Source organism: Erythrolamprus reginae, chromosome 1 (genome assembly GCF_031021105.1).
Source record: "Erythrolamprus reginae isolate rEryReg1 chromosome 1, rEryReg1.hap1, whole genome shotgun sequence".
Classification (NCBI taxonomy): domain Eukaryota; kingdom Metazoa; phylum Chordata; class Lepidosauria; order Squamata; family Dipsadidae; genus Erythrolamprus; species Erythrolamprus reginae.
Window position 1 is genome coordinate 183,419,945 of NC_091950.1, and position 121,896 is coordinate 183,541,840.

Consider the following 121,896-nt stretch of genomic DNA (forward strand, 5'->3'; position numbering starts at 1 on the left):
ATCTTAACTTCAGATGACTTTTTCCATTCAAATAGAGAAGAGTTTTGATAAGGGGTGTAGCTGTGGCTGTGGAAAATCCCCTGAGTTTAGAAACTGGAGCATTGAGCTTTTTAGTTCCATACTGGAAAAGGATGCATTTTTGCATGTTTGGGTGGCTACCAAATATTCAGAATAAAATACCTGGTGCATTGGACACTTCACAACGGGTTCAAAGGTGAGCTACACGAATAGTGGAAGGTCTTAAGCATAAAACGTATCAGGAAAGACTTAATGAACTCAATCTGTATAGTCTGGAGGACAGAAGGAAAAGGGGGGACATGATCGAAACATTTAAATATGTCAAAGGGTTAAATAAGGTTCAGGAGAGAAGTGTTTTTAATAGGAAAGTGAACACAAGAACAAGGGGACACAATCTGTAGTTGTGGGAAAGATCAAAAGCAACATGAGAAAATATTATTTTACTGAGAGTAGTAGATCCTTGGAACAAACTTCCAGCAGACGTGGTTGGTAAATCCACAGTAACTGAATTTAAACATGCCTGGGATAAACAAATCCATCCTAAGATAAAATACAGGAAATAGTATAAGGGCAGACTAGATGGATCATGAGGTCTTTTTCTGCCGTCAGTCTTCTATGTTTCTATGTTTCCTCACTGAGATAATCATTCCTTTCTAAATTGTTTAGATGTTGTTTTTCTTTTCAGAAGGCATATATCTCTACCACAGGGAAGATATACCGTACTTTACAAAGTAGAAAGCGGCAATTCTGGAGTTCTTGATCTGAAGGGAAACCAAATCTGTTAATAGCTTGGACTTCAAACAAATAATTTTAATAATGTCAGAACAATAATAAGTAGAACATATGGGCATCCACAGAATCCTGCTTTTATCAGATTGTGCTACTTGCCAACACACTACTAACTTCCCTCCTATGCAACTGGCATGGGACATCACAATGCACATACAAAATATGTGGGGCTTGTATCACTATGGCACAACAGTACTTTTATCATTCTCCATCTCGTGCACCACTGCAACTTGATCTATCTGCTGATGCCGCTGTTATAAGAAGCAAATGGGGGAAAGAATCTCAAGATGGATCAGAATGCTAAAGGAGAGACATAATAAAAACAAAACTGCAGAGAGGATGAAAAATAGAGGCATTAAAGAAAGAAGCTCCATAAGCATCCGAAAAGAAAAAAAAAAGAACACATATAAGAAATGGGAAATTGGCCAAGTCAAAAAATACAGACTAGAAGCTCCAAACTGTAGAGTAAGTGTTAGGAAAGCAAAGCAAACAGTATTCTATTCTAGCTGCTGAATTAAGAAAACAAATAATAACCAAGAAAAGCTTTTTATTTTGGCTTACACTTTTCTGACAAAAATATTGTAGGTTCCGTAAGATCAGGCAGTTATGAAGAGGGGGTGGGGAGACAAATTTGAGAGTCACTCCAACCATGAGATGGGCAGCATATAACTTTAATAAATAAATTTGAAAATTGAGACTGATAGAAACACCTCTCTGAATTACTGTAGGTTAAATCTCCAGGACCAGGCAAATTCTACCCTGGGGTAATAGAAGTACTTGCAGATAGTCTAGCCAAACACTTAGGTATGATATCTTAAAAATCCTGGATGATTGAAAGATAGTAAATCATTCCCCTCTCTTCACAGAACGGAAAAAGAAAAGTACAACAACCTGCAGAACTATCCATCTGGCTTTGATATTGCAGAAAATTCTAGAGTGGCTTAGAGGTGTTCAGTCTATAAATACTAAAAACAGTGAAATAATAGCCAGAACTCCACAAACATTTGTCAAGAAAAAATCTTGCGGTGTCACGTTATCTCACTTTTAAATTAAATAACTTCCTTAACAGATTGTAAGAATACTATAGATATCATATAATTTGACTTGAGCAAAGTATCCCATGATATGATAATTAGTAAGGTTAATGAAGTGTGACTGGCATGCCAATTAAGTGGATTCATAGCTAAGTCAAATATTCACCTCAATAAGATTTAATCAGTGGTCTGTCCTCAAATTGGAGAAAAGTATCAAATGGGCTGCCACAAGAATCAATACTGAGTCCTCTGCTCTGCTGTAATTAATGATGGGGATGAAGAGGTAGAAGAAATGTTTGTCAGACTCACGCAGAAGATACAGTGTGTGTGGAACAGTTAGGACTCAAAAAAATATTAAAATCTTGATACTGATGTGGAAGAAAGTAATCAAATTAAGTTCAAGGGAGATAAGTTCCAGTCGCTTATAAGACTAAGGGTTCCTTGATTAGTAGTGAAAAATGTGGGAAAAGATTATTGGAATAATAAGTTATTGGAATAATAATTGATTGCAAACCATGAATACAAGCAGCAATGCAGAGCAGCAAAAAAGACAAGTAGAATTCCCGAGTCACAGGAAGCAACAATCCATTCTATTCTGCTTTGTATAGACTCTTCCACTAGTAATGCAAACTACCTACCATTGAAGCGTTGAGAGGGGTGACTCTAGAAATGTAATAAATAAATAAAGTTTAATAATGGAACCAGTTGCCCATTGAGGTGTTAGGTTCTCTTCCATGCCATGTGTTGAGCCAGAGGCTGGGCAGCCATATATGTCTAAGTTACTTTAGCGGTGGTTCCTGCAGTGAACAGGAAATTGGATGGAACGGACGAAATCAGACCTGTGCAACATATGGATCACAGACCACCAAGCAACCTTGTGCACTTCATTGGCATTTTTCAAAACTTCAATAAACTTACCACTGCTCAATGTTGCATCACTACCTTTATTTATTTGTTTGTTTATTTACTTACTTACTTACTTACTGTTCTGTCTGGGTCACTCCGGAAGCTATGACCAACCCAAAAAGGTAAGCCAGACACACTGGTTGAATCCAAACACAGTTTTACAATGGTAAAGAGAAAAGAAGCCAATAAAAAATGTCCTTACAGGTCAGGAAAGCACTGGAATTCCAAAAGAAACACGAAAGCAATTGTTCATACAGAAAAACAGGATCCTTAATGCCAAACGAGGCTGTTGAGCTAACAGACACAAACCTCCCACCGGTCTTCAAGACTCCTGGGCCACGAGCCAGGAACAAAAACGCTGAGAGAAAATGCAGATAACACCAACTCCTCTTTGACAACACTCCACGCTGCCGAAATGGTTCTCATGCCTTATAAACCCTTCCCTGCTAATGAGGACCACACCCAACACCCAGGCGCTCCTCATTCAGCGCTGATAATATCTACGCAGTTGAGTTCTCCTTTGAGCTATGCGTCTCTGTCGCATACTAATGATAGCTTGTGCTTCGTCATCCAGGGACTCCAGGGAATCCAGAGAATCAAAGCTACTTGCTTGAGATAGCCCTTCCCCAGGGCTCCCAGGCCTTGCTTCATCTTCACTTTCTTGACTGCTGTCTCCACTGTCCGGCTGCAAAGAACTCTCCCCTCCACTCTCAGACTCCCCGGGGCCTGGAGCCAGCAGAGACGCAGCTGGCCTTTGATCTGGCTCAGGCTGAACCACAACACTTACTTATTGTTTGTTTGTTTGTTTGTTTAAACAAGTATAGAATTATAGTTTGTATTAACATAACATGAGTAGAAAGAAATGATAAAAAGACAAAAAGCCAGTAGGACAGGGACGGTAGGCACAATGGTGCGCTTATGCACGCCACCATAGAAGGATCTATCTTCACTACTCAAAAAAAACATACTGCTGAGCACATACAATGCATCACCAATATTGACTCCAATACTGCCTCTGGAGTTCTAGTCACCGAACAGCTGATCAACATCGGTATTCTATTGTGACTCTCAATTCTTTTTACCGTGCTGGCTCTTTTTCCCTCTACAAGTTGTGCAGGACTGAACTAAAGGTTCCCTTTCAACTCTATTATTTATGGTTCTGTACTACAATTATGAACTTTAAAGTTTTTTGTGTGTGTGTGTGTGTTTGTGTGTGTGTATACATACAGATACACATACATATACATATACAGCAGTACCTCTACTTAAGAACTTAATTCGTTTTGTGACCAGGTTCTTAAGTAGAAAAGTTTGTAAGTAGAAGTAATTTTTCCCATAGGAATCAATGTAAAAGCAAATAATGTGTGTAAACCCATTAGGAAATAAATAAAAGCTTGGAATTTGGGTGAGAGGGGGAGGAAAAAGAAGAGGAGGAGCACAGTTGCTGCCGAAGGAAGAATAAACCCCCCCCCAAAACTTTACGACTTTTTTTAAAAAAAGAGGGACTTTGAGGTGGCAAGGAGCATACACCTCCCATACACCCGGCACGAGGTTGTCTACCATACACTGCGCCAGAAAGAGAAACCCAGGATGGCGAGAGGGAGGAACCTCCCGCTCCTTTGACCAAAAGGCGGCTGCTGCTGTTGCTACCTGCTTCCTCCTCCTTCCCATGCTGAAGGGCTCCCCTCTCCTCTTGGTCGCTCGCTTAGTAGCCGGCGCCTTTCCTTCACTGTGGTGACTCTTCGGTTTGGCTGAAGCTGAGTTGATCTGGCCAGGACGAAGCACCCCCTTTTGCCTTTCCATGCCCAAATGCTGCAGGAGGTAACCTCATGCCGGATGTATGGAAGGCAGTGCGAGGGAGTCACCACAGCGAAGTGGTTTATTCCCTCTCCAAGTGCCCAGAGAAAGGAAAATGCTCCATTCGCTGTAGGTTGCCAAAGCCTCCTTAAACGCCACCGAAAGGCTCCTCTGGCAGCCCCGAAAAGCCCGATGGCCAGGATTAAAGGGAGAATGGCAGGAAACTGGCCAGGTTTTCGTGCCACTCTTAAATTTCCTGAGAAATTTTTCCAGGCTTGGGTTCTTAAGTAGAAAATGGTTCTTAAGAAGAGGCAAAAAAATCTTGAACATCCGATTCTTATCTAGAAAAGTTCTTAAGTAGAGGCGTTCTTAGGTAGAGGTACCACTGTACAGATATACAGTAGATATGTAACATATTTTTTCTGATAATGGAAAGGAAGGAAGACTAGTACAGATCTATTTCAAGGTATTTTTGGTCTCATCAGCTAGCCATACCCATGTATGTATGTATATATGTATGTACATACACACACACATACCAAAAAGTCTGCACAACTATTTTAGCAGACGGTAGGAGAGTGATACAGTAGTGAAACTTCTAAATTTGCTGCTATCCAGTAGCCACTGGATCTTTGCCCGCCAGAGACAATAAGACCTAATTAATTCAATTAAGGTTTTTAAAAATCAGATGAAATCAAATGAATATGAAAATAATTATTGGAATGTTTTAGAGGTGAATCTGCTCATTTGAGAATATGGGAAATAACTGTCTCTACTTTGATGTAATAAGGTTTTCAGCATAGATATTTGAATACAGTATTTAGTATTATCCCATGTATATATGAAATGTACATAAATAAATGCTGTTGAGTTCCGATACTGAAAAGACAGGAGTGACTTCAGCTCTTCATTAGGTTACAGGGAGTAACTTCCAACAGCAGTATACAAAAGGCATGGGATTTAAATACGGAGTTAATCTGGCAGAGAACCAATCAGAATTTTCCTACTTCACTTCCCTGTTGGACTGGAGTGAAAACTCCCAACTTCTTCAGGACATAACAATTGCTATGTATGTAGAATATGGAATACATTATTTTTGTAAATATTTCATATATGCTCCCTAATGCCAATAAACTTGGTGGCAGAGAATGTGAATAATTATGTAAAAGATGGGGAAAATGTGAGGCCTAAATACTTGAAAACATTAACTCAGATCCATAGCTTCTGGTATGTCTATAGATGTTCTTTATCTCAAAGGAGATCAGTTTCTGTCTCAGAACTGCTCCATCCATTGATAAAAATAAGAAACCTCTTATCTGGCAAGTGAACATGGGGTGTAGATTCTTGCACCTGCAAGAGGCTGTGATATCAAGATGATTATCTGGGTAAAACACTGGAACCTCATAATACTATTGCACTTAGTTACAAACTGTCTTTTCAATAGAAAAAAAAAAGCTGAATTGGCTCAGTTCCCAGTCAATCCAATCCATAAAGCATAAACATAGAATAGACCTTTTGTTATGTAAAGGTGGAAACTTCAGGCACCTTGCTGTAAGTGCCAGAGTGTGAAGCTGTATTTCCAAAGTAATTTAATTCTCATCGGTGACATTCTTAAAAAAAACGCTGTCAGCACATAATTTATGGTCCACTTAAAAAAATAGTCTAACAAGAAAGATGAAAAATAATTCAAATATTTTCTTACATGATGTGTGTTGTACTGTGTTGTGGATGTTTTCCATCATCTGTTTGGATGTCCTCAACTGCAAGTGCCATAGGCCACATCTGCCCCAAATGTCAGAACTCTCAATGGACTCAGCCAACTGGACCAGCCAATGGACCAGTTCCTGCACTGACCAGGAAATTGGACGGAATGGACTAAAGCAAACCTGTGCAACATATGGATCACAGATTACCAAGCAACCTTGTGCACTTCATTGGCATCATTGGAAGGCTTGGGGGGGGGGGCACTCACATGCCCCTTTTTCTTATGTATAATTCCTTGAGATCTTGCTTTCTGCCCTGTGCAGTGAAAAATAAAACACTGTATTGATCATAAAAGTATCCAGCCTGTGATGTTCCCCAAGAGCTATTTCATCACCATTTTTCAATACAGGTAGCCCTTGACTTACAAACACAATTGAGCCCAAACTTTCTGTTGTTAAGTGAAACATTTGTTAAATGAGTTTTGCCCCATTTTACGAACTTTCTTGCCACAGCGGTTAAGTGAATTACTGCAACTGGTAAGTTAGTGACCTGTTGTTAAGTGAATCTGGCTTCTCTGTTGACTTTGTCAAGTTTGCAAATGGTGATTACATGACCTCAGGACATAGCAACTGGTCATCAGAACCAGTTGCCAATTTTGTGAATTTTGATCACATTTTGAAAACCAGGATGCTACAAATTTTGTAACTGTGGAAAAATGGTTATAGTTCACTTTTCTCAGTGCCATTGTAACTTTGAATGGTCACTACATGAACTATTGTAAGTCAAGGACTACCTGTGCTGACAATACCAATTTTCAAAGATAGCATTCTTATAAATCAACCTGGGTGTCATGACCCCTTTGGGGGGTCGAACGACTGTTTCACAGGCGTTGCCTAAGACCCTGGGAAAAGACAAATTTCCCATGGTGATAGGAACTAAAGCTTCTACTCTGACGCCTTGGAACATATTTTTACAATCCGACCAATCAGGCGTTTACAGTGGGGGTGTCCCGCTGACCTTCCTGCCAATCAGCTTAAAGCTCTGTTAGGAGAATTGGCGCTAGACTTATGGTTGGGGGTCACCACAACATGAGGAACTGTATTAAGGGGTTGCAGCATTAGAAAGGTTGAGAATCACTGTTATAAAGGGGGAAAAATGGCACTGTGTATAAATCACCATAACTGGTCTTAGAAAATTGTTGCTTACGCATCAAGGATTGCAATACTACTGCATTTAGGATTTCCGTAATATTATTTATTTATTTATTTGTTTGTTTATTTCATTTTGTTTTGTCAAGTACGTATTGGTGGTATCCAATGGCTAGCTGATGAGGCCAGAACAAGGCTGAAATAGTGCTATCCTAGTCTCCCTTAATTTTAAAAATTCAGCAAAAACATGAGATATGACAATGTTTATGCATGATGATAGTCATCATCTAACCCCCAAAACTTTACCCTTAGAGGATCCACTGTTGACCTCTCCCGATTCCTAAGAGGTCAGTAAGGGGCGTGCATAAGTGCACCAGCATGCCTTCCGTCCCCTGTCCTAATGTTTCTTTTTTACTGCTATCATGTATATTTATTTTTAATTTTATTTATTGCATTTATATGCCACTCATTCCAAACGGACTCTGAGCGGCTAGCAACAGGTATAAATACAATATAAATAAAAAACCAATTAAAAACATATATTATATAATTATATATAATATTATATCTTTGTATACCACCAATACGTACGTGACAAAACAAATAAAATAAATCAAAAGTAAAAGAAATAAACATTAAGGCAGGGGACGGAAGACATGCTGGTTATCTTCTTTAACATCTAGTGAGGCGGGGGGAAACCAGCTGCGTACCTAACAACCAAAGAAGAACGGCGAGTATAAGCCCAAAGATACCATCCTCCTCAGGAGGATGAAGGAGAAGCAACTCCTTAAGCGCGCCTCGAAACTGGCAGATCCCAGCGACGAGGGGGCGGGACAACTCGTTGCTAGGGTTCCCAGCTCCAGTTATCTACGATTGGCTGCCAATTCAGCAACGGAAAACGGGGCCTGCAAGTAGGAACGGTTGTCCTTCTTTGGCCCGGAAGTGTTTGGTGTGTGGGGGGGGGGGGGAAGGGGGAAGTTGTTGGGACGCTACACCGGGTTTGAATGAATCGGGCTGATTCATCGCGGCCCGGCTGAGCGGAAGGTGAGGCGAAGCGGGATTCAAGCAATCCCACAAACGGCGACAGACAAGGTAGGCCGCGCGCGAGCTACGCAGGCGCTATGGGGTGGGTGTGGGGTGTGTGAGAGCGCGCGACCGTCGGGCTCCGCTGGTAAGAGAAAAGGGAGCCTGTCCGGGTTATGGAGGAGCTGGTGGGGCGGGGGGGGAGGCTGTTTCCAGGCGGTTGGCCCTTTTAGTAGGGTGGCCAGTTGGTTCTCTCCCCTAAGGCGCCTTGAAACTCCCATCGAGTTTCCTTTTTTTTTTTAAATTCCCAGAGCGAGAGGCCCTCGGGGAAAAGCGCAAACTTCAGGGAGGCGGTTAGGAGAAATAAAAGTTCAGCCGGACGGAGCTCTTTGCCTCGAAAGGCGCCTTATCTTGACCCGGAGGCGTTTGTTGGTTTTTTTTCGAGGGGGGTACACATCAGTCCTGAGGGAGCTCAAACGGGACGCTGGGTCTTCCTCCTGAGGCGGCTAAGAAAAGAGGCCTCTGAAAGCCGACTGAGGCTGCTGCACTTGTCTGCCCTAAATGTCTATGGCAGGGGTAGGCAAAGTTTGCTCTTCTATGACTCGTGGACTTCAACTCCCAGAACTCCTGAGCCAATCATGCTAGCTCAGGAATTCTGGGAGTTGAAGTCCACATGTCATAGGAGAGCCAACTTTGCTTACCCCTGTCTATGGAAATTCACGAGTCATCCAGGTCGTGGTTGTCCCAAAGGCAACCTTTCACGAGGCAACTAGACTTCCTTGGGTTTTTTTCCTCTTTTCTTTTTAATCATAATTTTTATTAAAACACTTTACATTTAAAAAAAACTTCTTACATTCAGGTTTATGGACCATTATCCCACTTTTGTTTATATGCTTATTTGTTTGTCCCTCTATAATACTTATAACACAGGAGCATATAGTATTTACATATAGTTTTTTATACTGCTTTTTACTCTTGTTATGGTTGTAAATTATATTTTTATATTGTTTTATTATTGTTAGCTGCCCAGAGTCCATTTGGAATTGAGTGGTATGTAAATATCACAAACACATAAACAAACAAATAAAAATAATATGTACATACTTCCACATTACCTCCCCCCCTCCCCCCATAAACCAATACTAAAAAAAATTATGAATACTAAAATTTTAAAACAAATACCGTATTCCGTTTCTTTGATTTTTATGGTACCTTTCCTTGCCACTTTCTTCCTTGGGTTTTTTCTTTGAAGGAGTTTGGCTTCTCATCCAAGCAGCGGAGAAGCGAAACTTCTCCAAAGGAAAGAAGAGAAAAAAATCCAGAAAAAAAGCACTTTTGAGATTTCTATCCTAAACTACCAGTGATCTTTCCTGAATTCGTTGGTAGCTTATATTCCCTTTGAGTCCTCCCAATCTCGATACGAGATTGAGAGAATCTTTCTTCTTGTAAGTTAGGTTACTTTCAAGTTGGAGTGATGGGGTCCCCTATTTTTTTTTTAAAAAACCAGCAATTGCTTTGGTCTTGGTAGCCAAAAAAGGGTTTATTTGGATTATGATACTTCAGAGTGACTCTTCCGAAGTTGAGCAGCTTGGCCCATTCTGTGTGTTTCTCATAGGAATTTAAGAAACCTGGGAAAAAAAACATGTATGTGGAGCTGCCTGCAGATGTGTGGGAATGCTTAGATAACTTTTATTGTCATTTTTTTTTCTTGTGGGCACTCTGGCACACATTAAGTTACCTGCAGTCAAAACTGTACACACACATAACACAGATATACTGTATGCATATATATACGTATATGTATACAGTATACCAGGAGTGTCAAACTGGTAGCCTGTGGACCAGATGCATCACACACGCCCACCCTGGCTCCGCAAAGACAAAATCATGATACATCATGTCACATGATACAAGTTTGACACTGGGCTACATTTCTTCATACATTTGTTTCCAGGTGAAATTCAAAGTGCTGGTCATTACTTGTAAACAATACCTTGCATAGGGCCTAGCCAGTTTGATCCAGCCGGATAAGCCCATTTTGAGTTCCTTCAATTAATGCCATCAATTGGGTTCCCGGGGGTCAGTTTTTCTGCCTGGCAACCTGCTCTTTGAAATTAGGCTCCCTCACAAAGTCCATATGGCCTCATCAAGCAGGAATTTCGAGTGGCCTTGCCTGACTCTTCATCCAGGCTTGGGTGAGGTAATTAAAGATCACGTTAGGTGGTGTGGATCCCCCCCCCCCCCCCTATTCCTGTCCAGTTTATGGTCTTTTATTCCTGGTTTTCTAACTTGCTTTTCCTTGTATTATATTATTGGTTTATTCCTTGTTTACTTGTGGAGCCCCCGGCATTGTTGGGAATTGGGTGTTATATAAATTTTAAACATAATTTATTTTGATAATCTTTTGTGGAAATGGAAGGCTGACATAAAAGCAGCAAAAACTAGTCACATTTTTCCGGCTTTTCCTCAAGCCAAGATAGGGGATTGCCTCCCCCTCAAATCCTCCAAGTGCTTATTCTCCACCTCCCCCACCTCTGCCAATCTTGGCTACCCTGCATCCTGCCTTGCAAGAACCCACTGAGCCACAGTGCAGCACAAACCCTAGGAAGCCCCAGTTGAATCCAGCCCTGCACTACAAAGTTGCAGATGCCCTGGGAAGTTCCAATCCCACTGGAAGACCCAGCTTCCCAGCCTTCAGCATAAACACCCAGCCACTTTGCATTCTGGGGCCCTCTCATCCTGTGCTCCACTGTCCCAGGTGATCGTTTCCCTCTTGCTCCTGTTACTAACAAGGCATGCCCATCCTGGTCCTTTGTGAAGCAACTGCTGACCACACAAGGCCTTCTTCCTCAGCCTTGCCCAACTGGACATACTTGGTCAGCAGGAGGAGCAAGAAGAGGCCAAAGGTCAGCTGTGGATACTGAAGTGCAAGGTGTTAAGGGACTGCAGAGTACATGGGGCCAGAATTGCAGAGATGGGGGAGAAGATGGGTAGGTAGGAGTTACAACACCTGCTGCTGTAAGTTTGGGTGGACAGCCAAGTGCCTGAATTTTGATCACATGACCTTTGGGCTATGGCAGTGGCCATAATTTCAGGAACCTGAGCATAAGTTTAGTCAGTGCTGCTGATACTTATGAGCATAAGTATCATTTGTTCAGTGCTGCCATAACTTTGAACAAATGGTCTTAACACAAGGACTACCTGTAGTTCATTTAGCATATTTTATTAGATAATATTTTCACTAGTTATTTCTCAGAAGTTATTCTTGCCAAGAAAGCTGTTGGATGCCTTTTGCTTTTGTTGCTGTGACAACAATATTTAACTCCATTATTATAAATTATGTTCATTTTTCTGTACTTCTGCTTTAAAAAGTAGATTTGAATGCAATAATGCAAATGCAGTTCTACAGATGTACATGTAGATCTGAAGAATTAAAAAAATAAAGCATTTCCATTTATTATCTTTTTGCATATAATATCTTGCCTTGTATGCATATAGGTAATCTTTGGTTAATTCTCACTTCCTCAGTGACCATTCAAAGTTCAGACAGTTCTGAACAAGTCATACTTATGACCGGTCCCCAAAATTTAGGCGCTGCTAACATTACTGCTGTCACGTGATTGCAATCCAGGTGTTCAGCAACCAGCTTGAAATTATAATGGTTGCAGTGTCCTGCAGTTGTATGATTACTGGTTTTGATCTTCTCTGCCAGCTTCCCACAATCAAAATCAATAATTGCAGGTGGCTCCTGCAAGTTGCTCCCCTCTCACCATTTTTTCTCCTAAGAATCTCAACTACAGAGTACGAGATCCCAGGGATCATACTCCATGGTGTATTCCTGCAGCAGCCACCTACCCTCACCCAGCATCAGTCATTACTTGCTAGCTGTGCTTGTGCTATGATGCTGCAGTCACACAACCCACATGCTTGCTTGTAAGCTGCCCAGGACTTGAGATTTCCTGCCAGCTTCCCCATTGACGGTGCTTGTTGGAAGCCAGCTGGAAATTGTGAGGTGGTTCTCATTGATGATTTTTGGTTAAGGATGGCAATACAGACTGCTGGGATTGTTGTTGCTAAGCAACACAGTCATTTGACATTATGCTTTACAACCATGTTGCTTATGCTTATGTGGAAAATTAAGTTTCAATTGCTGTTAAATAAGGTGTACCTGTACTTTAAAACTCAATTGGCTTTGTTTTAATATATATTTGATTATATATTGTATTTATCTTTCAGATACTGTTGGAGTATGTTGTGTGAAGTTTGTTCCACCTCTGTGATTTAGGACAGGTAAAAAAGTAACTTTTCTATTACTCAGATTTACACAAAAATCTCTTGTGATATCTATTTATATATCTGTATAAATTTCTCTAAATTCAAAGTAGTAAGTGAAGTGAATTACCTCAGTGTTTTTTAATTCGTATTTTTGTAACAAGCATGTTTTACTTTGTTTCTGAACAAACGAGGAGCAAAATTAAGAAATTAAAGAGGGAATTAAACAAAATTTGGGCATCAGAATCTATCATTAGCTGTCTGTTTCAAATAAATAGCTCACTTGGAAGATTTTTTAAAAAAAATGCTTGGTGATAATTTGTATTACATTATCTGTCTCTTTGGGTCTGACACAGAGATGCCTTCATAATGTTAGTTAATTGGGATATTTTAACTGGATAAAGAATCAAAACCAGAAATGTATAATGTAAAAAGCTTAAGGTATTTAGGTTATGACCTATAAAGCCCTTCATGGCATTGGACCAGAATATCTCCAGGACCGCCTTCTGCCGCACGAATCCCAGCGACCTGTTAGGTCCCACAGATTTGATTTTCTCCGGATCCCGTCGACCAAACAATGTCGTCTGGCGGGACCCATGGGAACAGCTTTCTCTGTGGTGGCCCCAACCCTCTGGAATCAACTCCCCCCGGAGATTAGGACTGCCCCCACCCTCCTTGCCTTTCGCAAACTCCTCAAAACTCATCTTTGTCGTCAGGCATGGGGTAATTGCTTCCCCTGGGCTGCCTCCGCTTTACGCATTGTCTGTATGAGACGTATGATTGTTTTATATTAAGGGTTTTAAATTGTTTTAGTATTGGATTTGTATTGTTTTTGTTGTGAGCCGCTCCGAGTCCTCGGAGAGGGGCGGCATACAAATCTAATAAATAAATAATAAATAAGTCCTGTTTGTGGACAGTGGATTGAGCAGTATATCCACTTATATGTGACAATTAAATGGAAGATAGAATGCTGACAATGTTTCTTCTGGGAACTGTTTTTCCATGTTTGGGAACTCAGTCCTCAATAATTCACGAAACAAATCTCTTCATAATTTTAATACGTTGATTTTAATTTATAAATTTGACTTCAATAACTGGTACTTTTTCAGTTAGTTCACTTTATATTGTAGAGACAGCTTGACTGAATTTTCCATCTATCAATATTTATTTATTTATTTATTTATTTATTTATTTATTTATTTATTTATTTATTAGATATGATTATGATAGCTTGTGTTTGTTAAATAAACAACTCTAACTTTATTTGCCAAATTGAAACTATTTTGTTTTTAAGTCTATAATATGATAGCTTGAGATGTTTAAAAAGAGTTTATTTAAGTTTGACAGTAGCATATATTAAGAAACCTAAGTCCAAGATGAAATAGCCCATGCCTTCTTCAGCATCCTCATATTTTTCCGCATTCTGTCTTTCTGCAATATTTTAAGATATTTTATTGCATTAAACTAATAAGGAAGAAAAGAGAACATACATTATTTTCTTAACTTGAAACAAGCCATCTTATTGGGGAAGTGGGGCAGAAAAGAAAGCAGGACCTGGACAAAACAGTTTTTAAAAATCTACTTATAAATCTTATCTTGAGAAATTTAATGCAAATGGTTGGTAGATGGGAACAATCTATTGCTGCAATTAGGAATAGATTTTTCCTTTCAGTGTTGTATAATAATAATTTTTAACCATCTTCCATGCATGAAAAACCCAGAATTCTTGATGATTCTGAATGCTGTGGATATAACTAAGCAGAACAAAGTACAGTGGTACCTCGTGATATGAACCCCCCGTGATACGAACATTTTGAGATATGAACCCGGGATTCGGAAATTTTTTGCCTCTTCTTACGAACTTTTTTCAACTTACGAACCCACCGCAGATCGCAAAATGGCACTCCGCTGGGCGCTGCCGCCTAGCTTGTCACCTTTTGAAACAGCCGGGGGGCTTCTCGGCGTTCTCCCGAACCCGAACTTTTGCCAAACTTTTCAGGTTTGGGAGGCCGCCGAGAAGCGCCGCCGCCCGCCTGTCACCTTCTGAAACAGCCGGGGGGCTTCTCGGCGTTCTCCTGAACGCCGAACCCGGAAGTTCGGCAAAAGTTCAGGTTCGGGTTCAGGAGGCCGCCAAGAAGCGCCCGGCTGTTTCAGAAGGTTACAGCCGGGCGGCGGCACCCGGCAGAGCGCCGTTTTTGTGATCGGCGGCGGTGTTTTTGCCTGATCTGGAGGCTGAAATGGAGGTGGGGAATCCCAGTAGGGAGTTCCATGGGCGAAGCTTTGACGTCACGAAGACGTCCTTCCTGGAGGCCACGTTTCGGCCGACCAGGATAGATAAAAAGAAATTAATGTAATTTATTTCAGATAATTTCTATTTGACCACAAACTCCCCTCCAGGTTCACAAGACTACTGATTTAAAACCCATATCAAACTCCCAGGATTCAGGGATAGATGCACTGCTGTCAGTTCTCCAATTCTATGGAATGATCATTCCATGGGGTTTGGAGAATCGGCAGAAAAGGAGTCAGTTCTCCCCCCACCCCTCCAATGTCTCATAGAGGAAAAGAAAAGAGGGAAGCTCTTTTCAGTGCCAGTTCTCCATTTCTCCCAGCACAGTGGAAGACACTTTACCTTCCAACAAGGGAAGGGAAGTGGAGTGAAAGAGGCAATTCAAAGTAAAGCTATGCCCATAGGTGCCAGTGAAAGAGGAGCTCCATCATGGGGCTACCAGCTGCTCTTCTACAAGCAGAGGCAGGATGGAGCTACTCGTGATTTCTTTGTAGGGTTGCTGGCAATGCTACCAGGAAGCTGTAGGTAGTTGCACTATGGCTTCCTCACAGGGCTTCTAGTTCTGGGTTGCCAGGAATAGCTTTATTTCATTTTATTATTTTATTTTATATGTTTGTTCACCAACCAACTGATAAGACTGCTGCAATTGTGATGCCTTGATGTATCTCAGTGGTTTACAGTTGATTGCTGGATATAAGTTAAAAAGTTTCCTGATGCTTAAATCTTGTAGGGCCTAAGATGGGAGTAGCTCTACTCTGGGGGAAGTATCACTGCGGGTGGCAATGTTAATAATAATAATAATAATAATAATAATAATTATTATTATTATTATACAAATTAGATTTGTATGCCGCCCCTCTCCGAAGTCTCGGGGCGGCTCACAACACAATAGCAATACAATATAGATACAAATCTAATGTTAAAAAATTTGAAAAAAACATTTTAAAAATACATTATAAAAACCTATCTACTACACAGTCATACACACTCAATCCAACTAAATAAAAAACATAATAAACATAATAAGGTCTTGTACTACAGCTGAACCTCGGGGGGGGGGGGTTAATCTTTTTATAGACAAGACAACTGGCCATAAAAAGACCTGCTTCCCTTCTTCTAAGTAGTGAAATCCAGAGAGAATGACTTCCAGTATTTGTTTCCAGTTCTCCAATTTCACAGAGATTGGATAAGTAATACCGGTAGCAGAAATCCCGCCTAGCCCATTTTTTCTTTTGGAAGAGGGAGTATTTTTTTGTTTTGGGGGAAATGTGTACCGGTAATCCTCAACTTATGACCACAATTGAGTCCGAAATTTCTGTTGTTAAGTGAGAAATGTGTAAAGTGATTTTTGTCCCATTTTATAACTTTTCTTACCACATTAGTTAAGTGAATCACTGAAGTTGTTAATAAACACAGTTGTTAAATGAATCTGGCTTCCCCATTGTCGTTGCTTGTCAGGAGGTTGCAAAAAGTGATCCTGGGACACTGCAACTGTCATAAATATGAACCAGTTCTCAAACATCCAAATGTAAATCATGTGACCATGGGGATGCTGCAACAGTCATCAGTGTGAAAAATGATCACGTCACTTTTTTTCAGTGCCATTGAAACTTCAAACAGCCACTAAGTTAACTGTTGTAAGTCGATGACTACCTGTACAGGTTGGGTTGTCTTTTTTAATAGAACATTCTTATAATATAAAACTGCTTCGAGTTAAAACAGTATTTCAGGATATAAAATGAAAGTTTTTTGAAAGATATCCTGATTAATTGTTACTTGTGTTTAGTAGGAGCTTCACTTTGCATCTAAACTTGGAGACTCCACTAAGAACTGGAAAAATATTGTAGAAAAAAAGCTGAAAACCAGGTGAGTACCATGTAAAATTAAATACATGTACAGTAATACCTCATGATACGAACTTAATTGGTGCAAGGAGGAGGTTCGTAAGACGAAAGGTTCGTAAGACGAAACATTGTTTCCCATAGGAAACAATGTAAAGTCAATTAATCCGTGCAACCAAAAAAACCCCCGCAAAAAAACGGCTTTCGGTGACTGCTGGGAAGCGGCGCGGTTGTTTTAAAAGGTGACAGCCGGCCTGGGGGGCTTCCCAGCACCCCCCGAACCCGGGTTCGGGGGGGTGCTGGCAAGCCCCCCAGGCCAGCTGTCTCCTGAAGCCGAACGCGGAAGTTCGGCTTTGGCGTTCGGCTTCAGGAGACAGCTGGGAAGTGGCGCGGCTGTTTTAAAAGGTCGCAGCCGGGCTGGGGGGCTTCCCAGCAACCTCCCGAACCGAACCCGGGGTTCAGAAAAATTTTCCCTCTTCTTACGAACTTTGTTCGAGTTACAAACCGGCGTTCGGGAGGCTTCTGGGAAGCCCCGCCGCCCGGCTGTCACCTTTTAAAATAGCCGCGCGGCTTCCCAGCGTTCCCAGTTACGAACCAGCGTTCGGAGACTGCTGGGAAGCCGCGCGGCTATTTTAAAAGGTGACAGCCGGGCGGCGGGGCTTCCCAGAAGCCTCCCGAACGCCGGTTCGTAACTCGAAAAAAGTTTGTAAGAAGAGGCAACATTTTTCTGAACCCCAGGTTCGTATCACGAGTTGTTCGTAAGACGAGGGGTTCGTATCTTGAGGTACCACTGTACTGGTTTGTGGCAATTTTATTTAAATTGCTCAAAAATGTCATTCTAGCATCAAGGATATTGAGGAGGCCAAGGAAATATTTGTGTATTCAGGCTCACTTCAGCTCATGCATTATGAAGAAAAATTTACTTTTATTGATTGATCTTTACCAAAATATTATATTAATTGGATCCTATATTCACATTGTATTAACTGGATCCTTGATGATGGTCTGAGATAATTAATTTTAATTAAAAGTAATGAGAATTCTTTTGGATTATTCCCTGTGGGCACAATTATAATTCTTTTTTTTTATCTTTAGGGAAACCATTAGTATATTTAAGTTTTTGCTTTTGCTTGGTTACAGTTAGATATAATGTGGTAAGACCAGAGACAAAGAGAGCAGCATGTAGCTAGAGATAGATCTTAACCTAGAACTTCAGGTCATCTTCCTTACTGCATTAAAGTTCATGAAAAGCACTTTTTGATTCATATTAGCAATTACATCTTTTGCCTTGGAAGCTGCTCCCAGCTGACTGCTCAGATGTGCACATCTCCTAAAGGTTTTGAGTATTGTATTTAGTCTAGGTCACAGGTGGCAACTAGGACCTGCCAGATGTTGGTAAACTACAGTTCCAAGCAATTCTAGCCAAGATGGACAATGGTAGAGACTTGAGCTGTTCAAACAATTTGAGTAAAATGCTCCTTTAAATCATTTGCACAGTCTTAGTGAGGAATGCTAGATGTTTTTGTTAATCCAGAAGTTGGCACTTGGTGACATGCTAATAGTATTAAAAATGTTTCCAGTCATATTACCGTGTTGGATGTTAAATATTTTACTATTAAAGCAATATAACAAACAGCAATGAGATTCATTTTCTTTCCACAGTATTTCATATTTAATGATATATGCAACAACTATGTAGCCCTTAATATTTTAACTAAAGGCATTTAATGTTTACTCTATGGTGTTCTTTTGGTGTAATGAGTTCATTAAAAAAAGCTTTTGATGCTAATTCAGAAATCTAATCTGTTCAGTGTCTTTCACATGCAGTTTTGATGCTAACTGACAAGCTGTAAGTTAATTAGCACAGAACTTACTAATGAGGATGTTAAAAATCTTCACTTTTGAATTATTTTTATATTGATGTGTTCTGGATAAATTGAAGGAAATTAATCTGCTGGTGTTGAGTTTTCTTTGGTTTGCTGTGCAGATGCTTTTTGGGGGTAGGTGGGATCAGAGGAGGAAATAAATGAATTTTGCAATAAAAAAGAGAGTTAAACAAAAAGCTTATCTTTTTTAAAACTGGGGATAACCCAAAATCAGTACGCTTAAAGTGCAGTTGTTAATTAGTATGGAAGACAGCTTCTTGAATTAATATGTGGTGTTAATTAACAGGAAGTCTGATGTTGTGTTGTAATTACGACCAATATTTTTGACATAATGAGTGACTGAAGGTGAATTTTATGGAGAACAGTTTGGTAAACACATTAGAACCTAGCTATGCTATCTGTTTCTTTAGGAAATATGGATCGACTTCTACGACTTGGAGGAGGAATGCCTGGTCTAGGACAGGTTAGTATCCAGATTACCAGTAACCTTTTTTGAATGTAGATTGCAAACTTAAATGGTTTGAGGAATTACAGAATTACAATTCCAGAAATTGTATATATAGTAAATGCAAAAAAATAAGCATGTGTTTTTGATATCTGTCTCATTGTAGAAGAGTACCTGCACATTTGCTATAACAAAACATTATAGTGTCCTCCTTTACTTTAAAGTTTGACACTGACTTTAATTTTCCAAATAAAACTTATATTTGCTCACTTTTATTAAGAAGCAAGATAAAATAAAAAGACTTGTCATATATTATTATACATTCTGATCCATCAGGTACTGGAAAATTTCATATGATTTTATAAACAAAATCTTCCCCAGTTGGTTAGCAGATATTATTCTCAAACCTTTTGCGTGTGCTCATGCTGTTACAACGGGACTGTCTATCACTTCTGCTCTATCACCTCAAAGTGAGTTCCCAGATCTGCCTCAGTGTCGTTTAGCTCTCTAGATCAGGTTTGCAAGAGATTAAAAATCCTCCCACAGGAAGAATATCAGCAATCAAACATAATCACACCATTGGATCTTGCTATGAATACACCTTCTTTTTCACTCTTGTCATCCAGATTAATCTTTATTTATTTATTTGTCAAGTATAGTATTATAGTACATATTAACGTAACATAACAAATGGGGTGGACAAAAAAATGGAAACACCTTGAAAAACCATCAAAATATCTTTTAATGTGGTGTTGGTCCACCTTTTGCGGCAAATACAGCCTCAATTCTCCGAGGTATTGATTCATACAAATTGTGAATTGTTTCCAAAGGAATGTTAGCCCATTCTTCAGTTAAAGCACCCTCCAGTTCTTTTAGAGACGATGGTGGTGGAAATCGACTTCTTACTTGAATCACTAAAATCGACCATAAATGCTCAATAATGTTGAGGTCTGGTGATTGTGGTGGCCAGATGAGATGCTGAACTTCATTAGAATGTTCCTCGTGCCATTCTTTAACAATTCTTGCTCTATGGATTGGTGCATTATCATCTTGAAAGATGGCATCCCCTTCTGGAAACAGTTCTTGAACCATAGGATGAATTTGGTCGGCCAAAAGTCCTAAATAGTGATGGCTGTTAATTCTTCCATGAAGGGAAATCATTGGCCCCGCGGATTTCCAAGAAATAGCACCCCAGATCATCACTGAACCCCCGCCATGTTTGACAGTTGGGAGAAGGCAGTCTGGATGAAATGATTCTTTTGGTTGTCTCCAAACGTAAACACAGCCGGAGGTCAGAAAAAGGGTAAACGATTCGTCAGAGAAAATCACATTTTGCCACTGCTAGAGGGACCATTATTGGTGGTTTCTACACCACTCTAAACACTGAAACATTTGTCTTTGAGAGCAGAGGTTTTTTAATTGCAGCTCTTACGTGGAATCCAGATTTGTGAAGCTCCCTTCGAACAGTTTTTGTGGAAACTGGGTTCTGTACATGTTTATTGAGCTCTGCAGTGATTTTAGGAGCTGTGGTCTTGCGATCTGATCTAACAATTTGCTTTAGAGTCTGACGGTCTCTCTCAGACAACTTCGACTTTCGACCAGGTCTGTGCTTGACTGAGGACGTTTTCCCTTCTCTTTCAAAAGCAGTCATTACTTTTGAGACATTACCTCTTGAAACGCCAAACATTCGGGCACTTTCTATTACACTAGCACCTGCCATTCGAGCACCAACAATTTGGCCTCTTTGAAAGTCTGAGAGGTCTGCCATTTCTAGAAGGTTATAATCAATTTCCTTAAATTTCTGTTTAAAAAAAGGTAGTTTTAAAAAACATATCAAATAACAGAATTTAAAAAACGCATTAAAATTTGTCAAGTTGTGATTGATTTGAACATGTTCAAACATTATGATGCCAAAAAGTCAAGTGTTTCCATTTTTTGTCCACTCCCTGTAAGTAGAACATAGTAATAGAAAGGATAATAAGACAGTAGGACAGAGACATCAGGCACAAAAGTGCACTTATGCACGCCCCTTACAGACCTCTTAGAAAAGGGGAGAGGTCGATTGTAGATAATGTAAGGTTGAAGATTTTGGGGTTGGGGGAAGCAATCTTTCTCATCTCTATAGGAATGACAATTTCAATCATGTTCTTGACTTATCTATATAAACAGTAGTTGAAAAGATTGGGCTGTTGGTCTGAACTCAGAACTTGGCAATTTGGTTGCCAATTTTTTGTTACCATTTGAGGAGACATTGGCAGTACCCTTTGAATTGTGCTCCTCTGTACTTAAATACCTTTTCATGTGATGCAAATTAGCCTGGATGTTGTTTGTTCGGTTATTTCTATGAGTCATGATTGGCTGGTTGTTGTTACTGAGGCAGGCAGGGTCTTTAGTGTAGTTATTACTGAGATCTTGGTTGTTACTAAGATCTCGTAACAACAACCAGCCATTCAAACAGATAGAAACCAGCAGTATCCCAACAAACAACATTAATTTATACCCCACAGACCATACTTAAAACCAAAGACCCTGCCTCAGTAACAACAACCAACCAATCAGTCTGAAGTCAGACCACGACTCAGAAGTAGCCAAACAAACAATATCCATTCTAATTTGCATCACATAAAAAGGTATTTAAAGACCAGTGCTGTGAAAGACAAGCACAATTCAAAGCACAGTGATGATGTGTCCACAAATGGTGACATAATGTTTGCAACCAAATTGCCAAGCTTGGAGCTCATGCCAACAGCCCAACTACCAACCCGAGCTACATATATTCAAATACATTTCAGTTAAAAAGGTGTCCATGGATGTTTATATAACTGCTACCTGGTGGTTTGAAAACAGATAAATAAGAGCCATTTTATCAGATAGCGGTGTTGACTTTATTAGTGCTACTGTAATTTTAAAATTGATAAATCATTTATAGTTTGCATATTATTTTAAAATACGATCATCAGCAGTTATAAAATTGTAAGAAAGATCATCAGAACTACAGTATTCAGTCAACAAGTACCCTAATGAATACTTTGTATTTTTTAATACAAATATAAAGTGCCTCAGCAAAAAGGAGTGTTCAGTCATGACGCTGAAAGGAAAGCAAATTATCTCTCTGTTGTGAAGACATTCCAAAGTAAAAGTGCCACCACAGAGGAGGCTTCATATTTTTAATTATAGACTCTCTGCCTTAATACAAGGTAATTTAGGATACAGACATTATTTTTCTCCCTGAAATTGAATATTTCATTGAATTTTTAAGACTGCGCTATTAGTTCAGGTATTTACTTTAGTGATTGTTCTCTACATGGGGCTACGTTTGAAGAGTGTTCGGAAATTTTAGATCGTGCAGAATGCGGCTGCGAGAGCAATTATGGGCTTTCCTAGATATGCCCATGTCTCGTCAACACTCTGCAGCCTGCACTGGCTGCCGATCAGTTTCCAGTCACAATTCAAAGTGTTGGTAAAGACCTATAAAGCCCTACATGGCATCGGACCAGAATACTTTCGGGACCGTCTTCTGCTGCACGAATCCCAGCAGCCGATTAGGTCCCACAGAGTTGGCCTTCTCCGGGTCTCGTCGACTAAGCAATGCCGTCTGGCGGTACTCAGGAGAAGAGCCTTCTCTGTGGTAGCACCGGCCCTCTGGAATCAACTCCCCCCAGAGATTAGAACTGCCCTCGCTTTTCGCAAGTTATTGAAAACCCACCTATGTCTCCAGGCATGGGGAAATTGATATACCCCCTAGCTTTTACGATTTATGTATGGTTTGATTGGGTTGTGTGACTATTTTAATGACAAAGGTTTTTAATTGTTTTTTAAGTATGGGATTTGTACACTTTATTATTGTTCTGAGCTGCTCCGAGTCTCCGGAGAGGGGAGGCATACAAATCTAATTAATTAATTAATTAATTAATAAAAAGATTGTGCAACTAATCAATAGTATAGTGTATTAACCAAGGCAGAGCCTTTCTTGTTAAATTTTATAGAAAATATTTGCATTTTACACTTTCTTCCAGGTGCTTCTCAGTGAATACTATTTAAAAATACATTTTAACACTATGCAATTGGAACACTTCTCCTGAGCCTCATTCTTTAGCACAATAAGAGATTAATAATTATTGAAGCTTTTCTTAGTCAGAAAATTAGGAAAAGAGACACATGCTGAATTTAATATATTAACTGTTACTTTGTTCTTGCAATGCGGCTAAGGTGCCAGACTAGGAGTGAGGAAACTCAAGGCCTCTCTTAGGCATGAAAGCCAGATGTGTATTCTTGGGCCAGTCAGTTCCAGTTCAATCTTAATCAGCACACTGTTCTGCATAAGATCTTGTTGGATCGTGTACTGATAACTTTCTTGTAAGAACAAGGTGACACAGATAATAAGTAGACTCTGCAATCATACAAGACAAATACTAGGGGAAATGCCTCAAATTTCTTGTTTTTTGTATCCTGCGGGGATCTATTTCAATATGCAGCTTTGAGATAAACAAATCAACATATTTTTAAAATAAGGGAGAAAATTGGTAGCTATCAGCCTCCTTTGGTTAAGTAATGACAACAAAATTAAAGTAATCTGTCTCATGACTGACACCTTTTTATAAGATGGATTGTCTAAGGCTTGAAGCTAGTCCACTTTGTCCAGGAAGGCAGAAATCTAAAGACAACTTAACATGGAAGACTGAATACTAATTGCCTGGAGCCTCTGATTGAATGAGAACTGTACTGCCATTCCACACTGCAAAGCATAAAATGTTTTCAAACAAAAGTAAAGAATTAGAGGTCAGATTTGGGGGCTTGCAAACAATAGGAGAAGTGCTCTCTTCCAGCTTCAGTTAGTTAAGGTGTCCATTAAAATCAAGTCTTTCCACGAGCATAAACACATTAGAGGTGCAATCTGCAGCATTTTCTTACATATAGAATATTATTAATGTATGGAAGTTTCTGAAATGCAATTGAATAACTCCGAGTCTTCGGAGAGGGGCGGCATAGAAATCCAATACATGTAATAATAATAATAATAATAATAATAATAATAATAATAATAATAACAACAACAACAACAACAACAACAACAACAACAACAACAACAACTGTTGAAACAAGTCTTTGATAAGATGGGAGAAAAATCCTGCTTACAGAGGTGCTGAAAGTATTTTTTAAGCTAAAAGCTGAATAGAAGAAGGCCTTTGGAAAATCATGAAATTCTGATGCATTTCTGCTTGTTAATGCCCTATCAGTAAAATAAGATAGCTTTCACTAATTGTTTCTGTATCCCCCTTCTGAAAGCTATTCTGGACAATCAGAGGATTCAACAGGAAAATGGTGCTGGCATGTTGTTTGGAGAGCCCCAAGAGAAAGGAGAAATTGGGGAAAATGATACAATTTTTCTGTAAATGGAGATAGATTCCAGAGCAAATGCCACTGTTGTAAGTGTCCATATCATAAATATTGTAATAATAAATTACAATTTACATGTAAAAATAGACTGAGCAGTGAAGGGCTACCAAAATTTTTACTACCACGCTGTGGGCGTGGCTTATGCTGGACACCCTGCATTTTCCTTCAACATCTTTCAGTGCAAACTCGGTGCTCTGGGGTGGAGCTCCATTTTCGCCATCCCATTGTATTCCCCCCCCCCCCGTCCAGGCAGCAGCCCATCCCTGATTATGAGTCTCTTTTATCTACTTATATTTATGCTTGGATTTGGACTCCATCATCACTTACAGTGCTGTACAGGATGGTTAATTTGTAGTATAGCTAGATTTCTCTGAAGATTTTTGTAGGTAAACTTGGAAGGTGGGCAGAGTTAGTTAGCATTTCTATAGTGGACCAGAATCACCGGTTCTCAGTTCAATTGGGATTTTGAAAAAAATTAAAATGGAAGCCTAGAAAAACTCATCTATGCAATCCTGACAAGAATGGATCCAATCATCAAGGATTGAGCTGAACTTTTTGCTTTTTATCTCAAGATTAGATTTAGACATGTGAGTGCTGTAATTGGTAGGATTTCAGCATTTTGAAAGTTGCAATCATTTATTTTATTTTATTTATTTATTTGGTCGGATTTCTATGCATGCCAGCTATCCTTATATGATGGGACCTCACAGAACTATCAATGATACATAATCTTCCTATGTTTTTAAAAAAAATCTTTTGGGTTAAAAAGATAAGTGTGATTGGTTACATATATATTGTTTTCTTTTATAAGAAATTCTCATTCAAATACTTACTTTCTTTTGAAGGTAAAATGTGTTAATGGCTTTATCTCCCAGAGCATTTTAACATGAGCATTGTATGAATTGTTCCATGTTTTCTCATACAATTTAGAATACAGTTATTACTGGTGATAAAATATTTATAATATTTGAAACTTTTCTTCATGAAAAGTAATATACATAATGTGGGATAAACCTCTATATGTGTGATGTGTGTGATTGCTCTCTTTTAAGTGGAATATAGGTTGGTTGGTTATAAATTATATATTTTGCATGATTATTCATAATGATTGAATGCATGTCCAACTTAAAGATGACTTACTTGAATTGAATTTTAAAAAATATCTAAATTTAAAAGCAGCTTATCTAAAATATTGCATATCACATAATTATGATAAAAATTTAGATAAACTTTTATTTTATTTTATTTATTTTGTCAAGTACCTATTGGTAATATACATAGATATAACATAGTTTATATACATAAGATGGGTACTGATAAGAGGGAACATTAGGACAGGGACGGTAGGCACGCTGATGCGCTTATATACGCCCCTTACTGACCTCCTAGGAATCGGGTGAGCTCATCTAACATCCAGCATACAGTTTCAGAATTAGACCCAAACTACTTTTGAAATTTCCTTGGTTTTGGAAAGCAGTTTACTTTCTTTAGCAAAGAATTCCTATTTGTTGCAAGGCAACAAAATAGTAAACATACAATTGTGTAAACTAAAAGAAACTGCACCAGTATAAAAGATTGATGAAAGGTCTGAACAGTTACATGAACATTTTCTGCTCTGCCTGTCTGTTTCAATGGAGCATATAGAAGTCAAAATCTGACCTGTTGCATGTTTTTGAGATCACCTGGATATTTTTGTGATTCAGACTAAAGGTGGATATAGCTTTGCTGTTCCTGGTGATGACTCACTACATATTTCTGATTATTAGTTGAAAAACTCTGCATTCAAGCTTTAGAAGTGGGCACCACCATATCTCTCTTTTCTGTGTCCAAGAAGAGAAGATACCCATCTATGATAAGCCTGGTTTTGTTGAATTTATAGTTTGCTTTCACTGAGTTTCCAGAACATTAATTTTGAATTCGACACTATGATTGAATGTGTCTATTGCCTTCTGGAGAAAAGGGTTAACAGTCTTAAACTACTTGATTGCACTTTTTCTGTCACTGGTGTATATTAAGGAAGGTAGAGTATAGGTGAATTTTTCAAAAACTAAAAATGTTTTCATGGATTGTATTTTTTTAAGTTAAATTTGTAATACGTAGTGTTCTGCTTTATTTTTTTTTATTTTTTTTGCAACAAACATGCAGAAGAGCAAATAATTATCACTTCCCAAATAGCAGATGTAGGTATATATGCTTGTTCATAACCTTTATAATGAGCAGTATTGGAATCATTCTCTTGTTCTTACATTTGCTGGTATCTACAATGTACACAAAGCATGTGAGAGATAGGACATAGCTATACAATGGCAATGTTCTCAGCAATGGTTCAGAATTTACCCATGTTATCTGGTAAATTTAAATTAAGTGTTCTTGCTGCATTTCCTCTCCTGAATTTTAAAATGTCATTTCGAGTGCACAATAGCACTGACAGCTGGTGACATGATGACGTGGGTGGGTAAATAACCCAGAGTAACACTGTATACAGCCCTCAAAAAGAGTAACTGAAACGCTAAAAAGTCTGTCCTTCGTTACAGAACACTATATCTTGTCATATTTGCTTAGTGCAACTTCAGTTCAGTGCTTTAAATGGTACCCAGGGGGAATAGCTAGAAAGGTAGATCTTTTATTTTAAAAATGAGCATGGAGGAGGGGTGACCTGTCTCTTAGCCGTGTTAGCACTTCTACTGGAAATAAAGAAGCAAGAATTGCAAATAGCTATTTTGTTTGAATAATCGGCTTGCCAATTAGCCATCAAGTGCTTCCATCTGTGAAATTGTTGATCAGATGGGTTGGTTGGGACACTTCCAGATTAGGGCATTGTACATGGCACTTGAAAACTGTCACTTTGAAAGGTTTCAAGTGCAGCACTGCTTGATGCTGTAGAATTGATAAAACCTGTAGCACTTAAAGACCTGCCACTGATCTAAAAATCTTGTTGAATCTACTACTGGTCTATTATATGTGGATCTTAACCCTGTAATCTAATTTCATTTTGGATTATGTAATAATGATGCCTCTTAAAAGGACTAAGTGAAATGACTGTTTCTTTTAATATATTTCAAGTTCAATATACCTAGTAAGGTTACTTTCCAATACTGCCTTAGGCCTCTTCATTGAAAGCTTTATGAAGTTTGATATTTCAATAGTTTGATGTATTAGGAATTACTGTAATATCTTTTGCTTTGCTGTTTATCTGCCTACAGATAAATTTAACTGTAATGGCATTTCTAAACCTGTAACTTTTTATAAATATGATCAATCAGATTTAAAAGAGAGAATAAAAACATATGTTAAAGAATATTGGTCCACATCTTTTCTTAAATAGTTTCTTGAAAAAAAATAATAAATGCAAGATATGTGGACTTTTTATATTGGATTTAGTATGCTCAAACTTCCCTTTCCTGTTCTTTAAGTAAATATTAGAAACACGAAGCTGCAAGTGGAAGTCCAGTCTTGCTCCCCCTCCCCCCAAAAAAGGAAAAAAAGAAGGAAACTTACTTCTAGCTCACACATTTCCTCCTATTTATTGGTCTAAGAATATTGAACTATCCTACATTCTACAAATGCTCCTTTCAAAATAGGAAAGGATGCCTTCTGCTTGACAAATGTGGACTGAACCAAACACATTACAACCCGTAAGTGTTGTATTTATTGAATTCAACTATTGTATTTAACTTCTTCAGTAATATAACTGAGTTTAAATGTCTCTAAAGTTTTCCTCCTGAAATAAAAATAATAGAAAGCTGTATAAATATTAAATGATCCGACATTGAGGCATAGACAACTTCCTGCAGCTTTTTTTTCCTTGTGGCTTTGCTCAGAGGAGAGTCACCATATCAACCTGCTTGCATTTCAAATTTTTAAACATTGACTCTTCTTTCTTTCACTGCTACTCTCTTGGACATGCATTTTTTTCTCAAATAATTCATATAGAGAATTATTTTAATTATTTTAAGTCATAAAATCCAAAACACAGGTATAATCAATATTTCACATCTGTTCCCTTGATGCTGTTTAAAGCATTGTTAATGTTCTGATAACCTCATAGATGGAAAATAATTTCTACTGTATCCAAGAAGGAAATCTTATATTACCTTACTATAAAAGAAGATATTTTGTTCCTGTATTGGCTTCGTTTCTTTCATCCTAATTTCTTTCACAAGTACTTATTGACTTCTATAATGTTATTTAATTATCTACACAGTTTCTCACGATATTTCATAAAGTAGATTCTTTATGGTTTGTTACTTAGTAGAGCACAGATATCATCTAGAATAGAATTCTTTATTGGCCAAGTGTGATTGGACACACAAGGAATTTGTCCGTGTACATAAAAGAAAAAGATACATTTGTCAAGAATCATGTGGTACAATACTTAATGATTGTCATAGGGTCAAATAAGCAATGAAGAAACAATCAATAACAATCTTAGGATACAAGCAACAAGTAACAATCATACAGTCCTAAGTGGGAGGAAAGATGATAGAAATGATGAGAAAAAACTAGTAGAAATAGAAGTGCAGACTTAGTAAAAAGTTTGACAGTGTTGAGGGAATTATTTGTTTAGCAGAGTGATGGCGTTTGGGAAAAAACTGTTTTTGTGTCTAGTTGTCTTGGTGTGCAGTGTGACGTTTTGAGGGTAGGAGTGGAAACAGTTTGTGTCCAGGATGCGAGGGGTCAGTAAATACTTTTATCGCCCTCTTTTTGACTCGTGCACGATACAGGTCTTCAATGGAGGGTAGGTTGGCACTTGGCAGCAATTGTTTTTTCTGCAGTTCTGATTATCCTCTGAAGTCTGTGTCGGTCTTGTTGGGTTGCAGAACGAAACCAGACAGTTATACAGTAGATGTGCAGATGACAGACTCAATTATTCCTCTGTAGAACTGTATCTAGTATAATCTGTGTTCAAGAAGTAGTCCAATGTATTCTGGATTGCACTGGACATAGATATTCTGGATCATGGCCAGGATCAGAAATGTAAATTTAAAAAATGATTTTTATTATTCTGTACCCTAATGTGAAAGGAACATAAGTGTATTGCATTTGCTTTTTAGCAGTCTAGAATGCAATTGGCAAGCAGGGTGATGGGAAGGCGATATGTGCAAAATGTCATACAGGTTGATACAATGATTTTTAATCCATGCGAATTTTAAATATATGTAAATATATAGCTGTCTTGCTGAGACAAACTGATGAAATTTGCAACAGTGGTAGTCCCTGCAATGAAAAACTGCTAACAAGTTTGTAATGGGCACAATTAAAAATGTTTTGTGCAAAAAGAACAGGTGTTTGTAACAAATTATGATATCTGTTATGGCTGCACTGGAGTTGATTGTTGCTGATTAAGATGGAAATATAAAGAGTTAACTTACTTTTATATTACTTTTCATAAAGTAGGGCAGCATTTGAGTCTATAATTTTGGTCATAATTTGTGATGGTCATTAAGCAGTCCATCACATGACTGTACCCAGCTTTCTCACCTTTTTTTATGGTCATTAAGCAAACAGAGGTCATTAAGACAGGGGTAGGCAAAATTGGCTTTTCTATGAGGTGGACTTCAACTCCCAGAATTCCTGAGCTGGCATGATTTGGCTCAGGAATTCTGGGAGTTGAAGCACACAAGTCATAGAAGAGCCTACTTTGCATTAAGCAAGCCTGCTGTTTGCTAGGGAACATTTTTTCGTCTGAAAACTGAAAGTAAAAACTGGTTTCCAGTGATATCATTGTAAAGCGCAGTGATTGAAAGACACAGCAAATGGCCATAACTGAGCATTGGTTGCTGAATACCCCAAATGTAGCCAGATTTTTTGGGGGGTGTGTGTGTATGTTTTGTCAGAAATTTGAGTCTGAAGCCTGTCGTAATGTTAAGGAGTTGCTAAGTGACCAGTTATAAGCCAAGGACTACCTGTATACTAATTAAAAATAGACTCACTGCTCAACATGAGAATATGGAAGTGGAAATGGAGTAAATCATAAAACAAGGTCATTAAGTAAACATGACAGTCATTAAGAAAGTCCATAGTTCACTATGGAGTATTTTCTTTGCCAGAAAGCTAAAGTAAACACTGGTTTCTGGCAAAAGACATTGTAAATTGCAGCCATATGATTGCAGGACACAGCAAATAGCCATAAATGAGGGCCAATTGCTGAACAACCAAAATGTGGTCAGGTAAGGAGGGGGGATGTTGTCAGAATTTTGAGTCCGGAGTAACTTTTCAGAAACCTGTCGTAACTTTAAGCAGTTGCTAAGTGACCCATCATAAGTCAAGGACTACTTGTATACCAATTAAAATAGATTCACTGCTCAACATGAGAATCTGAGAATGGAAATGGAGTAAATTATAAAACAAAAATATTTCTCCTTGATCCAAAATCTTTCCACACCTCAAGAAATTGTAACAATGGCCTAAAAGATCACTCTGATTTCAGGGCAGATCTGTCAGTCACTCACTGTTTGCCTTTCTTAATCTTCTGTGATGTCTTAAAGCTCATGAGGTCTAAAGGTGAATTTCACTTACTGGCCATGCAACCCATATCACCAGTATACACAGGCTTCAGTCCCAGATCTTTACTTGTTGAGCTGAATAATTCTGAATTCTATGCATGTTACTTTAAAATGCATAGAGTCTATTCTTCACCCAGGGATTCTGTAAGTCCTGTCTCCAGATGTGCAGAAATTCTACTTTTCCAAATTGAAAGAATTGAAACCTCTGAGATCTCCCATTCAATTGTCACCTACTTACAGTAAAGCAACAACCAGAGAGTGAATCCAGGAATGCATGGAACTAAAGGAGAAGGATCAGTGTACACTTGATCTTCCACGATCAAGAGTCATGGAAAAGGTTATATAACTGGTTGAACATTGCTTGATGAACCTTACACTACACACTACACAACAGAAGTTTAAGCCTCTTATTTGGCCTACAAGTACTACTTCACACAAAAGCTGTCTAAATGGTGGTGTTTAGATAGTGTGCTCTACTCCATATACTGTATTCCTGTTACTAAAATTCTTCTTAGCTGGCCCAATTATTAGTAACAAATATAAACTAACTTAGCTATTTACTTCATTCTGTTTTTGTGCTGTTCCATTTCTAAGACTTATTGTCAATTGTGCCTAATATCTTGAGAAAGATATTTGCAGCTTCTGATACAATTAGGCACAATTGCAATAACATGTTGCCATTTCCTTTGTTAAAGAAAACCGTTTGTCCCAGACTTCTATTGTAAGTCTGCAGGCTGTTGTGCATTTCAGAATACTTGTACCCTTGATTACTTGTACGTCTCCATGTAGTCATGTGTGCCTTAACCATTAGATCAGTCACAGATTACTTCTGGTATATAGTGCATAATAAACCGTATACATAATACAATTATTTTTAAGAGGAAAATGCCTCTTTTTGTGCCATCTGAAGTAGCACACACTCTCAATTGTCTGTAGGTGTAACAGCTGAAAATCTGTACTCCAAGAGTTAAGTCAGCATGAAAGAATTCATTTCCACTTTAATGACCTAGCCTTGCTGGGTTAGGACGATGGGGAACATGCTTCTGACTTGCACTCCTATTGCCAATTAACACCTCCTATAACAGGTTGTCTCAGCTAGTCATTGAGGCAGAGGCAGTAGAAGTAGTTTACATGCATCTTGTTTTTCACACTAGTTGTTTAATACTCACAAAATTAAGTATTAAAAGGTTCCTATTTTTATTTTGTTGGGTAAGAATAAACATGACAGTGTTGGATAGTTGTACATTTGCTTATGTCTGTTGTGTTTATATTTTAAGGGGGTTTTAACTAAAAATGGATGGAAATGATATTGGATCTAGCTATCTAATAATTTCGTTACAGAGGTATCCTTTATAGTGACATTTTAAAGAAGTGGACCACTTTTTCCACATTTAAAAACTTTTTTTTAATGTAGCACAGTTAAATGCGGAGGATTATTCAGTAGGAGTTTAAGTGATTTTCTAGGTCTGGTTCTTTTTGTAGCTGTGGCATTATTTATTTTCCATCATTTACATTTAAAGAAATGTATGGTGACGTAAAGGGCAGTGCTCTAAAATGACACTTTGATTCATGATAAATCAGCAGGTATTCTAATAACATAATAAAACTGGCTAAATAATTGATACCAGTTCACACTAAGAGAAAGGTGGAGTAATATACCTAAAAGTGTTAACAAATTTGCTAAAAGGCCTGAGTGGATAACACTTTAAGGCGTTAGTTTTATGCTGTTAGAATGGCAAATGCCTTTTTTAGCACTTAGTCAACAAGGGCTGCCCAAGGAAAAGTCACAGCTTTTATAGTTGGATCATATTCGAATGCTCAGGAAGAAAAGTAATGCCTCATTTTAACCTCATTGGATTGATTGTCTTGATCTTTCTTCTATTAGATTTTCAGAAACATTGTATATATATTTTAAAATGCAAAAACGGTTTTTTTAATTGTGAAAAACTACCTTAAATTCTGCATTAGCTAATAAGGAATGGCTAAAAGAAATGATTGATGCAGCTTACAGCTGATGCGATTGCCCTGCAGGCAGGTCAGTTCACTGTCTAACACTTGGTAGACAGTTTAGTCAGAAAGAAGCATCTGTTTCTTTTCTTAAAAAGTATAATCAGGAATGATTTTCCTCACTTGTTTTTGTATGCACTGGATACAAAAGAACTTTGAAAAGCCATAAAGTTGTGTTATTTTATTTTTGTGGCTTATTTTAGTTGTAAGTAAACGACCAAATTTAAAGGCTTGCTTCGGTTTTAGTCTTTGGTGATGATATTAGCACATTGATTCTCTGGGGATTCTCATGCATCTGGTATATCAGCGAAAAGTATATTTACTTTTCATCACCTTTGTAGATCACTGGTTGGAATGGAAAATGACAGGCAGATGTGGTTTGATGTATAATCTTAACAATTTAATATACAAGCACTGTGCGTCTTCATTAATGTTGCCCAGTGGTAAATAGGAAGGGAAGGTAGGGGGGGAAAGGTAAGAATCTTCTACAGTTATGGCATACAGGTGTGCCATCTTGCATGTCAGTGAGCTTATAAATAGGTATAAAGAGTAAAATAATCCATCATTCTGGTGAAACTAAGGGTGCCCAATGTGTCTTACTATCTACAGACAGTCATTTTCTGGCCATCCTTCTTGATTGTAATTTGGTGGATCAGTATCTGTGTGTTTCTTCTAGTCTCTTAAAAATAATTTTCTGTAAATTACTGTAGTAATTATTACAAAAGTAACTATTAATTACTTTTGTACTTAGGATGGTAACTAAACAGTTTACATGACTGAAGATTTTAAATACAGGTTTGTTTAAATAGAATTTTGCTTCAAAACAGTACCATAATGCATCAAATTTCTGTCGCTGTTCTGAAAGTATTCATTCTGAAATGCTATAATAATATTCAGAAAAGTCTATGGTAGGGGTAGCAACTATGCACTCTTATACAGTACAGATATTTTCAAATGAATATGGCTGAATTGGCACATGTAAGACTACTTAAAATATACCTAGGATAAATGACTTGATTCTCAATTGTATCTGAGAAACATACCAACTGAATGGCAACATGCAATGAAAATGATTCATTTGTCATTATTAACGTGCTGAACACCAGATCTATTCTAACGATTGAGGAACTCTCAAGATTAAGCACTGTAAGTCGAATGAGAAGTCCTATTGACCAAATGGAGGTTGGCTTGTGTCAAATGAAACTATCTAGTTTTCCTTATTAATCATAATATTTAGTATAAGATTTTAAATCAACTAGTTGAATATAGTACATGGTGTACAGCACATTAGGGAAATCTGTTTAGGAAATTTTGGAAGATAGAAGAGGAAATCGCATATAATTGTATACTAACTTGTGGTTCAATTAAGACTTTGACATCAGTGAGAGCAAAGTACTAATATTTAAAAACCCATAGGGGAAAAGATCTCTAAGCAAATGCACAAAATAACATAATAGTTCAAAAACTGATATTAGCAGAACGAAATGTTAAAAGTTAGATTCTGTACTTAGTATTATTTTAAATAGTAATATAATGGCCAATCGTGTGACAAATCAAATTATTTAACAGTAATGCTACTTTTTTTCAGAAATTAATTAAAAATGTTGATTGTGCATAAAAGGAGGAAATAGAATTGAGCATTCCAGAGTTCTGAGCAGTAATGTAGAGAGATCAAAATTGCTGAAACTTAGTTAGCAAACTTTCTGCCACTAAATTTTTTATTTTCTAATAGTGCTTCCTTATAAAATATTCTCTATAATTAACCATGCTGCCAATTAATTATTTTCATAATGTCTATCATGAAACTTCTTTTTCATTGTACAGCTATTGCCATGAACTGGTCTCTCATTTGTAGTATTTAGAGTGAGGTAATTTGCTGGAATTAAAAGCAGGATTTCTGAAGTGTGGGTGGTTTTTTTTTTAATCTCCTGTAGATATCTACTTCATCTTTGAAAATTCACGTGCTGATATTTTAGGTCTAAGTAGATCTTCATCATATTTAAATAATTTAAATAATTTTAAATATAATGAAGCAAACTAATAAAGTTTTAAGTAGAAATGCTTATTGCATGCTTGATCATCAGCATATATTGGTGGTGGTGGGTTCTGTAAAGTTATCCTTGGCCACAAACCACAATTTAAAGATTATTTTGTACTACGCTATTTTTCATAGGAATTGTATAATTTAAATTTTGTAGTCCTGGGAATGCCATTCTGCACTTGAACAATACATAATTTTGGCCCGGTTGTCATTCACACCTGGGACAATTGTGCTAATTTTTATTAGCTACTCATAAAGCAAAGAGCAGAGTATTTTGTTCACAGCTTTTCTGCCTAGGGACTGGAGTTCCATTTTTTCTCTCACTGCACCAATGGATCTGCAAAATGCTCCTATAGCCTTTTTCCAAGTTCTCTTTAACTAAAAACTGATGAAGCAAAGGGAAATTGTGTTTGTGTTGGTGCCAGTTAATCATGCTAGCCTAGCAGCATTTATATTCACACCACTGTAAGAAACATGTAGTTAATTGGAGATTGTGTGTATGTGAGAAGGAAAGGGAGAGGGAGAAAGAACAGTATGTATATTATTATTATTATTATTATTATTATTATTATTATTATTATTATTATTATTATTCTGGCTAGATAAATACTGCACAACCAAATAGATTTGACTGGAATTGAGAGATATATAAATAATAATTGGCACGTGTGACTGGGAGAAGGATCTGTGTAATATCCATAGGTGCAGAGCTAATACTAACAGTCATTGGGTTCATGTATTGTGCTAAGATACAATGTGACATGTAAAGTTTTGGCTTAATATATAGAAATAACCATTATGCTTATTCATCAAACTATGGCACTGGGGTGTTTCAAAGTGTGACGCCAGCTAGTGACTTGCTGAAATACAGGAGTTTATGACAGATGCAGAGTTTGAATTAGGCCTTCTAATTTATAGTTCAGTGTCTTAACTAAGCTTGTTTTCTTATATGCAGGGAAAAATATTGAGTATTTCACATAGATGGAAACAACCACAATAGCCTTATATTCTTCATATGAGTCTTTATAAATGGTCAGGGGAAAAATAGTTGTAACCCTTCTATAGTAGAGTAGGGGTTTGGGATTGCTGCTGCCATTTTTGTTTCAAAAGTCTGCATTTTGAACTGAATGTATTCCTGCAGTGTCTTTTTAGATGAAGCTTATTTTATTTATAAAATAGAGTTCTGTATATTATAGAGTGTTGTTTCTTTATCTAGGGACCTCCAACAGATGCACCTGCAGTTGACACAGCTGAGCAAGTTTACATTTCTTCACTTGCACTTCTAAAGGTAAATATTTGTGATTTTTTAAAGTATTGTGCAAAGTACTGAATATATTATACCGTTTCCCCCAAAATAAGACAGTGTCTTATATTAATTTTTGCTCCCAAAGATATGCTACATCTTATTTTCTGGGGATGTCTTATTTTTTTTCAAAGAAGAATCCACATTTATTGCTGAACAAAAATAAAGAACATTTATTATATACTGTATAGTAGTTGTCATCACAAACCAGCATAAACCAGACAAACTGTGAATCCTATCAAGAATTTCTTATTACTACCATACCATTATTTCCATGTACAACAATTATACTTTCTTCAAATATATGTTATATATGTTCTGTTTGGGAATGCTGCGAAACGAAACGTCTCCTATGTCTTACTTTCGGGGGATGCCTTATATTAGGCAATTCTACGAAACCTCTCCTATGTCTTACTTTCAAGGGTGACTTCTTTTCAGGGAAACAGGGTAAGTGGGATGTTTCTGCTGTGTCTTATATCAAAAGTTACATTTTCTAGGGTATTTCAAAGTGTGACACCAGCTAGTGACTTGCTGAAATACAGGAGTTTATGACAGATGCAGAGTTTGAATTAGGCCTTCTAATTTATAGTTCAGTGTCTTAACTAAGCTTGTTTTCTTATATGCAGGGAAGAATATTGAGTATTTCACATAGATGGAAACAATCACAATAGCCTTATATTTACATTTTCTGGGTTATTTAAAAATCAGGTATGAGCAGTGGGAAATCAGAAACTCTCCAGGTGTTGGCAGAAGTACAGCTCACAGCAATGGCAAAGGATGCTGAGAGGATGTGGTCAAGCAACATCTAGATAATGCTACCTTTCAGATACAATCATTTCAGTTCAGTTCAGCTTTTCATCCTGACCAGTAAAAATTGCTTAAAACTTAGCATTTAATGGGTATGTTCAGTTCTCATTGAACTCTTTATGGGCTTTTTGTCCTTCATTTTTTCTCTCCACTGTATATTTTAAGTGGTTGACGGTATGCTGGTAAGTAGCTTTAATTTTACTACTATGGACAGCTATCTGTTCCATGCTTATAGATGCTTTACACATAGCCTCTAAACGTGACTTACTCAAATTATGCATGTTTTTTATATATGGTACAATACAGGATACAAAGTAAAATGGTGCTATCTTTACAAGCCCCACTAAATGGCATATATTGTAGGACCCTAAATGAGAAGCTAGCAGATTATTGATTATGTCAGTTAGGCTATTGTTCTCAAACCTGGGCAATAACTGGCACATTAATCAAAGAAGAAAAAAGCTATTTTATGGTCAAATATGACATTTTGCTATAAAAGCAGAGAGATTTTTCCCACCAGAATCTCACTGTTTGGTGTTATGCTCTTCATAGGGCTCCAGCTTCTTTTTCTAGTGAAGATATTTTGACCATAGATTTTGTAGATTGTTTCACACAAACAGAGCTAATAGGCATTGGAAGGAATTATATATTTTATAAAGTACTCTTTTCTCTTTTTTAAAGGCATCATTTTCTGAAATAGGATCCATTCTCTTTCCAGGCCATTGTCTTTTTGCTTTCAGAAACTTGATTTCTGCAATAATAGCTTGCTATGAATCTTTGTGTAAGGCAAGTGATACTATAGTATTTTCAGAGAAAGCTGCTTTTGCCCTTATAGCTCTTAAAGATGTGAATATATAATAGAAATTTAAAAACCACCAGAGAATCAAGCATCTGTTCCTTAAATATTATTCAGTAGAATTCTGATCTTTCCAGATGTTGAAGCATGGTCGAGCTGGTGTTCCCATGGAAGTTATGGGACTCATGCTTGGAGAATTTGTTGATGACTACACTGTCAGAGTGATTGATGTGTTTGCTATGCCACAGTCAGGAACGGTGAGTTCTTTTAATTAGCACATGTGCTATAACGCTGTTATAATTGTACCTCAAAAATGTTCTTCCTCAACATGCTTAATTTTTTTGAAGAAAATATTCATACATACAGTTCATGTATCCCAGTTGATAAATAATGTGATTCTCTATGTAATATATAGCTTTTCCAGTCATAAATAGCTATGTTCTTTTGTAACTAGATGTTGTCAGTTGTATGAAGCACTTAAGTCTATGGTAAACAATATGAAAAGTTCAATCTGTCAGGCACAAATAACCAGGCCCATACTTGAAGATTTCAATCAATTGTTTGATTTCTTAAGCCTATACCCAGGATCTTCTCAAACTGTTGGTTTGTACCTGGTTGAGACTAGATAAGGTTGAATGGCATTCGGAGGTGGGATGTCAGATTTTGCCCTCTTGTGCTCATATGGGGATTCTAGACTAAATCCACTTTTGACCCCTCTAGTTTGTTCTTTTCTTCTAAAATGTATATATAATTTTTTTTAAAAAAATATTACATTTATACACTTGGGATATTAATTTAAAAGCTGGATTTTGATGTGAAAGCTTACTGGTTAAGTGCCATAAATAATAGTGATTTACTTTTCTTAATTGCTCTCAAAGCATGATTAGACTGGAAACATGGTAGGGGATAAATCCCAGTGGCCGGTTAGGCCCCACAGAATTGGCCTTCTCTAGACAATGTCGTCTGGCGGGGCCTAGGGGAAGAGCCTTCTCTGTGGTGGCCCCAGCCCTCTGGAATCAGCTCCCTTCAGAGATCCGTACTGCCCCCATCCTCCTCGCCTTCTGCAAGTGTCTCAAGACTCACTTATGTCGCCAGGCATAATTAGATTTGTGAACGCATTGTTTTATATTGTATCCTGTGAGCTGCCCCGAGTCTTCGGAGAAGGGCGGCATACAAATCTAATTAATAATAATGATGATAATAACAACAACAACAACAACAACAAAGCGGAACAAAGCATTGCATGGCCAGTTCTTGGAGAAGATTGAAGGCAAAGTAAATAAAGAAAAGACCTGGTCATGGCTTACAAGTGGAACACTCAAAAAGGAGACAGAAGGAGTAATACTGGCGGCACAAGAACAGGACATTAGAACAAATGCTGTCAAAGCCAGAATTGAAAAATCAACAGACGATCCAAAGTGCAGACTCTGTAAAGAAACAGATGAAACAATCGATCACATACTCAGCTGCTGCAAAAAGATTGCACAGACTGACTACAAGCATAGACATGATGCGGTGGCACAGATGATCCACTGGAACTTGTGCTGGAACTACCATTTACCAGTGGCAAAGAACTGGTGGGATCATAAGCCCGAAAAAGTAGTCGAAAATGAGCAAGTAAAACTACTGTGGGACTTCAGACTTCAGACTGAACGAATTCTGAAGCATAACACACCAGACATCCTGATTGTGGAGAAAAAGAAAGTACGGATCATCGACATCGCAATCCCAGGGGACAGCAGAATTGAGGAGAAGCAGCTAGAGAAATTAGTGAAATACGAAGATCTAAAAATTGAGCTGCAACGACTCTGGCATAAGCCAGTGAAAATGGTCCCAGTGGTACTTGGGACGCTGGGCGCAGTGCCAAAGAATCTCAGCGGACATTTAAAAACCATCGGAATTGACAAAATCTCCATCTATCAATTGCAAAAGGCCGCTTTACTGGGATCGGCAAACATAATTCGCCGCTACATCACGCAGTCCTAGGTGCTTGGGAAGCGCCCGACTGGTGATGAAATACGAAATCCAGCATAGTGATCTCGTTTGCTGAGTGGTATTGACATAATAATAATAATAATAATAGTAATAGTAATAGTAATAAAGTAAAGAATCTTAGAACAGTCAAAACTCACTTCATAGCATCTTCTAGGCTTAAATTGTTGTGCACTCCTAAAAGAGCAGTGAATACAGATGAATTAAATGTGTTTGTTAAAAGAAATATTTCTGTGTCTGACATTTCTCTGTTAGTAGATAATATTATTATGTCCTGAATCAATCATGAAAGTTTACTTTTACTTTAAATTACCTTTCTTGATCTGCTTCCAAATGCAGGGAGTCAGTGTGGAGGCAGTTGACCCTGTGTTTCAAGCCAAAATGTTGGATATGTTAAAACAGACTGGAAGGTTAGGATTTTCTTTATTGACTATAAAATATGGTATAATAACAGCCAAGACTTCTTGATTTCCTGCCTTATCATTTACTAATGTTTAAATATAACCCTGTTCCTTCTGGGTGATTTATATGATAGATTGCTTACATTTAATAATATATTTAATATATTGTCAAAAGACAGCTAAGTGTTTTCAGATTCCCATCACTTCTTCAGGTATGGAGCAATTACAGTATTCAATAAGGTTAAATTTCTGTATTAACACAATAGAAAAGGGACAACTAACCACCCTTTTCCAACTTTTCAACCACTGTTCCGTATACCAACAAAAAATATTTTGGGAAAAAAATTCAAAATGTTTTATTTGGAATGTCTCAACAGGTGCCATCTTTTGTGCTGAAATTTTTATATTGATATAAAAGCTTATAAGAATTAATGTTAACAAAAGTCTTGGCCACCAAACAGAACAGTGCAAATTGCTTTTTGAGAAAATCTCTACTTCTGCTTTAATTGATATTTAATTTGATGTTTTAGCCTATCAACCATGCTTGAAATAGATATTCTGTGGTGAAAAGCCAACTTGGTTCTAGTATGTTCAGAGGAGATATTCCCCAAAATGCGAAAGGATAAAAATTGGATAGGTGTGACAACATGATGGAAAACTGAGAGCGTGACCTATACTTGCTACTACACTTCCCTTAATGCTAGCACTTCACCACATTTTCATGTTTTTATTATAATGTGGTGAGCATAAATATAAATGTTTCTCCTGGCGCTTTCATTTACCTTAGTATTTTCCTATGCTTCTATAAATTACTCTGTTGCCTTTCACATGTCCTTCTGCAAATTACTGAACTTCCCAATTCCACCTTTTCCCCAGGCCTGAGATGGTTGTTGGCTGGTATCACAGTCATCCTGGTTTTGGCTGTTGGTTGTCTGGTGTGGATATCAATACTCAACAGAGTTTTGAGGCCCTTTCAGAAAGAGCTGTGGCAGTAGTAGTGGATCCCATTCAAAGTGTAAAAGGAAAGGTATGTACAGTACTAGCTTATATTAATGGGGAGAAGTGCCTCTTTTAATATTGTTGTTTTTAATCACATCTTATATTCTAGATTCTTTTACATGGAACATTTTGGAAAATACATTATTTCAACCATCTCTTCAGATAAAGATATGAAAATTATCTTTCCCCCTCCCCTTTTTGCATAAATTCTACCTAGCTTAGGGTATATAGAAATTTTTTTTCACTTCCTTTAATTATTTTCTGTACTTTTGTTCTTGAAGAACTATTTGGTCCTTACGGGTAAATTAAAAAGAAACTTTTAAAAAGACCTTCCTACATAGTAGGCATTTCTATTAAATCCAATACAATTTGTATCTTAGGGTCAAGACTATAACTACAATTTAAGTTGGTAAAACCTTCAGTCTTTTCAAAATGAAATAGCAGGTCAAGCTAGATTAAATCTTTCTTTAAAGATACATGATGTTCATTCTTGAGATGGAATAAGGTACTTTTTTTGTATATTCTTCAAAATAAAAAATTTCCCTAACAACTTTGCAACCATTCACATTTTAGGGCAAGTTTGCAGTTGAATGATTATGCAGAATCCTTATGAAAAGAGATTAACTTGCAAAGCATATTGGGTTATAGTTTGTCCTTTGTTGAAATCTCTTTTGTTCTTGTTTGATTCTTTTTTTATTTCTTTCTAGCCCCATATGCCATTTTCCTATTTCCTGCCTCATGACAGCAGGGAGCAGCTCTATTATCACCTTCACAGAGCTGTCTGCAAATGTGAGAGGCAATTCGATTTTGCTCAGCCACAGGGAGAGTGGATTAGAAAAACTACAGAACATACAAAATTGGCTAGGTGGTTACTGCTTTAAAATACTGCTGAGGTGTTTTGTTTCAGCATGCTTTCCTATTGTATTACAGAATAGTCATTCAATTAATATGTATGACATTTGTGCAATGTTATAAATATTTTAAGTATTTAAGTTTTTGTGTTAATGGATCTGTGATCGTAAGCTGGTTAACCAACTATAAATGTTGCCACTTTCTTGATAGGATGAAATGATCACTTGTATGAGTATAATAATAGCAACATATGGCCAAGTTAACTGTTAATTTTCTTTTAAATGTCAGTATTTTTCTATATGTGTGTCCAGTTAGTAACCCCTCTCCCCAAGAACAAACCTCAAATGAGGTGACTTAAATATGTAATTGTAAAATAGAAAATTAGGCTTACCAATTCAGATTGCAATAATATTACGATAGGAGGGGGGGGGGGAAACTAAGGCAAAGAAATTACTTCTCAGCTTCAAAATTTCCCCTATGAGGCAAAACAATCCTTTTGTATTATTACAGACTACCCACTGATTCATATAAAAGTTGACAACTATGGCGAGGATTTGGGCATCTTGGATGGTTCTATATTCTGTATTGCCAGGCATTTTTTGTAATTCATGAATTTTTCTTGATAAATCTGCCTAATATAACCCCATGCCATTAGACACTTCTATAATTGATTGGGTATACTTATAGTTGATAGGGTAAGCTTTTGTATTTTTCTGGAATTTATAAAAAAATAATATCTATATTTTCTAAAATTGAACTTAAGAGAGATATGCTTATAGTTTGGAGAATGAATTCTACAAGTGTTCATAGAGTATCTCCTTTCCTGATGAATCAGATTATCCTCCAGCTCATCTGTATGACTGAATATTAGGTAGCTACTGAAATATAGGAATATTTTTGACTAACTTACATTCTTGTGCTAACTCTGCTTCTGACAAAGCCTCAGACTTGATAGTATTGCATTTAGTCTACATTGTTGCTCTGAAGTTTTATATTTAGTGTGTTATCACTAGAAATGTCAGAACGTGAGCCAGAATGTTGCAGCAAAAATGCTGGTGTGTGCTTCTACCTATCCTTGAAGGAGTGTTTTAGTTACCTATTTACTTTCAATGTTACCAAATATTCTTTCTGAACATGATGCCTTCATTCCATATCTAATCCTATATTTATAAGCAAATCCATAAAATATCAACTTTTCAATCCTGATGTCAGCAAAAAGTTCACAAAGATTTGGCAGAGCATGTCTTATTTAACTTTGATCAAATAAGCCAAATTTATATTCCTTTCTTTTACTTCTAACAATCTTAATATTTAATTCAAATATTATTGTGGGATTTGATTTTTCTTCAATTCTTATTTAGCCAATTACACAGATTTCTTAAAAACTTTTCCTGGCCGTTCTCTTAGTTAATCTTTTTTCTTTTAATTTTTATAACTTTAGCCAGTTTCTTTTGTATATTCAGTAAAATGTCATTTTCCAAATCATTATCCTGGCCTGTCATTTGTAATTGTATTTCCGGTATTTGTTCCACACCTGTCATTCTTCTTAACTTATTTTAGAGATTATATATCCATAGAAATAGACATCATTATTGACAGTGTTGACATTATAATTACTAATTTCCGGTTCCATACATAAAAGATCTTTAAGGTTTACAGATGTTTTGTGTCATGTTCTAAGTACGATTTTAACTGATATCAAGAACATGCCATTCTGGAGGTCTTCAAGTGTTTTAAACAATTTCTGAAAGTTAGGTTTGCAAATGAAGTGTCCTTTAATAGGCTCTGCTAGGTTGTGAGCAAGAGGGATGATCCCATCTCTTGGTGCTCAAATCCATGCAAAACTGATGGCCTGTGGTCTCCTTGCAAGGAACATGGATGATCTTCCATTCTCACCTTATCCAGATCTGTTCCATGGAGCCAGTCTACTCACTGATTCCTTGGTCTTTCTTCAGTTGTCAGCTCCACTTTCATGGAGGTTTCTTCAATTTGCTGTACTGAGGTATTGTATTGTATTGTACTGTACAGTATTGAGGTCCCTACCATCATCCACATTGAGGAAGATGGAATATAATTCCTATTTCTTTTTTCTTACAGAAAAATAGAAACAGCCTTTTCACTTTTATAACCCAATATCTGCTACTATCATCATAAGAAAAAAAAAACCGAAACCACTTACTTTGATGCCCCAAGCACAGAAAGAATTGAAAAGATCCGGAAAGATAATTTTATTGGAAAGAAAAGAAAGTACAGATAAAGGTTAAAAGAATATCTTCAAATTAGTAATTTTACCCAATGGCTTTGAAATTGACAAAAAGAAAGCAGTTAGCCGAACATATAATAATCCCAAATACATGCCCACTTCTATAACATTGGAAAATATATCAATTCCCTTCCAAAACCAAACTTGATTTCAGTGTACCATCTTAATTTATACTTCCATTTCATCAAAGCCTGAATTTATATAAGATTCTTGGCAGAGTTGATTTCTTTAGTGTTATAGAAATATCTTGTTGATTCATAACTGCAAACACCAAGTGCTGTTGTATGCCATCTGCTCTGAGCACTAGTGGCACACTTTGGTATGTCTTTGCTTCTCCCCAAGCCACATTGGATCATCTGATCTCTTGATGTTTCTGTAGCTTCAGTTTTTTAAAATTTCTTTTTTTTGTGTGCTTTGATGGTTTGCCTTCATCGACTACTTCACCTTTATATGGTCTCCCATCCAAAACTAGACCTTTGCTAATTAGTTGCATACTGCTAGCACTTAACTGGTTCTAGGTCCGGAGAGTTCTTTGGCCTGTAAGCCTTCTAAGAGTGTAATATCTTCCCAGTGTTAGAAAATGACAAGTTTTTAAACTTCAATATTTAGGCAACAGTTTGTTTGTTTATTTATTTATTTTATTTTGTTTTGTTTGTTTATATTTATTTATTTATTTATATGCTGCTCACTCTAAAAAGGACTTAGAGCGGCATATAACAATGGATGCAAACTCCTCATCTACAATATTTATCTGTTGATTAAAAGTCAGCCAAAGTATTTTATTTCCACTAAACCAATGTGCCTCTAAAATATAGAGGAAGACTCCTTAAAATATTTAAACTAGAAATATTCACTAGAAAGGAGAAGCTGAAATGTCCCATCTTAATATAATGTCTATGCCAATTGTTGGTTAATGAGCAATCCTATTATGTATTATGAGTAACTTTCAAAAATGGTTAGCTTTAGTTCTATGCATAGAACTCAAGTTTTGTTTAGATAATATGTTCTCTATAGTTCTATTTAGAGCCATGATGGGCAGCAATATCTGAAGAATCCTTCATCAGTTTTTCTTACTTTCAAATCAATTAACTAATATTAGTCTATTCTCCCCCTTTTGTCATTCGTACATTCTCTGGCAGTTCTCTCCAGCATCCAACCTTTACCCTTCAATGATTTTCAATGTTAGTATACTGTCTGCCATCCATAGTTTGTTCCATTTTGTTCCCAGAGCCACTAATTTCTTTTTCCTAGCCTGCATACTTGTCAGTTCCACAAGTAGACCACACTAAGAGACATAATGCTCCTTTTATTTTTTTTTTTATTTTTAAATTAAATATCAGGTATACTACTGTGGGCAAGAATCCTTCAGAAGGAATGGAGTAGCTTTCATTGTCAATAAATGAATAGGAAATGCAATACTGGTATATAATCTCCAAAATGACAGAATGATCTCAGTTCGAATCCAAGGCTAACCATTCAACATCACAGTAGTCCATGTCTATGCCGCAACCACTGGTGCTGAAGAGAATTAAGTTGACTGCTTTTATGAATCCCTGCAGCACCTTATAGAGTTAACACCAAAAAATGATGTCCTTATCATCATGGGGAATTGGAATGTTAAAGTAGGAAGCCAAAAGATAACTGGATTGTTATAACAGGCAAGTTTGGCCTTGGAATACAAAATGAAGCAGGGCACAGGCTGGTAGTATTTTGTCAAGAGAATAAAATGGTCATAGTAAACACTTTTTCCAACAACCCAAGAGACAACTCTACACATGGACATCACCAGACAGTCAACACAGAAATCAGATTGACTATGTGCTCTGCAGCCAAAGAAGGAGAAGCTCTATACAGTCAGTAAAAACAAGACCAGGAGCTGACTGTGGCTCAGATCATCAGGGTCTTGTTGCAAAATTTAGGCTTAATTTGAAGAAAGTAGGAGAAAGCACTAGACCACTCAGGTATGAATTAAATCACATCCCTGATGAATATACAGTAGAGGTGACAAATAGATTTAATGGATTAGATCTGATAGACAGAGTGCCAGAAGAACTCTGGATGGAGGTTCGCAACATTGTACAAGAGATAGCAACTAAAACCATTCCAAACAAAAAGAAATGCAAGAAAGCAAAATGGCTGTCTGGGGAAGCTTCGTAAGGAAAGAAGGGAAGCAAAAGGCAAGGGAGGAAGAGAAAGATACACACAATTGAATGCAGAATTCCAGGGGATATCTAGACAAGATGCCTTCTTAAAGTGCAAAGAAATAGAAGAAAACAATAGAATAGGGGGGGAAAGTGATCTCTTCAAGAAAATTGGAGAGATGAAGAAAATGTTTCATGCAAAGATGGGCATGATAAAGGACCAAAATGACAGGGATTTAACAGAGGCAAAAGAAATTAAGAAGAGATGGCAAAATTATACAGAATGACCCAATGGAGTGGTCACTGACCTCAATCCAGACATCCTGGAATGTGAAGTCGAATGGTGCTCAGGAAATCTGAGCAACAACAAAGCTAGTGAAGGTGACAGTATTCCAGCTGAGCTATTTAAAATCTTAAAAGATAATGCTGTAAAAGAGCTACGCTCAATTTGCCAGTAAATTTGGAAAACTGAACAGTGGATTGGAAAAGGTCAGTTTACATTCCAATTCCAAAGAAGGGCAGTGTCAAAGAATATTCAAATTACCACACCATTACACTCATTTCACATTCTAGTAAATGTATGCTCAAAATCCTACAAGCTAGGCTCCAGCAGTATGTGGATTGAGAACTACCAGAAGTACAGGCAGGATTTCGAACTAGAGATCAAATTGCCAACATACGCTGGATCATGAAGAAATCTAGGCAGCGCCAGAAAAACATCTGCTTTGTTGACTATGCTAAAGCCTTTGATTGTGACGATCACAACAAATTGTGGCAAGTTTTTAAAAAGATGGAAGTATTAGACCATCTTATTTGGCTCTTGAGAAACCTATATGCAGGTCAAGAAACAACAGTGAGTACTGGACACAGAACCACTGATTGGTTCAAATTTGGGAAAGGAGTTCGACAAGGCTTTATACTGTTGCCCTGCCTATTAAACCTACATGCAGAGCACATCATGAGAAAAGCGAAGCTAGATTAATCACAAATTGGAATTAAGATTGCCGGGAGAAATATCAACAACCTCAAATATGCACATGGTGCCACTCTAATGGCAGAAAGTGAAGAGGAACTAAAGAGCCTCTTGATGTGAATGAAGAAGGAGAATGCAAAAGTTGGCTTGAAACTCAACATTAAGAAAACTAAGATAATGGCACCCAGCCCTCTCAATTCTGGCAAATAGATGGGGAGGAAATGGAGGTAGTGACAGATTTTATTTTCCTGGGCTCCAAGATCACCGCAGATGGGGATTACAGCCAAGAAATTAAAAGACACTTGCTCCTGGAGAGGAAAGCTATGATAAATCTGCACAGCATACTAAAGAGCAGGGACATCACCCTGCCAACAAAAGTGCTTATAGTCAAGGCTATGGTTTTCCCAGTTGCAATGTATGATTGTGAAAGTTGGACCATAAGAAAGGCTGAGCAGCAAAGAATTGAGGCCTTAGAACTATGGTGCTGGAGAAGACTCCTGCGAATCCCTTGGACTGCAAGGTGATCAAACAGGTCAGTCTTAGAGGAGATAAGCCCTGACTGTTCTTTAGAAGGCCAGATCCTGAAGATGAAACTCAAAATACTTTGGCTACCTAATGAGAAGGAAGGACTCACTGGAGAAGAGCCTAATGTTGGGAATGATTGAGGACAAAAGCGGGACTGCAGAGAATGAGGTGGCTGAATGGGGTCACTGAAACAGTTGGTGTGAACTTAAATGGACTCCTAGAGATGGAGGAATGTTGTCTGTGGGGTCGTGTTGGGTCAAACATGACTTCATAACTAACAACAACATTAAAAAAAAGTTGTAGTAACAAAATCTTGCAACACTGAATGTGCTTCCTCTCCCTTTCTTTATTTTCATATAAAAGAGAGGCTGTCTAAGGCATCTTTGAACATCTCTTTGTTAGTATGAGCTAAAGCTTCATTTATGTAATTACTGCACAACCTGTAACTGTTTAGAGATATTTCCTTACTAACTGAGAAACAGAATGGTCAGACAAAAAGGCAGTGGTAGTAAGAGTGACTTCTGACTTCTTGCCAACTTCCCCATAGATTTTCCTTGTAGGAAGCATTAGGGAGCATTGAAATGGTGATCATGTGACCATTGAAGCACTGAAGCAGCCACAACTTTGCCAAATTTCAGTCCCATGGGTTTCATGGATCCCACATTTTATATGCATTCTGTAAGTTAGACCACTTGAACTATATTTATTCAAAAATAGTTGCCCTGATGCATTTCACCCAGCTAAAGATTATAACTACTCAAACCAACAGGAGTTTTACACATATATTGATTGCCAGGACAAGAGATTTTTAGTTGTATATAGATTGTCTTTATAACAGATCTACCCTTTATCCATTAAGGCATTTTTAATACTTTCTTCAATGGCTTTCTCTAATTTTTCTAATCTGGACTTCCCATTCTTACTTCTTCATATTTGGAGAGTCCCGTTGAGCAATATTCAAGAATTCATAAGTTGTGGGGGTTTTTAATATTAAGTGTGGTTATAAACAATGTTCCCTCTAATTTTTTTTTTGTATGGGCGGAAAAGTATAGTGTCTGGGCGGCATAGAAGTATTAATTAATCAATTATTTAATTAATTCCCTTCTTTTTTTATTAAAATAAATTAATAATAAAACAAAATCAAAATCTATTACTATTAAAACTAAAATAACCAGCAAAACCAAAAACACAACTATTAATAAATCCATGCTTTAAAATCTTCATTTCTTAAATATTTATCATAGTATTATAGTAATCTAATAATACTATGAAAATCTATCTGAACACCAGTGCATCAATTAATACATTTCCATATTTACCTTTCTATAATTTCATTCAATATTTCCAAGCTCAATTAATTTTCAGGCACTTAGCATTTACTATTATTAACTTTCATCAATCTTCTATATTTCTAAGTATATTTTAAATTCATAATGCAAACTCATAAAATCATACAGTACATATCACAAACCCCTTATTTATCATATTTATCTTTCATTAATTTACCTATGTAATTCTATATAATTCTAAAATTCTAATCCAATTTTACAAATTAATACATCCTAATATTAAACAACACCTAAATATATCTTTTACCAATATTCGATATTTAATAATCAATCATCCCTCTGCAAATTTCTCTCTCATTTGTTTCTCATTTCTCCCTCTTCCTCCCTTTTTTTCTCATTCGTTCCCTCTCTCACTTCTCTCTTTTCCCATCCCTGTCTCCTTTCCCCCTTCTGTGTGTGTGTGTGTGTGTGTGTGTGTGTGTGTGTGTGAACTCTTGAACCATTTCCAAAAACAGGCGAGGGCTGGAGTTTTTTTCTCTGCTATTATTTGAGTGCTTTTTACCATATACTTAAATCAAGAGTCACCTCTCTCTCTTTTGTTTCTCTCTCTTTCCTCTCATTCTCTGCCTTAATCATTTTCTCATTTCTCTTTTTTCTCCCCTTTTTTCTCTGATTTCTCTCTCTTCCTTCCTCTCCTTTTCTCTCTCTTGCTTTCTTTCTCTCTCCCTCTCTCTCCCTCTCTCTTGCTTTCTCTCTCTCTCTCTCCCTCCCTCCCCTCCATTCCTCCTTCTTTCTCTCTCTCTCTCTCTTCCTCCCCCTTTAACTTATCAAGTTAAAATACCATCGAACAATCTGTAGTAGAAAGTGTGTCAATTTTAACAGTAACCGCCAGTAAACAAACCCGTGAGTGGCGCTTGAAGCAGTAGATGGTGTAGATCAGAGGTCCCCAACCTTTTTTGCACCAGGGACCGGCTTTAAGCTAGACCAGTTTTCCATGGCCCGGTGGGGGGGGGAGCTAGCTGTCAGCGGCGCCGTAAAAGGGGCGATCAAGAGAGGAATGGGTGAATGAATGGACGGAGGGTGGGAAGGAAGGAAGGAAAGAGGGAAGGGACAGGAACAAAAGAAGGGTGCAAAGGAAGCAAGGAAAGGTGTGAAAGGGGAGAGTAAGAGAGGAAGGAGTGAAAGAAGGGAATGAGGGAGGAAAGAAGGGAGGAAGGAAAAGGAAAGCAAGAAATGGAGGGAGGAAAGGAAGGAAGGAAAGAAAGAAAGAAAGAAAGAAAGAAAGAAAGGGGGAAGGGACAGGAACAGAGGAAGGAAGCAAGGAAACTTATGAAAGGGGAGAGTAAGGGAAGAAGGTAGGAAGGAGAAAGAAAAGAAGAAATAGAGGAAGGGAAGGTAAAAGAGAGAAAGAAAAAGAGCAAGAAAGAAAGCAAGAAAGAGAAAGAAAGAAAGGCAACTTCAAAGAAAGGCTCACTGAGCATCTCTCTCTCTCTCTTTCTATCCCTCTTTCTTTCTTTCTCTTCCTTTCTCTCTCTCCTCTTCCTTTATCTCCTCTCTCTCTCCCTCTCTCTTTCTCTCCCCCCTCTCTCCCCCTTTCCCTCTCTCCCTCTCTTGCTATCTCTCCCCCCTCTCCCTCTCTCTTTCTCCCTCCCTCTCTTTCTCTCTCTCCCCCCTCTCTCTTTCTCTCTCTCTCCCCCTCTTTCTCTCTCTTCTTCTCACTTTCTCTTGTTTTCTTTCTGTCTCTTTTGCTTTCTCTCTCTCTCACTCTTTCTTGTTTTCTTTCTCACGCTCTTTCTCTCTCTTGTTCTCTCTCTTGCTATCTCTTTCTCTCCCCCCCTTTCTCACTCTCTCTTTCTCACTTTCTCTCTATCTTGCTGTCTGTTGCTCTCACTCACTCTCGTTCTCTCTCCGTTCTTCTCAGCGATGACGCGCGCACGCCCTGCCCGCCTCACCTTTGCGAGAGCACTTTCGCCCCGGGCTCTCAGCAAGGGGGTTTGCAGGAGAGGCGGGGCCGGCGAAGGTGATATTGAATGTCGGGGGAGAACGGGCGGTTGCACGCGCTCCCTATCCCCCTGCTAGCCCACTCGGAATATTCAAAATAAGAAAAGCCTTCGCCGGCAAAGGTTTTTCTTATTTTGAATATTCCGAGTGGGCTAGCAGGGAGATAGGGAGCGCGTGCAACCGCCCGTTCTCCCCCGACATTCAATATCACCTTCGCCGGCCTCCGCTGAGGAAAGCCTTTGCCGGCATTTCCTCTCGGCGTCAAGGAGGCGCAGCGGCGGGCGGAGAGAGGTAAGGGGGGGCAGCGGTGTCCCTCCTGGCCTTGGCGGGCCGCCCAACCCTCCCCACCTCCTGCAAACGCGGCGGGCGGCGGGGGGAGAGCGAGGAGCCGGTTCCGGCGGGCGCGGGGCTTGGCTGGCTGGCGGGGGGAGCGCCGCTGGTGGTGCGGAAAGGCCGAGGGGGCCCTGGCGCCGCGGACCGGCTGAAAAGCCCCAACGGCCCGGTCCCGGTCCGCGGACCGGCGGTTGGGGACCTCTGGTGTAGATGGTGGCCAGCAGCGAGCCCAGGAAGTGCCCGCCTGCAGCAGTGCCTTGCAAATGCACGAGAGCTGCTCAGCTGAGAAGCGCAGCAGGATGGCGACCACAGGAGGAGGAGAAGCCACCGCCGCTGCAGCCACCGCTGCGGGAGGAGCCGCGCCAGGCTCTGAAGTTGGCAAAAGTTTGCGTGGCTCCTCTGCAGCCAGGAGGCTCGGCGGGGAAGGAGGCCATGTTCAGGCGCGGAAGTCCAGCCCCAATCTTCTGCCTTCTTCTGAGGTTGCAGGGGAGATGGGCACGCACGACGGCAGCCCAACACACAGCCGGAGAAGCCAGGGGTTTCTCCCCTGCCGACAGCTTGGGAGCAGCGGATCAGCTGTTGGGCGGGGAGAAATGGTGCCGGCTGCTGTGCGCGGGCTTGGAAAAGGCTATGCCGTCTTTGGAATTTTTGTGCGTCACAGCGCACTGCACAGGTTAGAGGGAATAGTGGTTATACAATATGTGACATGTTTCTCATGATGTGATTACTGTTGAATTAGTAGCTCTAGATTAAGCTGTAGTACTTGTTGTATATACTCCTGGTCAGTTGGAGGATGATGATGAACTTGAGGACTCTGATACAGATAGTATTTATGAATTAGTGGTAGGCCCGGGGTTACAGGTAGTAGAACAGGTGTGAGGCCAGCCTAGGATTTTGCTATGAGTCCAGAATCTAATGAGGAAGAAACAGACGTTTTCTGGGTCAATCCTAAATTCAGAAGGGTCCAAAAACGTAAGGAACAGGTGTTTGGAAGAAGATATTAAGGGGAGGAATGGGTTAAATACTGGAGTGATGTATTTGGTATGTCAGGGGGCCAGTGGGGAAGAAAGGTGGAGTTTCAATGTTGTGCTAAAATGAAAGGTGTTCCCAAGCGAGCGAATTCATTCTGTGTTATTTTACAGTCATTTCTGCTGTTTTTGAATCATGCTGTGAGTACATAAATCTTGGTAAACGGAGGAGGCTGGGAGGAATGCATGAGGAATGTAATTAAGAGAGATAACGGGAGAAAAAGGAATGTGCTAGTATGAACTGCATTTTGAATACAGAAGATAAGAGAATAAAGATGGAGTTTCTTTGTTTATGAAATACTGCATTAAAGTAAGAGTTATTTGTAATAGCTAAAGTTCTACCAGAAAAAAAGAACAGTGTTGAAACTCCCTGCCTTTGAATTAATTAAGAAATTCAACCAGCCAGCTCAGGATGGCCAATTTAGCTAATGATGTTCAATTGTTAGCATAAACGGTAACTGATTTACAGGCACAAATCATCGCATTACAAAATCAAGACACAGCCCCCGTTCAACCACAAGTAATCGTTCAACAAAGGCCAAAGATTTACTTGGCTAAGCCATCTGTTTTTACAGGGGTAAGAGATAAACTTGATGTATTTCTACAAGAATGTCAGAACTTTTTCAATTCATCTCCTGGGGACTTTGCTAGGGATGCTATGAAAGTCTCTTTCATGATAAGCCTGTGTAAAGGTGCTGCATTTGAGTTTGCAATGCCCTTTTTAGCAGGCCAAGATCCAATCCTGCAAAATTATGCTGCTTTTCACCAGAGGCTTGAACAAGAATTTCAAGACCCCATGCATGTACAAAACGCTATCACTCAGTTATGCAAATTGCACATGGGCAATAAGACCATCTCGGAGTATATCTCCAACTTCCGGAAACTAGTCACACCCCTGAATTGGAATGAGCAAGCCCTTATGGAACTGATCCAAGATGGCCTGAAACCCAGAATTGTGCATGAGATAACACGCCAACCAACACCCAACACGTTAAATGAACTCTACGAGACCTGTTTGACCATCGAGACTAAATTCTCATCTGCCCAGGACTGTGCCGCCAGATACAAAAACCAGTTTGGAGAGAGAACCAGACCAATGCCAGCTCCACGCCAAAGATTTCAAAACAACGGTTTCAACTCCATGCCAAGACGTCCCTTCCAGATACCAACAGACACGGGAAACCAACCAGCGGTCATTGCTCGAGAGGAACCAATGGATCTCGGTATGGCCAGACCTCCCCTGAGTGAAGCCAAGAGAGCCAAACGTTGAGTGGAAGACCTATGCTTGTATTGTGGAGAGGCTGGACACATGATACCTACTTGCCCTCAGAGAAGACGTCTCACTCCGTCCACTCCAGTCTCGAACACCGCGCCCGTGTTTCAGGTGCAGGCTACTTTGCCGGGAAACGACCAGAGCCCGGCCTAAAGCAAACCTTAGGCCGGGCAGGCACCAAACCAAATGGCAATGATAAGACAGAGGAACTGAGACCGTCCAGATACCTGACCTTAGCCACTAAGGTGAACTTAGAAAACCCACCCCAAACCCTCCCTGCTATTGCCTTATTGGATTCTGGAGCCACTACCAACTTCATGGATGAGATCTTCGCTCGTTCTCATGCCATAACATTGTGCCCCGTCACACCTCCTATTATTGTTGAAACCATCGACGCCCGAGTTCTGTTGTCCGGACCAATCAAATTCCAGACCCAACCACTTACCTTAACCATCGAACACCACGAAGAACCTATTCAATTTTATGTCCCAAGAGGCCTCCAATTTCCGATGGTCCTTGGCTTAGCATGGCTCAGAACCCACGATCCCCACATCGTGTGGTCCCAAAACCGAATTTTCTTTCCAAGTCTACAATGTGTCGACCACATCCGTCCACCGTTTACTACTCTACTTCCTGCCCAACTCGCCTGCACCCTCACATCACAGATTGCTGACTTTGCCAACGTTTTTGATGAGAAAGAATCAGAGCAGTTACCCCCCCCCAACCAACCCTACGACTGTACCATTGACCTCTTACCTGATGCCAAACTTCCTGCTGGACGCCTCTATTCAATGTCTCAACCCGAATCAACCGCCTTAAAAGACTTTATTGACCAGAACCTTGCCAGAGGTTTCATCCAACCGTCCTCTTCACCACTCTCCGCCCCAGTACTTTTTGTCAAAAAGAAAACCGGAGACCTTAGACTTTGCTGTGACTATCATAAATTCAATTACATTACCATTCGCAACCGCTACCCTCTACCTTTAATCTCGGAACTCATGGACTGCCTCCGTAAAGCAACCATTTTCGCCAAAATTGACTTACGAGGTGCCAGCAACCTCATTCGCATCCATCAAGGCAATGAATGAAAGACCACCTTCGCCACCCGCTATGGCCATTTTGAATTCACTGTCATGCCTTTTGCACTTACCAATGCCCCTGCAGTATTCCAACATTTTATGAATGAGATCTTTAAAGACTTTATTGACATAAATCTTGGTAAACGGAGGAGGCTGGGAGGAATGCATGAGGAATGTAATTAAGAGAGATAACGGGAGAAAAAGGAATATGCTAGTATGAACTGCATGTTTAATACAGAGGAGAAGAGAGTAAAGATGGAGTTTCTTTGTTTATGAAATATTAAGAGTTATTTGTAATTGCTAAAGTTCTACCAGAAACCAGAACAGTACTTGTAAATAATTTTTATATTTGTTGTTCTGCAGTGAATGTTTCCCATTTTAAAATCTTTTAATCTTAGTTATTTTGATGAAATAATTGCCTTATTTGGATAAATATTCAAAATTGTACACACCTGAAAAGATCACATTTTTTAAAAACCCACAGTGCTGATTCTCTGAACTTTGTGCATTACAATGAACAAGTACAGTGGTACTTCGATACTTGTTATTGGTTCTGGGAAGCACACTAAAAACCAGAAATGATAAGTACCAACAAAATTTGTTTTGGCTGGAAAGGGTAACAAGTTAAAAGATAACTGATATAAACAAATTCTAGCTTGCACCTCAAGTACCAAACAAACAAGTACTAGAACAAAATTTTCACATCAAAATATATTGAGTACCAAATCTGACAAGTTTCAAAGCAGTTGAGTACCAAGATACCACAGTAATTGATTCAGATCTGTAATGAAGGAAAGAACAACCCCAAATATGTGACTGAATGGTTTGGAACTAATTTACATAGCTTTAAGTAAGTTATCTCCATTTCTATTTCCAGTAGCATTAAAAGGATGTCTAGTAGGAAACAGAAAGATTGCAAAAAGTACATTCTTTATTTGTTTTTTTAAAGCATTTATATGGCTTCACAACTTATATGACTCTGGGCAGCATACGAAAGAAAAAGAAAGAAAATCCAACAATGTAGAAGAAACAGAACGTTAAAATCAAATAGTACATTGAAAACATGGCTAAATCTATGGTCACTGAGGATTCTATTAATTCTGATCCAAAAGGACCTTTGTTAGATCAAAATTGTAGCCTACCTATTTTAAACTGTACTAATTAGAGTGTATTAAAACCTGACCTGAATTAAAGCTAATTTCAGTATCACAATTTGGCTCTGAACGATTTCTCTAATACATAGGATTTTTAGGTACACAAGTAGATGAAAATAGTAATACAATTGGCTGTCTAAATAAAATTTCAGAAAATCAGCAGCTAACATCAGTAATCATATCCATCGACCCAGAATTAGCCAAAGATGCAAACAGATATTTATTATTTATTAATTGGATTTGTATGCCGCCCCTCTCTGAGGTCTCGAGGCGGCTTACAACATATAAAAAGAAACAATAAAATACAACAGGCTAAATTCAAATAATTAAAACTAAGTAAACTACTCTTAAGTAAATTATTAAAAATCAATAATACCCATTTGAACAAAAAACATACATAACATTTGTCGGCCAGGGGGCTAAGGTCTAATTGCCCCAAGCCTGGCAGCATAAATGAGTCTTAAGACTCTTACAGAAGGTGAGGAGGCTGGGGGCAGTGTGACTCTCTGGGAGGAGCTGATTCCAGAGAGCTGGAGCTCCCACAGAGAAGGCTCTTTTCCTAAGCCCCGCCAAGTGACATTGTCTAGTTGACAGGACCTGGAGAAGGCCGACTCTGTGGGCCCTAACCAGTCGCTGGCAGGAGGCAGTCCCACAAGTAATCTGGCCCGATGCCACATAGGGATTTATAGGTCATATTACCCAGCATTTTGAATTGTGTCTGGAAACCAATCAGCAGCCAATGCAGTCCCCAGAGTGTTGGAGAAACATGGACACACATTTTAGATGATTTGCAGTTTCCGAAAACTCTTCATAGGTAGCCCCATGTAGAAAGCATTGCAGTAGTCAAATCAGATACACTTGTGACAAGGGGATACAAATTTGAATATGTTGATGATTTGGCCATTGTAGTACTAAAAAAACCCACATAGAAGTGACAGGCAATCTCCTGTCCAAAAATCTTAACATATTGGAAAAATTCTTCACTGATTGGAAACTTACTCCTAGCACTAGCGAAACAAAAACTAGGTGCTTCAAACTTAAAAACAAACTAGCATTTGAAGCCCCTAAGTTCTACTTCAGCAACTTACTACCCTATAACACCTATCCAAAGTATTTTGGAATAACATTGGACCAGATTCTCAACTATAAGATATGACTTGAGAATATGGTGGCAAAAATCAATACTAGAACAACATAGTTCAACAATTATGTAGAACTAAATGGGGAGCTTCAGCTGCCATTCTCAGGTCATCAGCACTAGGGCTGATCTACTTCACAGCAGAATACTGTGCCCATTTGGCTTTACAGCTGCTATGCTAGTAAGATAAATGACAAACTCCATAACACCACTCTGGATGTATTAAAACCACTCTGATAATCTCACTTCTTGTTTTGAGCCATATAGCATTCCCAGCTTTATGAAGACAAGATGCACTAGTGAGAGAATACAAAAAATTATAAACAATTCCTACCTACCATGCTGATCTTCCTCATTTATTAGGCAGAAGACTTAAATCCAGGAAGCTCACAACATTTGCCCAACAACGTTAATATTGATTCCCAATGAGTTGTTGAATGTCCAGACATAGGAAGACATATAAATTACTCCACAAAAAAATAGGATACAATGGAATAGAATACAATAGCACAGAAGCTGACAGGGACCTTGGAGATCTTCTAGTCTAGCCCCTACTCAAGCAAGAGCACCTATACCATTTCTGACAAGTGACTAGTCTCTTCTTAAAAACCTCCATTGATGGAGCACCCACGATTTCTGAAGGGAAGCTGTTCCACTGATTAATTGTCCTTACTGTTAAGAAGTTTCTCCTTAATTCCAGGTTGCCTCTCTTTTTGATCAGTTTCCAACCATTATTTCTTGTCCTGGCCTCTGATGCTTTGGAGAATAATTTGATTCCCTCTTACTGAATAGGATTTGTACTTTACACGTTATCGGCCAGGACTCACTGTGTGAATGTGGCATAGTATTCTCCCCTGAGGATCCCATGTCAAACTATAGGTCCCATCATGACAGGTTGTAAGCTGAGGGCATTTACCAGTCCAGTATCTGATTTTTAAAAAATAATAAATGGTGATGCGTGTCATTGATTAGATGGCCTAGACATTGGTATTTGAACATAGATCCTTTTAACATTTTTATTTTATTGGTTTTTTTACTAATCTAGGTAAGATATATATTGCTCATCTATGTTTGATATATCATACATGTAGTAGTAATAGTAGTAGGAGTAGTAATAATAATAATAATAATAATAATAATCATCATCATCAAAGAATCATGAAAGCAGTCCACAGCAGACTCGATCTAATAATAAAATACACCAAGACAGAAATACCCAGAATCATGGATCTTATCAACCTATGTCTAACCACTTACCGTACTTCCAATTTGATGGACAAATATATCAACAAAACAAAGGGACACCCCTATGATTACTGTTTTCAAGACTCATAACAGAGACCATAATGCAATGTCTGGACTTAATAGCACTCCCATAAATATAACTCAAAATATGGATCCAATATGTAGATGACACCTTCGTCATAATAAAAAAAAAGGTCCAGCTAGAGCAGTGATTTTCAACCTTTTTTGAGCCGCGGCACATTTTTTACATTTATGAAACCCTGGGGCACATTGAGCAGTGGGGGGGGGGGCGCTAAAAAAGTTTGGACAAAACAACTCTCTCTCTCTCTCTTCCTCCCCTTCACTCTATTTCTTTCTCCCTCCCTCTTCCTCTCCCTTCCTTCCTCTTTCTCTCTCTATCTCTCCATCCCTCTTTCTTTCTCTTCCTTCCTTCCTCTCTTTTTTGCTCTCTTTCTCTCTCCCTCCCTACCTCCCTCTATGTCTTTCTCTCTCTCTCCTTCCCTCCCTCTCTTTCTCTCTCTCTCTTGCTTTCTTTCTCTCTCTTGCTCTCTCTCTCTCTTTCTTTCTCTTGTTTTTTTCTCTCTCTTTCTTTCTTTCTCTCTCTCTTGCTTTCTTTCTCTCTGAGCTTCGTGGCACACCTGACCATGTCTCGCGGCACACTGGTTGAAAAACACTGAGCTAGAGGACACCCTGCAACCATTAACATCATCTTCAAAGGTATAAAATTCAACAAGGGAAGAAGAAAACAACACACTATCCTTCCTGAATATCCTTATCTGCAGAGATAGCAATGGCAACACAGGTTTCTTGAAAACCACCCACACCCACCAAGTGCTCCACTACCAAAGTGACAACTCAACCTCCTCCAAGAGAAGCTGTGTAAGAACACTATTTAGACTAGCATAAACATACTGCAACAACTCTGAACATCAGAAAAAAGAAAGAAGAAAGTAGATCATCTATTCAGCAACAAAATGGATATTCACACACCTTGATCAAAATGTTTCCTGACCACTTAATGCAATATAACACAACCAGCGCAACTGTGAAAGGCATAATACTGCCATACATTTAAAAAAATCTCAAAATCGATTAACAGACTATTCTGCATAGTGGGTGGAGCTAACCTCCAAGAATGGGATGAGACTGACTCTTTCAAATTGTGTTTCTTCATCCTCCTGCCTTAATTCCCCCTCTTTAACTCAGTCCTTGGCCTGAACAGGATACAAGTTTTCTTGCTCCCATTCTTCAGAGGTTTTCTTCCATCAGTCATTGTGTTTTACACTGAGTTCTCCCCAGCTGACTGGTTTGACATCGCAGTCATCATCGAAGGCCATTGCATTAACAGGGTTTTCCCTTCATTTTGGCCTTGGGAGCTTCACTCCGCTTTTCTTTGTCCTGCTCCAATTGAGGAGGTGTGGTCTTGCCCGAGCAGCATTGTCATCACTAGCTGTCTCAATTTGAGCCTCAGTTTGAGCCTCAGTGGCGCAGTGGTTAAAGTCCAGTACTGCAAGCTACTTCTGCTGATCACCAGCTGCCAGCAGTTTGGCAGATCAAATCTCAGTAGGCTCAAAGTTGACTCAGCCTTCCATCCTTCCAAGGTTGGTAAAATGAGGATCCAGATTGTTGGGGGCAATATACTTACTCTCTGTAAACCACTTAGAGAGGGCTGTAAAGCAATGTGAAGCAGTGTATAAGTCTAAATGCGAAAATGCTATTGCCTGTTGTCACTGGAGCTGTCATGCCCGTGTGACCAATAGCCAGAAGATTTTTCACGCTCTCTTACCACTCAGCCAGGGGGTGACAGCACGACCTGCTTTTTGCCACAGTGGATTGCAGCTGGCTGTCACTTGCCCTCTGGCATAGGGGTCTTTGCCCCACAGGCCAATATTGCTGCCTGCTTCTTGGCCGCCTGTTCTTTTGCTGCCACCTTTGCTGCCGACCTCTTCTGGCAAGCCCGCCTGGTTCTGTCTGTCTCCCTAGCACATATTTGAATGGCTCAATTCAGGCCACAGTAGCTGCCTCATCAATTGGGGACTCAGTGGGGAGGCAGCCATCTTTTCACTACTGGAGGCTGTTCTGTAAGACGGTGGCCATTTTGACAGCAATATGACTGTCTGGCTGTAATAGTGACCATTTTGTATCACCTGGGACAGGTGTCGGCCATATTGAATGCCGCAATGGTCATTTTAAATCTACTTTGTCCTCTTTGAAAGCGGTGGCCATTTTGACAATGAAGCATGGCAGAGGCAAGAAAAAGCAAGCATAGAAGTCATTCAAACAAGAGGCAGAATACAGTGCCAGGAGCCTAAATTTCAGAGACCTCTCCTGTCATGCTGGGCCTTCCTCCTGCAGGGGGCAGTCCCCCCACCTGCATTCCTCTGACGGCCAGATAAGGTCTCCAGGGCCACCCAGAGGGATGAGGCTTGCAGGGCCAAAGCACTGGACAAGTTTCACGCCAGGTCCAGTCACGACAATCAGGTTCCTAGTTGTGGGCCCTCCTCAGCAGCTAGGAGAGACCTGGATGGTGGCCAGGCTAAGGTGGCATCTATTCATCCATTGGAAACCATGTTATTGGACAATCTAAATCTGAACATTGCCGATAAGGAGATTTGGGAGGCTTCGCCCCGTTATAAGATTTATAGGATTTTGGCCGCACAGACCACTGCAACCTTTACTCTGACAGCCATTGGGCTTGCCGCCCCGTTGCCTATAGCAATGCTTGACCCAAATGTGCAAGCATTGATTGCAGCTGCAATCAAGCAAGGTATTGAGGTGGGTCTTCAACAGAGAGACAGGCTGACGGTCCCCGTCAGCCAGACCACTGGCCCTTCTGCCTTGGGGTGTGATGACTGCAGAGTTTGGTCTTATGGCCACTATTCCCTGGACCAATTGCTGGGGTCTCGCTCTGATGTGGAGGAGGGCAAAATTGACCTCGACCTTTCTGATGATGGCTCGCTCGCCTTTTCAAGTCACTTTTGTTTAAGGTGAGGAATGCTGCCAAGGACCTCTGTTTGAGTAGACCACTTTGAAGACATGGAAAATCCCGCAGGCAGAGTCATCACTATGCCAGGGCTTGAATAGGGCGCCCTAAGGCGTCGCAATGTCCCAGACAGTGCCATACAGATTCTCCTGGCCTCTAGGAGGCTGTCCACAGAAAATTTATTTGCCCATTTGCTCCTGGTGCTCTCAGGTAGGGTATTACCCTATTGATCTGTCCATCACAAACGTCCTCGAATTCTTACAGCATGGCCTTACCAAGGGTCTTTCCCCCAACATGCTTTGGTGCCAGGTGGTGGTTCTTTCTCTTGTTTTGTCCTGCAGCTGTCTGGACACTCATTATCTCATCACTCTATGCTGCGCAGGTTCTTGAAAAGGGCTGTAAATTTGTGTCCTCCTGTCATCCATCAGTACCCAATGTGGGACCTCTAAAAGGTTCTCTTCTCACTGATGAGTGCCCGTACGAGCCATTGAAAACCACTTCACTTTGCCACCTCACCTGTAAGGTGCCTTTTTTAGTGGTGATCACCTCTTGCCCAGAGGATCTCTGAGCCTGCTGCCTTGTCTGTAAAAAGGAATCTCTGTATATTTCATTCTGATTGAGTGGTCCTCCAATTGGACCCCACATTTGTCCCAAAAATAAATACTTATTTTCACAGAGTCCAGGAAATTGCCCTTCCCAATTTTTGCCCCAATCGTTTGCACTCTTTAGAGAAACAGTGACACAAACTTTATGTTAAAAGGGTCCTAAAAATTACTTCAAATGCACTTCCTTCTTGCACAGAACAGAGGCGCTTTTCATCTCCTCTCAACCCACTTCCTTAGAACCCAAGGCGTCGTCTTCCACCATGGGACACTGGCTTCATAGCGTCATTGCGAAGGCTTATGACCTGCATTCATTGCCCCAACCAACAAGAGTGACTGTGCACTCTATGTGTAGCACTGCAACAACAGCAGTATAGTCCACTCAAGCATCTATCGAGGAGGTCTGCCAGGTGGCGACTTGGGCTTCACCAACTCCATTTATCCACCATTACAAAATTAACGTTTTTGCCTTGGCTGAGGCAGCATTTGGCCACAAAGTTCTCCAACATGTGGTGTCACAAACTGGGGACTCCAACTAGACTTAGCCCTCCTAACAGACAGATTGCTTTGATATATCCCATTCTTGGAGGTTAGCTCCACCTGCTATGGAGAAGGGGCATTAGTCTTAACTTGATATGCCTCTTCTCTCAGGGTGGAGCTAACCTCCTATCCCACCCAAAGTTAGTCTGGTCTAGTCTTTGAAACAACAAACTGTTTTCTTCTATATTTTTTGACCTGGGAGTTACACACCGAGTCTTTCCATTGTCTTTCATCAAAGAGGGAGAATTAATGCAGGAGGATGAAGAAACACAATTGACAGACTCAGTCCTCATTGACTAAAGGGACTGTGTCACCCCTTTCTTGGGGGTTAGCTCCTCCCCATGAGAAGAAGTGTATCAGGTAACACCAACCCACCTTATAAGCACAGCATAGCATAGAAATCAACTAAACTTGTCCAAAACATCCTAAAGAAATAAAAAAATCCAACAGCTCCAGGGGAAAAAACAACAGGAATCTTATACAACCTACAGTACAAGCAACGGCCACTACATAAGACAAACAGGCAGAAGATTTGTGCATACATGAACATCAACTAGTAATCAGAAGATATGATGAAAATTTCTTAATTTCACAATAATGGACATACTCAACCATAGTTCCAACTGGGGAACTGGCCATCCTAGACCAAACCAAGTACAAAAATGTGAGAGATTTCCTGGAAGCCATGCAGTTTGACAAATTGGCCATCGGTGTCATGTAGACATAAACAACATCTAGATACCATTCAGAACACCCCATCACCAGCAATCAACATCCAGATGAGCAGAGATTACCACCAAGATTAACGTTAAAGCAACAATCGCAAACAATATCCCAATCAAGCGACTGTTGAACAAGTAACAGTAAGTATCCCATTCAAAGAACTACCAAGCCCACTCCCACTGACACTGACAGGGCAGGCCACAGGAGTGTCAAACATGCATTGTCACGGCGGTGTCACATGATGTATCGTAACTTCCCCCCCTTCGCTAAACTGGGCATGTGCATGGCCGTGTGTGACACAGCCAGCTCACAGGCTGGGAGTTTAACATTCCTGCATTAGAATTTAAAATGAGAGCAAGCCCCACTCCCAAGATTATGTTAACTAATTGGGTAATGAACCATCTACATAGCAAACACCAAGGAGTCCTCATTTCGATCCTACAAATATTCTCCTCTTATCAAAATCAGTGAGTTGCCTATTTTTAAAAACTGAGAAGAGAATCTGATGTTAGTTCACCCCCTCATTATATAGTACCACACTGGATGAATTTAGAATAGTGAGCAAGGAGTGCAGCTAGTCCTCAACTTATTGTGTTGACATTTTGTTAAGTGATTTTTGCCTCAATTTTGCCTTCCTTGCTACAGTTGTTAAATGAATCACTGCAGTTAAGTTGTTAAGTGAATCTGGTTTCCCCATTGACTTTGCATTTCAGAAGGTCGCAAAAGTAGATCACATCACCCTGAAACACTGCAACAGTCATAAATGTGAGTCAGTTGTCAAGCAGCCAAGTGTAAACTATGTGACCGTGGGGATGTTGAAATGGTTATGTTTGAAAAATGGTCATAACTCACTTTTTTCAGTGCTGTTGTAACTTTGAACAGTCTCTAAGCGAACAATTGTAAGTCGAGGACTATCTGTAATTCAATTTCTACAACATTCACCAATGATTAAGTTGCTTGGGGAATTCTGGGGGTAGGGAAACTCACTTTACAGAACATTGATTCATAAATAGTTAGGAGATTGAATCTGTTTATTGATATCTAACTGGGAGATATCAATTTCAAGGATATTTTTTACTAAGAACTTCAGCTGAATGATAGTAAGTACTAGCTAGCATTTGTAACTCTGTGCAACTATACAACCATGTTTTACCTCTCATGGTTAGTCCATATTCTGGGAAAAAACACAGTAGATATGGATCCACAGTTAGACTCTTATTCCCTCCATACCTTCACATGTTCAGTTTAAGCTGTGGTTTGCCATGTTTGAATCAGTGGATATTCTGAAACATATCCAGAAATTATACTTGGCTGGTTTCTGATTCTCCATCTGGAATGTAGGCTCTAATAAGCTTGACATCATGGTGAACTTTGGTTAGTACTAAACAAGCAATAGAGAAAAAAATGTGTACTGTGTTAGCGTGTGGAGGGGGATGGAGGCTAAAGAAATGTATGAGTTTGCAGCTCATTTGCAGTTGGAAGTTCATTTCTCTTCCATTTTTATCTCATTGGGTTTTTTTCTGTTTAATAATTATTTCATAGATAAAATATACATGTACAGTATATGGCATACAAATAATAATTGCATGCTTGGGTTTTTTATTGCCTTCTTAGCTGTGCGTAGTTATATTAGATAGTTGAATAAAAGTTCCAAATAGAATGCTTCATTAAACATAGAGAAACTTGGTGCTGAAAGTGGTTTTTTTTAATGCAGTAACACTCAATTTGGTATACTTCAGAGCAGGCAGTTATTTTTGCTTGTTAAATTGCAAGGGTTATTTTAGTTTATTTTCCTTTTCTAAATGAAAAAGTTTTTTGAGTACACTTTTCATTTAATAGTATTAATTTTTAAATGCCTTTTACCATGGGAGATGTAGAATAATCCATCTCTATTTGGTAAGACATAAAGCTTGGAAACTTGCGGGGGGGTTTGCTTTTGGGGTTACAAATGCATGTCTTTGCTTGTCAAACTAAATGTATTATTCTGTAGCTGCCTCTCCATTCTGGATATTCAGGTTGCATAGTAAACCTAACCAAAGCAACTAAATCCTCCAAGGATAAAGAAAGAAAATGTATGCACTCCTAGGAATCTTTTTTTTCAGAGTTAAAATTGACATTTTTATAAATAATTACCATGTGTAAGACCTCAAAACTCACAATCACAGCAATTCGGTGGTATGCACTTGGCATGAGTCAATTTCTGTTCTTAGTGCTTTTCATTGGAAATGGCATAAAAGTAAGATTTCTCTGAATTTTTTATGCTGTGGGCTTAGAGGGGACCCAAGATGTTCTTTGGTCACGGTTGCTTAAGTGTGCACACCAGCATAAATATCAAAGTGGTCATAAACCTCAGCTGTACTTCAAGGGTCATAGTTCCTTTTAATTTTTCAAAGAATCTAGAAACTAAGCAGTCGATAACAGTTCAGTTGCAGGTGATAAAGGAGACTTTAGATGGGACATTACTTCTCCTTCCACACCTAGCAGTAGTTACATTATAGCCTTTACACAGGATTTCTTAAACAAAGTTGTTTTCTTATAAACGTGCATGAACAATGGCTGGATGCTTGAATTGCAAAGCACCTTAATGCATTTTTTAAAGATAGCTTCTATTTGCCATGGGGCTTCAGGGACATTTTCTGAAAATACAGCTATGTCAGAAAGGGCTTCAGTTCTAACAAACAGTGCTAAGTTCACTGATTGCAGTCCAACACTTAAGATATTACACCCATATTAGGAGCTTGTTATCCCCCTTCTCCCCACCTCTCCAAAGTACCGTAGTGATATGTCAAGATATTTAAGAAGTAGATATATGAAGGTATATAGTCACTTGTCAATTGTAATACCTCTGGAAAAAGCTCAACTCTAACAAATAAATGCATTGTGGATTTTTAAGTAATAACAATATTTAGTATATAATCCAGAAACTGTGTCCAGAGATGGATTTATATATAATACTAGGATGTTTTGGTGGAAAAGTTACTAGAAGAGCTGTTTGAAAACCATATTTTGATAAAGGCAAATGATGGTGTGTAGATTATTGATCTGAAAGTAAGACAGAAAGTATTTTATTTATTTATTCATTAGATTTGTATTAGATTTGTATTTCTGGATAGTGATGATTTGTAAGAAACAGATGTAAATTAAAAATGTGGTTTTGATTTTTTTTAAAATGTCGTTTCTAAATATTGGGTATACTACTTGCAGTCATTGCAATTACTAAAGAATCTATGCTTTTTAATTCCATGCATCCTACAAACTAATTATATTTACAAGGTCAGAATGAATGCATGTTTTCAGAAAAAAATATAGGGTTATATAAATGTGTCTTCTCTTTGGCTGTTATATCACAGTTTGTTGATCTGGAGTATAATGTGTACAATTCACAAATTTGTCTGATCACCGAAAGTGGTGTGTGATTGTGTTTATTTTACTAACCAGTATATTCACAGCAATCACTTCCAAATATCTCTCCAGTAAAGATGTGTTAATTACAAAACAGACAAGGTCTTCTATTATATTAAAGCTACTAACAAGAAGACAGCAGGAATCACACATGTAAATAGCATCATCAACCCCTATTTTAGTCCTCTGTTTTGATCTGTGAGTTGCGCATAGACCAAAGGTGCTATTAAAGACTCACTGTATGAAATAGGCAGCATTATATGAACAAAATTTATTCAACAAGAAAACAGACCTTTAACATGAATTTAACAAGCCTGAGAAATTATAAACTATCATATGCTGCAGATTCATGCAGTGATAATAAACAAAAAAATAAAAGTAAGAGGTTTCCTTAAGCTAGCCAAACCGCTAATGGTTTTGTTATAAGCTGTCTACTGTTGAAGTGACCTCTGCAAAGTCTCAAGGCACTTGCACCAGGCAGAATTAAATCGTCCAGTTGGTGAGAAGACTCGCAGGAGCAGATATCATGTAATAATAAAAAGCTACCTTAATCTATACCCTTTTCCCCACCATGGCATTAGAGGAAGCTCTTTATTTCCTCATCTTTGAAAGAAGTAATTTTGCATTAAGCCTTTAGGCTGCATTTTAATGCACTTGCAAATCTTTGTGGTCAAAGGAAGCTAAGATTTTAATACAGTCAGATGCTAACAAAATTAAAGCAGTACTAATTTATTTTCCCTCAATTGACCCTGTGATCCAACTGTCTGTGTAAATTTCTTTTGCAGACTGTAAGGTTACTACATTGCTATGTGCTTTGCAGAGAACTTCAAAGTACACAAACCTAGGGAAGGCTTAAGCTACAACATATATCCAAGAGCTCACCAGGGCTTTATCCTTGAGTCTTACTGTAGCATAATTAACACCTCCTTCATCCATTGCTCATTAGTGTACTGGACATTAATGAGCTTATTTATTCTCATACGATTCTCTAAAGAAGGAACTTATTTGTTCTTACTGTGCAAAAAAAGCAATTATAAGATAGCTTAGAAATCAAAATGTAGGGTGTGTTGCTGCATTTATGCTTTTTATTGCGTCCCAGATCTAATTTTAGGCTGCAGGTTGTTCAGCATGTTAGTTTTCCCTAAGACAGTTGCTATAGTGATTGCAGTGAATTCCTTTAATCTTGGTGTAGTTAAAATGTTCCTTCTTATGGGTTGAATTGATGCTGTTAAGTAGAAGCAAAATGTCACTCAAGTCATACTTTTGTCCAGTAGTTTGTAAAAAAAATCAATAAGAATACAATAAGGAATTAAAGTACAGTAACATTTTCTAGTGTAAGCCAATAAGCACATCATCTTCCACCCAAATATATACCTACTGATCAAAAATATAATGAAATAAATAGATGCAGTAATATTGGTATTTAGAACTGTTAGTCCATATTCTATACACAATAAAAAATTTAAAACTCGAATGTATCTAGTCTGTTCTGAAACAGTTTTCTCCTTGAAATTCCACTGCAGAACACTAGATGGCTGAATGCATTTTCTTAGAAAGATGATTAAAAATGACCTTGTAAAAACGGGCCACTGTAATCCCAGCACACTTGCGAAACTGATGCATGGCCACTTATTTAGCATCCATTCAAATAGCTCATAGTGAAAAGTGCATATGGAGCTCAAATCTTGAGTAGAAACAATTCCCTTATAAAACACTGCTATCTTGGATAGGTTCCACGTTTTCTAGTGGAGCAGTCAGTTCTAATCCATTCTAGGAACGTAAGTGTTAGTAGTATTCCAAAATACAAAGCACCTTATGATTCTGATACAGTGCCAAGTAATTGTATCTTCCCCCTCTGAGTAAATTCTTTATTTGTGTCATTTCTTATCGAGTAAATCTCTAGAGGACTACAGTGTAGGATATTTAGTTCTGTTTTTGCTTACTTTTAATTTATACTCCTTTGTGGTTGGGCATTTGCAGGTGTTCAAAAATTAGAACATATGGCTGAAATGCTGCTTCAGGAGTTTGGGAGAGTTATAAGACTCAATCCATACACTACAAAAACACTCCTGTCTGTTTTGGAATCTTCAGTTAGCCAAACAGTGCCTCACAACGCAAAAAGTTTTAAATCAGGGTACCTCAAATGTGCTAACTAAAAAATGCATATAAAATCTGGGACCCATTACTCTCATGGCATTGAAATATTAATAATCTTCGGACCAGTTGTATTTGCAAACGTATGGTCATTACAGCGTTGCTGATAATAATCATGATTTCTGACACTCCCTGCCAGCTTCCAATAAGCAAAGTCAGTGAGGAAGCCAACAGGAAATCAGTAGGAATACAATGACAGTATTTTTGTACTATAAATTTAATCCCCTCTTTATTTGGGCAATAGTTTTGTTTGTGACAATAACCATAAATACATTTCTTGAAATGGGACATGGAGTGCAAGTGGTATACAAAAGTGGTCATGAGACAGCAATAGGCAGAGCATCTGGTTACAGTGTTCCCTCGATTTGCGCGGGTTCGAACTTCGCGAAAAGTCTATACCACGGTTTTTCAAAAATATTAATTAAAAAATACTTTGTGGGTGTTTTCCCTATACGTTTTTCCCCACCCAATGACGTCATATGTCATTGCCAAACGTTCGTCTGCCTTTAATAAATATATTTTTCAATAAACTTTAATAAATAAACATGGTGAGTAATAATCTAAATGGTTGCTAAGGGAATAGGAAATTGCAATTTAGGGGTTTAAAGTGTTAAGGGAAGGCTTGTGATACTGTTCATAGCCAAAAATAGCGTATTTACTTCCGCATCTCTACTTCACGGAAATTCGACTTTCGCGGGCAGTCTCGGAATACATCCCCTGCGAAAATCGAGGGAACACTGTACAGTAAGACCTCACCTATTGCGGGTGTTACGTTCCAGACCCGGCCGTGGTAGGTGAAATCCGCGATGGGGAATTTATCCTCTTTCCCACCAGCTCCGGATGCCTGGAGGCGAGCAACGGCTAACCTTTCCTCCCCACTACTACTTACTCTGCGCCTGAGGAAAAGAAGGGGAAGGGGGCAAAAGAATCACGGCCCCCGAGCATTCCCGACCCACTGCTGTTCTTTGCAGCAGTTCGGCCAAACGTTGTCTTTTTTGCCTTGCCCTGGCTGGAAAGTCCCTGGTGAGCTGCCCCGGCTGGTTCTTTTTTTCTCTCTCTCTCTTTTTTTTTTCCCCTTCACCCACCCAGCACTTCCTCTTCCGCCCTCGAGCCCAGTCTGGAAATCCCCGCCGCGTCGCGTTCCTTTCTTTGCTCGCGCTCGCTCGTTCGCGCGCTGCCAGGAGCTCTTTCTACAACCCCAAGCACACCGCCGCTGCCGCCAACCACTAAGCGCGCCTCCAAAGACTGCCTTCTCGGCACTGGTGAGGCGGGTTGAACGAGGGGACGGGCCTCTGCCGGAGCTCAGTCCCCGCCCCACTCATCATTCGGGAGTCCCGCTGGAATTATTCTAGCGCTTGTTTGTGTGGTGAAATGATTCAAATGAAGCTTCTCTCTGAGCATGAGCTGAGCACTTGTCCTGCCCTTCCAAACTTCTAAGCGCCGTATCTGTGCCAACGCTGACTTCAAAACCTGCGATGAAGTGAAGCCGCGGTAGGTGAAGCGCGATATAGTGAGGGACTACTGTACTACATAAAGACATCAATCTCTACCTTTAAGGAACTATTGCTAAGGAGAATCAAGAATCCATTCACACATTGCAGAATCAGGGTCTAAGCAAATTTCTTAGAGAGGGAGGGGGCAGGAGCCTTAAAATTATGATTAGATGATCTGTAAAAAAATACCACATAAATTATGCTTACTCCCCCCCACCCCCACCCAGGCTCTCTCTGCACATGTTAATGTTACTAAGTATAATGTTACTAAATGCCAAAGTTGCTTGAAAACAGAAACACTGTTTAATATAGACCTAGGACAGTGATGGGCAACCTTTTGAGCTTGGTGTGTCAAAATTCACCAAAAAACTGAGCATAACTCGGGTGGTGTGTCACCTTGAGAAAAAAACTGGGCGGCATAGAAGTATATTTATATATATATATATAGGTAGGTAGGTATGTATGTAGGTAGGTAGATAGACAGATAAACAAACAAAAAATAAATATAAATATAAATAAATAACAAATCCCTTCTTTTTTATTAAAAGAAATTAATAATAAAACAAAACCAAACTCTATTACTATTAAAACTCTCTCTCTCTCTCTTCCTATCTTCTCTCTCTCACTCTTTCTTTCTCTCTCTCTCTCCCTTCCTTTCTTTCCTTCTCTCTTCCTTCCACTTTTTTCTCTTTCTCTCTTTTCCTTCCTTCCCCTCTTCCCCTCCCTCTCTTTCTCCCTCTCTCCCTTCATATTTATCTCTTCCTTCCTTCCTCTCTTCCTCCCTTTCTCTCTCCCTCTCGTTCACTTTTCTCTCTTTGGCGAACCCCCAAACTGTTCAGATTCAAGAAAAAGCTTATCAAGGGGGGTGGGGGGTTGTAAAAATCTAGTTATGAGCCACCAAAGGAGGAAGCAAATGGCGCGACGTCCACGCAGGGTTTTTTTTCAGACTCTCTTTTTTGCGAGCCCAGCATGATTTTTTAAAATTACAAATTAATAACCCGGTAAGGGTTTACCTTAGCACCGTCTCCTGTAACACCGTTCTGGAGGGCGAGCAGGGAGCAGAGGGGCGAGGGCGAGGGGTCCAGACCCTGAAATAGGCCTGCAACCCCTCCCCTCGCTCCCAGCGGCCCCTGCGAGCCAACCACCGTTCATGGTGGGCTCCGATGCTTGGCGCCGCGCCAATCAGCTGGGAGGCGGCGCCCCCCCGCAGCTGAAACTGACGTCCGGCCGGGGCGATTCTTCCCCCGGCTGGACAGGCATGCTTGTGCTGCCAAAGGCAGCATGTGGGCGAGCCTCCGCTCCGCGCAGGCACGCCCAGCTGGGAGGCGGTGTTCTCGCCCCTCCCAGCCATCGCAAATATCGGCCGGGCGAAAATTGCCCGGCCTCTTAATTAAGGGGAGAGGAAAAATAATAATAATAATAATAATAATAATAATTGTGGTTGCAATTGCACTCCTTAAAGCTCCGTTTCTCCGGCGGCCGCGTGTCACCGAAAATGGCTACGCGTGTCAGTGCTGACACGCGTGTCATAGATTCGCCATCACTGACCTAGGAGTAAGGAATAAGGGTGGTACAGTACTGTAGGATTTGTGAGGAAAAAAAGTAGGATGGATATATACCTATTTCTGAGGTTTTCTTAATTCTAGAACAAGTTAGAAAATTTTTAATTTTTAATTAATTTGTTCTACCCCATGGGGGCGTGTCTGTTGCTGAAATTCCATATTTTAATGAGAGCCATGTTGATTAAATTAGTGTGAGAAAATAAACTTCCTATGTCTTCAGAGTGTTATGTAAATGCATTCCTAGTCCTATAATGGAAATGTCAGTGCTTCATCTTAGGGATTTAGCATCTTTATACCACTAAAGCCTAGTACAGTGATGGTGAACCTTTATGGCACCCAGTGCCTAAACAGGAACATGCATCCATATGCACGCACTGGAGAACCAGAAACCTAAAGACCAGCTGGCCAAAGTGCACATGCCTGTTTTTTGGCTTTTTTTCCAGCCATTTTTCAGGCCGTTTTCACCGCTAGTTTTTGGACGTTTTCAGGCTGTTTTCTGATGCTCCAGCACCCACGAAGACCAACAGGCCGGCAAGCAGGTGCACACTGGAAACCAAAAGAGTTTTTACTCTAATGGGGTGATTAAAACTTCGTTTTAATCATTGCTTGTTGAATAAATAGTATGCCTAGCTTGCAAACAATCGTCAGATTCATATAACATGCTAACCTAAAACAAATTAGCTACAGCATGGCTTAGTGCAATGTGCATCTCAGATGTTAGTCTATTGTTTTCATCATTAGTAACCAGCAGTGGGCTACAAGCCGGAACGCTAAATCGCACATGCCTAAACACGGGCGCACCTGTGGCTCCGTGCATGATTTTGCTACCTCCACAGGTGCGGAAGCAAAATTGCGCTGGCCCCGCAAGAATTTACAGACCACCGCGGCGAGGACAATTTAGCGTTCCGCTCATAGCCCACCGCTGTTGGTAACCATATTAAAATGTACAGATTGAAAATGGTGTGAACTAAAATATGAAGACCATGTGAACTCTAATTTAAAAGCAAGATCATTACAACAACAGAGATTTCAGTTTATTTCATTTGTTCAGTGCTTAAAGCAACTCTTGAGTTCAGGATTCCCATTCAACTGTCTTGTTTATTGAGCAGTAAAATGTGTAGATGATGCATATGTTCTATCTCTGGAGCATTAATATATTGGATTTGGCTGTCTTGCCTTTGTGAAAAAGCACAATGATTATAAATTATCTGACATCATTTTTGCGTAACATTTATGCATTTATCTGGTACTTCTGGTGCAAAAGAGATACAGAAGATAGCTTAAGTTCTTATCTGCTGTGTGCCCATCAGAATAAACTATAATAAGAGCCAAACAGTTTTGTAGTTGCATAATTATTTTTGGTTGGTGGTCACAAATTTGTTTGGTTTTTTTAAACCTTCATTTATTTTAGTCTTAGAGATCTTATTGAATGCTGTTGAGCCTCCAACATCTTCCTTGTGCTTCCCTTTGGGTAACGATAGATCACTGTCTCTCATTGTGCCGCTATTTTGTATAGAAGCAGCATTTGGAGTCAAATGCTGCTTCTGTACAGAAATATCGTATATGTAGAGAAATGATTGCTGTTCTTGGACGTTTCATCAAATGCAAATGCATGCATATTTACTGAAAACCACTGTTAAGTTTCTACGGTTGAAATTTATAGCCATGTACATTCACTGTATATCATTGTGCAGGACTGTTGTACAGTGGAGAGAATGCCTTTCCCAAAGGCACCTATGTGAAGCAGAGCACAGGATCATCTTAAACAACACAGACATGTATAGATTCTTAAAATGTTTTTAGAATTTTGAGAGTAAATTGAGAAATGGCTCACCTCTGTATGAGTAATACTCTAGTTCAGAGGTTCTCAAACCTTTTCAAGCTACATAACTGTTAGCTTAAGAGGAAAAAAAATGCCACTTTCAATCAAAAGGCAAAGTTTTAGTGACATAAAATTGACTCATTTGAGTGAACTCCCCCCCCCCCATCATTAGTCTCTCACAGGGCCCATTAAGATTTAGAGTACCATAGAGCATGGTTTGAAAAACTCCTTTCCAGTCTTTAATCTGTACTGCTCCACATTCTATCTTTCTTAGAGTTGGGGAACCATTTGTGGCATTTTACAGAATTAAAAAGAAGTCATAAAGTTTTGAAAGTTACCAGCTGTATTATTATCATTGTGACCTTATTTTTGTTTGCCTTGTTTTTCTGTTCTCTTTTACTCTTGGCCATGACACTGACAAGGTCATCATAATCCATCCGACAATGTGTAGCCTCTTTCTTACTTGCAGGAAATAAAAAGCATCTGACTAGGAGGGAATACATGGGGCAAGTTCCTTGCTGGCTATAATTTTGTTGTCATTTCAAGTGTTCCGTTAGTATAATTGATGTGACACGACTGGGCTTTACACAGAGTCCCTTAGCTTGTGCTCAGTTTCAGAGTTAGTCTCCCTATTATTCAATTTGAGTAGAGAAGATGTTTTTAAAGTTACATTGTGTATATATATGTATGTATGTATGTAAACATAACCATCAAAAGCTGGTAAGAGAGCATGAAACTTAATTTATTTTCTCTCATCACCTTGAAAAATGTAGTAATTGGTGTCCTCTTGCAATACTAAACTGAGTTGGTGTGCTGATGGCAGAGCCAGCAGGCGGTTCTTTTTTATTAATATTATAATTAAATAATTTTCTGGAAAAAGACCAAAAACAGATGTGACTTGATTGTGATGTCTCTGCTGTTCCTTGGTGCAATCACTTGCATTTTCTTCAGAGAATTGACTTTTCTGTCTTGTTTTTACAGGTTGTTATCGATGCCTTTAGATTAATCAATGCTAATATGATGGTCTTAGGACATGAACCAAGACAAACAACTTCAAATCTGGGTCACTTAAATAAGCCATCTATCCAGGTATTTAATATTAATGTATTTACTTTGAATGTAGCTTAAAATCTGTGTGTCCCTGAATAACAGGCACATACAAAATTTAATTTGACAAAGATTTGGATCTAGTGATTACTTCTTAATTTCTTAATAATTTCAGATTGCATGAAGATTTTAGTAATACATACTACAGTTCTTTTACAGTTGCTGTGTCCTGATAAAATGTGCTTTTTAAAAAAAATAGTCTGCAGATTTCCCCCCCTAAACTGTTCATATCATTTTATATGCATATTTGTGACTATTACATGAAGGGGAAGGCAGTGCCTTATTGATGTTTATGGGTTCTGTTACTCTTCACCTTAATTTTCCTTATGGATACAGAGGTCACTGAGGCAGTTTAGATTATTTCTTGGAAAACCAGATACTGATTGCAGTACATATATGCCACAAATGTTTTCATTTCAGAAGATGTCACTTGTTTTTCCTCAAGAGGCTTTGTTTATACTGTCCCTGAAAACAGGCAGGCGACGTGTACGTTCCTTTATGAGCCTATAGATCATAGATGATTGAATGTATGGCAATAGATCCAAAAGCCCACTCATACTATTGGGTAAAATCCAGAAAATAATTTCAGAATGAAATCCTTAAGTATATTTTATGTCTTTTAATGGCGTTCCTTCCATGAAATATACATAGGATTGTAAATTACTGTTTTTAAACCTATTTTCTAATAAAAACAATAATAACCCCAGGTCCTTTGTAATAAGTAATTATTTACTATTTCCTAAATAAATATGTTGGAAACTCAAGACTGTAGGTCAGAAAGGATGAAATACCTCAGGAAATAATACTTCATATTGTTATTAATTGGCTCCATCTTTCCTTTATAATATCCTTTTCTTTTAGAAATATGAAGCAGTCATCAAGCATGTTCCCATTCCATCATCACTTGCAGATGAATTTATATTTTTTGTTTACTGTTAAGAATTACAGTAATACTTTTCTTAATTGCAAGCAGTGCCTCTCATATTCCCTCCTGGTTCAGGTTTTAAGATGACTTAGATAATGTTAGAGAACACAGATTTGTCTTAGCTGCAGTGAAGTTTGGCATGGATGCATTTACATCTTCTGGATGAGCTGAGAGTAAGGGAATTTGTTCTGGGAACTTGATAGAAAGAAAGACGATGTAATTATGCAGCTTGCTGTCTGTTTTGTAAGTTTCAGACCAAGATACTAAATTAACCTTATAAATAACATTGAATGTAAGTTCTACTTATCCATAGTAAGTGATGGATGTAAACAGACTTCCACGCAGAAAGTATTTTGTTTCTTAAACAAGCATTCCCCTGTGAATGATTATAGCTTTGTCATTAACATTTTCCTATGCTAAAGGTAATTTTGGCAAAAATATTATTTTTCTTTTAAAATGAATTTTTAAAATCCCAGTTAGTTGCCACCCAAAGTCTAATTATTTCTCTGAAGGTTAATTACAGGACTTCTAATAGCAACACATACTGCAAACACAGTACTTGTAGTTGAAAACACAAATACTACTGTTGATTTGCCATTTTTGTTCTTACCTTGACAATCTTCTATCTGTCAATAGTTTATGCTCATATTTCAAGAACTATATGGGCTTCATGAATAATTATCTACAAATTTATCTAATAAAATAGAACAATTATTTCAGTACCAAAGAATTTCTATTTAACAAGAATGAATAAAATTACTCCTGATTAGAATTGGTACAAACTACAAAGCCTAATGAGTATGGAAGAACCCTCTAATGTTTTTGATTGGGTGTAGGCAAGCCTGTGCTTGTATGTTTCTAGAGAATATATTACTGGGCCTTTCAAGGCAGTATGTAATGACCTCTTATGCAAACCCCACGGTATTGTACTGCTTCCTAATTTTTCTATTTTTTATTGTTTGCTTTTGGAAAGTTAAGAAGTACCAGTATCTTACTTTCAGTTCAGCTGTTATATACAAGCATAGTTAGTCTATAAGATTGCTTTTTGCTAGTTTCAGCTGTAATCCTGACTTGCTGTACAGTATATTTTAACATTTCCTCTAAAAGTATTCACCTTAACACATCCCATTTGTTAGAAAAAGATCTGTCAAAAAGGGATCTGCCTAATGTTTGGTAATATCTACTCATATAAGATGTAATACAGCTGTTTCCCCTACTAAAGAGGGAGGCTGCTCTTCACTGGAAACACTGGAAACAGAAGAAAAGCTTAGCAGAAGTATTCAGTTGAGAATTTAATTCTGCTTTGTACATCTGTGATTTTTTTGGATCCTAATCAGAAATAATTCTGGGCATTTATTTAATTTTTGTTTCAACTAGAGAATCAAATCAATTGAATTTTGAATACAGAAAACAAAAAAAGAAATACAGATTCTTTCTGCTTTGCCTTTAATCGTTTAAAAAACCTTTGCATTACATATGCTCTACAGTTGTAATCTGTGGTATATTTATGTGTTCCACACCATTTGTATACCACCTCTACTGTAGATTCACACTGCAGAACAACTGAAATCTGTTTAGGTTTAAACCCATTAATTAGAACAATGATTAATTATACTGTATGCCAAACTACTATTTTAAAAGTATATCTGCCACATTGTATATTTATTTCCCTGCCATTAAAATATGTTTCATTGAGTTTGCAACATCAGAACATCTATACATATTTAAATAGTAGTTGCATTGGGGGGAGGGGAGAGTTGAAATAACTCATAGACTGAATGCAATATTTTAAGATAACTATTTTGTTTTGTTTGGCAGAAATGATCAGGTGCATTTTAGTAATGCTTTTTCAACATTCTCTTTCTAGGCTTTAATCCATGGGTTGAACAGACATTATTATTCTATTACTATCAACTACAGGAAGAATGAATTAGAACAGAAGGCAAGCTCTGTTTTCCTAGAATTATATTCAGTTACTAACAACAGAAAATATATTTGTCACTTCAATTCTTTATCACAATAGGGGAATTTTTCTGACCAAGAGCTACAGTGGATGGGGCAGGGTTACAACATATTGGGCTATGGTTGGGGAGGTTAACTACCTCAATGTTTCTTTTGTTTTTAATGGTTCTCCCCCCCCCCCCCAAAAAAAAATAAATTATATTCCTTCCAGCTACTAAGAAAACACTATTGAATTGTATTAACCACAATAATTTGGGGTCTCTACTTCTGCTTAATGTCATATAGCTGATCCATTGTCATCCCAAATAAAGTCTCAATATGAACTCTGTGGTGGAAGCAACATTTCTTCCAGAAGGCATCTGCATGCATAAGCATGTGCTAGTAAATATGTGGTTGGCAAAAATCAGTCTGACTTAGACAATTTATGAACATCTTTGTTTAAATTATGATAAAAATATGGCTATTCTATTTTTAAAGCTACATGTTTCTGAAAGCTATTTTCTGTTTTTGTAGTGCTATTACAATGAATCTGTTAATTTTCATGCCTTTATTTATTTTTAAAAGCATATACACTCTTTTCTTTCATAGCTCAAACCTGCTTACACGAGCCATCTTATCCATATAATCTGTCCAAAAATAATTCAGCTATTCTTGAATATTTACAAGCAACAAAACATATAAACAGCAGCAATTGATTGAAGATTTATTTTGCAAAGCATATTAAATAAGTTTAGCAGCCTTTTCAAACATTTCCATGACTGAGCACTGGCAGCTTTGCTCAAGGAGCTTTTTGTGTAACATCAAGACTACCACTATTATTCTTTTTTTTTTAATTACAATTTTTATTTCATTTTCTGAAATTAATTTGGCGAAGGGTTGTTAGATCAGCTACAGGTATGATTTCCCCTCCAAACACACAAATATTCTACCAAAAAGTATGTAGGTAAACCTTTGTATCTATAACTCCAGTAGTCTAACTAAAAACATAAACTCTTTTTTTTCAAACTTTGCTAATTCTTCCCAAATGCAGACATTTTAGTTTTTATGCCCACAATAGATTCCATCTGTTCATGATTAAAGTTGATTTTAGAGGCACTGTAACTGTTCAGATACCTTTCTACATTAATTATCTTTATAGGAGAATGTAGACATTAACTAAGGTCATTGTTCAATCATAAGTGTTCAGTATGTTCTTGAAGGTGACAGATTCAAACCGATAGGCAGTCTTCTCAACAGGAGCTCAGTTGGGCTCACAAGAATCAAGTGCTAAGGTCTTCGCTGCTTCAAATTCTCACGCTGTAGTAAACACAGGAGGGCAATTTTGTTGAAGTAGGGAACGGCTTTTTGAGCTTAGATGCTCTTGGTGATATACCTGTACTTTCAAGATATTGGAAAAAGTAATATTTGAGCTGGGGGTTTTTGCATCTTGGTTTATACAGTGCATCTCTTCCCCCCCCCCCCCCCCCCCCCGCATTCTGGAGATTGAGCTTTAACATTAAGCTAAGGAAATATTATCTTGGTTCATTTCACTGCATACACTTTTATAAAGGTGATAACTGTAATTGTCAAGTGTGATTTTAAAAGGATTTAAGAAATGAAGTTTATTTGCATCAACGTATGCAGCCTTTGCCCAGTGTCCTGGCATCCATGTTTTCTATATCTTCCTTGTCTGTATTCATGATTTCATACTTGTGGCTGAGAATAGGACTTCTGCCGTTTTAACACCAATTATTTATTGGAAGCTGATAGTCTGGCAAAAGGCCTAAAACCACATGAACCCAAACATGTTTTAGCACTCAATCATGTCTTCATAAATCCCCCTATGAGTGTGGGTTCAAATTTCTCAGTGACCTTACAGAGCAAACAATTTTTATCTTCTCAGATGGACTCAGAGGGAATGGATAGTTAAGTCTATGGTGAGCTAATCTATGAGACAGAAAAAGTTATCTGAGGTAGCTTGACACCAGTTTTCTACATTTAAACTCTCCTATGTTAGAAACTTTTTTATCTCTTTGTATTTATTTGTATTGAAACATAACTGAGCTAGTTTAGCTCCATATTCTGCCTCCTATACACAAAATGCTTCTGGTATGGCACTGGAATGTTTTCCCCCTGAAATGAAGGATTTAGCAGTCTTTGTAGATTACCTATCGCTGTGCCATGTTTTCTCCTGTCTATCTGTGTTACAGAATGGAGGGAGGAATCTCTCTTAAAAAAGAGTCAGCAGTCTTGCTGGGAGTTAGAAAAGAAAAAACATTATTAAATATTACCACTCAGTTCTGGATTAGAACTCACCTAAGAAATGCTTGTACTATTTATTTATACTTATTTATTAAATTTATATGTCACTTGTTTCACTGTAATGGCGACTCTGGATGGTTTATAGCATACTAAGGAGATGATATACAAAGATTAAAAGTTAAGAAACATTAAATCTTGAACCAGAGTTTCTCTGGACACCAACACAGGCAACATATAAATTTAATAATAAATAAATTAACAAAGAAATTAGGTCTAACCCAGTAGATATTTATAATTTCTCATCTGTTCTGCTAATAACATTTTCATGTTAAAAATATATAAATTATTGTCCTGTATAAACCACAAATGCATTTTATTTTACTAATTGCGTTCTACTGTTTTTCTTTTTTTCTTTTGAGTAGATGTTACTGAATTTACATAAGAAAAGTTGGATGGAAGGTTTAACCCTTCAGGACTACAGCGAACACTGTAAACTCAATGAAACAGTGGTAAAGGAAATGCTCGAACTAGCAAAGAACTATAACAAGGTACCATATTGGGCCTCTGCCAGACAATTATTTGACTATATCATTTGTTAGATTACCTTCTGGAAGCACTGATTCAAAAATTGATTCCAATGTAATATGGAGAAAAAAGGAATACACAACCTTGAAAAAATAAAATGGCATTAATCATTTCAAGAAATTAGCACAACTTATTTTAACATCTTGGAAATGGACAGACCTTGCCTTTTAATCTTTCTAAAACTGCAGTCAACAGCAATTAAATTGCTGAGCTTTGTGAAAAGATGTGCAAGTCAAGAGTAGTGAAAAGACTTCTTGCTTGTGTTGTTAGAGGAACTTGTGTTAGAGTCAGTGACAGTGATATTTATATAATCCATGTAGTTTCTGGTGTTGTTCTATTTTCATTATATTGAGAAAGTATGTTGCTCTGACCAGATTGATATTAACCACACCCTACTGAGCACTTCTATAAATGGTTCAAATAATTTTGAGGAAGGCGTTGACTTCTGATTCTAATTCCTTTGTTGAACCAACATGTGAGCGGGTTTTGTATGTGTGTATGTCCCTTAAAATAACATTAAAGCTTCAGCTTCAATGGAAAAAAACAAAGTTTATATTTTGAAAAGCTTTTGAAATAATAAGATACTAAATACCAACCTTTTCTACATTTGTTTTACAGGCTGTGGAAGAAGAGGATAAAATGACACCTGAACAGCTGGCAATAAAAAATGTTGGCAAGCAGGTGAGGAATTACACTGGATTGGGAAAAAAATACTTGTGTGTTTATTTAATCATACATGGGTGGTTTCTTCTTCTTCTTAATTTCTATAACAGCCATTTATTTCCATTATAATTACTTAAAGTCAGTGACCTAAAAATATATCAATAATGGATATAAAATTAATACAGCATTTGAAATCTACCACCAATATATCCGTCTTGTTGGGGTTGAGCTTGAGCCTGTTAACACCCATCCAGACCCTCACAGCCTCCAGGCACCTGCACATCACTTCCACTGCTTAACTGTCTCGACACTGATCAAGTTATATAATTATAAATTGTAGATTTATTATTCTGCTTTGAAGTAAATGGAAGTGTTACAGTGGATGGATTATATATAAGATATCGGCAGTTTAAACATTATTTGATTAGGTGGTCTTAAGATTTGTAGTTGTGTCTCTGCCCTTTTTCCCTAATGTATATTGACTCCCATAACTTCTTCAAGCACATTTACTTGGAAATGAGTTTATGTTGTATGTGCATTCCAGTGTGCCTGGGTTTAGAAAGTCATTTGTCTAAAAAGATATATTCTTGAATTTATTTTGATCAATTTAGGAGGAAAGCTATGTTGAACTGCAGTTTCATCTCCACACTATAAGAGTTATTATTTCAAGAGATATTTAACCTCTGGTTTTGGAAAAGGTTCAAAAGACTTTTGCTTTTGAATGTATGATTATTTAGCTATTGTTGTAACTGTGTCTTTATTGTTTAGTATCCTGCTTAGCCTCTTAACTGCCTTGAATGCTATGAAATGGAAAGATGGGGTACCTATTTAAATAACAATAAACTTCTAGCAGTCTAACCCTCATAGCTAACTCTTGAGAAATATAGCTCAGCAGTCTCTGTATTACTACAGGAGAACAATATTTTGAAATAAAAAACTAGATCACAGAACATAAGGTTTTTTTTAAAGTAGTTCTTAAATATAATAATACAGTGGTACCTCATGATACGAACCCCTCGCCATACGAACAACCCGAGATACGAACCCGGGGTTCAGAAATTTTTTGCCTCTTCTTACGAACTTTTTCCGTCTTACGAACCCGCCACCGCCACCAAGAAGCCCTGCCGCCCATAAGACGGAAAAAGTTCGTAAGAAGAGGCAAAAAATTTCTGAATCCCGGGTTCGTATCGGCAAAAGTTCGGGTTCAGGAGGCCGCTGAGAAGCTCCGCTCCCCCCGGCTATTTCAAAAGGTGACAGCCGGGCGGCGGGGCTTCTCGATGGACTCCCGACCGCTGAACCCGGAAGTTTGGCAAAGGTTCGGGTTTGGGAGGCCGCCGAGAAGCCCCGCCGCCCGGCTGTCATCTTTTGAAACAGCCGGGGGACTTCTCAGCGTCCTCCTGAACCCGAACGCCAAACCCGAACTTCCGGGTTCGGCGTTCGGGAGGCTGCCGAGAAGCCCCCCGGCTGTTTCAAAAGGTGACAGCTGAGCGGCAGGGCTTCTCGGCGGCCACCCAAACCCGAACTTTTGCCAAACTTCCGGGTTCGGCATTGGGAGAACGCTGAGAAGCGCCCGGCTGTTTCAAAAGGTGACAGCTGGGCGGCGGCGTTTTTTTTGCGGGGGTTTTTTCGTTGCACGCATTAATTCATTTTAATGTTTTGTCTTACGAACTTTTCGCCTTGCGAACCTCCCCCGGGAACCAATTAGGTTCGTAAGATGAGGTATTACTGTATAATTAAATAAAATCCAAATTATTGCAGATATTAAAATAAAAAATTGTCACTATTAGCTTTAGTTATCTACATGATGAAACAACAATGTGAAGTTCCTCCTTAATAGCTTTTATCTTTTCTGATGCCTTGGAAATGAATTGGGCTTTTCCTAAAAGCTTAGTCTTAGATAATAGTAACTAAGTGACATGCCTGATGGAAGAGATTCAGGAAATCATGAGGAGAGATTTGCATCCAGTGAGGAATTCTTATTCCAAACTAATCTACTCCTTAATGAAATCATGGTAATTGGTTACCAATCCAGGCATACTTTTTTTTTCACTCCAGTTGCAAACTATGCATAAATTAATCATTAAACACTTCTAAAAATAACACAACAGTGGTACTTCAGTTTTTCTACTTCAACATAGGTGTCCCCCCCTCTTAAGTGTATTTTATGGTTTGTTTTCATTTATTTAATTAGAAAGTGCTTTTGTTTTGAGTGAGTATATCTTAAAATAACCTGGGATGAAATCCCAGTTCCATTGGAAGCAAATGGCAAAGCTCCCATTGATTTCATTAATGAACTTGATAAATAAACAATGTTATGATATTATTTAAATTGACTAGTAATTTACAAATGTAATACATATATATAGTTAAATATAGTATACATCATAGTTACTTCTGTATGGCCATATAAAAGTAAATAAACTACATCTTATTTGGCCTAGGTTTACATGACAGTTTGGTTTCCAAGAAAAATTGTTTGTAAAATGACCTGAGTTTTTTGAAAGTCTATTTTAGACAAGCTTGTGGCTCCAGTCAGCTTCAGCACAGTAGTGATTAAGGTGTGATAAAAAAATTCATTAGGAAATCAAACTCTGAAATGTAAATCATCAAGAGTTCTTTAAGCTGGGCAGTATTAAAGTTGTTAGAGCTGGACATTAGCATTTGAACTACTATAAATCCATGTATTTGCCATACACTAAATAAATAGTATTGAGGTATTTGCATAGTATAAAATAATTAGTTTGCTGATTAATACCTTTTAAAACTATGCACTTAGCACCATTTCTTAAATTGGGTAATAAAACATCTGAAGTAAATAACCAAATTTAAAGAGAATCAATGAGAGCATCAATGACTCCACAGTATTTATATCTGATAATATTAAATGACCAAGAAAATACTACAGTTGGCAATATAACAAATTTAATAAATAGCTAACACATAAGAAGAAATGCAAATCCAAATGTTCAAAATTCCAATTTTACATCAATATTGGGAAAGTACTCAAGCAGATATAAATAGCCCTGGCTAGTCTAATAGGTCATAATTTCAGCAATATTTTTGTTAGTTACTGCGTTATATTGCTTGAATAATAGAACTCTGAACTTTAATTGCTTCTTAACTATATCAGTACTGCATTAAATGGAAACCACCATTTGTAATTGTGTTATTTTAATGAATTATAAACAATTTTTAACATTATATTTTAGGATCCTAAACGCCATTTAGAAGAACACGTGGATGTACTGATGACTTGCAACATTGTCCAGTGTTTAGCAGCAATGTTGGATACTGTTGTATTTAAATAATGACTTGCTTATAAATGTTATTTGCTGACTATAATTATCCATTGTTTAAAGCACTGAAGCTAAGATATATTTGGATGTCAGAGACATCTGGCATCATTTGCCGTCTAAGAGCATCACTGTAACACCTTTCCATCTATGTTGTGCGATTGCTTTGGCTATTTTTTAAATGCAAGATCTCTGCATTTGCAAGAACCGGATTAAAAAGTGTATTTTCCTTTTCCTTTTTGAAGATAATTGGCAACACATATATACATTAATTATTACTATGTAGGTTTTTTAAACGTCTGTTAAACACCTTAGTGTTTTGCTGACATTGTAACTGAGAAAGAATAAATTATTGACAATACTGTACAAAATTCAACAAGGAGACAAATGCCTTTCAGTCAACTGATGACCTTTAAAGACCTGTGCTATGGACAAGGTTTTTTTTTTCAAAAACTTACTCAGATTATAGACCCCTTTATATGAATCACGGTTAAGTCCTACAGTATGTTTCCCAGCTTGGACTCAACACTGCAATACAAATAAAACAAAAATAGAAAAGCTCAAAGACAAATGCAAAAGCACTTCCCATGACTAACTATAGTGGTTGTTTCTAAAAGTCCCTGGATTAAGGCTTTTCAGTCAGCGGGATGTGACTTGCGTTAGACCTAAATCTGTTTCTGCTGCCTTCAACTATGGGTCAGGTTCATTCATCACAAAGGAGGGTAGAGTTGAATATGATTTTAAAATATAATTTGAGACTGTCTGCTTCTGACCTAACAAAATAGTAATTGCTGATAGTGGTAGTAGTTAACATTCATTTGACACATTTGAACAATATTTGTAGAGAGGAAGCAATGGGTTTCTTATGCTGCCATTAGTCTTGCCAAAATGCCAACAAAACCCTGGTCATAAATTTTGTTGAACCTTCTGTCTAATGACATTTCTGTAATTTCCACATCTGCTTTGTCAAACACAGAACTTTCCAAAAAGTATAATTTTCTGTCCCTATCCTCAACTTTCCTCCCAAATGACTCTACAATATACGAACAAAGCACAGAAGATAATAAAAGCCTGGAACCAACATCTGAAAAGTTACAACGCGTCTGCTACATACAAGGTCATCAAAATATGGATATTCTTTGTCAACCTACTCTGTGAATACCATTGAAGTGCATGCTGAAACATTAAATTACAATTTATTTTGGGATTTTTTTAAAAAATTGAAAAATAGACAATTTTTGAAAGAAAACTTGGGGGGGGGCTTTCCAATATGTATACAACTAAAGTATAAGGAAAAATATTGACTGCTTTATGACATACTGTTATAGAAACCAATTTTTAATTTGTAAATGAAGTACAAGTTTATAAAGGAATAAAGGAATACCAATTGCTAAGAAATTGTTTGGATCTAATTATGTTTTTATTTATATAATTGATAAATTTAACCCTCACAGTGCTTTTTATTTTTTTATTTGTTTTTATTCTGCCGTTATTATTTTTATGAATATGCATTAAAAAAACTTAATATGTAATTGCTTTATTTGCTATGCTCCTTCTATAAGTCAATAGAAATCAATTATTTGTTGATTTTTATCCCACCCTTATTATTGTTATAAATACATTTGTTTTTAAAAAACCTAATATATAATTGCTTTATTTACTGTGCTCCCTATATATGCAGATATAAATCAGCAAGAGATCTTATACAAATAAGGTTTTTCTCTTTGGCATACTTTAAATTTGAAATATTTTATTTTATAAAAAATATCAATTTAGGTAAGCACTGAGCAGAATTTCCAATAGTCATGGAGTGAAACATCAATACTCCGCAATGCTTTCTAGCTAATTAACACTTCCTTGAGGATAGGCAATGTTACCCCCTGCCTGAAGAAGGCAGTTATTAGACTTATTTTTTTATTATTTTCTTTTTTAGAAATCTTCCCTTGATCCAGCAGATCTGTGCAATTATAGGCTAGTTTCAAGACATTTCATTACTGGAAATGGTAATCATAAATAGGATGACCTCACAGCTCCAGATGCAACTAGATTATGCTGAGAATCTGGACCAATTTTAATTAGCTTTTGACCGGTATATAGTATTGACAATGGTTTGATCATCGAAGCAATCACCCCTACTAAAGTGGACAGGGAGAGTGCAGCCTACTAAATCTTTTGGGCACAGATTTTTAAAAAAATACCATCCATTATGCTCTGCTGAATTATATGGCAGGATTAGGTATTTAGGATACTATGTTACATTTCTGTTGCTTCGCCTGTCTAGGACGCTGACCTACAGTGTCCCTCAGATACCTCCCATTGACATGAAAAGGCTGGGGAAGATCTACCTTGTGTTCTTGGATTCATAGTTGACATAGTTAATTTGCAGAATTGTGGCCAATTGTCAGCTACAATCTTTCCTGAATTAGACTGGGCAGCAATTTCCCATGGGGTAGTTATATCTTGCTTTGACTATTAATGTATATTTATTTATTTATTATTAATTGGATTTATATGCCGTCCCTCTTCGAAGACTCAGGGTGGCTTACAACATATAAAAGAACAATAAAAAATTTCCTTAATCCATTTTTAAAATTAAACTAAACTAATCTAAAATCCCAGTTTCTTAAAAATCACTCTCATTCAAACCAACATACATTCAATTCATCATCCAGGGGCTAATATCTAATGGCCCCAAGCCCAAGGGTCTTCAAGCTCTTGCAGAAGACGAGGGTGGGGGTAGTACAAATCTCTGAGAGGAGCTGATTCCAGAAACCCAGAGCCCCCACAGAGAAGGCTCTTCCCCCAGGCCCCACCAAGTGACATTGTCTAGTTGACGGGACCTGGAGAAGGCCAACTCTATGGGACCTGACCGGTCGCTGGGTCTCATGTGGCAGAAGGCGGTCCCATAAGTAACCTGGTCCAATGACATGTAGGGCTTTATAGGTCATAACCAACACTCTGAATTGCGTTCGGAAACCAATTGGCATCCAGTGCAGCCGATGGAGTGCTGCAGAGACCCAGGCGTACCTAGGAAGGCCCATGACAACGTGGCTGCATTCTGTACGATCTGTAGTTTCTGAATATTCTTCAAAGGTAGCCCCATGTAGAGAGCATTACAGTAGATCAGAGGTCGGCAAACCGCGGCTCGCGAGACGCATGTGGCTCTTTGGCCCCTAGAGTGCGGCTCTGGCCCTGCCACAGCTCTTTTGCCCGGCTTCGCTGAGGCAGCTTCACTCCAAGCGCTCTCGGACCTGTCCGCCCCTGCCTCAGTTGAGCTGGGCAAGCATTCCTCTTCTTATCTGCGCGGCCCAAGCGCTGTGGGGAGGGTCTTGGAGGGCCCGTTGCAGCAGAGGAGAAGGGCCTCCTGGGCTGTTCTGCGCCTGCGGCTGCCTCCTCTGCTGCAGCAGCAAAAGACTTCCGCCTCCGGCCGAAGAAACTCGGCTTTGCCGCGACCTCACTGAACCAGACCCCCCTGCTGGTGGCCAGCAAGCGGCGCCTGGCCCCGCTTGCTGTGGCTGGTGCGGCTGTGGCCAATGCGCAGGCTCGACGCAGCCCGTCGTCTCCTTTTCCCTGCCCTTTCCTAGGGACAATGCGGGGCAAAAATTGGCCGGTATTGGCAGGAGGCAGCCCAGTGCTATCCCATTAACTCCAGGCTCACATTTTCTGTCGCCGAGATGGGTGTCTGCACTCCTCACTTTTTCTGGGTGGCAGCAAAACCAGGGGGTGCATGTGACCATGAAGGCCCCCCCCCCATGAGCTCCGGTAATTTTTGGGGGGAAGGATTCCTTGCTGCAAGACCATTAACGGACCTGGCGGTGGTGGGGGCTCCAAGCAGGCACCGATCACTAAGGAAGGCGACTGTGTCCGTAGAGGCACCTTCCCCGCTCGCTCTGGGATTCCTTGCTGCAATCCCAGCCGGAGCGGGCGGTGGGTGGGTGGGTGGGTGGTCCTCTGAAACTGCCAGAGCAATGGGAGTGCGTGGTCCTTGCCAGCCACCCTTCTGCTGGGAGAAAGAAAGATGCTAGGAAGGAAGAAGTAAGAAAGACAGACAAAAAAAGGGAGGGAGAGAGAGAAAGGAAAGAAAGAAAGAAAAAGAAAAGTTAGGAAGGAAGGAAGACAGAAATATGGTAGGAAGACAGGCAGGCAGACAGAAAAAGAAAAAGAAGGAAGGAAGGAGAGAGAAAGAAGTAAGGAAGGAAGACAGACAGATGGTAGGAAGGAAGGAAGGCAGAAAAAAGGAGGGAAGAAGGAAAGAAGAAGGAAGGAAGGAAGGAAGGAGCGAGACAAAGAAAGAAAGACCTATGACCCCAACTGAGTCCTCAATTTTACATACATTTTCTTTTAATGAAATTCCCTCAATGTTCCTTCAAAAATACAACACCAATTATATTTCTAACTTATTAACCATTATGCCAAAGTGCTTCCTTCTTACTTTATACATTTTTCTATAAACCAAGAAAACCTTGTATAGCAGGGGTGGGCAATTAATTTTGCCATGGGGCTGCATGAGAAATTGGGATGGTTTTAGAGGGCCGGACTAATATAATTAACTCAATTCTTGTTTTCTTTCTCCCAAATTACCCGCCCCCAATACACACACACACACACACACACAAAGAATGCAAACCTCCCCCCTGTTCCTTATTTATTTGCCTCTCTGCTCTCCTCGCCCTCTCCTCCCTTCACTTCCTCACTCACGCTGCCCCTCCCCAGCAGCCCACACCCCCACTCCTGGCTGGCCCCGCCCCCGTATTATCACAATAACACTCATTTATGGCACAATAACACCTAATATGGCATGAAGCCGCCCGCCCGCCATCCTCCCTTGTGTTGGCCCACCCTTGCATCCTATCATCTGGGCTATTGTTCCCCCCCCCTATGTCTCGGCTGCCCAGCCTGTTCCCGCCGCAGCTGGGCTGCTGCCGTCCTGAGCTTCAGCAACTGCCTCCCTCCCAACCTGCTCCCTTTTGTCTGGCACCGCAGAGAGGAGAGAGCCATGAGGAAGGAGGGATTGTTGCTTTCCTGCGGAAAAACGGGACTAAAAAGAGCAAACCCGATTTGTCCTGCGACAGTGGGGCTCTAAGAGAGCCTTGTTGATGGGTGCTTTTTTGTCCTGTTCATTCAAGGTGCTTGTTTCCCCCCCACACACACACACACTCCATGGCTTCCTCCTCCAGGAAACCGGACAGATAGCGGGAGGGCCGGTCACAGACAGCAGGTGGGCCGCATACGGCCCGCGGGCCGCCCCTTGCCCGAGTCTGTTATAAAGCCAATCAGATGTTAACAAAAGAAAATTAAAAACAAAACATAAACATACAAATTACAGACTTCTTCCACCCTCTAAATAGTACATTTACCTAATCCCAAATTTAAAAGTTATTTCAGCCCATCTAACATTTAGCCAATTAATACTTATCTACATTTCTTACTTAGTTATTAATCTTAAATTTCAGTCAATTTGAGAAACGAAAAAAAGGGGGGGGGATTCTAAATATTCTCTATTTTCAATCAATTAAAAATCATTAACATCATTAATCTCCGCAACAATTCTAAATTCAATTCCATTTATGCATTCATCCAAATCAGTAACACCCTACTACATATCTTATTATAATTAATACTTCTAACTTTATTAAAACAGATCAGCAATTCCTAAATTCATATATCTAAATAGAAAAAATAATTAAGTTTAAAAAGAGCAAACAAAACTTAATCAACCCTTCTCAAACTCCAATTTCTTTAATCTGAGCAGAACTTTGAAACTGAATATTTATCATATAGAGATTTGATTTAAGCAATTGTTTTGAAATAATATATGAAATCCTAATTATAAAAATATATATAATGATATTGTAATGAACATGAAGATAACAGGTTTGATTACATACCTAAAGATATTTTTAGAGGTTTTTGGTTATGATAAAAGAAGGAATTAAGAAAAAAGATATTTGTCAGAAGGTTACAAAAGGGGATCATATGACCCCTGGACACTGCAACTATCATAAATATGAATTAGTTGCTAAGCATCTGAACTTTGATCATGTGAGGATTCTGCAACAGACTTAAGTGTGAAAAACAGCCATAAATTATTTTTTTCTGTGCTGTTGAACAGTCACTAAATGAACTGTTATAAGTCATATTGTAAAAGGGGCTAGTTTATATAAAGTGTGCTGGAAGAAGGGGGAGATAAAGAAGGAAAGGGGTAGAGAACCATAGAGAAATACAGAGAGGGGGAAAGAGAGACAGAAAGAGGGGGAGGTAGAGAGGGATAGAGTGACACAGAGACAGAGGAGGAGGAGAGAGAAATAGATAAATGGGGAGAGAGAGAAAAGAGTTTTGTGGTTCCCAGTTCTCTGTCCAAATGACCTGCTTGGTGGGCGTGGCTGGGGGGGTCATGTGACTGGGTGGGAGTGAGTGATGTCGAGTTGCCATGCCCACCCAGGTTTTGTGGCTCCCAGTGGTTTTTTTTCTGTGAGAAACGGGTCCAAATGACTGTTTGAATATTTAAGTTTGCCTACCCCTGTAGTAGATGAGCCTTGAGGTGATGAGGGCATTATTGTGAGTAGAGACTCCCTATTTAGATAAGCGTTGACAATCTCCTTGATCCAGCCCCATGTTACTTCCCTGCTGGCTGTAACCAGCCAGGAGGCACACTGGTCCAATAAACAGATGACGGAGCTTACAGCTCCCATGACTTTGTCCACTTCATCAGGCGTCATATTCTGTGTGTCTCTCTGATATTACCTTGAAACTTCAATTGGTGGAAATGCAGAAGCTAATGGTCAAAATGTAATAATTGTGTGATGTCTGCATTAAAAAATCACCACTTACATCTAGATGATTACTGGATACAATATAAGACATTGGCTGATCAAACAAGTGAATCTGACAATTGAATGGAATAACTCAGCCTTGTTTTGCACTTAATATCTGCAGGAGTAAACTTGAAGAAGATATTCCCTCAATTTCTGATCTGTGATGGAGAGCTATTCCTGTGCCATTCCAGGCCATGAATGCAGCTCCTCAGAGGTCAGAAATGACGTTTCTTTCCAAGTTGCATCCTGTTTACATTTTTTAAAGTTGGCTTTTGTATTAAAACAGTTTGCATGTTAATTAAAAACTTTGTTAAGGCATTTTGGGCAGAAAGGCGAATGATAGATAATGTGTACATGCACACAAACATTTTACATATTATACATATGTTCTATACAATGTCACATTTATTTTAACTTTTGTTATTATTCCTAATGCATGGTGACAGTATAGTGCACTCCAGATGTTTCTGACTGACCTTGCTGGATAAACCTGATTAGAGATGTAGCTCAAGACATCTAGAAAGGTCTGCGAGTGATTGTACACATACCTGCTTTGAAGTTAAACTGATGACATATAAAGCTGCTCATTCTTAGAAATGCTTGGAAATACTTTAGTGTTCTCTGCAAATAAGAGGAGATATGCATATTTTCATTGTCAGCAACTCTTAGTAACTATCAGAGAAACCCACCCCCCCCCCCATCAACACTGACAGTGCAAGTTACTGTATATAAGAATAGGAACTAAACCCCACAGTCACTAACACTGAATATGTAATTTAGTAGAATAAATGAAGATTTACAAGCAAACAACTCCAAAGACACCCAAGTATTTTTCTCTGACAATTTTAAATGACCAAGAAATTACTATAGTCAATATAACAAGTTTAATAACATAACTAACACAGAAGGAAATGTCACATCTAACAGCAAAGAATCGAGCTGAGAGAGCACTAAAGAGATGAAGTAATATCTCGCCATTGAAATTATCCAGCCTTTTGGTCAGAGGTGTCAAACTGGCAGCCTGTGGGCCAGACGCATCAAATATAGGCCACGCCCATTCTACCTCCATGAATGGGGAAAACATACCAAAACGTCATGCTTTAGGTTGACCAGAATTCCTTAATTATCAACTGAAATCTAGTCAGTCAATAAGTGGAAATGTAATAATGAGCTCCAGGGGTCTGGAGCACAGTTTTGTTTTTTTTAAAATAACGAACAAATTGCAATACATCCCCCGCTCTTTGCGAGGGTTCCGTTCCAGGACCCCCCGCAACGAGCGGGTTTTCGCGAAGTAGCGCTGCGGAAGTAAAAACACCTTCTGCGCATGTGCAGATGGTGTTTTTACTTCCGCAGCGCTAGCGAGGAGCCGAAGATTGGGGGCGGCGCGGGTGTTTTAAAACGTCCCCGCCGAGATGGGGGGCTCGCTAGCACCCCCCTAACCCGGGTTGGGGGTTCGGGGGTGTGCTAGCGAGCCTCCCATGTCGGCGGGGATGTTTTAAAACACCCGCGCGACTTTCCAATGAGTCCCGAAGACAAACGCGTTGTCTTTGGGACTCATTGGAAAGTCGCGCGGGTGTTTTAAAACATCCCCGCCGACATGGGAGGCTCGCTAGCACACCCCCGAACCCCCAACCCGGGTTTGGGGGTGTGCTAGCGAGCCTCCCATGTCGGCGGGGATGTTTTAAAACACCCGCGCCACTTTCCAATGAGTCCCGAAGACAACGCGTTTGTCTTCGGGACTCATTGGAAAGTGGCGCGGGTGTTTTAAAACATCCCCGCCGACATGGGAGGCTCCCTAGCACACCCCCGAACCCCCAACCCGGGTTTGGGGGTGTGCTAGCGAGCCTCCCATGTCGGCGGGGATGTTTTAAAACACCCGCGCCACTTTCCAATGAGTCCCGAAGACAACGCGTTTGTCTTCGGGACTCATTGGAAAGTCGCGCGGGTGTTTTAAAACATCCCCGCCGACATGGGAGGCTCCCTAGCACACCCCCGAACCCCCAACCCGGGTTTGGGGGTGTGCTAGCGAGCCTCCCATGTCGGCGGGGATGTTTTAAAACACCCGCGCCACTTTCCAATGAGTCCCGAAGACAACGCGTTTGTCTTCGGGACTCATTGGAAAGTCGCGCGGGTGTTTTAAAACATCCCCGCCGACATGGGAGGCTCCCTAGCACACCCCCGAACCCCCAACCCGGGTTTGGGGGTGTGCTAGCGAGCCCCTCATGTCGGCGGGGATGTTTTAAAACACCCGCGCGACTTTCCAATGAGTCCCGAAGACAACGCGTTTGTCTTCGGGACTCATTGGAAAGTCGTGCGGGTGTTTTAAAACATCCCCGCCGACATGGGAACCCCCAACCCGGCTTCTGGTAGAAGCCTTCTCTCTTTTTTTTCGTGCGCTTGGCGAGGAAAGGCAGGCGGGGAGGAGGCGACGGGGCCAAAGGGGGCCGAGGGAAGCTCGGCTGCGGTCGAGAGAGAAACGGCTTGGGCTCGCCGCAAGAAAAAAAAGAGACAGGCTTTTAGTTTTGGCTGCGGGGGGAGGGAATCCCGCCGCAAGGTAAGCTTCGGGGCAGGGCGGGCGGGGCCCTTTTGTGCCAGTCGGGGAGGCGGTGGCGGCTGCAGCAGAGGCGGGCGGGGGAGGCCGGCCCGCCGGAGGGGCGATGCGGGCGGCGGAGACAGGCGAGGTCCCGGCCGCCCCCCGCCCACTTGGCCCCAGACCGGTGCAGCAGGAAAGGGACGGAGAAGGCTCACTGGCAGCCCTTGCCCATCGCCGCGCCTTCGCTTCCCCCCCTCCCCCGCTGGATCCGGCAGCGTGCTGAGGGGAATTGCCGCGGACTGGAGGCAGTGAGGCAGACCGGCTCCGAGGCGAGCGGCCGGAGCTGCGCCCTCCTTCGCCCGCCAGGTGAGGCGAAGGCGAGGGGCGCGCGGCTGCAGCGAGGAGCCGAAGATCCGGGCGGGGAAGACCCAGGGAAGGTTCCTTCGTCCGCCTAGCAGCTGATCTGCTCGGCAGCGCAGCACCAGCGAGGAGCCGAAGATCTTCGGCTCCTCGCTGCTGCTGCACTGCCGAGCAGATCAGCTGCTAGGCGGCCGCTCGAGAGCAAGAGGGGGAGAGATAGAGAAAGAGAGAGAAGGAAAGAAAGAGATGAGAGAGGGAGGAAGAGAGTGTGAGAGAGGAAGAAGCAACATAGAGAAAGAGGGGGAAGACCCAGGGAAGCCTCTGCCCGGCGGGGAAACTCCACCATCTACGCATGCGTGGAAGGGCACGCATGCGCAGATGGTGGAGTTTACTTCCGGGTTGAAAAATCGCGAATTACCCTGTTCGCAATGGTCGGGGACGCAATAACCGGGGGATCACTTATACTGTAATATAATGCAACCTATTAACTTCAACTCTAAGAGATATAGCACTCTGTTAATATTTTAATTTATCTAGCAATCTTTCTCCAGTAGTGTTAATTGTACAGAATTAACACACATGAGTATTATCTATTGGTGATGAAAACTGATCTGAAATTTAAACATGAAATTTTTAAGCATTAAAAATAATGGATTTTATTAGCTCTTTCAAGATATATGGCACACAAGCACATTTATGCATACATGTTTCTTAGAAAAAGATGGAACTATATATTAATAACCAAGAATATAGAATGTAAACATTACGCTGAATAAACCCGGAAGAAACAAGTGGCACTAGAAAACAAAATGTGAATTACTGTTGATCATTCAGCTGTAGAATTGAAGAATTTATATCATGCAAAACAATGGCTACTTATGTTAAAAAATCACAAGTTCTCGCCATTTGTAATTGATGGGAATATTATTTTTTTAGCATGTATTCAGTCTACAGGTGTCAATCTCCTTAATGTAGCTCATCTCCCATTCTCTACATAAAGCCTACCATAAACCAGTTGTGACCATTAGTAGGACACCAAATGAAAGGTAATTAGAAGTTTAAACTACCCCAATCCTGTCAGGTTTCTTCAATGCATGAGATAGAAAAGGTGGATAGAGAAAAAATATTTTCTCTATCACACAATACTAGGACAAGGGGGCACTCCCTAAAGCTCATACGTAAGAAAGTGACGACAAATCAAGGGAAATATTTCTTCACCCAGAGGGTCTTTGGTTTATGTAATTCACTTCCAGAAGAGGTCCTGACAGCTGTCAGCCTTGATAGCTTCAAGGCAGGATTAGACATATTCATGGATGCTAAATGCTTGGCGGGACCCAGGGGAAGAGCCTTCTCTGTGGCGGCCCCGGCCCTCTGGAACCAACTCCCCCCAGAGATTAGAATTGCCCCCACCCTCCTTGCCTTTCGTAAGCTACTTAAAACCCACCTCTGCCGCCAGGCATGGGGGAATTGAGATTCCCTTTCCCCCTAGGCCTTTACAATTTTATGCATGGCATGTCTGTATGTATGTTTGGTTTTTTATATTAATGGGTTTCTAATCATTTTTAGTATTGGATTATTATTGTACACTGTTTTATTATTGTTGTTAGCCACCCCGAGTCTTCAGAGAGGGGCGGCATATAAATCCAATAAATAAATAAATAAATAAATAAATCCGTGGTTATTGAAACGGATGCCACCTCTATGTTGGTTGAGGCAGGCAGGATTCTCTTGAGTACCATTTGTTGGGGGTCAAGGGAAAGGGAGGGTTTTGCCTTCTCTTTCTGCTCAAGATCCCCATGTACAATTGGTGGGCCACTGTGACACAGAATGCTGGACTCGGTGGGCTTTGGCCTGATTCAGCATGGCTCTTCTTACGTTCTTATGTTCTAATGCTCACCAGGTATTTGGAATTTTGGAGGCCCTGATTTTTCCACTATTCCCCACAACATATTTAATCTACTGCTATATTCAAGGAACAACACAATTTGTTACAGCCCAAGTAAATTGTTGCTCATTCAAAACAGTGGAAGTGTGACAAAAGTACTTCCTGCAACAAGGTAGTTCTTACGGCTGACATTAGTACCATAAGATTGTGTTGCTCACAACTTGCACCACCTTAAAACACTAATGACTAGATTGTGGCATAAGCTTTTGCTGAAACAGACCAACAAGAACTGTTCCTGGGGGAATGTATTAATTAACTCCAACTTAGCAGCTTTGTTTGAGAGTTTCCCTTTGAAACTTCTTGTTGTTGTTGCAATATGGCAACTTTATGGGCTACAACAGAATGTCTTGGGAAACAGGAGACTGAAGTGTGTTACCACTTTGGGGCTAGAATTCTGTACTGATTTATATGGGAGATTTCTGTCCACTGATTGCATGGGGTAGATTCTGAAGTTTATGTTTGTAACAGTACGGTTAAAAGAAAAAAGAAAACCCCGACAAAATCTCATTCATTATGGGAGAAAGACAAGAGATTAAACTTTACTTAATTGACTGGATATTTTTTGTTGAACAGAGTGAAACATTTTCTCAATAACCCATTAGGGAAGCATATTTTGTCCTTTTACTAAGAACTTTCATTCCTCTTTTTAAAACGTTATTCCTATTGTGGAAGCGATTCATTCTGGAAATGTGGAATTAGAACTCTCACATAGAGTAAGTTCAGCTAAGAACTATGAATATGAATTCAGCTTTTTTATAAACAGAGCTTGAATTGCGGGGTTTACATAATAAACCAACCCACTTATTTTAATGACTCTCCTCCCAGTGTTTAATCTGCAATCAAACGTTGTGTGTCAGAATGGGCCAAAAAAAAAAGAGGGGGGGGGGGAGAAAATTGTGAACCCTCAAGCAAATTTTGAAATTCAAGTAGGCAGTACAATAAATAACCTGTGATTCAGCCTAAAATTTGCAGTGCCAAATGCTAGGTTTTTCAATCTTCCTCCAGCTCTTTGTTGGAAAAATAGTCACCGTCATATGGGAAGAGATGGGTGGAATTAATTCTGGGGGGGGGGGGGAGCCTGGTATTCTCAATTTTAGCTGTACACTAATCTAAAACAGTTTTTTTTAACGGTAAAGAAAAACTGACCACTTATAATACGATCCTTATCTTGCCCCAAATTGCCAACCTGTGATTAGTGGAACGGACAGCCAATCAGGGACCATCCTGGTCTCCACAGTGAAAAATAAAGGAGGAGGACGAAGAAGCAGAAGCGGCACGTCGGCCAAGGGCTCCTACGGTATCGGAGAGTCCGATTCGCTCACCGTTGGCCGCTCTCATTTTCTCTCAGTTGCGGTTGTGATTATCGCTACTGCTGCTAAGTCTGCTATTACATATATATCTTTCCTATGCTTCCCTCCCCTTTTATTTTTAATGTGGTTAAAAACCCCGGAGATAAATCAGGGCAAGTTTGGAGCGATTTTTAAAGTGGGAAATTCCTCTCAGGGCAAACCGACCCGAGAAAAATTGAGGTTCTTGAGGAACAATGGGTGAGGGAACCCGTAACCCGGTTGGCCTCTTGACTTCCAGACCGAGAGTTTGAGGAGTTTTTCTTTCTTTTTTAAACCGAACCCAATGGGTCACCGCCGTGTTTTATCTAAGCTCGGCTTTTTCTCAAACCTTGTATTATTGTTTTAAAAGGTGCGGGTGAATCCCCCTCAAGCCCCCTCCTCCCTCCCCCACGCAAACCAATCCCGAAGCGTCCCGTCCCCCCCCGCGCGCGCCTCATTCTAGCACGACGTTAATTTATTCCCACCAAAAAAAAAATCCAGGTAATTACTTGTGACAAGCTTATTATCACAGAAAGAGCTGGGCGTGAGGGGGGAAAGTGTTCAAAACACCGAAGGAATACGAGCCTAAAGGAAAGAAGGGAAGAGGGCCAGGGAGGAAAGAGAAAAGGGAAGAAATTCGAGCTCTGACTGATGCTGGTCTGTTGTCGTGCTTTTCTCGGAGCGTCTCTTTCTCTCTCTCTTCCGCCCCCCCCCCCCCATTTTACCCCGCATGCCTGCGCACAAATAAAATATTTATTTTCCCGAGGAAGCCAAGCGTCAACCTCAAGGCAAGCCAGTCATTTCAGACACTTTTGAGACGACGCTTCTTTCAAAAGCGAGGGAGAATCTAGAGTTGGGGTGTTCGCGGATGGCGGTGGGGGGGGCGGGGGAGAGACGCAGTGGCGCAGTTACTCGTTCTCTGCGCCTGGCCGGCGATTCCTTCGGGCAGGAAAGGCGCGCGGCGAATGGGCCTGAGGGAAAAGTCAGCGCTCCCGTTTGGACCAGGAACAGGCAGTTCTTGGTCAGAATGCGCGGGAAGCGGGTCGGCCAAATTTTCCCGCCCGTTACCACAGGGAGAAACTTGGAACGAGGCGGCCCCCCGTCCAAAGCGCTTAAGGAAGAGGTGGGGCCTCTCTCTCTACCTCTGACGAAGCGCCTCCGAAAGCGCCGCGAGGGGGTTTGGAGCTGCCTCCGAGGCGAAGGAAAACGCGGCGCTAGGAAGCCAAGAGAGGGGTGGCTTCGGCTTCGGGGCTCCTGAAAGGCCCGAGTCGGCGTAGCCAGAAGGGAGGCCGACGCGAAAGGAGAGGGGGCGGGAACGCCAAGTGCCTCAAAATTCTCTCTCTCTCAAGACTTCCTACACTGTAGCCACAGAGAATAGTGGAAGGCTGCATAAGGTCCCTCTTTATTTGTCACGCACACACACACAATAAATAACTGTAAAAGTATTTTATATCTACATATTGCTGTGTACATGTGTGTGTGCGTGCGTGCGTGCGTATGTGTACATATACATATGTATGTGTCACATGTTTTTGCTGTATATATGCTGTATATGTATGTGTGTGTATATATATACACATATATATACATAACGCACACACGCACACATATATACATACAGTAATATATATATATATATATATATATATATATATATATATATATATATATATATATATAGACACACACACACATACACACATATACATTCATTTGCCTCGATCGTCGCGCGACCAGGAGCCAGGTGATTATCCTAATTAACGTCTATCTAATTAAATTACTGTCAGCGGTTAACCAATGACAGGAGCCGTTTCATGCGTTCGGCAACCAGGGAGATCAAAAGTGCGGCTTGGCTGATTGCTGCACGGTGTCAATTGGCCAATCTCTTCTCCCAGGGAGCGGTGCTTTTGGTGGTGGTGGTGGAAAGTGGCGGGGGGGGGGGAGGAGGGAATCGTGGCTTCAGTTCGGGACCAGCCTTGGGTGGCGGGAGAAGCTGCTTTGGGGTCCCTCGCCGCCGAGGGTCCCGGGATGGTCAGCCGGGGGCCTTAAGCGATTACCGCCGCCCCCAGCCCTCAAGCGACCCCGTGCTACCGTTTAACGTTACTCCGGGCAGGCTTTGGCCAAAAAGCGGGCCGGGTCCGGAGCCATGCAGCTGGAGCATTGTCTGTCGCCTACGTCGATGATGCTCTCCAAGAAATTTCTCCATGTGAGCGCTGGCGGCAGTGGCGGCGGCGCTTACCCGCCTGCCGCGGGCGGATCCGAGCTTGTCTTGCACGAGCACCTCCACCCGCACCCCCATCACCATCCGGCTGCCGCCGCCGCCGCCGCCCTCCTTTCGGCGAGCGCTGACAACCTGGAGAGAAGTTCACCTCTGAAAAAACTCGCCAGGGGGGGGATGACGAATCAGGCCGAGGCAGACAATTTCCCTGACTCCAAAGACCCGCCAGGGGACGCCCGGCCGCCGCCGCCTCAGCAGCAGCAGCAGCAGCAGCCACAGCAGCAGCGCGCCAAACTCTCGCCTGTCGTCTTGGACGGCGGCGGCGGCCAGGAGCAGCTCCGTCCAACCTTCGATGGAGCGGCTGCGGCTGCGGCAGCGGCAGCAGCAGCAGCAGCGGCGGCTGCAGCCGCGGCGGATCGATACCTCCTCGCCACTCCAGCTTCCTCGGGCCAGCCCCCGGCCGCTGCCTCGGCTCCCCCGACTGCCGCCGCCGCTACCATGTTCCCCTACCCGGGTCAGCACAACCATGCGGCCGCCTTCTCGCTCGCCAGCCCCAGCCGCTACATGGCGCACCACCCGGTCATCGCCAACGGAGCCTACAACAGCCTGCTCTCCAACTCGGCGGCGCCTCAGGGCTACCCGGCTACCGGCTACCCTTACCCGCAGCAGTACGGCCATTCCTACCAAGGCTCGCCCTTCTACCAGTTCCCCTCCGCCCAGGCCGGCCTCGTCCCCGGCAAGGCGCAGGTCTATCTATGCAACAGGCCGCTCTGGCTGAAGTTCCACCGGCACCAGACCGAGATGATCATTACCAAGCAAGGCAGGTAAGCGGCGGCTGCGGCCGAAGGATGCCAACCCAGGCGCAACGCCGCCGGGAAGGAAGCGAAGGAGGACGCGGGAGGCTGAGGGACCGGGGAAGGGGGAGCCAGGAGCCCCCTCCGAACCCGAGAAAAGCCGCCTCTCCCGCCGAGACTCCGGGCTCTGCTCAAAAGTATTGTTATTATTATTATTATTTTGCCATTTTCTCTCTCTCTTCTTGTCCCGCACCTCTTATGTTATCATCTTCGCCTGCATCTTCATCAACTCTTTATTATTATTGTTATTGATATTGTCATTCTTCTTTCTCCTCCTTTGGCTGTAGATCTCTGGGGTTCTTTCTCTTGCCTTTTCCTTTCTTTCTTTCTTTCTTTCTTTCTTTCCTTGCCTTTTCCCTTCTTTCTTTTTCTTGCCTTTTCCCATTTCCTTTCATTTTGCTTCAGGTTTTTAAGATGGAAAACAATGGCAATTTTGTCTTTGGTGCTGAAATCATCCAGTTCTTATTTTTATATATACGTATATTAAATACATCTTTCGGCCCATAAGCTCCCCCCTCCCCCTTATTTATTTACGATATTTTCCTTCCTCGCTCTGACTTATTTAAGTCATAAACAAGACGGAGAATGATTCGCGATGGGAACAAGCGGCCGGGGTCCTCGGTGCGCCTTGAGCCATTTCTGCCGCACTTTCTTGGCCTCGCTTCTTTTGCTGACATCCCCCCCCCAAATGATGGGAAAGTTCATCACTTCTCCGTTGGTTTTTGCGCATTGAGATTTGACAGGTTGAAAGCAAAAAAAAGGGGGGGGGCAATGAAATCGCTGGGACTTGCTTCTGGGCAAATGACAGTAAAAACCCGCGAGGATCTTTTTTGTGGGATACAAGCCGATGTGTCAACCCGTCAGCCTGGTTTCCCTTGAAATAACCCCCGATTTCAGCCGGGTTCACTTGGAGATGAATACCCGGAGGACCCGTTTACTTCTAAGGCTCGATCCGCTAGACAAAAAAGGCGCGGAGCGAGATGCCTAAAAATCGCTATACCCTTTCGGGTACTTTCCTCTGCGACATTCGCTCCAGGAAAGGGTTTTGAGAATTTTGGGGGGACAGTTATGTATTTATAAAATTATGATCTCCCTCCTTTTCAATCCCGTCACTCCCCCCCCCCATCTTCTTTCTTACAACAGGCGTATGTTCCCTTTCTTAAGTTTTAATATTTCGGGTCTGGATCCCACGGCTCACTACAATATTTTTGTGGATGTCATCCTGGCCGACCCAAACCACTGGCGGTTCCAAGGCGGCAAGTGGGTGCCTTGTGGCAAAGCGGACACCAACGTGCAAGGCAAGTCCATCCTCCCTTCCTCTTCTCCCTCGCACGCGGGCGCGCGCAAAGAGTTGCACCCGGGGCTCGGGTGGCTTAGGTGAGAAGGCTTCAATTAGTGGACCTTCCTGGGCCAGTAAGGCTACAGAAAACCTGGGTGGGGGGAGGCTAAAACTGAAGGTCTTTCCCTGGCTTCCCCGCTATCCACCCACCCCATCGGCGTTTTCTTTCCTTTGGTTTCCCGAGTTGAAATACCTAAAAACATACCATGCAATAGTAAATAAAACAAAGGAGCAATTTTGTCTTTTCGAAGCCGGGAGGTCTGGGGAAAGTGTAGGACTCATCTAAGAAAGGTTGCAGCGGGGAGAAGGAGAAGGGGAGATTCACCGCGTGAATATCTTTCTCTGCGACATTTCTTTGCTCTTTGACCAACCCACGGTTGTTGCCTTCAGGAAACCGTGTCTACATGCACCCGGACTCGCCCAACACGGGAGCCCATTGGATGCGCCAGGAAATCTCCTTCGGGAAACTGAAATTGACCAACAATAAAGGGGCGTCCAACAACAATGGGCAGGTCAGTTTTGGGACGAGAGAGAGGGGGGGGGGGGAGAGAGAGGGAAGGGAAGGGAAGGGAAGAAAGAAAGAAAGAAAGAAAGAAAGAAAGAAAGAAAGAAAGACGACCACGGTGCCTTGCATGACCAAGAGCTTGTACGCGCCGGCATCCAATCCTGCGCTCCAACATTCATTCCATTCGCGCCTGGGGTTCTTTTGCAAACCCACCGCCTATTGTACTAAACCTGGAGGGGGGGGTAGACTAATTCAATAGGTAGGTTAAGCGAGTGAGATGCGATTGCGCCAGCCTGTGAGCAGGGGGACCGTCTTCTTCGAGGCTATCCCGGGCAAGGGCTTCTGAATGGAAGCGGTGGAAAGCTCCTAAAGCGGCCTCGGCGGCTTTATAACACCCCCTGCCGAATAAGAGAGTTGGGAGCCAGGATCGAGGGAATAGCCTGGCGTGTGCGGGCTTTTTTCCTCCCGTTCTTACTTTTAGCTTTCTAGCAACTTGGACGTGGGTGGGGTGGGGGTTGTAAGTGCAGATCCGTGCTTTTGAAATAAGCGGCCAAGTTCGGCGGCGACCCTCCTTAGACCAGCGAAACAGGGGAGAGATTAAGAAGAGCCGCTTTAGAGAAGAGCAAGAGTGGCGTGTGGCGGTTCGGCTCCTCGGGAGATCCGTGCTAGCGGGCCTGGAATATAAAGTTCGCCCCCTTCTCCCGTGCCTAGTAAAAACCAACACACACACACACACCCAAAAAGAGCCTCCGACTTTCTCCTGGCTCCCCCCTCACCCTTTTCTCTCCGCCTCCAGATGGTGGTCCTGCAGTCCCTCCACAAATACCAGCCTCGCCTGCACGTGGTGGAGGTGAACGAAGACGGCACCGAAGACACCAGCCAGCCGGGTCGGGTACAGACTTTCACTTTCCCGGAGACGCAGTTCATCGCCGTCACTGCCTACCAGAACACCGATGTAAAGTGGTTTTTTGTTTGGGTTCTTTTTTCTTTTTGGCTCGCTCGGTTCGGGATTTGGGGAGCACAAGTGCAGCTACGGAGTCCGGGAAGGTTGGAGGGGGAACTCCCCCACTCCGAACTCTGTGTGTGTGTGTGTTGGGGGGAGGGGGAAGAAACCGCGATTTCAAACTACAAGTAATGGTGGTGGATTGTCTAACTAAACTGTCCGCCAACCTGCTTTCGAGTCCCGATTCTTCCCAACCCCAATTGCAATTGTAAAAAAAGGGGGAGGAGAGAGAGCGTCTCAGATTCTCCAAGGACAGTAAATACAGTGCTCAAAAGAAATAAAGGGAACACTTAAACAACAGAATATAACTCCAACGAAATTAAAGTTCTGTGAAATTAAACCGTCCACTTAGGAAGCAACACTGATTGACATTAAATTTCACATGCTGTTGTGCAAATGGAATAGTTGTGCAAATGAAATATTCAGTGAGAATGTTTCATTCATTCAGATCTAGGATGTGTTGAGTGTTCCCTTTATTATTATTTTTGAGCGGTATATTTCAGATTGCTTTAATCTGGGCATCTGAACCAGCTTTGAAAGTATGAGCCTCTATTTATAAGACTGGTTTCCGCCCTTGTTTCCTCCAGGAGCCAAAGTTACCTCTCCTTTCCTTTCCTCCCGGTCAGATTTGTTCGGAACCGTTTTTTAATTTATTTTCGTGGCCTAAGGTAAAGCCTGCCGGCTGTAGGGGTGAGGCCACGGTCTCAAGAGCAGATTTGGCGCGCCATGGAAGGGCGGCAGATTGGCCGTTGTTTAACGCTTTTGACTACCGCAGAAGGCGAGAGGGGTGCCAAGATAACTTGGCTGGGTCCAAGATAGTTTAGCCTTGATTTACCCAGAGCACCTTTTGCCTCTCTATTGTAGGCCTCGAGAATGCCTTATGCATCTGTAAAATAAATAATATATTTTTTTAAATCTGCAGCTCCTGGCTCCGTTAAATTAATTTCCAGGAAACGGGTATAGCAGCCCACACTAACAAATTCCACCCAAAGTCTGATTTTGATTACCACCTTCTTTGTGTTAAACTCTAAATTGCTAACTGCAAGTTTGGGGACCCTACTATGTGTTTTTAATATACTGTACATAGGAAAGTTTAGTGTTAGTGTTCACCAGGACTTTGCTTCATTTAATCAGCCACGGGATGGAAGACTGCATTTATTCAACCTATTGAACAGCCTAGTATTATGGGGTGTGGGAATCAATACCTTGTAGTTCATTTGCAGTTTGGCCTGTTTTGAAAATAGAAAAAAGAGCATTAAATTAAATGAATTTAGTTTAAATTATTTTATACATACACTGCTCAAAAAAATAAAGGAAACACTTAAACAAAACAATGTAACTGCAAGTAAATCAAACTTCTGTGAAATGAAACTGTCCACTTAGGAAGCAACACTGATTGACAATCAATTTCACATGCTGTTGTGCACATTCAACTTTGTACAGAACAAAGTATAAAATGAGAATGTTTCATTCATTCAGATATAGGATGTCTTGAGTGTTCCCCCTTTTTTTTTGAGCAGTGTATATAAACCAGGTCCACATTTAGTTTCTGCAATGTTCCTGGGCTAACATTTTATCAGACTGTCTAGTAAGAGTCTTGTGACACATTCCGAGCATGTGTCTAGACAGAGGCTAATCCTCTCGCATAGCTATCTTAAGTGAGTCTTATTAATCTTATGTAATTGGGAAGAATTTAATTCTAAATAAGAGGCGTAAAAGATAACTAAACCGGTCCATGACTTTGTGGTTCTTCCAAGGAGGTTGTCGGAACTGCCTTGAGAAAGGTAACTGGAAGGCGAAGTTTCTCTGCTCTGGATCGCAGATCCCCTGCTGATCCTTCAGAATGATTAACTTTGCAGGGAAGATTCCGTGGACTGGGGAAAGAGGCCACTTTTAGCCTTCCTTTTATTTCCAGACCTTTTCTCTTGATGAGATAAATTCTCAGAGAGGAAATGATCAGCATTGTTCTTAAAATGAATTAATCCTCTGGGGGAGGGGATGTCTAGGGATCTGCTTATCTCACATAGAGGATCAGCAGAGGAGAGGCCATTGTTTAACTCTCCCCCCCTCCTCCGTAGATCACACAGCTGAAGATCGACCACAACCCCTTCGCAAAAGGCTTCCGAGACAACTACGACACGTAAGTTCCTTGTCTTGAGCCTTTCATTGGCCCTGGCGCGTCCAGCTCTGTTAAATGGATGGCGGGTGTTTTTTGCTTTACTTCCAAAGGAGACCCTGGGACTTTGGAGAGCAGGTCTTATATGTGCTATTGCTATCCACTGGGGAAGGGGGGGCGAAGCCAGCAGACGTAGCATGTGGACTATAGGAACAGTGGCTTCAGTGATACGAAACCCTTAAAGTGATCTTTGAAGGCTTTGCAAGGGGAGAGATCCGTGGCTCTCAGCTTTTGTATTTTCTCTACCCTCCGGCCCTGGGGTAAAAGTTGCATTTTTCAAGCTAAGGCAGTGGGTTGTGCTTTGTTTCCCCCCCCCCCCAGAAGGGCACGAAGATAGTTGCTCCCTTGCCTACTCTACCGACCCCAACCATTCTCAGTTAGCATTACACTTGCATTCCTTACACACACACACTGCTGTCCTGCTTTTGGTTCCTGGGAGAGCTTTCGAACTGTCCCTAGAATGCAAAGCGGACAGAGCGGGCTCCCTAGTTTAAAGTGAAGGGAATATTTTCAACGCTAGCAGCCTTCCCACTGGCTCGCTAGAAGCAGCTCGTTATCTAGTGGGACAATGTCAGCCCCGGCTGTAAACTCCATAAGCTTCTTCCGAAAAAAAATCCAGGCCTTTGTGTGTGAGATGTCCAGAGTTTTTCTTCAGTCCAGAATAAGTCCCTTACTCCCAGCAGGTCCCTTGTCTAATCAGTATGTTGTTTGGCTGGACTTCTCCCAGATTATCTCCAAATACAAACACTGCGAAGGTGTCCCTGATGTCCTGAAGCCTGTATTCAATTTTAAGCTAAGCTTTGGAAGAAAGTAGCCATTCATTCCTCTCAACTCCCCTCCTGAGCCTGAGGATAAAATCAAGTCCATTGTGGCAATAGCAATAGTGCTATTGGTACTGTTTTGTAGGCCACCTTTCTGCTGAAAAAAGGCACTCAAGGAAGCTTTGTCAATAGGCAAACCATATCGGGGGTTGGTAGAGGGAGTAAAACTCCAAACTGAGCTGCAAGGAAGGAAGGAAAGGAAAGACCTCTTTCTGGGTGACCTGGATGTTGATGACTCCTGAAGTCTTCAGAAACAACCGAAATACCAGGTTAGCATTCCCAGCTAAGAGTGAGCAATGGAAGCCGGCAAGCACCTTGGCTTTGTCTGGGGAAAAAGGTAGAAAGAGTGTAAGAGCCAGCTGGCCTCAGGAAAGCAGGCCCTTGGGAAGAAGGGGGACAAGGGAGTTATTTTGAAGTTTTGCCTTGAAGGAAAGAAAACTGAAAGGTTGACAACCTGGCATTCCAATGTACCTACGAGTGAGTTGGACTGGAACTTCCAAAATTCACAGACTCATGGGAGTAATAGTTGCACACATTTAGATGATAGTATGGTTGGTTGGGGAATAGTTCAGGGGACCAAAAAAAGATGTCCCAGCATATACTAAGTTAGAGTGAAGGTTGAGAACGCTCCCAAAAGGTGTCACATTGTACACATCTACCTTATTTTCCTGTCCTGAAGTTCTCCAGTCTTCAGGGGTGATTTACTAACCAGATACCTCACCAGAGGTCAAGTGGTGGCCAAAACCAATGCGGGAGGGGCCTTGAAAAGCATCAATGAAATGCTAGTGAAACTAAACCAGGCCAAATTACAGCAGGATTCATTAACTAGCTTACTCCAAGCAAGTTATAAAGTTTCTCCCACTACTGCCAGGACTGAGTGCCTTTTCTTCAGCCATTTATGTGCTCGTTAATTAAACATATTTATATAGACGCCAACTCGCACACAGTGACTCTGGGTTGCGTACATTAAACATCCACAATTTAATTCTAATCTACTCCGCCCCCATCAAAACAAAATCAGACAAACCATAACCCCAAGGAGGAAGCCATGGATGAGGTAGTTTATCTGGATTAAACCAGATTTGGTGTAACCATTTGTCCCCTCTCCCCCTTTGATATACAGCTGATGATGGTGGTATGGATTTTGAGTGAATGCCTCCCCAACTTTCTCACTCTGCTACTGGCACTCTGGAAGCTGCCGGGGAGAGCCAGTTTGTTATAGTGGTTAAGACACCGATTGGAAATCAGGAGAGTGTGAGTTCTAGTCCCACTTTAAGCATGAAAGTCAGCTGGGGTAACTTTAGGCCAGTCATTCTCTCTTAGCCCAACTGCTGTTTTTGTTTATGTAGGGGGGGGGGGAATAGGAGAAAGGAAATATTAGCAATATTAGCAATATTTGCTACCTTGAGTTATCAAACTAATGGAAGAAATAACCAAAATAAATAAAAATAAATCCCTTAGGATAAAAATGGGTTCCTACCAAGTGGCTCTGGAGCAGGAATAATAATAATAATAATAATAATAATAATAATAATAATAATAATAATAATAATAATAATTTATTAGATTTGTATGCCACCTCTCTCCGCAGACTCGGAGTATCTGGGCCTGTGGCCACTTATCCCATTAAAGGAAGGACAAATTCCCACTAAAGGAAGGACAAATTCCCACTAAAGGAAGGACAAATTCTCACTAAAGGAAGGACAAATTCCCACTAAAGGAAGGACAAATTCCCACTAAAGGAAGGACAAATTCTGGGAGAACAGGCAGGGAGCTCCATTTCAAATCCAACAGCAGTTTTGCAATAATCAGGATTGACTGGAACACTACTCAGCTGAGCAGGGAGAATTTCAGACCTGATTTCCCTAGTCCTAAGTGTGTATAAGTGAACCCAACAAAATCTATTGTTTCATATCTTGGTTATTTATTAAGCATATCAATCAGGCCTCTGTTGGATCCTGGGAACAAATAATTATTCTTTTCTGGATTTCCAAGCGTGAAGACTTTATTGGATACTCGGAGCTTCATGTTATGCGTAGCCTCTATTTTATTAGGAAAAGTAGCCTTATAGGGGGGAGTTCTGGGAGAACCTAGTTTTCCAAGGTCATCCTGTTTAATAGATCCAGGGCAGAAATACAGCCGATTCCTAGCAAAGTAAAACTCCTGTATTTGGATTCAGCTGCTCAGCTGCAAGCGATTGTAAAAGGGAAAACCTATTCCATAGCAAAGTGTTATCTGAAACAAGTTCTACAATTCTGAAACTTTGCAGTACTGTAGGTTCACAAAGCCAAGCCTTTGGAATAAGATAATTGATTTAAAGATCTGCACCCAGGAAAATTTTCAGATATAGTCTAGTGGCCACATAATCAGTGGCTTCTGTTTTTTAATTCTGGAGGTCTACCACTTCCATGGTTCTTCCATTCTCTCCCAGAGTGGCTGTCCACAACTTTAAACAGTATTTTCCCCCTCCCCAAAGAAAGTTAGTTTCATTGGGTTTCTATTTTCAACATTTATTGTAAGGACTCCAATCTCATTAATCTCCCATTAGTTTTTGGAATCTCTGACATAACCTCCCTTTATTGCATAGGATTACAATTCCTATTATTCTCGGCCCAACTCATCTGAAAAGCAGGTGTGGGGAAATAGCTACCCTCAGAGCAGAAATCAAATACTGTATGTAGATAGTCTATTCTTCACCCCTCCCTCCATTAGTTCTCCTAAATTTAGGAGTATTTTAAACTTTTGTGCTTCTGTCCTCGGCTTGGTCTCTAGCCTTAATTTCTGCAAGCACATTGACCAACTCATAATCTCAAGCTTTTAGGATTCCAAGCATGCCCTTAGCTAAGCCACTGCCCCTTATTGGCCCTCCCCATTGACCTCTGCAGGATTTTTTTTTTTTTAAAAAAAAAATCCTGCGTCCAAAATCTGTTGTACTGTATTCTCTTCCTCTAGGCTACACTTGGGGAAATTTGTGCAGAGATGGGAGAAAACCTCCACCCTGATTTTTACAGAGTTTGGAGAGACCTGGGCACCCACTTTCTTTAGTTCTTCTGCGGCAGAGGGGTTGAGTGGTTTGAGTTGCGATGTCTGCAGCGAGAAAGACAAAATAGCATCCCTGGTCCAAGAAGGGCAGGGATTGTAAAACGGGAGTGGTCATTTTTAAACGCAGCTCGCTAAAAGACCTCTTCAGTCCCTGGGATGCTGATCTTGTATTCCCAGTCTAGAGCCTAGTAGCTCCAACAGTCACTATATCACTATTTGTCCTCAATGCAAGAGGCAACAGGGCTGGGCTATGTGTTTAGTTTTAAGGGCGAGGTGGTGCTCTAGCAGTGGAGGTTCAGCTACTTTGCACGGGCTCAGAGGTAAGGGTAGAGCCTCCATGGTTAGAGTGCAATACTGCAAGCTACTTCTGCTGATCAAAGTCTGCCAGCAGTTTGGCAGATCGAATCTCAGTAGGCTCAAGGTTGACTCAGCCTTCCATCCTTCCAAGGTCCATAAAATAAGGGCCCAGATTCTTGGGGGCAATATTCTTACTCTCTGTAAACCGCTTAGAGGGGGCTGTAATGCACTTTGAAGTGGTATACAAGTCTAAGAATAAATTAAGTGGGTTCGTGAATGAAAGCCTCAAGCTTTCCCCAAGGTAGTGCCGCCTCTGCCAATTTTGGATAGTCCCAACTTTCACTGGCAGGCTGATGTACCAGCTCAAACAGCTGTTAAGACCTACAATCCTTGGGTGATTTGAAGGCAGGCCGTTCTTCTTTGAAGGCCAGTCTTGTTTTGGGCCAGAGGGAAATGGGGTAGTTCAGCAGTTCAAATCTCACCACCGGCTCAAGGTTGACTCAGCCTTTCCGAGGTGGTTAAAATGAGGGTCCAGATTGCTAGGGGTGATATGCTGACTCTGTAAACCGCTTGGAGAAGGCTGTGAAAGTACCACGAAGCGGCATAGAAGTCTAAATGATATGGCTGTTCTCGCCAACCCGTCCAATCACGCCCGTTTCCTTCTCTGCTTTGTCTCCCCGCCCTTCTGTCCCTCCCAGGATCTACACGGGCTGCGACATGGACCGCTTGACCCCGTCGCCCAACGACTCCCCCCGCTCCCAGATCGTGCCGGGGGCCCGCTACGCGATGGCGGCGGCCGCGGCGGGCTCCTTCCTGCAGGACCAGTTCGTCAGCAACTACGCCAAATCCCGCGGCTTCCACCACCACCACCACCACCCGGGAGCGGGCGCCGGAGGCGGCGTGGGCCCCGGCGGGCCCCTGCAGGATCGAGGCGTGCCTCACCCGAACGGGCTGCTGTCCCCTCAGCAGGCCGAAGAGCCCGCCGCGCCTTCGCCTCAGCGCTGGTTCGTCACGCCCGCCAACAACAGGCTGGACTTCGCCGCCGCCTCGGCCTACGACCCCACCGGAGATTTGGCGGGAAACGCCGCCACGCTCTTATCTTACGCCGCCGCCGGCGTCAAGGCGCTCCCGCTACAGGCGGCCGGCTGCACCGCCCGCTCGCTCGGCTACTACCCGGACCCTTCGGGTTGGGGGGCGCGCAGCCCGCCTCAGTATTGCGCCAAGTCCTTGTCGTGCTGGCCCAACGGTGGCGGCCGCGCCGGAGGAAACCCCTATTTGCCCGCCGGGGCCGGCGGCGGGGAGGAACCCGACAGCCTGGCGCCCCCCGAGCGCTCCCCTCTGGTGGCGCCGCCGCCGCCGCCTCCCGCCGCCGGGCCTCCCGCCGAGGACTCCAAGCCTCCCAAGGACTTGTCCGACTCCAGCTGGATCGAGACCCCGTCGTCCATCAAGTCCATCGATTCCACCGACTCTGGGATTTACGAGCAGGCCAAGCGCCGGCGCCTTTCCCCAGTGGGCACCCCGGCCTCGGAGAGCTCGTCGCCCCTCAAGAGCGAGCCCGCCTTGGCCCCCAGGGACTGCGACAAGACTTGCGCCAAGGACATCGGCTACTACGGCTTCTACTCGCACAGCTAGAGGGGAGAGGCCTCCCTGGCCACGGCCCCCCGTCCTGTCCTGTCCGAAGCAGCCGGCCCCTATGAGCTTCGTCCCCGGGCCGAGCGCCGGTTCTCCCGGTCACTTGAAAGCGGCTCTTGGCTGGCCACGCACCTACAACCACGCACGCGCAGTCTCTCTCCCCCTCTCTCTGTCTTTCTCTCTGCCTGCCCCCCCTCCCCCTTTCCTCGCACACGCAGAAAGCCCGCAAACCGCGGAGCCGTCCCAACGCCTCTTCCGTAGGAGGTGGATGTCAACGAAATGCTGAAAGTCCTGACACTTCATTCTCCACCGTGTTGGGTCCCTTTCCCTTAGCGACCCCCACTCCTCCCTCTCCGCACAGAACAAATCGTGTCGTGGGGTTTTTTTCTCCCCCCCTTCACCTCATGTAGCTGGGGCGTCTGTTTTATTTCAATTTATTTTTTAACTCAGATCTCAATTTATTTTTTAACCCATGTCTCGATTTATTTTTTTAACCTAGATCTCGATTTATTTCTTAAACCAGATCTCAAACCAGTCCTCGGAGGCTGTTTTGAATGGGCAGATGATTCCAAAAGCCTAATAAAAACCCTTCAATTAATTATCCCTGGGCCCATTCCCACGTTCGGTGTGGTAAAGGGGGGGGATCCCCCCCTTAAACATTGGCTGGCGGGCGACACTTTTAAAAGCTCCCTTAAACTTAACCCGATCACTCACGGGGAGCGAAGTTTCCCCGGAACCTTGACACTACATCCCATCCGTTCAGCGAGCTGCCGCTCAAGTCCTATCCTTGCGTTTGTTTGGAATTTAGCCCCGCGACGTTTATTAAATAAACTGTTGCTGTCAGATTAACAGCTAAGAGCTCGCAGCTCTCCTGCACATTCTTTGATCGGGAAAGTTGGATAGCAGATGCTTTTTTAAAATTCTGCCCTACTAAAAAGAGTGTGCAAGATGAAAGGGTATATTGTGCGTGCCTTTAAAGGATTTCTTAGTAAATTTGGGGTTCTAGATCCCTCCCCTCCAGATCTCCAATTCTGTGTTCCTTTTAGAACAGAGTCCGCAAGGAATTGAGCGGCTTGGAAATTTAATTAAAAAAATAAACTCGTTCCCATTTAATGGGTCGTAATTCCGGATAAACGTGGTTTAAGATACAACAGGCAAACTAACCGTTTCTCCCTTCTTGCATCATATGTTTGAATCTTGAAGGGAAATTCCGTCTTTCCCTTTCCCCTTGCTCGGAGCTAACCACGGTGGAAATGTATATGTACAGTTCGCAAATAACGAGCAGGGGTCCTATAGTAGGGTTGGCTACACTAAGCAAAGCCTAAAATATCTAAAACACCTTTTCCCTTCTTTCTCATTAATCTACATCCACACACTTGCATGTTAATATTAGGACAAATTCGGGTGTGTGGTTAGGAGCTGTGTCAATATTTTTATACCATTGTCCAAAGTGACTTAAACTTGATTAAAACAAAAATTAAACTTATAACCATTTCAATAAAACTAAGCCTGATAAACAAAATTGTCCGAATGGATCCAAATATCGAACATCTAAATAATGACACCTCTGTAGGACTTAATTTTTAAACAGACCTTATTGTTGTTCTTACCGAAATCATTTCTGATTTAACCAACGCTAAATTTCAAGCGTGGACCCCGTAGGGTAGGATTTATGTTGATTTTAGAAGGCAATATTTGGCTTTTCAGTGTTGGAATAGAAATTTAACAAGCTTCGTGTTAGTTGCCTTGCATTTTTAATGAAGTTTCCTTTCAAGTAAAAAGCGCCTTTTTTGCTTCGGTATCTTGATTGGAAATATGTGCGAAACTTGACTTTTATTTAAAAATATTCCGAGGAAGAAATGCAGTCGTTTTTTCCTTCACACATTGCACAAAAGCTATAATAGCACAGTATATATATACTTGGTGTAATGGTGAATGCTTCTCCTAGACATCCAGCCAGTTGTGGTTTATCTGACAAACCACGATTCAAACAAACTGGTTTAGTTTCACACATAGAGCAGGTGCTTCAGCGTGACCCAATCAAGTTTAAAACGCAGCCTTAAACGTGTTTACTCGGATTAAGATCAAGAGGAATCCATAGGAGTGTGCCGAATTCCCACGGTGGGCTTTAAACTCCATATAATTCTGTGGGCACTTATTCAGCAGCATATTCCATTAAATTCATTCCAAATAATAATAATAATAATAATAATAATAATAATAATAATAATAATAATAATATCTCAAAAACTGCTGGAAAGGAGGTCTTGCGCCGTTTCCTTACTGCTGTTTGGCAGTGTCACCACACCGTCGTTGTGGCGATGCGAAGCCAGTCTTCCTACCCTCCTGATAGATGGCAAAGACGATGGTGCGATGACACTAGAAATCACCAGTCAGGAAACCGCGTGAGCTGCTTCTTCGCAGCTGGCTCCACTCGCGTTTTCTTGGAAGGAAGTCTCCTACGAGTTTGGGCGACCGCAGCGTCGCTGCCCTTCGCAAAGCGCGGAAATTACTCCTACTTCTCTCAGTAGGATTTCTCTTCGCGCAAGGAGAATAATGCTTCAGTTCCCTTTTCTGGGTGCAACATCATCTGCCTGATCAGAACTTATCCTCAGTGAAAGTAAATCCTTCGTTAAATAGCTCGGCGTCTATAAAAAGCTAAGCCTCGCTCTTAGGATTCTAGTGGATTTTCCCCCTAAATGTACTCATACTGGTAAGTGTAGTCGTAGGAGTAACAGGAATAAGCAGGTGGTCTCTTCAGGTACCTGTGCCTGGGAGCAAACTTTAAATGGGCGGGGGACACCAACTTAGCAAAGAGCCGAGGAGATATCAATTCTAAATAATAAATAGTAATTTTTAAAAAATTCATAAACGAATGTTATGTCTGTTGTGGTGGTGAAACCTGGGCTAAAAACTCTGTCTTGGTTCACGTAATACATGCATTTAAGCTGTCGTTTGGTTTCAGTGACAATTTACCTATGGAGTATTGCCCAGCTCATTCAATACACTGAGCTACAAGCAAGTCTTTGACTTGTTGGCCTGTTGCATGAACCTACCAGCACAGCCCCTAGCAGGCTATGTTAGATGGGCACCGTCCTAAGGAACTCTTCCAACTCTGATCAAAAAGGCACTTCCTTCCAAGTAAACCTATTAACCCAACCCGTGTTTGCACTGCTAGTTGACTTAAACTAAAACTGATATACAGTCAATTTAGTTTGCCAGGATTACAGAGGTATGGCTCAAAGTTCCAGTAGGATCACCCCAGATGTGATGGGCTCTTGCAGAGTAACTCGGGGGTGAATCTTACACTGAGTCCTGGAGGCGCTATTTCAATTAGAATGTAGAATGTAGGTTGTGCTCACTCAGGTGTGCAAGGGTGTGTGTGGGAAAGGGGATTTGCCCACAGGGCCATTGACTTTTTTATCAACTAAGCATCACAGTTTAACACTCTATTAGAGACAGGTGGCCAGAGAGAGTGGAGCAGCTCCTTTGAAAGCCCACTTCAGTTCCAACAAGCATTTCACATCATCCCATCTAGTGATCTTTCCTCCCGATGCTCTTTTCTGTCCCCTCACTGATTCCTTAAGCCCATCCCTGGTTGGCGTGCAGGTGCTCTTCTCTTGTTCCAATATTTTTCCCCCCTCCCTCTCCCCACTTGTTAAATGACGGCTGTAAATCTTTGTAATGAACAAACTACAACCAATGCTAAGCTATTGACCTGTTGGTGCCCGTAGTGTAGTCCAGTGAAAATGACTTTTGTGAGTTGTATATTTAAAAAGAAAAAAGAAAAAAAATTGCATTTAGTTTGAATTTTTGTTTCGTTTTGTTTTGTTCTATGCATAAGGAAGTTATCTCTGAAAGAGCTTTTTTGGGGAATAGGCAGCACCAGTTTGAAGAAATTTAATTTCCCGCCTCCCTCTCCGACCGACCTTTTCTTTTTAATTTCCTCATTCAGTCAAGAGTTTTATACTCAATTTAGTCTTTCCCCTTGTTGATGTAGAGTAGTGAGTCTTCAACATTTTGTGTAGGAAATATATAATTGATCAACCCATGTTTAAATATAGTGGGTGGGTGGGGGCGAGAAATGAACAGTGAAATAGACAGCAGGCAAAATGATTAAAGCTGACTTGCAATCGGCAAAGAAACCTTCCCAAATAGAAATTCAGGACTTTCATCCTGTACATATATATATATATCTATATCTATATTTATGTCCTTCTGAAATTGATGGACACTTTTCTTTTTTCTTTTTTAAAAGAAACCTCCCTTACACATTTGTTTTGTTTGTGTAGATAAATAATTGTTTCTTCAAATTTACAAGTAACCGGGAAAATGTTTTGTTTTTTCACCCATTTATATTGTCTGTGTACAAAAAGCATAATAAAACTTGGAAAAAATAGACAGTCTTTATGTGTAGCTCCTTTTAGAAGATTATACAAACTAAGAATAGTATAAAGGCTGGGAGTACACGGGAAATTTCTTTACAAACAGTAGGAACAATTTATTTCTTCTAATACCAGCTACTTGATCCTCAACACAAAAAATAACGTATTTCTGTTTTTCTCACCTTTACGCTGCAGCTTGGACAAGTACAGTCATATCCTGCAATGAGCTAAAAAAGGGTGCACCCGGATGTAAGTTACTTTAGGGCAAATTTATGGTTGCAATGCAGCTAAAAAATTTTTTTGGTAGTGGGCAAAAATGTAAACATTTGCAGTTTATAATAACTATGTCTGAGGTAAAATAGAACGTGCTGGTTAAGAATTCTACAAAAACCGGAAGCAGTTAACAGTAGATCCTATGAAATGATTATTTCTCTATCTTACTGCATGCGAACTGTTGAAGAAATCTCCATTTTCCCAGGATTAGGACATCTGAGATTCCCTGTAGTATTTGACTTCTTCTTTAAAAAAAACTAAAAAGAATTGAGGAATTAAATTTGAGGCTGGGAACTGTTCATTTGTGTGGGTATGTGTGCGTTTGTGCTCACTCGCCCACACTACTGAGTGATTCTGCAACCTGCCACTAGAGGTCTCATGATGGACTGTTCTTCTCCTTGTCATGAACTGCATTACAGTATATTATTCCACCTTCTTTGCCTTCTGCCACGAAGGAAAATTTGTCTTTAAACTGTGAAACTAAAGGGTTTTTTTCCTTTTTAAAAATGTGTGATATTTGTCAAAGACCAATTATTCTAAAAAAAAAATTTTTTTAAATTATTTCAGAAAAGCCTTTTACATACTTTATAAAAGGACAGCCTGTTAGAAAACACTCAAGAGCTTTTAGGTATAACATTAATCTTTATTATACAGTAGTAATAGTTTTTAGTTTCATTTCTTATTTATTTTTTCTTCTTTCCTTTTATTTTAGGAGTTTTAACTGTTTTTATATTGTTCTTATTTGTTCTATGCCGCCCAGAGTCTGTAAGGAGTTGGACGGCCTATAAATTTAATAAATTAAATTTCTGCCTAATTTTGAAAACTGTATCTTGTTCAGCCATCTCATGGGGTACTAGAGAATTATGATTCGTAATTCTCAAGTACAAACTTGCTCTTAAATCTATCAGTTTTAATGGGAATGTATTGCCAAATTGCATAACAATCCATCTCATCTAATGAAGCTTTTAAATGGAGCATATTCTGGAAAAGAAAGTTCCTTTTTATTGAATTCCGCTTCTATTCCATCTGGAGACAGACACTGGCCTCCAGATTCAGACCAACTCACTAGTTTTCTTCAACTGTGCAAGTCATAAGCCAGAAGCAATAGAAACCAATGTATAAAACATTCTGTTATTGACATTAACGTTAGTGGATGTATAAAATTGCGTCATCCACTTATCACTACAGTGATAAAAAGTCTGCCTACATCCAAATATCTCTTCACAATAACTAAATTATGCTGTAAAATTCTGGAACTCTTGACTTGGAAATGGTTTATGGATAGGCTTCAATATCACGATAAACCATATTGTGATTGGTTTTTCTGAAGCTTTAGCATCATGGAGGAACCTAGGCTATAGATAACATTTGGAAGTTGAAAAAGAAAACTTTTCAGGTTTTTATATTGATAAAGAGAAATTAACAACTGCAACTATTAGTACTGGTAGGGCAGATATTCCCACTGGAGCTAAATGTGCTTTGTTACAAGAGATTGACTTATTTTAGCAAATGTTTTAAGGAACTATAACATAACAACAATAGTCAAAAGAAAGCAGATCAGACATAGTACATGTTGAAGATCCATCCCCTTAGGAGTGCTTGGTTTTTCTGAACTTATTTTTGTATTATTTTGTTCAGACTAAATGTGGATCTTTATCTATGAGTAATTAATTGTTACACTGAATGTTAATCTTTCCAAATGAGTAAATATTTGTTTTAATGACTAGTCAGTGAGTATTGTCATAAGTCAGGACAATAGCTTATCTTGTGGCTTCCCTTATCTTTCCTTTGTTCAAATCTTGATACAAAATATACACCAATTTAATTGCTTCCTTTTTCAAGCTTTGGACAAAGAGTAGTATTTCAAGAAATTTGAAGGCAATATATTGGAATGATCTTTCTCCAAAAGTTGGAATAGCAGTAGCTCTTCTGAAATGCTTTGCAATGTTCAAATTTTATTCAGGGAATGTATTTTTTATTTTTTTTTGCATTTGGAAAACAGAATTCAGACGTTTTGTGGGATACCTGTCTTTGTTGCAAGGATTAAGAAACAAGAATGATGTATTAAGATCTCTTTCTCATAAAGTCCCATATTCTGGTTCCCCAATATATTTAAGATTCCCTCATTTGTACTCTCCAGATATGTTGGATCTACAATTCCCATCCTTGCCAGTCTATATAACTCATGTTGACTGAAGATAATGGGAGTCATTGTCCTAACAGCACATTTAGAGGGAAGCACGGGAGAAAGCTGGTTTATTATCTCAGACAATAACTGTGGAGTTCTTTAAACAAAGATATTAATTTGATCTAGTCAATGGTCCATTGGAGACAGCCTTCTCATACTTAATATCTTGTGAAATAGAAGAAACTAGTGTATAACCAAAAAGGGAACGTGGGAAAAATGAATATAGAAAAAAAACATGATTGAATCACAGCTCCTCACCTAGGAGAATTTATCTCTCTCTGCTATTTCAAAGTTTCACTCTCTTTAACTGCTGAGATACATACTTATACTGACAAGAGCCAACAACTGTTGGTTTCCCTCATATTTTTCCATAATCATCATCAATGTGCACTAAGTCAATAGATGATTGTTCCTGATAGTTCAAGAAGGTGGACATAATATACTGGACAAGGGAGGGAGAGAAAGAGGGAGATGGAGGAGGAGGAGATGGAGGGAGAGGGAGAGAGAGACTGAGAATGTTCCTTTCTAAAATATCACCTCCCCCCATGCTTTGGAATACCCTGGGTTGAATTGTAATGGTTGGGTTCTCCAATTGAAATTTGATGGGTTCACACAATACACTAAGACTAAGACATGAATAATGGTTTAGGAACAATGGCTGAGTTGCTACAACCCCAAACAGGCCAACCACATTTTGGCATAGCCCTATGTCAATGACTGGGGCAGAGTCATCCCATATGTTTTCGTGGATGAGTATACACTTCAGTGTCCAGGGTTAAATCATTATTATCCACCAGTTTTATAAAGTGTCTGGCTTTAAGGGAAGTTGACAAACAATGCAACGAGATACATGTTTATCTGGAAGCTCTTCTTCAATTATTCTCAGATAGGATTGCAGCTTAATAAACAATCCTATCAACTTTGTCTAATACACTACTAAACCATAATGGGTGGGTGGGGGTTGTCATTTGGTATGTTGTGTAAATATAGCATAGTTGGTATGGGTTATGAATTAGTGTGCAATGTGAATTCTGCCAACCATGGTTTATTTACTTAAAAAAATATAGTTAGCTGTACGGACAAATAATCAGTTAATTATTTGATATACTGTCTGAATTGGTTAAAATTTAGCATCCAACTTGAAAATATTTGCTTAAAACTAAATCCCAGTGATTCAAATTGGGCTTCCTCTCCTCCAAAATTCCTCAGAGAGGGGCGGCATATAAATCCAATTAGTAAAATAAAAAGACGTAATTTCCATCTTAAAAATGTAAACATGTGGCACCTTAAATACAAAGAAAATGTTTGTTTTTTTAAAAAAAAATCCTTTAGTTTATCTGATGTGGCATAATTATCATTCAGAAGTTTTATTTGTCTTGCCGGGATCACAAGACTTTCTGGTTTATTTGCTCAAGCAGGCTAAATCTACCGAAGCCAACGCAAAACTTTCTTTCTGTATTCTTTCCATTTTCTGAAAATTGTGTACCAATAAGCTTTAAAAGCTTGTCTTGTCTTTAAGGAAAATGCAGTACAGTATATATATTGCTCAAAAAAAAATAAAGGGAACACTCAAATAACACATCCTAGATCAGAATGAATGAAATATTCTCATTGAATACTTTGTTCTGTCCAAAGTTGAATGTGCTGACAACAAAATGAAATTGATTGTCAATCAATGTTGCTTCCTAAATGGACAGTTTGATTTCACAGAAGTTTGATTTATTTGGAGTTATATTGTGTTATTGAAGTGTTCCCTTTTTTTGAGCAGTGTTTTGTATGTATGTATATATATACATACAGTATATGTGTGTGTGTGTGTGTGTGTGTGTGTGCATGTGTGTTTTATGTCGAATTATTTCTATTATCAGCAAAATGTTTATATATACACACACACACACACTGCTAAAAAAAATAAAGGGAACACTCAAATAATTTCATGCATATTTGAAATATATTGAATATTTCATTTGCACAACTATTCCATTTGTACAACAGCATGTGAAATTGACTGTCAATCAGTGTTGCTTCCTAAGTGGACAATTTGATTTCACAGAAGTTTGATTTACTTGGAGTTATAGTCTGTTTTTAAAATGTTCCTTTTATTTTTATGAGTAGTGTATACACACACATATTTACACACACACACACAGAGTTTTATTTGCAACCTCATTGCTCCTTCCCAATGGAACACAATCCAAATCTCCTCAGAAGTCAACCTCCTTAAACCTATTGTCAAGGATTAAAACCTGATCCTTGGAGAGAGAGAGAGAGAGTGAAAAGTTCTGAGGTCCGTTTCGTTATTCGGGGCGAAGAGAACTAAAACGAAGTCGAAGCAGCCCTCAATCGGCGGGAAATCCGCAGCCGCTCAGCGGCGGCCTCGGGCGGGTGGTGTCCGCCTTCACTCTCGCGCACGTCAGAGGCCCAGGCGCCCGCGGCCCCTGCGCCGTGCCGGAGGAGGGCCTGCGTATTTTTGGAAGCCTTTACGAAGTGGCGCTCTTTCGCGTGGGCTACTTCGGGGTGGGAAGGAGAAGGACAGAAGGCTCGGATTTGACAGGCCCCTGGCGTGACCAGGGAAGGAGGCGGTGTCTGCTGCGCCTAAAGGAAGAGGCAGGTGTGCCTGCGTGGGCCGAGTGTTTGCAAGGGTCAAGTGCTTTGTTCCTCCAGCTCCCCACGAGCAGCGTGACAAAATTCTTTTACTTCACCACCCAATGCCGTTTGGTCTGTTCTTCTCCAGGCCCTCCCTCACTATTTTATGAAAGTTCCCCCCAAATTCTCTACCCAACAGATACTAAAATCTGTGTGGATTCACACAACGCAGCAAGCCAAACCAGGTTTTCATCTTAGGGGCAAAGTGAAAATTCCGGCTTACCAAGACAGCAGACTTTTGAAGCTCGTTTGGCACCTCTTCCCTTTTTTTCCCACCACTAGTGATCAAATGTGTCCCAAAAGTTTTACCATCAAAAAGACTGTGGAGATAAGTGGGAGATCCTTAATGTGTGGCATGGTTATTATAAACATTCACAGGAGGAACTACCAACCGTGGATCGATAACCTTCACCCATTCCCTACGAATGATAGTGCTGGCAAAATAAGTGGACATCATCGATTGGTGTGTGAACTTACTGGCGGGCAAAAAAAAAAAAGGAACAAGAGCCCAAATCTCAGTGTGTTGTATGAACTTGGTAATTATGACATACTACATCCATCATGTTGAAAACCTGCTTTAGCATATTGTGTGAATTCAGGCTGTGGGACAGAACCACTGAGTATTCATTCTCTCTCTCTCTCCCTATATTTTTATATCAGAGCAGTTTTAGTGCAAATTAATATTTGTATCTGCAGATTGGCCTGTAATAAGCAGAGCCTTTCCCTGCCTATAGATGTGGGACACTATCATCCCTGCCCGTGATTCCTGTCCTGGGTGTGGGT

At 40.3% G+C, this 121,896-nt stretch overlaps 2 protein-coding genes across 3 annotated transcripts; both read left to right on the forward strand.

Annotated features, from left to right (window-relative positions):
* Positions 1-8,159: 8,159 nt before the first annotated feature.
* Positions 8,160-86,151, forward strand: PSMD14 (proteasome 26S subunit, non-ATPase 14). Of its 2 annotated transcripts, none has more exons than XM_070731640.1 (13): positions 8,160-8,488; positions 12,656-12,709; positions 16,771-16,847; positions 19,119-19,171; positions 36,321-36,392; positions 38,148-38,267; positions 40,342-40,412; positions 41,280-41,430; positions 74,959-75,066; positions 77,877-77,951; positions 80,635-80,760; positions 81,416-81,478; positions 84,670-86,151. In XM_070731640.1, exons 4-13 carry the CDS (start codon positions 19,124-19,126, stop codon positions 84,766-84,768), a joined length of 933 nt encoding a protein of 310 aa, XP_070587741.1. In that variant the 5' UTR covers positions 8,160-8,488; positions 12,656-12,709; positions 16,771-16,847; positions 19,119-19,123; the 3' UTR covers positions 84,769-86,151. The 2 variants fall into 2 exon arrangements, with proteins under 2 accessions (XP_070587741.1, XP_070587742.1); XM_070731641.1 differs by having other exon boundaries at positions 8,287-8,488; positions 16,768-16,847.
* A 13,729-nt stretch (positions 86,152-99,880) lies between these two features.
* On the forward strand, positions 99,881-111,679 carry TBR1 (T-box brain transcription factor 1). Its single transcript, XM_070737188.1, has 7 exons — positions 99,881-100,186; positions 100,232-100,776; positions 101,950-102,104; positions 102,536-102,657; positions 103,447-103,605; positions 105,732-105,793; positions 110,688-111,679. Exons 1-7 carry the CDS (start codon positions 99,881-99,883, stop codon positions 111,619-111,621), a joined length of 2,283 nt encoding a protein of 760 aa, XP_070593289.1. The 3' UTR covers positions 111,622-111,679.
* The last annotated feature ends 10,217 nt before the right edge of the window (positions 111,680-121,896 follow it).

Bases quoted from the DNA above. Each gene is read 5' to 3' on its own strand.
- PSMD14 (XM_070731640.1), top strand. From the start codon at position 19,124: ATGGATCGACTTCTACGACTTGGAGGAGGAATGCCTGGTCTAGGACAG. The intron at 38,268-40,341 runs GTGAGTTCTTTT...TTCCAAATGCAG, and splicing joins CTATGCCACAGTCAGGAACG to GGAGTCAGTGTGGAGGCAGT. The intron at 80,761-81,415 runs GTACCATATTGG...TTTGTTTTACAG, and splicing joins TAGCAAAGAACTATAACAAG to GCTGTGGAAGAAGAGGATAA.
- TBR1 (XM_070737188.1), top strand. From the start codon at position 99,881: ATGCAGCTGGAGCATTGTCTGTCGCCTACGTCGATGATGCTCTCCAAG. The intron at 100,777-101,949 runs GTAAGCGGCGGC...TTCTTACAACAG, and splicing joins ATCATTACCAAGCAAGGCAG to GCGTATGTTCCCTTTCTTAA. The intron at 102,105-102,535 runs GCAAGTCCATCC...TGTTGCCTTCAG, and splicing joins AGCGGACACCAACGTGCAAG to GAAACCGTGTCTACATGCAC.